This window comes from Peromyscus eremicus, chromosome 12 (assembly GCF_949786415.1).
Source record: "Peromyscus eremicus chromosome 12, PerEre_H2_v1, whole genome shotgun sequence".
NCBI lineage: Eukaryota > Metazoa > Chordata > Mammalia > Rodentia > Cricetidae > Peromyscus > Peromyscus eremicus.
This window is the reverse complement of record NC_081428.1, coordinates 18,387,101-18,531,279: the sequence shown is the minus strand read 5'-3', so window position 1 is coordinate 18,531,279 and position 144,179 is coordinate 18,387,101. Positions and strand designations below refer to the sequence as shown.

The 144,179-nt window shown below is 35.8% G+C and overlaps 2 protein-coding genes across 5 annotated transcripts; one reads left to right on the top strand and one right to left on the bottom strand.

The window, feature by feature from the left end:
• Window positions 1-972: 972 nt before the first annotated feature.
• On the top strand, window positions 973-19,780 carry Chodl (chondrolectin). Of its 3 annotated transcripts, none has more exons than XM_059277602.1 (6): window positions 973-1,054; window positions 9,926-10,235; window positions 10,367-10,524; window positions 14,213-14,284; window positions 16,186-16,288; window positions 19,515-19,780. In XM_059277602.1, the coding sequence occupies exons 1-6, from the start codon at window positions 973-975 to the stop codon at window positions 19,597-19,599; spliced, it is 810 nt and encodes a 269-aa protein (XP_059133585.1). In that variant the 3' UTR covers window positions 19,600-19,780. The 3 variants fall into 3 exon arrangements, 2 of the variants coding, with proteins under 2 accessions (XP_059133585.1, XP_059133584.1); XM_059277601.1 differs by having other exon boundaries at window positions 14,198-14,284; XR_009382379.1 differs by lacking the exons at window positions 973-1,054; window positions 9,926-10,235; window positions 10,367-10,524; window positions 14,213-14,284; window positions 16,186-16,288 and adding an exon at window positions 18,226-18,306 and having other exon boundaries at window positions 19,515-19,617.
• A 3,389-nt stretch (window positions 19,781-23,169) lies between these two features.
• Tmprss15 (transmembrane serine protease 15) lies at window positions 23,170-135,689 on the bottom strand. Of its 2 annotated transcripts, XM_059277574.1 has the most exons (27): window positions 134,219-134,363; window positions 131,223-131,353; window positions 130,936-131,003; window positions 122,040-122,191; window positions 116,426-116,470; window positions 114,195-114,230; window positions 113,166-113,210; window positions 105,452-105,583; window positions 101,643-101,751; window positions 98,859-98,965; window positions 93,836-93,976; window positions 93,057-93,206; window positions 83,131-83,236; window positions 82,659-82,809; window positions 78,573-78,708; window positions 71,655-71,744; window positions 68,464-68,589; window positions 66,837-66,977; window positions 57,664-57,774; window positions 55,881-56,013; window positions 43,985-44,080; window positions 40,630-40,679; window positions 40,295-40,481; window positions 32,922-33,103; window positions 31,292-31,387; window positions 25,835-25,977; window positions 23,170-23,325 (listed from the first exon to the last, which is right to left on the bottom strand). In XM_059277574.1, the coding sequence occupies exons 1-27, from the start codon at window positions 134,361-134,363 to the stop codon at window positions 23,170-23,172; spliced, it is 3,165 nt and encodes a 1,054-aa protein (XP_059133557.1). The 2 variants fall into 2 exon arrangements, with proteins under 2 accessions (XP_059133557.1, XP_059133558.1); XM_059277575.1 differs by lacking the exons at window positions 113,166-113,210; window positions 116,426-116,470 and adding an exon at window positions 135,659-135,689 and having other exon boundaries at window positions 134,219-134,335.
• Window positions 135,690-144,179: the final 8,490 nt, after the last annotated feature.

The following is a 144,179-nucleotide window of genomic DNA, read 5'->3' as shown; positions in this document are numbered from 1 at the left end:
AAATCGGTTGAGGGAAAACTTGTTTCCAAGATTCTTTTCAATTTGCTTCTGTGGCAATTTAGTCAAGCAACCTGTTTGGAAATAATCTATCTGCAGAAGCTAGGTGGGGAAAAAGCTGCCACATTATATAATTCACTGAGCGAGTTTTGGCTCCCACTCTGCCAATCCATCTTAAATAGTGGCCAGTGCCCTGCATCTCGCTATACATATGATCAAGCAATTTAGCAGAAAAAGAGAAAGGCCCTGCGACTTGGCATCCCCGTGGACATTTATCTTTGAGAAAACCAAATGGAGCCAACTTTCGCCAGAGTTTAATAGCAAAGCTGTCACATTTTACACAAATGAGTATTGAAGTCTGTTGGCAAATGGGAAGGGGGCGGGGATCAGGGGAGTGGAGGAGGAGGGACTGCTGACTACACTCTTTTCAAAGTGGCTCCAGTTTTTAGGGGAGGGGCCAGCTGCTCTGCTTGGCAGGGGAGATGAAGTAGTTAAAATGATTGCTAGCTAGGGATTGGAACCCCAGGCTCTGGGGTGTATATAAGACGGTGCAGCCAGCGCAGAGCTGCTCTTGCTGCGGCTGTTGCTGTTGGAGCCAGGACCAGGGTACACCGGCTCAACCCCTTAGGACCCAGAGACCAGAGAGGGAAGCGAAGAAGGCTGCTTAGATCTGCGCTGGGGAATCCTGGTTCACCTTTGCAATAGATACAGACACAGGAACCCCTAACCCTGTCCCCTGCCCCCAGACACACGCCCACGGTCTCTTGCGCTCCAGCCCAGTGCCGCACGGGGCACCCTGGCAGCAGGTCCCCGCTGAAGGCGATGCTTACAGGGATCCTAGCTCCTGCTCTGGGAAGGAGGGAGTAGTACCCAGCAGAAAAGCAAGAAGATTGCTGGCTAGAGCCGCGGGTGACTGTGCTGCGGGAGGACACCGCCTTTGCTCCGCCGGACACCTGCTGCAGAAGTCTCGCCACCATGATCCGCATGGTCTCGCTGCTGCTGGGAGCCACGCTGCTGCTCTGTGGCCACGGAGCCTTTGCCCGACGGGTGGTCAGCGGTGAGTCAGGGCAGGGGTACTGTCCGCCCAGCGGAAGACAAGGGACTTGGGACTCTGGGGCAGTAACAGGCAGTTTGCATTAGGGTGGGGACTCCCCAGAGAGTTGGAAAACTGGACTGAGTAGGGCTTCCAAAGAGATGGTGAAAAACGTGTTATTCTTTTCTTTCCCCTTTCTCTCCGCAAAGCAGAAAGTTTTAGTTTTTTGGGGGAAGCGTCCTCTCTAGCTGCGGAGCAAACGCTAGCTAAATCCGGAGCAGCATGGTCTCTTCAGCAGGGTTTTCCACTTTCTTTGGAAGATTGTGAGTGCATCACAGGCAGGCAGGGTTGGGCACCTGCGGAAGGGGTGTGGTCGAGCCAGGCAGACAGAGCCTGGAGGCTAAAAAGCTGCAGCATGAATTGCCACCTCCTGCTGGTCTGGTTCCAGTCCCGCCAGGGTGCTCTCACAAGGATGGCTTCTGAGACCAGCCCAGTTCAGAGGGCTGAGTTTGCAGCCTTTGTTCTCAGGAGGACTGCACTGTCGCCTTCTTTTTTACACACTTCCTTCCCTAGTTAGACAACTCAGGAAACAGAGTCAACTGCAGGTGGGTCGAGGTTTGGTTTGGTGTGTACTTGGTAACGATCTGGGTCTGTGTATCCCGCAGCTGCACAGTTAAGTCTCTCAAATCGGTAAAAGGGAAATAGGTTAAAATTACCAAGCTTCCTAGCTTCGTCTGTCCCCCCACCCCACTCGCCCCCCTCCCCGCCCCGAGCGTCTGTTGTCTAATCTTTGAGCAATTCACATCATACCCACCTCCTCTCAGTTTGGGGAAGTCTCCTAAGGCTATAGACTCTTCAGTGACTGAGATGAATGTGAACAACCCTGCGCATGGCAGCTGTACTGTTACCCATAGAGAAAGCTCTTGCTAGGCTCTTCAAACAGTGGCAACGGGTTTGGTGAATGTAGTAGAGTATTGTTTTAAGGATAAAGTCTTTGCATCTAACATACAAAGCAAACGCGGCCCACTGAAAGCTTGTCCGTCTGCCTGATAGGTGTCACTTATAGATGCGAGACGATAGTAACTTAGAGTTTAGAAACAGGTCTTTAGGAGCTAGTATGTTAAGCCTGCCTCTGATCGTCTCAGCAATTCATGCATTTCACTCAGTCAGATACAGTTCTTAAATGTGCAGGTAAGCAATTAGTCTCCACAGGATGTTCAGAGCCTATGAGTTTAAATCCTTTTCCTTCCCAATTTAGCAGAGAATAAAGAACTGCGTGGAGATCTATCTGGTGGAACCAACTAACTGTACATTTCACTAGCTTTGTTTTCAGGAATTTTTCACATAAATAAACGAACAGCAAGAGACTATGCTTTGAACACATGGCATTTTTGAACAAGCAGGAGCATTCCATTAATTTAAATAATGTTTCTTTGTTGTATTCTTATTTATATGCTGTAAAGTTCCAAGGGGGGAGGGAGAGATCCAGGGTAGAAAATAGAACTCAAGCACTTTGTTGATGGAAAGTTTAATTTTCATTGTACTTCTACACAAATTATTCCAAAACTTGGGCTATGCTTTTCTTTAGCAATTCATGGGCATCTGGAAGGTGACATCTGGAACATTTCTGAGTAACTGAGCATGATTTATTTGATTTAGTATAAATGATGATGTTGACTTGAGATTAGAACAATTAGTTATGTTTTTCTTATGAATAATTTGATTGTCTTTGTATTGAAATTTATCTATCTATACACTGATTTATGAATAATTCTAGCTGTGATGGGCTGAGCAGAGAGCAGCCTAAAATCTGTTATTTTTGAAGCAATATTTCCTAACAGTCCACTGTCAGCCTGTTGATATTTGTTCTGAATGGTGTAGCAACCATTTTATGCCACTAGGGACCAGTTACCCTGTCTCTTCTCAAGTGTCTGAAGAGAAGTGAGACAGCTTCTTTGCTTTCCACTGTTTGGAACATACTTAGAACACACAGAAAATAATTTCTACTTATTATATTTCAGGACAATCATTTATAATTCCTTTGAAATATCAAATAATCACTTACCCTCCATATCCTCAAAAGACAGACACTGGCAAACTTAATATCTAGATATGTTTTTCATGTTTCAAAACATTCAACAAGATACATTGTAATACTTTTAAGCACATTATTTTTATGGTGAAAATAGTTTAATTATTAAATACATTTCCTGCAACTTTGCCATCAGCTGATCTGCATAAGATTTAATAGTATCCGATGTAATAGGGCAGTGCACAGAGACACACAGAGAACTCTGATGATAATAATCAGTGTATTTACTGAATTTGTGATTCCTGCTGGGAAACTAATTTGAGGATCTGAATTGTATGGTGATTTCTAACTTCACACTGATGGGTGGGGGACATCTGTTGCATCTCTTTAATCATTCAATTCAGAAAGTCACTAGCTGGTAATCACATTTTTCTTCTGACAAAGTTTGAGGTTTTTCTTTATGGTAAAATATGAAAATGGGGCATTAAAACTGAAGTCTCTGTGGGACAGTATGTCTCAAAAGCAAGTGACATTTTATTTTAAAACATTTGAAATATTTTAATGAAATCTTTGTTTGTTTCTTTCTTTTTTTTCTTAGAGTTTGGATCACTAGTTCCCAACATCCTCAGGCTGCAATGTGGCATTAACCATATTCAAGGCATCCCTCAATTTCTCCAGAACTCTCTTCCATATTCAGTCTTAACTCTACTACAACTGAGATACACTTTGTCTGAGAGACTAAGGGAAAACAGACCTTTAGAAACAAGGTTACAAGGCCTGTGACTGACTACCCCACAGCAATTCATGTGCTTCACAGAGTCAGACATAAATTTTAAATGTACAATTAACCAATCACTCTCCACTTTCACTAGAACATTTGGAGTCTCTGACTCTAAGTCCCTTTCCTCCATACTTTAGCAGAAAATAAAAAGTTCACTGTAGAGAGATCTAGCTAGTGGAACCAGTTATGTGCAGATTTCTCTTTTTATCATGTAGAGAACACAGAATATTACATAAGTGATGACCAGTAAGTAGCTTTAAAAAGGTAATTTAATAGTAAGAAAGATGCAAGTGAAACTGCAGAGCATGTTCTATCTTAGAGAAAAATCCCATGACATCATCAAAGCAGAAAATGATGATAGTGCAGATCTCAAAGATGCAATTACTTTAAGTATCTCTTGGGCAAGAAGGCAGCAAATTAATCTTATTACTAAGCATTTAATAAACTACCCATTTATCACAGGCATTGTTCCTTAGTGGCTGTTCATCATTATCATATGGTGGCACTCTCTGTACATGAACGCTAAAACTGGCTCTGTAATTTAAAAAGAACTCTGAAGGGGAAATACAGCTGATACATCGTTAGTAATTTTTACTACTTACATCTCCCTTCTGTGTTAGATTTTCACATATAGGTGCATTCATATAGATAACTGTGAGGTGAACATTTAAAAAAAACTGTTTTAATGTAGTGCTGCTGGAACAGCACCCCATGATATTTTGACTATAGTCATAGTTTTTGCATTGGAGATGACATTCAATTTAGGCTTTAATTGTTTTATTGAGAAAATAAAAGAACAGATGACAAATCATTTTTATATCTATGTATATATCTATATACATATATTCAGAGATAGAAGTGTCCTTAAATTAACTCTGATCTAATTATTACTCAACATGAAAAGTACACACTCAAAAACAATTTCTCAATAGAGAATCCTGTGCTTTTACCAGCATTCAGTAACCAACCAATGGCTATATTAAATCAATGTCTCTAACACAGAATAGATTCATGGCACGTACATTTATCAAACCCTTTATTCATAAAGTCTGTTACTTGAGACACATGTGGAGAAGCATAGAAATCATGGAAAATGGGCAGCATCAGCATTGAGACTGTCTCAAAACCCAAGTGTGCAGTTATGATCTGTGTGAACTTGGACAAACTTTTAAACTCTGTCTGTGTCCCCTTTCAAAGATGGGATGAGAAAGTCTACATCATACAGTGGCTTGAAGGATCAAAAGTTTTGATACAATTAGTGCCTTGTGAATGTAGAGAGAGTAGGAGGAGGGGCTTAGCTTGGTAAGCACTGTGCCTAGAGTTGAGTTTTCTAGAGGCGAAGGTAACTTTTCTAGTTGAATAGCTTATAAGAAGGACCTCTTAGTTATATGTCAACGGATTCTGATTTCCCACTTCCTCTGAAGACTTGGTTTTCTCACTTCCTCTGAAGGTGTGAATTGTACTGGAAGTGAAGTCTCATATTTCAAATTATTGTTCAATATCAGACAATTGTTAGCATTAGTTCTATGAAACATATAGCCTATATCAGTTTTTAAGGAAGCAGAAATGACCATGGAAGTTTTGTTCATTCTAATTACCTGCAGTTCTGCAGGACTTAAGGTACTTCTTTTTGATTGGCTGTTTAAACTCTCAAGTCATTTTATTATGAACTTTCATTTTGGATGGTTTCCATTCATAATATTTATATCTATTTCAAATATCAGGATGTTGGACTATGAGGTCCCTGCCTTCTCAGAGAGCTGGTGGTGTTTCTTGGGGGAGGGGTAAATAAGAAAGACTGGGGCCACCACCATCCCTGAAGTGACCCACGATGGCAAATTTGATTTTTCTCAGTGTAAGAGAACAGATGCCAGCTATTGTGCACTCCGCAATTAAATGAATCCTGAAACTCATCTTGCATAAGTAATTTAATTTTAATAAATCTGTCTTAACTTCAAATGAAAATTCTTAAGAAATTGATGTACTCTTGAGAATTGCAAATAGAACACTTACAGTAAACGACATTCTCTTTTACTTAGTTCAGGATAATTGTCTTTGTTCTCAGAGATCATACAATTTATGTACTTCAACACCACCACATGTTTTAGTGTGTTTTGAGGGGGATAGGAAAGAATTATGGTAAAAATATTTTTTTGGATTATAGTAATGAATCTTAAGTTTTACCAATTTGGTTTAGGTGAGATTTATCATATTGTCCCTTTTTTACATTTTCATTATTTTTCAATTAAAAGTTAATCATAACAGAAGAAAAGAAATTTATAATTTTTTCTATGTTTCTATTGAACAACATGTAATAATTATTTAATGTTGGTTATCATTTATTATAGTAAGAGGGATAAGGGAAAGTTTGACAACCTCATAGCTGCAGAACATTCTACAATAAATAATTTGAGTAAAGTAAAACCAAATTGTTGTTCCTATTCAAGAAGAAACATTGTCATAACTTCATGAGTTTACTTTGAAGCCAATTTCAAGCTTTGCTAACATTTATCATTTTCATAACTATGAAAAACCAAAATCCTTATTTATAGAAATAATAACAGAATATTACTTGTGACAATGATAGAACTGTTTAACAGCTATTAATAAAAATTTTCTGTATATAAAAGAACATATCTAGGTTTGTGGCTCAGCGTGGTCCCCTGTATTTACAAATCTGATAGGGGTGAATATTTCTTTCTATAATTCTATGCAAATTCACTTTGAGAAAATTTAAATTTGTAAATAGTTCTTCGATTTGGAGATTATTTAGTTTCAGGTGCACATCCAGAGTATTTTCATGAAAGTAATTACACAAAGCCATCTTGAACTTTTCCTTTTAATAATGTTTCTAGAATCTGGAGTGGATGGTCTTTGTAGATAAGCCAAAACTAAGTAATTTTCAACTAGAGATTCTGAATTGAGACTTCTTTATAGTTATGCATGTAACCTTAGAGTAGCATAAACCACTGTATGACTTTCAGAAAGATTACCCTCCCAAAAATATTTCTGAAAGATTTTATTTGAATATGATGTTTAAAAGCAAAAGTCAGGGAACGTTTTCATGTGAACAACCAGGGCAAGGAGGGAGGTCATCATAATTGTTCTCTAGGAAGGCTGGCTTTTCTGGGAGTTGAGAAAGTCACATCAGAAGACATGCATTAGCAGAACTTGTCTGGGAATTAGGGCAACATTTGTTTCCCAGCTGTTCAAGTTCCACTGTGATCACAGCCAAATGGGATCAGCGAAAGTGCAGCAGCAAGCCCCGTAGCTCCAGCTTCTGCTCATTTTGCCACAACTTGGGCCAAATGTGCACAGTAAGGTAGAAATCAGTAGTAAAGTAGAATTATATGTAAAGGTATTCACCCTGTCAGCACTAACTGATTCTATATGAGCCATAATAATTGCTCAGTGTGTCTGTAATTTCCTGGAAACTGCCTTGCTCTCCCTGACCTGGTAGTAGCTTTTTAGTTCAAACATGAAGACTCAGCTGATATTCACCGAATGTCCTTTGGGGTTAACGTATCTGTTCCAGCTGATAAAAGGCTTCTGTCTTGATCCCCTCAAGAGTCCTCTTTCTTGCAGCCATCATCATATTTGTACATTTATTGGGATCATGGATTACTCCATCTATAGGGAAAGACTGCCTGATACAGAGTGCCAAGGTTGGCATTTTTCCCCAGGACCTATGTAGCATCAGTTGTGAATTATTTAAAATGCAATTCTTTGCCTAGGCGTCATTACTTATACTTTTTACAATGTAACATAATAGTATTAGGAATCTCTACATTGTACTCAGAGCTCTCAATGCATTTTATTGTAAGTGCTATCTTAGTTTTATAAATGAGTGAATTTCAATCACATTGTATACTTTCACCATGTATAAACTAGAGATAAATTTATCTTTTAATATATCTAAGATAATGAGCAGTGAATTTTACCACATAAATCATATCCAGGCAGCCTCTTAAGGTACCCTGGTTTTGTTACATATAAATACATGTTACTCACCAAAAAATCCTGCTATTTTTGTCTCTCTTTCCATTGAGAGCTTGCAAAGTAATCAAAAAAATAAATAAAAGCAGTATTTAATAAAAATGCTTTAGTAAAATACAGGGCTAAATGTCTTTGGGGGTGAAAATTGGGAACTTGAAAACTCAGGGGAATGTAGCTAAGATATATTTGGAAACTCAGAATATGTAAAGGATGTACTAGATGAAAATAGGATGAGAGTTTGCTTCTTGAATACAAAAATAAAATATAGACTTGTAAGAATCATTGGAATCTTACAAGGAGCAACTATTTTAAACAGTGAAATAGTCACAAAATATAATAATAATCAAGGGTAAATTTTCAAATTTATGTATGATGTATATTAGAACTAAGCATTGGGATTTCCATTGCTTACTGTCAATGATTATTTCAGATTATTTGCCCTACTAAACCTCTTTAGCTCATTTCCCATGGTCATTACTACTGATATGTTAATTTTTATTAAATTCAGTTAACCTGTATATGAATTTGTTTGTACTTTTCAATGTACAGCTCCTAAGTCCAGATTCCAGTTAGCTGGCTTGTTTCTATTGCTGGAATAACCATTTTATGTTTTCAGCTTTTGTTAAGATCCTGAATGCTTATCACTTAAATACTGTTGTGAGGTAAATGGTCTTCCACCAACTTCTGCTTGCTCTTGCCTTGAGTGTCATTCCAGATCACAAATTGAGCTTCAGGGGCTGGGAGAATGCTGAATGCTGTAATGTTGATGCAATGTAGTTGCTCAGCATGATGGACTGTAATTAAGAGTATAAACTATAAATACTTTACTTATCACAGTATTTAAGCATGACTCCCCCCTTCTACAAATGACAACTTTCCTTATAGACTGAAAAATTAAAAAGACACTGTAAGAGGATGTCAAATATTTATTTTATGTGTGTGCTGGGAGTAAAAAGTCATGTTCTCATGCTTGCACAGTGAGCAATCTACCCATTGAGCATCTCCCAAATTCTATCATTTTTATAAATTGAAATTAATAGACTAGAGAAGAAAACTTTACAATATTTTTGGATGAGAGAGTACTCTTACAAAATATTTTTGTTAATTCTTTGAGAATATCATACAATGTATTTTTATCACAGTCAGTCAAACTCTTTAACTCCTCACAGACCTGCCACCACCACCCTGTCCTTTCCCAACTTCGTGCCCTCCTCTTTTTAAAATTAATAATTCATCCACTCTAAGATGTACTGTCCATATACTTCTTGAATAGGACCATCCACTCAAACATATTTGATCTGGTAGAAACATCACCCTTAAAGAAAACTGACTCTCCCTTCCCAAGAAACCATCAGTTGTCCATAGTTTCTCAGAGCTGGGGCCTCATGAGACTCTCTTTCTGCTATATGCTAAAATGCTGAATGACTTGATCCTGAGCAGGTCTTGTGCAGGCAGCTGCAACTGTTGAGAATTCATGAGTACAGTGTTCCTACATTGTCTATAAGTCATTCTTTTGCCCTGGTCCTCCCTAACATTTGGCTTTTACATTCTTTCTCCACCCTTTCCATGATGGTACTTGGGTAGGAGGGTCTGATATAGATGTCCTATTTCTGGCTGAATATTCTATAGTCACTTCTTCTTTATGTTTTGATCAGTTGTGAGTTTCTGTGCTAACCACCATCCACTGCACAAAGAAACTTTTCTGATGAGGTTTGAGAGGTGCAGTAGTCTATGGGTAGAGAGATAAGAATTTAGAGGGAAATTTTGGTAATATGTCCACTCACCCAAATATCAGTAATATATTCACCCTTGTGGCTTGTGAGGTCCCCAGTCATTAGTTCTTGACCAGATTTGCAATACCAGGTATGAGTTTCCTCCTGGAGAGGCAGGACCTAAGTCTAATTAGAGAGTAGTTGTTTACTCCCATAACTGTTATGCCACTATTACACCCATGGACGTACTTGGAAAAAAAGAGTTCTTGATAGTGTTTCTTATTTTGATTTGTTCTTTTATTATGATTAATGTCAAACTTATGAATAGAGACCTCACAATCAATTTATCTATATTTTTTGTTTGTTTGTTTTAGGTCAAAAGGTGTGTTTTGCTGATGTGAAACATCCGTGCTACAAAATGGCCTACTTCCATGAACTGTCTAGCCGAGTGAGCTTCCAGGAAGCACGCCTGGCTTGTGAAAGTGAAGGAGGTGTCCTCCTCAGTCTTGAGAACGAGGCTGAACAGAAGTTAATAGAGAGCATGTTGCAGAACCTGACCAAACCTGGAACGGGGATTTCAGATGGTGACTTCTGGATAGGACTTTTGAGAAGTGGGGATGGCCAAACGTCTGGTGCCTGCCCAGATCTCTACCAGTGGTCTGATGGAAGCAGCTCCCAGTTCAGGTAAGCTGTAACTGGACCCGGAAGTGTTTATCGATGCCCTGGAGGAGTCATAAGGGCAAAAGAAAGGCCCTGATACCTAGGAACACTCAGACCACATGTTACTGAGTGTCCTTTTGACTCTATATTTGTAGGAACTGGTACACTGATGAACCTTCTTGTGGAAGCGAAAAGTGTGTTGTCATGTACCATCAACCAACTGCCAATCCTGGCCTAGGAGGTCCCTACCTTTACCAATGGAATGATGACAGGTGCAACATGAAGCACAATTACATCTGCAAGTATGAACCTGGTAAGAGACCTTCATAGCTATAGTAAATTTTGTTCATATTAGTCCTTGTCTTCATGGTTTCCAGCCTTCCTCTATTATTCCTATGAAAGAGGCATCACCTAACAACTCGCCCTGTTAATGTACTGAAGCTTGTTGCTTGCTGGAGAGAAAACCTGCCAGTATATTGAATAAAAGGGAATGGGTAGAAACATTTGTTGGGAGAGGCCTTTCAAGAGAAAACAATATTTTTTACAAGAACCAAACAGTGCTGTTGTAATTATATTTTGTAAATGACAAATGTCTACATGAAAATATCTTAAAAAGATTGTGTGGAAAGTAGGTATAGGCTGCCAAAGCGCTTATAGACTTGCACACTTGTGAGCAATAGTTCCTTGGTTCTTTCCCGCTGAGTTTAGGGGAGCAAATAGCTTTCCCCAGGCATACTATTTCACCGTGTTACAGCATAATACTTTCCATGTGGTCCTTTATCTGAGCTTAAATCCTTTCTCAATAGTTAAAAGGAGTAGGGTCACATTACACATTCTTCATCTGATTTGTATTTTTTGAGAAATGACACTTTTGTTAGTTTTCTTCTGAAATATTCAGTTGCTTGTCATACTCAGCAACTGGGAAAATTACCTTGACCTAAGTCACAGTAGTGTGGCTTCCCACTGAATGTCGTGAAATTGAGTTACTTTAATAAAACACTTCAATTGAATTGGGATTTAAACTAAAAGAAGGACTAATCAAAAAATGTGGAAACATATATTTGATTGTCTTAGACACTCAAGTTAGATACTTAAGCCTTGATATATTTATTTTTCTATTTTTCTCTACAATATTGAGAAGGGTCATTTTAACTTTTCTGAAAGACTGTCAGCATGACCTCATATTATGTTCCCATAGAAGGCAATTATATCCAAGTACCCTATTCCTATTATTCTCTTGAAATTACACAATTTCTTTTCTCATAAAGCCATGAAGCAAAAGGGATTATTGGATTAGACTTACCCTTCTCTTATGTTTATCCTGCTCTTGAGTATGTTAGCCAACTTTTTATATCCCTGGTGAGTTTATCCTTTGCCCTGGGTTGCTAAATCTGTCATTACACTCCTGGAAGCCTTTGCAAAGCTAAGTCTGTTATTCATTTCTATTCTTTCTAATTGTGTCTTAGAGAAATACAGTTAAGATTCTGTGATATTTTAAATTTGCTGCAACACTTGACGTTTATTAATGAGAGGGTTAAAGGAATGAGTATAGCTGTGTAATCTGTATATATGTATTTTTATATTATACCCATGATCAGTTTGAAATTTATTATTTACTTTCATATTTCTACTCTCATATACTATCTAATAGCATGATCAATGGTGTTGAAAATGTTAAAAACAATTACCCTGGTTATTCAGAAATGAGAAAATTCAATTTTATTTTTGTCCTCATCTCTACTGAAACACATATATATTCTTTTGGTTCACTGATACCCATTTTTATGGCAGTACTTGTAAGTTATTTTTGTGTTAAACTTGTCTTTTGGATCTGATGAGGTGACTCGGAAGAGAAAGACACTTGTTACCAAGTCTGAAAACTGAGTTCAATCCCCGGAATTTATACAGTGGAAAGAGAAAACCTGCTTCCTCAAGTTGTCTACTGGACTTCACATGCACACCATGACACTCATGCTCCCAGTTACACACAAACATGACACTCATGCTCCCAGCCACACACAAAATAGATCTAATTTTAAAAAATTAACATTGCCCTATGGGATTTTGTTTTTAGATAAAAATAGATTATATAAAATTAAGTTACTAGACTTTTATTTAATTCACAATCACATTGAAGTTTGTTAGAAATGTTTTAAGTGTAATTACTTTGTTGACTAATTTCATGTCTTTATAAATTGTTCCAAAACATCAGTTGAACACCTGCATTCATATACTAATGAACTCATTTAGAAAAATAACTATAGATTAGGAAGCTATTAAAGTATCAGTTAAATTTAAAATTTATGAAAACATTACTACAGGATGATGGGTGGTTAAACTACCAGTGAATTGAGATTGTAGGATAATATGAGGAATGATAATTCTTTAAAACATTTGTGTGTTCCAAAGTCTACAGAAAATGCTCTATGTAACATAAAATGACAAGAATAAAGAGTCTAATTTCTTTGACCAATGAAAACATTTACAGTTGATTTTGTTATTATTGTTGTTGCTTGTTTGCTTTGAGGCAGAGTTTTACTCTATGGCCCAGTCTGGCATGAAACTCAAAATATAGACTCATGGTGAACTACTAGGCTTGTCATGAATAAAAGGATGTTATAGGCTTATAGAGGGAAATTACAGTTTAATACTCCACCCTCAAAGAACTTCATTAAAGAAGAAATAGTCACAGATACCATGATGGGGTACCTGAAGAAAATACCCTTCATTCTTCTCCAGTTCCCTAAGAAGAGCTCTATTCAGAGTGTCTCCATTCAGAGTAACAGGAGTTCTGAAGAAGAAGCTCCTTCAATTCCATTTACTTCTGGAGTATTAGAGAAGTTATAGCGTATACCTCAGGGGGCAAGACAAAGACCTCACAGGAGAGAGGATCACTTCACCTCAGGAGGAACAAAGGGAATGAATTCCTTACTCTTATAACTTTACACATGTGAAATTTAGAGGTTGGAGGGGGGCAGGCGTCATGCCATGTGGCCTAACCTGTGTGCCAGGAGTTTGAATAGAGGTGTGTGTGTGTGTGTGTCACCAGATAAGAGTTATAGTTGGTTCAGACTTGGGGGTGTGGGATGGAGGTCTTGTAGTTAGATGTAAGTGGAAGGAAGGAGACTTCAAAGCCACAAGAGCCTTGCTGATCAACTTGAATGTGCTTCACTACAGCAGGTGGGTGGTAGGTAGGTGGGGTAGATGGAAGGTTTGTAACCTATTCTTGCTTGCTAGTTTTTTTTTCTCATTAATACAATTTTCTTTGGCTAAACTGTTAATGCCACAATTGGTTTTGTAGGGGAAAAGTATATAAAATGGTAGTACCAGACCATGCTAAGAAATCTTAAAAATTTCCCATGCATTTCACAATTGAAAGATCTAATCACATAAAGCTGGAACTGAAACAACCTGTAAATCTTGACTTGCTATTATTTAAAAGAGCAGACCCTATTGGAATTCACATCGAAGGATGTCCTTATTTGGGTAGCATAGACATGATTTTCAGATGGCTGCTGCTTAAATCAGCAATTCCACATGCAACTGTGCAGTTGTCTGCTCATTATTACTGCACAGCACAGGTTATTGCTTAGAGAATTTACCTTTGTTTTCTTTTAAATTACGTCTCATGTCTTACATTTTAAGTTCACAAATTATTGTTTGCTCCTGTCGCTTTGGGCCCCTTTGTCATTACTGATTGCAGCAAGCTTCCTTCAGCACTCTACCACTTCGGGTTGCTAAACGAAGTTTGGGATTATAGAAGGAATTGATCAAATTGGTTCTTTTATTCAGACATAATTAAATATTGACTATTGTTAGTTAATTTTATGTACATTTAAATTCAGAATATATATTTGACTGCAAATATTCATAAATCCAAATCAACTTTTTTTTTACCATTTTACTGATAAATTTGTATTTTTGTTGATGTTTGCATTTTCCTTATTTAATTTATTATTTATTATTCCTACGCTCATTCTTTACAGAGATTCAGCCAACAGACCCCGTTGAAAAGCCGTATCTTACAAACCAACCTGGAGACACCCATGAGAATGTGGTTGTTACTGAAGCAGGTTAGTCCCTTGCATGTGTTCTTACCTCTCACCTAAAGAACTGTGCTTTGAACCAGTGCTTTGCATTGACCCCGGGGAAACCTCTCTTGTGGTTCAGGGATGTGATGCATTAATTATGGGCCCATAGACATTTACTTTTGACCTACACTAGAAATAATTATGCAAGGATGCATTTTGAATAGAATAACCTTTAAAAAATTTCTATTTCAAGTATCTAATATGAAACTAAGGTATCAACATTAACACTTGTTATCTACAAAACATTTCCCAATATAATATAGTAGTTATCATGTATGCTGGCATATTTAGTGGCCTGGAATACTTACTGCTGAATGTTCAGGGCTGGTCTTGTGGTAGAGATGAGGTATAAAATAAGCATCATTATAGTGTGTGTAGTCCTCCCTGGTGTAAATACTTCAATCTGATCAATTTCAGACTATCACTGTGATATCACTGTATGGCTTGTTGGAAGGAGATGTACACAATGTGCTCGCTGCCACTGTAGAAGAGAGAGTAAAAAATGCAATCCCCAGTGCAAGTTCCTTATTAGCTAGCAACTCCTCAAATATTCCTTAAAACATTTTTTGACATGACCTAAATCCAGAGGGACAGAAATATTATCCTATTTGTTTTGTGAATATTGATCCAAAGACCCAAGTGTTTCAAAACCAATAACTCATAGACAGAGGCTCAGAAGGAAGGCTAAGCACTCCACAATCACTATTCTCTGGATTTTGATCCTCCTACACAGCCCTATGGTCATAAACATGTGGGACACACACACACATACATACACACACATACACACACACAACATGAAGTAAGGAAGAAATAAGTAGAGGGATTTGTGAGAATTTGGAGTGGGGAATGAGGTGTGGGTTTGATTAAAATAAAGTGCATTTATATATGAACTTAAAAATGTGTTAAACAGCTGCATATCTCAGAATAACCTATTACTAGATCTCATTAAATACACCCCTTAGCAAAGAAAAAGATAAACAATGAGATGCATATATTATGGCCAGCTTTAGTCAGAACCATTATGATTCGTGATATTGTTAGCTAACTTTCAGTTTGCAAGCCAAATGCAATGTCTCCCAGTTTGTTTTCCTTATACAAACATGCTCTTAAGCCTTTGGGCCTTTTCTGTTTCAGGGATCTGATTTTAGCATCATCCATAATGTCTAAACACAATTAAAATTGTCAGTAAATAATTAAACTACAGATATTTTTCCTCCTAAAGTATTGAAAATGTGTATAATAGTGTCATTTCATGCTCTGTAGGTCTTGAGTGTTAGTGATTTTCTCCAAAATATAAGAATGCTTGCCATCATTGAGAGGAAGAGAACAGGGTTAAAAGATGACCTATTTTCAGAATTTAATTAAATCATGTCATTGTCTCCAGAGTCTAATGTCTCCGGGTTATGATTGCATCACTACCTTGTATGTGCTTATTGTCACTTAATGCCAGATGCTTACATTTTCTCATGACATTGAGCTTATTGGCTAAGATAATTCATTATCTACTAAGTCTACAATGATTATAGTAATTATTATTCCTTAATATAATGTCTTCACTTCTCCAATGATGCAGAAGAATTAATATAATGAGAGAGCTAAGATTATTAACATGTTGTGGAAATTAGCCCATGTTTGAATTGGAAATGTAATAGAAATTTAAAGGCATGCATATTTAATTGAGAATGTGAACCAGGGCATTACAGTTTTGTTTATATTTTTTTCAAAGTGTCTATGTATTTTTCATAAGTTCTTGTACTTGGAGTTTACCTTTTGGTAACTGTTCTATTTTACCTTAACCTTTAGGGAAATTTGTTCATAAATTTACTTTTGAGTTCCTTCCTGAGCTATCACTGAACACTACAACTGTTTTATTTTTGTAGGTATAATTCCCAATCTAATTTATGTTATCATACCAACGATTCCGCTGCTTTTACTGATACTTGTTGCTTTCGGAACTTGCTGTTTCCAGATGTTGCATAAAAGGTAAAAAACATATTTGTTTCAAGATAATTAAGAAAAAACCCTTAAAAGTACTTTGAGACACCTTTTAAAAATGTGAAAATGTTGCTATGCCTTTAACTTATATTAAAGGATTTTAATGTCCTTGCCTGTCAGTAAAAATCCATCACACGAAGAGTTATAGAATGTACTGATATTATATGAGGAATCCAGTATCTCCTTTACATTTCACAAGTCCTACAAATTGCTTGCCTTACTGTTTCTGCTTTTTAGTCAGGAAAACGGTAGCTCAGTTGGGTCATCTTCAGTTGCCTTGCTTCGCACAGTTAGCACATGTGGTGGGTGTGAAGTGGGAGTGCTCGTAAGCTCATGTGAGATGCACTGTATTATATGGGCTCTGGATTGTTACATTAAATTGATGTTAAACCTTTCAATCTGGATATCAAGTTACATATAAGATTTGGTTTTAAAGGCATATATGTAGCATAGTTTCAAGATTCAAATAATAAGCTTCTGTTTTATTTCAAAAAGACATTTTAAGACTAGGAAATTAAATGTCGTTGTGAAGACAGCAAGTTAAATGTGGTGTCCTTGAGAGGCTGAAGCAGGATTACCACGAGTGTAAGGCCAGCTTGAGCTCGTGAGTTCCAGGACAGTCTGAGCTATATCATGAGACCTTGTCTCAATAATAAAAAAAAAGTTCATTGTTTTCTAAACACACACACACACACACACACACACACACACACACACACACACACTGGGTACTATCTGGCAGATATTTTGAAATAAAGTGATATATCCTAATAGCAAGAATTCTAAGGACTTGTCCAACACTTATTCATGCTTATTATTACCCTTGAGTCAGTGAAGTGAACTTTTTATGTGTGGTACAGTCTGTCAAAAAATTTCAATAAATGAAGTATAAATATGTATCAAATTAGAAACTAGAAGATGCATTTAGATAAGGAGAGATATGCTGGAATAAATGACCTCTTTGTTTTATGGTCAAATAACTGTTCGAAAGAAGGCTTCCATCAAAGAAGAAGGACCTGCAAGTGAAATCATTTTTCTCTTTTTATTTCATCATCTTCTTTTCCTTAAATAAATCCTAAAGTGCCTGAGAAGTAGCAACCCCCCTGAAAGGACATTAGCTGTACATGACTCATGTGTATTAATGAGCCATCAAATCCAGATGTGCCTGGCACTACATGCCTGCAGTCCCTGAACTCAGGAGGTCGAGGAGCAGAAAGATTGCTAGTTTGAGTCCAGCTGGAGTTCCATAACAAGAACGTATCTAAACGAACAAGCAGACACCTCCCACCAGCCAAATCACACCGAAGGAAAAAAAAAAACCCAAAATCAAAATCAAATAAAACATAACAATAATGTATTTGAAAATACAAAAATAATTTAAACTAAAAATAAAGGGTATTAAAATGAAGTCTAGAAAATCAGTATTATATTTGTGATCCTCTTGACTTTCATTAAAAAACACATGAGACAATATACAATTTATTTCCCAGTATTTTATATATAATAAACACAATACAAAACATGTCATTTCTCGCCCTAATTCTGAAGACTATGGACGAAATTACGTTTGATTTCTCATTGGGAAAGCAATGGTGTAGGAAGACTGTAAATTCCCTCTTAGCCCAGACTGATTGTTAAAATGGCCATTTAAGTAGCAAACTCGTTAGTAAACATTAAATACATGATTCAGACATGCTCCCTTGTCAAGTTAAATGTGTTAATGTGTTGAGCAGCAGCATCTCCTCAAAGGCTTGTTCTGTTTTTCCCAAATGGTGGTTGTATTCATTCAAAAGATCTGTGACCGTTCACACTTGTTTCAAAGTTTCAGAGTGAGAAAATAAACCAGAATTGGGCTCCTTCGGTTGCCGGGATGAGCTGAAGTCCTTTGTTTGTCATTCTTAGAACCTCCCCTTTTCCTTTCTTCCAGGAGAGCAAGGAGAACCCTCATCAAAGACTCCACTCCATTATCATCCGCGTGCCTTGCAGAAAGTTTAAATTCCAACCTGGTACACATGGTGGTTTCTCTCCTTCCATATCATTTCCAGAACAACTTTCCTTCCTTTAACTAGTAGAACTTTTTAAAGGAAATAGTAAAGCCACATTAACAACTTAACTACTCTTCTTACCATTTAAAATAGTCTGCTCTTCATAAACTTTGCCTGACTTATTTTTGCTTCATGCTAGTTGTAATTGGTAGAATTAAGTTATGTCGACCTTATTTGTCCATATAACATGCAATTTGGGATTTTATTAATCACAACAACACTCGATTTGATATGAACAAAATATTTCCCATAGCAATGATTGGGGCTTTAGAAATAGTTCTTTTTCTTTGTCTTCAAGGAGTTCTGCAAATCTGCAGGATGATGGAGTGGTGCAGGGGTGTGTCTGTGAGGGTGGCAAACGCTATTAGAGGCTTAAGTATGAATACCTAAGGGTAGAAGTAAGTACTAAACACAGGGAATGTGGACAGACCAGGTGAGAGATCATCCTCAGGAACCTAAAGCAAAGAAATGCAGATCTTGACATGTAATTGGAAAGAGAATGACTTGAGAAAACTTGCAAACAGACACTTGTGCAGGAGCCTGAGCAGTGAGCACTGTAGGAAAAACATTCAGAATCCCAGACACAGGCTATCATGGGGGCCTAGGTCTAGTTCTATAGGACAGAACTCACAAGCATCTAAATCACCACATATGTGTCTGCTTTGCACTTCCACTGGTCTGAGAGAGAGGCACAATTAAGCTTTCTGTACACAAGTGACCTACGTACAGTTCGGGACGACTTATGGTAGGAGGTAGACAGACATTTCTTACATTAGGTCCATAGCATGTGTTTAGATGATTTGACACCAACTGTAGCAACCATTATAGGAGAGTATCCATAAAGCAAGATTTAGAAACCTGGCCAAAGAAAACAAGGCTTATTGAGGGAAAACGGAAAGTTTTAGTACTCTGCCAGGCATTATTATGCATGTGCGTTTGAACTGTCAACAGATGTAGGTATGTTTGTTGGTTTGTTTTCACCTCTCATGAGAACTGTTTGTCATCTTCACACAGTGGGATAATCTAGACTTTTTTGTAGGAATAGAAAATATGCTGAAGAGGAAAGAAGAACTCATAATATCTGTCTGAGCATCTCTCTTTGGATGAACACATGACCAGCCTGATAAGAAGATTCAGGAACTGAATTTATTTCTTTTTGTGTTTTTCAGTAAAGGAAGAACCAAAACTAGCCCGAACCAGTCTACACTGTGGATTTCAAAGAGCACAAGAAAAGAAAGTGGCATGGAAGTATAATAATTAACTGACTTTGCTCCAGAAAATAAAAATAGTTTTGTAATTCTTGATCAGTGTAAGGAAAGGCATCATTAGCTTGGAATGGCTTGAAATCTCAAAGGATCTACAAGATGAACTGTAAGCTCCCCCTTGAGGCCAATGTCAAAATAAATTTTATATGTTCATAGTTTCACTTACAAAATATGCTGTGTTAATCATGGAGACCTGCTTACTCAGCTAAAGGATGCACCCACACTTCATGTAAATGAAATGGACCATGCAGATAAAATCTCGGCGGACACATCTGGAATCCCTGTGTTGGAAGTAGTTCCTTTTGCCCTTTGTCCCCTTTATCATTTTGATCGACTTCATGTAATATAAATTGTATTCAAATTTACAGTGTGTAGAAACATTGTACCTTTGCAAAAGTGTTTGATAAAAATGGATTGTTCTAATATTTATATTTATGGCACTTCATTTTTACATGCATGCTGTTTTGATTAAATACTGAGTTCACACAGACCCAAAGAAATCTTTCCATAGGGAAAACATTTTGTTTTGTTGTTTTGTTTTGCAGGAATAGTTCATGTTCTTTCCATTTCTCTGCTTTTGGTTGCATAAGGTTTAGGAAATCTCTTCAGAAATAAGAAACTGTTCCATTGACTGTGCTATAAATCTCCTGAAACATTTTACTTAGAGGCAAGAACTGTCTAACTTCAATTGTGCAAGACACGTGCCTTACAATTATTATTAATTTAAAATTAAACTGATTTTTGTAATAGAATATCTTTACTAATAGTTGTATAGACACCAATGTGGTTTATCTTGAAAAAAAAAAATTGTGTCCACAGTACAAGTCACAGGTCTTCACACGTTGCCTATAGACTTGCAAGTTGAGTTGTTCTGTGAGTGTCTGGAATCAGTGTGGCTCCTCCCTGTCAACCAAACAGGATGGCTGTTTAAGGATTTGGATTGAACCTAGAGTCAGACCACTGCAGTTCGGCTAAGGTATTCCTAAGGGAATCTGGCTTGTATTGATATGTAGGGCTGAATGATTTTCAGCAGTGTGATGCTAAGCAGAACACACAGATATGACAGATTATGAACAAAACAAAACAAAAAATTACAAGTCACACCAATTAATGGGCCATGGGCTAGAGGTCACTGATGTTTGGATATCTTTGGTGAGGGTTTATTTATGATTGCGAACTGTGGCTCCCTTCTGTCTGATCGAGTTTCTTCAAGAAAGTAGCATTTGTTCTTCTCAAGAGAGAGTTGTAACTATTTTGTCTCTGAATGTCCCTGTGTTACTTTTAACCAAATAAAAAGTTCTTGTTTCTGAGGAATGATCATTGTTTGGTGTTGCCTAAATTCTTAAGTGAACAAAATGCGTTATGTGTTTGCTCATTACCTGAAGACGAAAACCAACATTCCATGTGAAGAACATGGAAAGCAAGGACATAGCGTGAACAGGGAAACTTCTCAGTTTCTGTCAGTCTTTCAGTCGGACAATAAAGTAGTTTCCTTAAGCAGACTTGGTTTTCCAAAAAAGAGGCAAAAAAGGACCTCAGATCTTTTGCTACTGCTTGGAGACTGAGAACCGGCCACTGCATTCTAAGTTCAGCTGTCCTCCTTCAGCCCTCAATCTTTCCACGTTCTCCATCTTTTGGGTCCAATGGGAGGCCAGCTGCTTGGATTTATGCTTTCCCTCCATGCCAGCTCCGCCCGTTTCTTCCTCTAGTTAGAACTGTGAGAAGGTAAGACAGCTTCGCCTTTGTGCCCCCCAGAACTCTAACAGCTGGAGGGTGGAAGCACACAGGGATAGGGGAAGGCTGTTGTTCCCCCTTTTGTCATTATCCAGGTCAGGACAACTTCTGGTGCCAGGGACAAACTCCATCTGTGACAAGGGCAGGAAAACACATTTCCTTCCTATTAGACGATAACATTGACACCGCCCTAAGGGTTTCTGAAAATTTTGGCTGGCCCATGAAAAACAAACCGACGCGTGATGTAACTGCTCTGTATTTTCAGAGCATAGTTTAAATATAGGTTGGGAAATGCCATTAAATATGGAGCTACTTTCAGGTATTCAAAACAAATGACACACTCACTCTTTATGCTCCTTTGCCCTTGCTGGGATCAGGTTAGTAGCAAGTTTGTGCTAAAAAGAATGTGTTCAAAGACCCCTGATTATTTATGCTGCTGCTTATGGGAATATCTAGTCTTCCATCATCTTGTCAATCCTTCTTTTAATGATGTTTTCCATGCTCTGACTGTCTTTAGGTACAATATGATTGTCTCTTGAACTCTGTCCTCAACCTTCAGGGTCATTCCTATCTGCATAGTTGTTTCCAGTGTCTCTTAAGTACACCAATTATAATCGTTCTCTCTAAGTGTAGCTGAAGCTTTCATCCTTCTTTCCTGCCTCCCTCCCTCCCTCCCTATCTCCCTCCCTCCCTCCCTCCTTCCCTCCCATTCTTCCACAAAGGAAATCATGATAATTGCTTCTTTTCATTCAACTCATCTGAATCTCTTTTATCCTTCCATTTTTTTCAATTCATGCAAAAGTGTGTGTGTATGTGTGCTTGTGAAATATGTCTCTGTGTGTGTGTGCATATGTGCATTTTGTGTTAAGTTGCTATGGATTTCAGTAGACTCTGTGCCAAAAGCTGAACTGACATTTATAGTTACTCTGGAAATGATGCAAGAGATTACAGTAGTAAAGCAAATTAATTTATTACACATTTTTGTCTTTAACGGTCAATTCAACTATGCCTGAACAATTTTTTCATGTTAAAGATATTCTGTAAACATACAAACTAAGAAAAACTTTTAATAGCTGAATTTCTTCAAAATACCTGCTTATTTTTGAGATTTAAAAAAATACCAGCTTGAAGTAAATGGTTAAGTTAATGACTCAAATAAAGACTATTTGTGTAGAATGACACTGTTAGGCAGTTTACTTTTACACTGATGCTCGGTCAGGAGAGAGATGTATGTGTGTTTTCTTTACCTGGACGAAAGTGATAGTTATGATGAGATCATGTTTTCAATATGAGTTTAGAATATATGCACTTTTAGGAGCAGGGAAAATATTGCATGTAAATAGAAATGCATGCAGAAGCTAGAGCAAGAAAACAAGGATGACTCTAATGGTACACGAAACTGAAACCAGATAAGTTACATCAGTTCATTTGAAACAACATCATATTTCAGACAAACTATCACATTTCCTTTCTTTACCTATTTTTGATTAAATGTGTGGAAAATGTCTTAAAATAATAACACTTCACACAAAAGAAAATGGCAAAAATGTATTCAAAAGAAAGGAAATGATAATGTCTATAAATAATAATTGCTTATAATGAAACAAGAATGCATTTTAGAGTTATTTTATGTTGCAAAGATTGACTTTAATTTTTTATTTTGTCTCTCTTCCTTATCCCAGTATTTACATGATTTAGTTAAAAACAAAAGCTTGTTTTTTTTCTTCTCATGAAAGTCTCAGTTGCTGTGCTACTTTGAGTAAAAAGGAAAAACAAACAAACAAACAAAAACTGCTCAATTTTCACACTTGTGTCAGGAAAATGCCTAATGTAGAAAACTTTGTATCCACTCAATAAACCCTGAGACCCGGGTGTATACCCCAGGGCGATTAGGCAGTGCACACTGGACTCCAAATGATGTCACACCAACAAGATACCACCTGTTGTTTTCTTGGCACATTAACGGTCCTCCCGAATCACCCTAAAGTGTGAATAACAAAGAGAAGTTGTGGGTACATGGCCAGTCAGTATAAACAACTGTGCTAAGCTCACCAATCAAAATATGAATGTACAGAAATACGATTGATTGCCAGATGTTTCTGTATTCTCAGTTTAGTCATCAGAAATTTGCTCCTCAAGGAGATGGGGCAAATGGTAACAATAGAAAGTTTATAATTCTGAAGGAGCACTTCTTAGCAAGAAACTCCTCCTCAATTTCATTATTGTATTTCAACGTACTCAGACATTCTCTAAAGTGCTACAATAAAAAGTCATGTCAATATCAATGTATGAATCATTTTATTAAGTAACATGCGAAGTATCAAAAAAAGCCTTCATATAAATGGCAAAGCTATTCCACGTTATGATTTTAGAAGAGTGAAGAACTTACACATGGTTTGGGATTTAGTTCTATGTGACTGAAAATTTTGCCAACTATCAATCAGATTTGAAAACCTTAACATTTCAACTCAAGTGAGCAAATCTCATGTTTTCTAGTAATCAGAACATATGTTTTCATTTAGACTTCAGTTATCGGAGGATAGCATTTTTGTTGTTGTTGTTTTGAGACAGGATTTCTCCGTGTAGTTTTGGTGCCTGTACTGGATCTCGCTCTGTAGACCAGGCTGGCCTCGAACTCACAGAGATCCGCCTGGCTCTGCCTCCTGAGTGCTGGGATTAAAGGCGTGTGCCACTGCCATCCGGCTAAGGGTAGCTTTTTGTCACAGGGTAAGTGATATAAGTAATGGTTGATCCTGTCCAATTAACCACACAGGTCTTATTTGTACATAATGATTCCTCTCTAATGCGCATAGACATGGTATGGACACGAAATAGCTTTACTTATTATGAAAAACGGACAAAAATTTCTCACATATCAGTTATGCAAAGAATTCTTTGTCATTTTTATTTGTCATTCTTATTTGTCATTTCCTTTTTTTTTTTTTTTTTTTTTTTGAGACAGGACCTCACTGTGTATGTAGCCTTTGCTGGCCTGGAACTGGCTATGTAGATCTGACTAACATTGAACTTACAGAGATCTGCCTGCCTCTGCTGAAATTAAAGGCATATACTAACCAGCAAGTTATTTATTTTTATACCACAAAACAATATGAAACTCTATATAATTGATCAAAAATCACTGCTGTAATAGAGCATTTAAAATTTGGCTTAATGTTAGGAATTATCCTGTGATACCTCTTGGTGCTATATTTAAAGGGGAAAAGGTGGCATGACACTACTGATAAATAATGCAGTTTCTGAATGAACAATGAAATAACATTCATCTACTTATCAATGACAAGATATTCTATAATCTCTCTTATTGACTGTAAATTCAGAAGACTACCTCAAATATGCAAAGAAATTGGGTCTGCCTGAAGGGATAAATTTTGAGGATAAAAAAATAATGATTCAATAAATGTATTCAAACAATGATATGTTCAACATTTTAAATACTGTTATTATTTTACCAGTTAATATTAACGTTGAACCAAGAAAATTATGTGGCAATCTAGGATGATGCTTACTCAATTATAACAACATTCTATTGCATGGAATATTTCTATGCACTAGGAATTTCTTCCTTGCTGCTGAATAGTGTGCTTAGATCCTGTAGAAAGCAGAGCCAAGCATAAGATTTCACAGATCTGGAATGAATTACTGGCATACTGTAACTCTAACATCAATAGCGTTAGCCGTCGTATTTTCTACCTCATGGTGAGGTGTCCCCATGCAACGCCCATTAACTGTTATTGAAGTTATACAGCTGATTTCCTTCTTGCAACGTATTCTATAAGTCACATCTTAAGTGGTAATGTATCTTATCTTTAGCACATTTTTCATTTTGTAAAGGAAGCCTAAAGATCCAGAGGTAAATTTTAAACAATTGTAAAGCTCTTTGATTTGTATTGAATTTTCAAGTGTTCATCAAAGCAGAATAAAGGTAAAGCCAGGCTGAAGGTTTAACGTGACTGGAGACATTGATTTAACTGGGAAAAAACCTACACATTTATCTTGGTCTATTAAAAAAGTGTTGTCAAATTGTGTTATATATGTTTTACTATATGAAACAAGTTGCTACACTGTAACACAGTAAAGCCATTTTTTCACGATATAATTGGTTACTCTCACAGGTATGAATTATCCATTTTTAACACTTTGCAGTTTAATTTAATGCAGTAGATCAGGATGCATTAATATTTTATTAATTTCCAAATAATTAAGACATGCCAGAAAATGTATTTAGTAAGTTTCCTAATAAAATCTCCTAATTGGTTTTTAATGTTTGCTGATTGCCTTATATATGTCATCCTACTTAACCCTTTCAATGAATGACAAGCAGCTTGTATAAAGTCACTCATTGACAGTAATCAAATTTACCATGAAAGAAGTGGAGCTGCGGATTGTTAGTGATTTCTTAACTCCCAAATTATAGCTAAGCAAAGAAAATGCTATCTAAATGTATATGACGATGACTATCTTGTATTTACCTGACAAGTGTCTATACCTCCTTCTTCATATCCCGCACATATCATATTTTCTGTGATGTTATATTCTGGCAGCTGTCGTTGGCAATTCTCGTTGGATAAAAGAGGAACATCGGCTTCTTTCAGGACATCAACAGTAGAATCTGCTGAAAATGGGTGATGCAGACAGCCAGTCAGTAGTGATTAACAGGCATCCTTGAATGAAACACCATCCATCTGATTTATTCCAGCACTTTGCTCTCATTATCAAGTACTGTGTGGATGTATAATGGAACTAACTACTAACTCTGCACTTTAAAGTACATAGTAAAGCCACCTGCACACTTTGGCAAATGGGTAACAGCAACACATTTCTTTCTTTCGTAAGGGGTAGTAGGAATCATGGATTGGACTAGGGTGGTCTTTAGGCATTTTCAAGGATTTTAAGGAGTTCCAGTATTGCTCATAGAAATGAAGTCTGCTAGCACAAAGGGTCCATTCATAGAAATCAGCACCAACTTGGAGACTGAGAAGAGCTTTTCATTCAGCACCTGAGGAGGTGCTCCCTCCTGTATAGTGACATTCAGCGTCTTTGTGGTTCTGTGTGTATGAGCAGGTGCACATTGAACGGGGACAAAGCTCCGATGAACTGTGCTCTGCTCTGGGGGCAATCAGCTTGCCATCCCATGCAGGCAAAGAAGAAGGAAGTGTATTTTAGCATTGTGTATTTGCATTTGTTTTATGTAACTAATCATTCACTGGAGGTGTGAATCTCTGCTTACTGAACTACTAGTCCCAAGAGGCTTGTGAAACAGACAGGTGTTAGTTCCTCCAGAAAAGGTACATAAGCACTCCCTCCTGATTAGCAATTCTATTTGGCATGGCAAAAGAGGTAGAAAGTTAAGGGTTATTTATCACACCTGTCAGGCAGTATTGTAAAAAAAATATACAATTTCATGTTGAGCTAAGTTTCATTTATACATGAAGAAAATTAAAATACTGAGGAAAGAAACAAATGTGTGTGTGTGTGTTTATGCATGTGATTTAAGTGCAACACACACACACACACACACACACACATATCTCAGTGTATGTTGGTAAACACATAGCTATTTGTTATCTAGGGAAAAATAATGTCCTCAATCTGCCCTCTTCTCTACCTATGGCAAACAGTCCTACCATGGATGATTTAACTCTGTAGGAACAATGGTGAAAACAGAGCAGGGAAGAAAATGTACAAATAGCTACTGCCTCCATGGTGCCAGCCAAGTGAAAAACACAGCCCACCACTGGCTTCCAAAACCTGTCAGATTTTGAGTCAAGAAAGCAAACACAGGAGAGTGAAATAGAGAAGAAAGTTCAACCACTCTCTATCATTTGTCCTACGAAGATCAAGGATGAGTGGCTAGACCTTAGCTTTACAATAAAACCAGAAGCCCCTCTTTGTTCTTGTCCCGGGATACAAAATCTGTTTGATTAAGTAACAGAGCCCTTTCCTTCGTAAAGGAAACTGTGAGCAATGTTTGTGTAGTTCATATTTCTTTCTTTTGTAAAATTTTATTTTTGTTACTTTTGAGTTATGTGCATGGGTGTGTGAAGGTGCACAAGAGTGTGGGTGGCAGAGACACACAGAAGAGGTGTCTGATCCCCTAGAGCTAGAGTTAAGGGCACTGAGTTAGGAGCTAACTAACCTGGGTGCTGGGATGTGAACTCAGGTCCTCTGCAAGAACAGTGTACAATTTTAACTGCTGAACCATCTTTCCAACATATTTATTTCTTTATCTTAGTTTCCATGTGGATGATCAAGAATACACCACACACACACACACACACACACACACACACACACACACACACACACACACAAATATAAAAAGATATATGGCCAAATTTGGTTATTTTAAAGTACTGACTGCCTAACTTAAAAGTTTTCTCCTCATTTCTTTCTAGAGAAAAATATACTCTCAAAGATCTTAGCTAATTAATTAGTAAAATAAACTTGTAAGACCAGAAAATGGGATTTTTTTATGAAATCGCATAGCTATAAATCATCAGGAAAAATTAATAAAATTCATGAAAAAAAATGTAAGAAGGAATAAAACATGGCCTGAGTATTGCATTCTAAATGATTTCTGATGCCATTTGCCTCTCCTGGCTCCACTCTGCCTTTAGAGACATTTTAATTTAATTAAACATATATTTTAGGAATAATAAGCAAGCCACACTTGCTCAGCTCCAAAACATCTTCCATGGAATAAAGAGTCTTAAATTTTGTTAGCAGATAATTTGTTCTTGGTGTCTACATTGTAGCTATAAATTGTTCTTTTGAAATTTGGAAGTCAAAACATCTGTCTAGCAATCATTTTACTATTTAAGTTTCAAATTTAATAAGTCATGACTTTTTCAAGTAGAGGAAATACAAAAATATGGTCTTGAATATACTTTGTGGACAGTGGCAATGAGCTACTGTGAATTAGACATTGTTACTGTTATAGATTGTTATGCTGAGTCACCAGGCAGGCGAGCACTGGCCTCAGAACTGGATGCTTTCTTGATAAGCAAAGTCCCTCCCCCCCATTTTTAAAGAACATTTTGATGCCGCTTGCTCATAGAATCCCTCTTCTCTCTCTTCGACTGGACTTTTGGAGCTCGGCCTGGTGCTTAGCTATGGACCTCTGCATCTGCGTCCATCAGTTACTGGATGAAGGTTCTATGGTGACAGGGTATTTACCGATCTGATTATTGGGGTAAGCCAGTTTAGGCACCCTCTCCACTATTGCCAGTAGTCTAAGCTGGGGTCATCCTTGTGGATTCCTGGGAACTTCCCTAGCACCCGGTTTCTCCCTATTCCCATGATGTCTCTCTCTATCATGGTCTCTCTTTCATTGCTTTCCCACTCAAGATCATGATGGGGAAACCTACAGAGACAACCAAACCAAGCTAGTGGGAACTCATGAATTTTAGACCAACACCTGTGGAGCCTCCATGGGACTGAACTAGGCCTCTTTATAAGTGAGACAATTGTATAGTCCTATCCGCTTAAGGGGCCCCTTGGCAGTAGGATCAGGATCCATCCCTGGTGCGTGAGCTGGCTTTCTGGAGCCACTCCCTATGGTGGGGCACCTCGCATAGCCTTAATGCAGAGGGAGGGGCTTGGACCTGCCTCAAATGAATGTGTCAGCCCCTGCTGACTCACCATGGGAGGCCTTACCTTGTCAGAGGAGGGAATGAGGGGAGGATTGGGGTAGGGGGAAGGCTAGGGGTCCAGAGAAGGGAAGAGGGGGAATCTGTGGTTGGTATGTAAAATGAAAAAAATTCTTAATAAAAAAAAGAGAATAAAAACGTTTTTCTTTATTGTTTAACATGTTCATACATGTATACACTGTCTCTCGGTCCTATTGGTCCAACTCCCCTCTTCCATTCCATTTTAAAAGTGAAATAAAGAACTAAATGGAAGAAATATGTGCAGTGTATTTGCACAGGCTAAGTACAATGTTGTGATAAGGTTTCTGATCACTGTGTTTTACATGACAAAGGCTGAAAACCACTAAGCCATTACATACATTCTCTCCAAAAAAAAAAAAAAAAAAATTCAAAGTGAGTGCTTTGATTCTGAGACTAGACAGCTCCATAAAGTTTGTGTATTTGCTTTTTAAATACATCTGGGACATTTTACCTATCAGGGCTATAGAAGTCATGTGATCCTGCCAGACAGTAGTGCCCTTCCTTTTGGCCTAGCCTTACTGAGCATTCAAAATTTTGTTCATAATGTGTTAGTCTTGGAAGGAATCATGTAGCCAAAGATGTAATTATGTTTGATGGTATGAATATCTGGGCTATATCATATAATTCATTCATTCATATATACATATTCTGGTTAGCTATAGCTTTTAAACTCATTTCTCTCTACATATTAAAAAAAGAAAATAAAGTAGGATTCATGCATATATTATTTGGTACTTAAGGCATATCATCTTTCTCCTCAAACATTTATCCTTTTCTATGTCAGACCTTCAGAATCGTTTATTCTGCGCTTTGAAGTGAATAGAATGTCATTGCTGTCCATAATTCCCTTACTGCAGTGGTCACACTGGATGCTCTTGTTTCTGTATAATTATCGTGCATTTGATCGATCTAGTCTCCTCTGCACTCCTCCCAGCCTCTAATAACCATTTGCTGTCAACTTCTATGCCTTCAACTTTTAGGTTTCCCCATGTAAGCGAGATCATATATTACTTGGGTTAGTGTGCTTAGTTTATTTCACTTAAAATAATCCTCAATTTCAATCACACTGTCACAAATTTCAATATTTCATTATTTTATAGCATTCCACTGTGAATATATTGCTACATTTACTTATTTTCTTTTTGTGTGTGTGTTTTTGACATAGTGTCTCAACATGTAGTCAAGGCTAGCCCCCAACACTCAAAGCTCCTGACTCAGTCTCCACCTGGTTGATAGATTTACCAGTCCAAACCACTATGTCCAGTTACTACATTTTCTTTATCCATTCACTAGTGCTACACACAATTTGTTTCCTTTTCTTGCCTATTGGGAACTATGTTGCAGGGAACATGCCATGTGGAGGTCTTAGCATGTTCATGCTAATTTCAGTTCCTTTGGATGTCATATGTGGTAGGAACATGTTTAGATGATGTGGGAGTTCTATTCTGAAATTTGGAGGGACATTTGTGATATTTCCCCAAAGGCTGTACTAATTTAGACTCCCCCAAGAAATGTCCACAATTCCATTTTCTTTATCTCCTCACCAGCACTTACTTTTTTGTTTGCTTGTTAGGAGCTGTTCTTACTGGGGCTAAGGTGATATTTATGTAGTTGTTTTGACTTTCATTCCCAAGGTGATTGCTGATGTGGCTCAAGTATATTTAATGTGCATCAGATTTGTGTTTAGAAACATGCCACTAAGTAAATCTTAAGGATTCAGTAATGTACAAATTTATGGTCTTCTGTTCATCTTATATTTGAGATCTTTTGCCAATAGGAAGAACCAGTACATTAAAGTTAACAAAGATCCTCTTTTCATTTTAGAGAATTTAAATGTGAGACGATAGCACTACAAATAAAGATAGCTTTGTTGATTGTAAAAATGTAAAAGGTAGTAATTCCACTCTTGAGATGAGACTTCTTTTGTGTATGTAAACACAAATTTATAGAACCTTGGGTTATATTCACTTCAATATGTATATATTTTTAATTCATCAGTATTTTTTCATGCTAAATTTACATAATGGTTTTGGTAGCACCTTGATTTCTCTGGGTTATAGGATTAGATTCTACACAATCTGAAAATATTTGGTGGTATTACATAACATAAACATGAATATAACCCCAACAATTGTTTTAGAATATTCTGCAAAAAAAAGGTTAGGAGATATAAAAATATTGAAAATATCCATAGCAAATTTCAGTAGCATATTTTTTCTAGTATACATTTTCTCATTTTCAAATGTGATAACTTACTATAAATTTCAGTAAATCCCCAGCCAGCAATTGAACACATTCTCCCTGGAATGAATATTTGATTTTCTTCTGGTAAACAAATAGGCTGGATATAATCTGAAATATCAAGCAAAACAAATTAAACAACAGAAAAAGAAAAAAAAAACCTTAATATCACTCATGTTTCTAACAAATTTTAAAAAATCAACCATTTCCAACATTTAATCTAAAATGTTTGTATTTGAGTTTCACTATCCTGGAGCAACTTCTGATATTAAGGGGCAAAGTCATTTTAGAGCAGTAATCATTTGTCTGTGTTTAGTGGTATAGTGAACTCTTGGGATTCTTCCCCATCATTCTCTAAATAATCTTTTTTCATGTACATAACACCTTAGCTCAGGATTTATCATTTGTTTTTGATTTTTAAATAACCATGTTACTCTTTCGAAAGTAGTTCCAATTTTGTTAAATGTTGTGAATGTTCTTTTAAATTTTTATTTATTTTCTTTATATGTATACATATACATGTATTTGCATGCACATATGAATATATACACATATATGTATGTGTACATATAAGGGAAATTTCACACATTTGCATGTTGAAGGCAGAAGACAACTCTAGAAAGCCAGTTCTTTCCCATCATCTTGTGGGATCCATGAGTGAACTCTGGTCATTAGGCCCGCACAAAAGTGCCTCTACTTGCTGGTCTCTGCCTGATGAGACATCTTGCTGGCCCCTTTAAAGTTCTTTCAAAATGTTAGTTGAGAAAAAAATACTGGAGAATATTTTAAAATATTTTTTGACACATAGACCATATTAAAATTGCGTTTCTCCCAGTTGTTTCAGTTGGGTCTTATGGAAGCATTGTGTTTGACTTCTCAGCATCAGCTGACAAGTGCTTTGGTTTTCAGTGAGCTTCTGATGCCCCCAAGATGTATGAAAGATACAGAAATGAAGACTACCCTTGAGGACAGTGCAATGCTACTAAGGATTGTAATGTTCTGCTTTTCTGTAATCCACATGTAGACTGATCCCATGAATTCAATTCTCATATCAAACATGGACATAATCCTGACAGTTGTTTTATAAGATTCTGTGAAAAATAATTCATTCATGTATGGTGGCAACGCTGCCCAACTGGGCTTTGGAAAAGACTTCATAGTAATTGTTAGGATCGAACAGAACAGAACTCTTTAGGACAAATTTCACTTTGCCAAGTAAATTCTTGCATATTTTATAGGTGCTTGAGGCAATCCTTCATTGGTTGGTCTTATAATATTGTTGGATCTCCTTTAAAACTGTTGCCACGTGGATAACATATTTCATTAACCTATTCTCTTTTCTTTTGTGTCTTGCTTCATGCATTTTGACAGATGGACCCATGTTTCTATTGCATGACAAAGAGAGAGGCTTCTCTATGAGAGGACTCTAAGTGTTCCTTTTACTAGACGTCCATATAGTTGGATTTAAGCACTATGATGAAGGAGATTTCATACTTTTTCCTATATACTTCAATTGTTTTCAGGTTATAAGAATGCAGAAAATTACCAAATTTTATGAATTAGCATTGAATTGCTACAGATGCTATTTCAAGTTTCATTTTGCATTGTTCTGAGCAGATGGGGTGGCTAGATATCATTCTCTTACCTGTGTAATTCACTTTATACTCAAGGTGCATCATAGCAATGTCACTGAACTTTCTTCGCTTATCATAATGAGGGTTTATGACAATTTGATCAATCACCCGTCTTGCTACTTGAGGAGAAGTCAGATTTGATTGCATATGCAGGCCCAGGAATGCTGTCCACCTGGTTGGATCTCTATTTCTTCTGAAGATTGTAATAAGAAAATCTTTTCAATCTTTTTCATTTAGAACAAAACTTTCCAGAAGTTATCTAACAAAAAATTAAAACTATATAGCATTTCCATTTAATATTATTACTTGATCCTCTAGGGAATGTTCCTTTGAAAGTATTTTTTCTTATTATTTTTCACTGATATGAAAATTTGGACATACTTATGGACCACCATTTGATGTTTTAATGCAGGTGTACATATGATGTTGTAATGCTTAAGTCAAAGTAAGTACATACATTTTTCTCTAACATTTATTATTTTCTTATGAAATTATTTAAGATGATTTCTTCCACCTTTTTGAAACATATATCACTGTTACTTGTAGCCACACTCTTGTGTAAAAGAAAACTAACTTCTATTTTATGTCCCAGCCTTACTTATTGATCAAATTCCCTCCTAGTCTCCTCTGCTTATCTTCCCTAGCTTCTGGTAACCACTAGTATATTATTAATACCATGTAAACCAACTTTACTGGGTTCCAAATGTGACTCCATTTTAATATTTCTAATCAGATTACAGAAGCTTAATTAATGTCATTTTTCTTCTAATATGATGTCTCCTCAAACATTTTGACATTGTATTAGTTACTTTCCTACTGCCATGAAAAAAAAAACAGTATGAAAAAGCAACTTATATAAGGAAGAGTTTATTTGGCTTCTGGTTTCAGAGGAACAGACAGAACCGCCTTCATAGGTATCATTTTAGTTAAAAAGAAGTAATTCTATGTGTTTTCAAATTTTTTATTTTTTCATAGATTCTACACTCTAAGACAAAGTGGAAGAGCTGGGCTGGGAGTACAACTCAGTGAGGAGTGCTGGTTTAGCATGTGCAAGTCCTTTGGACTGATCACCAGCTCTGAAAAAAAGGAGGTAGAGGGAAAAATAACAATGTAAAAGAATAGAATAGAAAGAAGGAATAAAGGAATGGAAATGAAGTGATAGGAAGGAAGAAGACAGAAGATAAGTGGACAGCTGGTCATACTGATAGTAACCTCTAATCCTTTGGATGTTACTTGGATAAGGCTGCTTCAAGTGTAGAAGTTGACTTAATTCCGTCAAATTTTACCACCATCTACTAAGTTTTGTGGTAAAAATGCTTGTCTTAGAATTGAAGGAAAGAAAAACATTGGCAGGGACCAGAAAGTCATGCATTTCTGACTTGGCAATCACGAAGACTAGAACACATTTCCTAGGAAATCAGTATTGCACCAGATGGGTAAACCAGTGCTATCCCCAAATAGTGATGTTGCCTCAGGAACCAATGTTTTAGGGAGCAAAAATAGCAAGAGAGTCAAGGAAGAGCAACATGATAGTGAAATAGACATTAGCACAGGTTGGATTTTGTAATTGTAAACTGGAGCCCCCACTCTATTTTACAATTACTATAAATGACACAAAACAGCCACAGCAAGTTTGTCCATAGTCCTGCTTTCTCCTAGAAAAGTTTTTGGACTCTAGAGTTATTCTCTTCTGAATAAGATGAGGACCACCTAGAGTATAACCAATTATAATTTTAAGGAGTGAAAATTAAGATGTTTCTGAAATGGAAATTGATACTACAGAGTAAAAAAATTCTTCAAGAATTATCAAGAACAATCCAGAAAGAAACATCAGACCAAATTGGATAAAATTCATCAAATTTCAGCAGTTTAGATATCAGTTAATAATTATCACAATTATTCTAGTCACCATAATGACTTGGTAATGGGAGAGCATGAGTCTACAATAAGTGCAAAAAGAAATAATTAAATAAATAATAAATAATGAAAATGAATAGAAAATTAGGACACAGATTTTTACTCTGTTTATGAGTAAGTATAAATATTATTGAAGTGCAAGAAGGCAAAATACAAGGCACTGGGAGGAAGCTACAACATCATCATTACCTGCCTGTGAACTAGTCACAGAAACAAGGAATTATTTTTGAACACCCTCCTTTGCATGACTTCCCAAACAGCACATGCACTTGTGATTTATTTTTCACTTAGCGCTTCTTTCTCCATCCCCCTCCAGCTCTCTTTCTTTTCTACTCTAACTATTAGAATACTTCAGGATTCTACTTTAGTCTTTTAAAAAATATATTATACATTTAATCCATAGATGAGCTTATCCAGTGACGATGCCATGAATTCAAGTATCAAGGGCATGTTATCATACTTCAGTCATTGCTTCTCTAGAATTTAGGTCCAAATTGACCAGTATCAATTAAAAAAATCCACAGCCAGAAATTATGCAGAGAGAGAGAGAGAGAGAGAGAGAGAGAGAGAGAGAGAGAGAGAGAGTATAAATTGGAGGTCTCCATCAGGTTCCTCCCCTCAGAGCTTGGGGAACCCCAGAAGAGGGGGAGAAAAGACTGTAGGAGTCAGAAGGAATAGAGGACATGAGGAGAACATGGCTCACTGCATGAACTAAGCAGGGCTCACATGGGCTCACAGAGACTGAAGCAGAGAACATAGGGACCTGCCCAGGTCTGCATCACACCCTCTGCATACATGTTATGGCTGTTAGCTTGCTGTTTTTGTGAGACTCCAAACACATGAGCAGATGCATCTCTGACTCTTTCGCCTGCTCTTGAGACTCTTTTCCTCCTACTGGTTGCCTTGTCCAGCCTCGATATGAGGGCTTTTTGCTTTGTCATATTGTATCTTGTTTCATCCTGTTTGTCTCTTGGAGGCCTGCCCTGCTCTTTTCTGAAGAGGATATGGAGGAAGAGTGAATCTGGGCAGGAGGGAAGGTTGGGGGAGCTAGAAGGAGTGGAGGAAGGGGCAACTGTGGTTGGGATGTAGTGTATGAGAGAAGAATCTATATTTTTTAAAGATAGCTTAGATAGGTATAAAAAGTAAGAACCCATACTTCTGTTTTTACTACCTTTTTGTTCTCATTTTCTCATATCAAACTCACGTTACTTATAGTCACCCCTTAATTCTTCCTAGTGCTATTATACATATGTGTCTTTGCTAGTAAATTCCCACCATCCTCAGCTGTGATCCTAGGATACCATCATCAATTTCTATCTGCTTTCTACAATTTCACTCTTGCTTAGCAATTTTATCACCACACATCAGCCTGATAAGATGAGGTTATTCTGCAGCCTCTAAAAGGTTGTTCATCTCATTAGTCATGGCCTAATGATTCTTTTTCAAGATTGTACCTCAATATCCAATGTTATTTTTGTTCCTTTAAGAGCCAAATCAAGTAGCAAAGATTCTTGAAGTTTCTGGAATAGGCCTACATCACTGTTCACCAGAGTGACTTTGTTGCTATGGATGGATACACACACACACACACACACACACACACGTATATGTATGCATATTATCTATCCATTACTTCTTTAGCTAGTCCTTTAAGTAGATCAGTGAAGCTCCTTCCAACTATCCTAACCCTCCCTTCACTTGGCCTATGCTGGTTATATGTGTCTTTAGTGCACATATCATTCTCTAAAATATTTATTTGACTATTTTTATCCTTTAATATTTAGAATAAAGATTATTGGAACAAGGATTTTGTTGGTCCATACAGCACTATCATGCCAAAATATTTGAAAAATGCTTAGTGTAGTGTGAGTTCTTAGCACAAACACTTTATTAAATGAGCAGATAAGAAGCCAGAAGCAATGAAATCCCTGGGAAGATTGAGTACTACCCATTGTATCTGAAGCCACATAAGCTCATGTGCTTCCACACATTAAGAAAGAATAAGATTTATCAGTGAAATTCAAGATGATAGGAGTTCTCAACAGAGAAACAACCTCAGAGGTCTGATACAGAAGCCTGAAGGAAATTAAATTTCTAAGAAGTCTAATAACTGCAAATACATACAAAATTATATATATATATATATATATATATATATATATATATACATACATACATACATATATAATATGTTACAAAATATGCGATCAAAGGATGTGTTGGATGTGTTAGTAAAGTGTCAAAGGGATTCTGAGTAGACTGAGGAGACAGAAGAACTTTCCACTTCACCATCTGCTGGATGGAAGTGTGTGCTAACATTGTATTAAACATAAGAATTCTGTGTAGCATTAATTCAATGAATATCGTGATCACAATTTTTCTTTTATTAAGAAATTACTTTTACAGATAAAACGAGGGAATAAAATAAAAATTGGTGGTTTCAACTTGTTATTCTGTGAAAATATTTTAAATATGTCACTAAAATAATTTGGAAGCCTTTTTGTTGCTTTGCTGGTGACACCAAGCAGTATTCAAGAAAATTAGAAAGAGAAACTATTTCTAGTCAATGTCTGAGGATAGTAGGATGCAAATATTTTTGGACAATTCTGAATGTTTATGATTATAGTATAGCTCACTTTTACTCACTTGTGTTCAAACTAAAAGTAGATGAAGACATTTTGTATTCTGTCTGATTGAACATGTGCTTATAATAGATAGGACAGCTTTTTGATCCTTTCATGCATTTGTGGTATGAATAGATGTTATATTGGTATCATTGACCTATAAAAGTACATCCATGGAATAGATAAGTGCAATATGTCATTGATTCTGCTCTAGGCCTGCTTGACGTTTATAAATCATTTGTTTTGTGAGGATGTCAAACAGAAATTTCCCAAACCTGAGGCTAACAAAACAATATTGTTGAGTAATACCTATCCATGTGCAAGAGAAAAGACCAAATTTTTAGCTTAAACTTTTATTTATAATACAGTTGTGGTAGAGACCACCAACTTGTAACTTGCTCAAAAGAATGAGTACAGGAAAAGAGTGAAGAAATATTTAGTACAGATGAGAAGTGAATGCATGCTACAGTTATTTCTTTGGTGTGTTGGGAAAGAGATCAAATGCAATTGTCAGAAGACAATAGGGTCAATGGAGGTAGCTTTTACTATTGAGCGAGGCTATTATTTAGTTATTTAAACATTCTACCAATGTAGTATATCAGATAGCTGTAAAGGCAGATGGAGCAATACTTTGGGTAGTCCCCCAGAAAACTAATTGGTTAGCAAATCTACCATCTGGCCACATGTCCTGGATCTACAGACTTCTGTGGTCTACATTTGAGTTTATCCTCATTATGGTGCCATGGGCATCTAGATGTAGGTGGAATCAGCAATGTTCATCACATGAAAACTCTGCCTCTTTCTGTCTTCCCTGAAATTGTCTGACAATTTGTTTTTACATACCCAGTAACTCTCTTTGTTTGAATTAGAAGGAGAGCTTAAATGTTTGAACCTGACTATGTACATGTACCTTCTCCAAGCCTGAGACCACAGTTCATTCTCAGTCTTGTGCTGCTATAGGGAGACTCACCTTAATCTTAACAAATGAGGTAATGGGATGCAATGCTCTCTCAGCTCTTAGATGCAGGTGGTCAATTCTTTGTCAGGTTCCCATACATCTTAGGCAGAAGCTTTCTTTCTTTTATGATCTCATTGAGAATTGTTAGTAGGTAACTAAAACCTTGACATTCCTTGTGCCCGAGTAGATGAACAGTTTCTTGGGCCCCGATCATTTATTTCTTCCTTTCTCCCTCATCTCTCTCCATTTACTCTCTCTAACCCCATGGCACTGCATTAGTAATGACTACTTTAATGAGAAGAAATGAATCCCAGAATTAGGATGAACTTTGCTTTTTCTTGTCACAAAACAAAGGTATGGATGGAAATTAGCTCTAAATTTTAGGTACATGTAGCATTAACATAAATGCGACCCAAGAATTAAGTTATTACAAGGTACTTAACTCACAGACTTTTAGAGCACAATGTGCTTATAATTTGAGGGCTCTCCATGAATGTGATTTTTGTAGTGATGATTTGCTAAAAGTAAGCATTGACCTAATTGAATGATAACAAAAATTACACAATAAATATCAATTCTACATTTAAAAATGTTTATCTTGTGACTAGATAAAGATGTCAATGTGTGTAGAAGAAGTAATACTTGATATAATGAATGAATAATATATTTGAATCAAAATTTTATAAATAATTTTATGGAAAAATGATTGCAAACTTTATGTCACAAACAGTAGACATATTTTCCTGATGGGCTTGGGCCTATATAAAATAAGATGTTCTTTTGTGTCTGCTGAGATGACCCTGTTTGCTAAAGGACACTTTGATGAGGGGGGAAATAGTTTTCTATAGGTTGTAAGAGAAAAGGGTCCATGGTGGAAACCATCAGTTGCTCACACAAGTGGGAATAGATGCCGGAGTTAAAAGGGAATGTTATGGCTGAGTGATGAGGGCAGAGGCATTAGTGATGAGAAACAAAGAACTTGCAGTTGTGTATGAGGTAGCTAAGAGGTCTTGAAAAGAGGCAAGCTCTGTGAATTTAAGTCAGTGTCAACATGCCAGCTAGCTAGCTTTCCTGAGACCACATCCCGATCTCCCAGGAAACATATGGGTGTTACTGCTTTTTAATAGATTCTTGTTTCTAATGTAGGTAATTGAAATAATCTCTAAGGAAGCCTTCATTTATTTCAGGATAGAAATCCCAACCTATTGTGTAGACAAGGTGTTAACCAACATTAACTAAGAACAACTATATATACTTTTGTTATATATTTTTTGGTATATATACAAAGAGAACTTAGTATAATTAATAACACTTGAGGCACCTGTGAGGTTGGAGACCATTAACACCAGCTAACAACTAGAAGACAGTAGTAACTATCAAAACAGGAGACAGGTGAATGGATGGGGTCTTCAACCATCACTTACTGGGGGAGCGTTCCATAAATAGTACACAATCACTTCCCTGGTTGGTTTAGGGGAACATACACAGAGCATATGGGCTGAGAGTTGGCTCAGTGTCTGATGGCCCAGAGAACCAATAATTTCATAACAATTATCACAAGCATTGTTCAGCTCGTTCTATGGCTCTATAAAAGCTCATAGATTATTTCAAGGGCTTTTTCTTCTGTTTGGAGTCTGGGCCCCTCCCTCCACTCTTGAGAGTTTTTCTCACTTTTCCTTCATTTGTCAAATTTACTTAATATCTCTTAATAAAGCTTGCACTGTGCTTTGCTTACTCCTGGATGGATATGTATATTACTTCTTTATTAGCATGAGACAGAGAACATGGAGCCACTGTCTCAAGTCAGTTCTGGTGATGGTGAGTGTTTGGCACCCTGGTGTATGAGTGAGTCATGCCCAACTGGGACCTTCACATTCATACTCACCTATAGACACAGTGTGCAGCAGACACCAGCCATTCACTGCTGACGAGTGATGCACCACAGTGCAGCTTGTCAAGGTTACTCTCTCTGTAATACAGAGCCACCACCCAGGGCCACGACCCTGCTTGGGCATCACTTCCACCAAAGATCTTCGGGTTGACTTTCTGGGTCACCATTTTTTCTCCACATGCTATCAAAATCATTGAAGAGATGATATACACTTTACTCTTAGGTCATTCATTCGGTCATGAAAATTAAATTGATGACAAAATAATATCAAGTGACATGAAATTGTCTGGAATTTTAAGTTGAAGGCTTAAAGGGTGACAAATACTTACATTTACGGTTACAGTGTAAGAGAATCAAGAAATCTTGTGAACACTGTCGACTATAAACAGAAAATACATTTTTGTTAGTTGAATAGACATTTAAATCTATGTGCCAGATAAGAAATTCAGGAAAGCGGAAATCCATAGAAGAAAACGGCCCACTTGAATGTCAAATAGGGCTGTGTTTGCATTTTTATCACTAACTCTTTATGTGATTTTAGGAAAATTTCTCAGTATCAATATGATTATAATAGATTAATGTATTGGGATTTCATGGAGATTATGAGAAAATTTTGCTTTGAAATTATCAGGAATTAAACATAATTAATATTTGATCTATGATAGACATTGCCACTTTGCTCGCACCAACCTTGGATTTCATCATTCTCTCATTCTTAGGAAATATGTTTCAATACTTCTAATATATATCTAAAACCACATATAGAATTAAACTCTATGTTCCATGAGTCGCCTTGTAACCAAACACCTATGACAGATCATGGTTGTAAATTTTGCCATTTTTGTTATTATTGTGAGAGCAATACAAACTGATTTTTTACTTTTCCATGATTTCATTAATAGATAATACATGTTTACTACAGGTTGTAGATTTTTAGCAATACCCACATATGACTTTTCCTTCTCTCTTTATTATTCAGAAAACTTTTAAAGATATACACTGTTCCTTTACTTTGATGCCACTATTGAGCAAATTATGACTTACTTGGAGAAAAGCACTGAATACTGCAAGTAATTTTGAGAATTAAAATAACTTCCGAAAAATTAATGGGAAGATAATGCATGCCTTGGTTATGTTACACCAAGAGATGGCCCATTCAGGACCCAATAAGACTGGCTAGTGCTATCCAGATTGGCAATAATTGAAACTAATGAACAGCTTATGTATGGATTTACCCTTTAAAATATTTAGACAGTGACTGGCCATTTGGTAACTGAATTAATAGAAATTAAGACTGTAAACGAGGAACAACTGATGAAAATCAGCCTCAATATCATCAATTTCAGAGCTTTTTAGTGATGAATCATTCTGTAGACTGTGTACTTCATTCTGTAAGTGAATAATGAATGGATTGCAACCTCTGTTTGTAAGAGAAGCAGACATGTATATGGCGACTATAAAAAATGAATAGGCACAAACTGCTGAAAAAGTATTGCCTATAATTTTGAAATTTGGTTTTTCAAGAGCCAAAAATGTACATAAAGAAAATTTGTTTATAAGGTGTTCTACAATCCAACCAGCAGAGGTCAATGTTACACCAGGAATCATAATACTTTACACTCTTTTCTTCTGCCGAGGATATCTCACACACTAAATAACACACATATTTGTGTACATGTGCACACATATAGAATGAAATGTTTTACATTTGAGTACTTACCTGAATGAGGTGTACATGCTGCTTAAGTCCTTTTACTTTGGGAAAGGAAAAGTACAAAACAATACTGTATGCTCTATCAAAGCACCTCAATGCTTTTAGAACATGCATGATAAGGCTTATTTAAAAGCACATGCACCTATGTTCTATGATTGATATTCTCTTTTAATATACAAGGCAAGTTCAATAGAAATATAATAAAATGTGTTTTATTAATAATAATTAATAGGATCATATGTCTTTCTCTATATATAAAATGCTTCAAAGAAATCTCAGTTTTCCTTTTGGTGCCCACCTATGTTTGAATGAAAAGTAGTTTATAGGATGCCTTATAGAATATTTTTAAGTGTCATAAAACACTTTTCACATCTACAGTACTTGCCAATAAAAATCCATATCCAAAATGGCTTCTAAGACATTGCTGCTGGTCTTCAAAAGAGCAAACAATGCTTAATTAATTTTTATCAAGCACAGAAGTAGTTAGTAGTTCATTGCCAAATTAACAAGAAATTTCAATTTTTCTCTGGTAACTTCTCACTTGTCTTTCTTAGAACTCTTAAAAAACAAGGATGCTCTCAAAGGCACCGTTATTCATATGACACTGAATATAATAATTGTTCAACAAATAAATAAAAACATAAATTAATTAAGGGAATGAATAAATCAATACATCTCAGTTTTCTCAGTGCAGTATAAAGTGGCCAATTAAGAAAAGGATTGAGGACATTTAGCTAATTGGCTTTTTTTGGTGTAAAAAAAGGTAAAGTGTGCATCTATATAAAGTCATTTTTAAATATCATGGATGTAGGTATAATAGTGTCATTAAATATTAATTGATACTGACACCTTTTCATAAGGATAGAATGACATGGTCCTTTTCTGAAACATACATGCAACTATTTTGAATGGCTCTAAACTGTTTTTTTCTCTTTCTAACTAAAATTTAATCTATGAAACATGAGTAGATAGAATTCTCAACCTCCCAGAGAACCATGAACCTGAGAATGCTTTATAGAAAGGAGGATGGAAAACCTCTTTGAAAACTTTCAGATGGTTTGGTTGACTTCCAATGAGACTCGTGATATCAGGCAACATTGATACAAAATACTAAACCTCCAGGCTTTTCCCATAATATTAAATATGGTCCTTATGAATTTGATTTACTACTTGACCTTATGATACTAAATATGGTCTTCACAAATTTGATTTACTACCTGAGCTTGCGAGAGTGAGTGCTGACTTTCACATCAAGTATGTTAAAGAAAACGCAGTGGTGATAGGATGTTAACTCAGAGTGCAATTTTGATGTCTCCCTGCAGTCAATTCTCACCCACAGTTTGTCTATAGTGAAATTATAAAACCCAGAGTCTGATTTCATACATAAACTGCCACTAATGCCTAAATAGGAGAAATTACATAATTTACTCATGACATGCTTTTGAATAGAGGAAGCGTGCTGCTTTACAAATCCCTACAAAAGACTGAAAGAATAAACCTAACTTAAAACAGTAAAAAAAAAAAAAGAGGCAATATATGCCTAATTATATTATTTTAAGTGATAATCATATTTATTTGTTAGGAAAGATAATATTTGATTCTCATCTAACCCTGTCCCTTTTGATGGTTGTCTGAGGAGCATTGATCCTACCCATTCTAGGACTCACAATTTCTTCCTATCATGGGGTTTAGGGATTTAGAATATGAGAATAAGAACAGTATTAGGGTATATCATCTTCCTATCTGCATGTCAGAATATTAGTTACTTATATTTCATTAGACTGTCTTATAAAAATGAGGACCAGACAATTCTATCAGAAAAGATTAGTTAGATGGTGCTTGGCATGACACAAATAGTAGAAAGTGAACAACTTTCACGTGTATGTGGTATCACTGACATTTTATTGGCTTCCAAATATTTTCCATCTAGTCCTGTGTACCAAAAGAAAATAAAACATCTCAATACTTACCTGGGTGTCAGTGTTAGGCTGCCATTCGGGGCTCTGTTTACTCTCACAAATGGTCCATCTCCAGTAGAAAATGTTGGCATTGATGAGTTTGAACTCCTAAGGGAGGGAAAATGACATAAAAACAGAAGATGAAATACCAAAAAAAAACCAAACCGTGTTACATTTTAAATCATTTAGTGATGCATATTTTGAAATAAATTATTTGATGCCCTGGGAGGAGTGGAGGGCGGGGAAACTGTGGTTGGCATGCGTCATATGAAAGAAGTCTATTTTCAGTGTCTATAATCAAGCACCACTACAAACCATTAGCAGAATTATTACTAATAACATGAAATGTGCTCTCATTTTTGAGACCTGCTTTAGTACTTGTTTGCATATCCTACAGAATCTTACAAAGATCACTACACACTTCTCTTGAGAATCTGATTTCTTTTCTGTTTTTCTTGTCTGTGTTATCGAATGGATGTCAATAGTTCAATGGGTCAATTCATATAAAATTGGAGTCTAATTTGAATAAGGTAAAAGAAACACAGTCCTCATGATTTAAGCATTTCTTCTTCATGAGTATATCTCATCTTTCAAGAAAATCAAACTACCTAAGAACTACATAGTGAAATAAAATTTCAGAATTTAGTTTTTAAATCTTTTTTATTTTTATTTTTTAGCTTCTGATATTTCTTTAAATTTAAGGTCCAAGCAGTCCTAATTGAAAGACAGAAGCCATATGGTTGCTCTGAGGACCTCTGCAGTCTGGATCTCCAGTTGTCAACTTGTAAGCCACCACAGGGTGGCAAAAGACACCTCCAGGTAAAAAGGCATCCAATTCTCCAGGCTGAAACCTGTGGTATCTGCATCATCTATTGTGTGTCTTGGCGATAATTTCTCTTAATTAATTTAATTTCTCTTAAGAATTACTTACTTGTACTTTAAAATTTAGCTAGAGACTCAACTTTTAGTCCTCAATATTATTTCAGTTCTTTTATTCATTCAAGATCATAATCTTAATATAAAACTATGCCTTTAAATTTGGGAGTGAATGAGGAGGACAAGGAAAGAAGGAGAGAGAGGGTTAAAAATGATACAATGTGCATATGGTAAATCCCCTACTGTTAACAACAATAACAACAACAACAACAATCTTTGCCTTGGGATTATAAACATCCCTATTATTACTGTTATTTATGGTTGTCAGGAGACAATGTAGTTTCTATCCCTTGAAATAACATGTTGGGTATGCTGTTACCTCTCCAGAATATTCAACATCTCCCTAGGATGATAGCTAACAGCAACAGTGTGTTTGGGTACACAGGGAATGTGCACTGAATACTCAAAATTCATATAATCAATGAAAAGAAAAAAATGTCTATAGGGTAACTCCTCTTTCTTCTAATGTCTTCAATTGACTGAACATTTATTTGGTGTCTTCAGCCACTGAAGAGGAAGTTGGAAAAGTGGAGGTTCTCTCTAATGTCCCAGAGTTTGGAATATTACACTTTCATTTGAAAAGCAGATAAATTTAATGAAAGAACACAAAGCCACTAATATTCCTTTAATAAAATCCCAGATAGATTTAGCATAGCAAAGACACCTTACTATTGTTATTTTTGGAGATGAAACTGTCTCCTCCTATCATGTGAGCAGAAGGACTTGTGGTGGTATTGTGTTCCCCAAAATATTGTGTACCTTAATAAACTTATCTGGGGTCAGAGAACAGAAAAGCCACAAGATACTTAGGCTAGAGAATGTTAGCACATGCCTTTAATCCTAGCATTCCAGAGACAGAAATCCCTCTGGATCTCTGTGAGTTCAAGGCTGCATTGGAAACAGCCAGGCATTTAATCCCAGAAAGCAGCCTTTAATCCCAGGGAGTGGTGATAGAAAGCAGAAAGGTTTATAAGGCATAAGGACCAGAAACTAGAAGCATTTGGCTGGTTAAGCATTTGGCTGGTTAAGCTTTCAGGCTTTGGAGCAACACAATTCAACTGAGAGCCATTAGGATGAGGACACAGAAGCTTCCAGTCTGAGGAAACAGGACCAACTGAGGAAATGGCAAGGTGAGATAGCTGTGGCTTGTTCTGTCTCTCTGACCTACCAGCATTGACCCAACAACTGGCCTCAGGTTTGATTTTATTAATAAGACTCTCTAAGATTCATGCTACAAGGACTATTTTACTTATGTAGCTATATGCACATGTATTTGCTGCAGCTTAGGAAAAAAGGCAGAAGTGGATTAGAATGTTAAGGGTATTCTAGTCCTAAAAGCTTTATCAATATAAAATAGTTCCAGGTGAAGACTGGCACATTCATGTGAGAGAGAATGTAGATCAAGAGCTCTGGATTTTATCAGCACCTGGTTTCCAGTAGAAGTCATCACACCAACTGAAAATACTAGACCTCCCAAATGAGAAGAGGCTTTATTTGTTCATGTTGGCTGCAGGCTCCAGACAACTGGAACTGATTAGTCCACTTCTATGCTGGGAGGCTAAAGTCCAAGGCGATAATTACTTTCTAATCTCCCTTTAGACAGCTTTCTTCTTGTGTTTACTCATGTTACCGTTTCTTATTCTGCTCAAGGTCTACCACCTTTGAGCATTCTTCCAAGTAGTTTCCTAAGTCTCTTATTCTCCAGCAGACATTGTCACAGTGCTTTGTCAACAGCATTGGCTATCACCTCAGAAAATGTATTAAACATGTGAACTACCCAGAATCACTCTACATCTATGGGATCAGAAAGTTGGGGTGCAGGCCCATCATGCTGCTGTAGCAAACTTTTCAAATGATTCTAATACCTGCTACAGAAATGGAAGAAGGTCATGCTGACATACAAACACTGTTTATTATAGTTGTACAAGGCTTTGTCTTTTTGCTTCCATCTTGATTTCTAGCCTTTAGAATCTGTTTTCATGACAGTTGTTTGGCTCGAACTGTTTGGGGGGCACCCAGGCAGGAGGATTGAAATCTGTCTCTGGTCTATGGGCAGGCTTCTGGAACCCGGTGCCTGTGGTGTGACACCTTGCACAGCCTTGGTGCAGTGGGAAGGGACTTGGACCTGCCTAGGTTCAGTGTGCTGGGCTCTGCTGACTTCCTATGGGAGACCTTCATTTGAGGGATGTGGGGATGCGGGGTGGCTTGGGAAAGAGGGCTGGGGGATGGGAGGAGGGAGGGGGGATCTGTGGATAGTATGTGGAGTGAGTAGAAAATTTCTTAAAAAAGAAAAATAAAAAAAAAGAAAAAAGAATCTGTTTTCATACAGAAAATGAGAACACCATCAAGACATCTACATGAAAATATATTGCAGGCATGTAGATTTTAGACAATTCAATTCCCTTGTTCTTTCACTGTTCCTTTGAAATTTCTTTAAGATAGGTCCTGAAGGGACCTGTCAATATCTGTGGAAATTTAAAAACAACAGAAAATATTAAATTATGGCTTTTTAACTGTTTAACCTACCCTATTTATTACATATCTACTATTGATACATGGTGGGACTGTGCTTAATAACGTTACCACAAGTATTCTAAATGAAAGGAAGGCTAGAGGATAACCTTTAAGAATAATGGACACCTGATGGGGAAATCTACAGAGACAACTGAACCAAGCTCAAAAGAACTCATGATCTTTAGACCGACAGCTGTGGAACCTGCATGAGACTGGACTAGACCCTCTGCATAAGGGAGACAGTTGAGTAGCTGGGTCTGTTTGAGGGGGCCCTGGCAGTGTGATCAGGATCTATCCCTGGTGCATTCCATTATCTATGGTTGGACGTTGGACACCTAACTCACCCTTGAATGTACCAAGCTTAGCTGTCCCCCCATGGGAGAACTTACTCTGTTGGAGGTGGGGATGAGGGATTGGGGAAAAAGGTTGGGGTTTGGGTGGAGGGATGAGAGGGCGATCTGTGGTTGGTATGTAAAATGAATAAAAAGATAAAAAAAAATAATGGATCTCAAAAACGATGTTCCATGGTGATGTCGGTACTGTCCCAAGATGAAGTGGAGATAATATATTCATACGGAAAAAAGACACATATTATATTATTTTTTTCTATGTGATTCAGATGAAAATGAGACAATGAAACAGACTCCATTTAATTATATAGCTATATTGACAGAGTCTTGCTATGTATCCCAGACTGATATTAGTCTCATTATACATCCCAAATTAACCTTTTGAGACTCCTGCTTTAGTCTTGAGTACTAGGATTACAGGAGTGCTGCGTCTTATCATCTTTAATTTGCTAGAAAACAATGTACCTTCAACAAAATCTATAAAATACTCACATAAGTAAATTTTCATGTTTAATATTGATGCCAGAAACCTAAAAGTATCCTACAGAGTTCTTCAGCTCATGTACATATTTCCATGAGTAAGTACTGGAAATTAGATTTGGGAACTTAATTAGAAGTAGACTATATGAATTTAAAATCCTACCAGCTTAAATTTACCCTTTCTCCCTGGACATAATTTAAATTTGATTCACAATAAACAGAATATGAAGCAACAAATGTTTAAGAGAAACCATTAATTAATAAAGGACAAAATAATAAACAATATATGGAAAATAAGGTATTAGCAACCCTATGTGATGTCATTGTAATGACCCTTTTTCTGTCCCACCAGCCAACTCCCAAATGTGATGGAGACTTATTATTAATTGTGAAAGCCTGGCTTATATCTTAGGCTTGTTCTTAACTAGCTCTTATAACTTAAATTAACCCATTTCTAGTAATGTACATTTTGCTCTGTGGCTTTTTACCTTTCTTTCATTCTGTATGTCCAATTCCCTCTATGTTTCATTGGTGTCTCCTCTGTGCTTCAATTATCTCCTCCTATTTCTTCTCTCTGCTTGGAAGTCCCATCTATACTTCCTGCCTAGCTATTGGTTGTTCAACTCTTTATTAAACCAATCACAACAATATATCTCCACATAGTGTACAAATATCCCATAACATTTCAACACTTATTTTTGAAAAAAAATCTCCTAATTGATGCAAATTGAATCAAGATGATTACAACTAATTAAGTTTTTTGTGGTAATTTCCAAACCTACAGATTTTGATAACTCCAGTGCTCACTTCTATAACTGTCTGAAAAGACTAGAGATTTAGTATCATACAGATCACTATATATAGCTTTACATTGTTTACATATGAGTGTCTCTCAGCAACCCTATTTCTGAACCATTATTATCATTTTTATGATTTGTATACCCATAAAGGGCTCTCCTGACTTAAGGAAAAGTCTAATATGTGAGAAGAGAAGCATATAAATGCAAACATTATTACTTTTTAGGTCATAGATGGAGTATAAAAATATACTTATAAAAGAATTCTAGGGAGAGAAAAAGGGATATCCCCAGGCTGCTCGGATGGTATCCAGTCTTCAGCCACTTTTCTCTGGCCCTGCTTAGGCTGCCTCTCTTTTGTCTCCCTCCTCAGACTGCATTTGCTGAGATAAGGATTCTTCCCTGCAGCAAGAGCTTTGGTAGAGATGTTTTAAGCCTTTGGACACACTAAAGCTGACGGAATAATAATGCATGTTGCAAATACTGCAGCCTAGCACTGTAGCTCATTTCACACCCCAAAAGGTTTAAGGAATGAATAGAGCCAGGTGGGATTAAGTTAAAAAGGCTTTTGGAGAATGAAGGTCTTTCTTTTCGGATTGGAGGGAAAGAAGGGGATAGAGTTGGCAGGACAGAGTTCAGGACTTTTATAGACAGGGAGATGGTGGCTGGAAGAGAATCCAAGACTCTGACAGTCTCAGCAGTGGGCAGTTGTGTAACAATCTGTGTGAACTGGATGTATTTCAACTGCAAATCTCATTCATTTACTACATTTATACCACCACACCTACCATTCACCTAGAGAAACATTTAGCAAGCAGGTAAACTTGATGAATTTCAGATTTTTTTGAACTCAGCTTTTTAAAGTTTGTGACATTTGCATAGAAAGTAAAGAAGTGTCGACAGAAGAGTTATCCTGACCTAATTAGTCCCTCCTCTGTGCATGGAGCCATAGTCACAGTACAAGAGAAATCAATGAGTCAAGTTCTCTGTGGACAGTATATTGAGTATTGTAGTATTGTGTACAGCATGCTATCCTTAAACTTAACGTTCTCAGGTGTTACTGGTTTTATTTTAATTAATTAATTAATTAATCTATTTACTTATTTATGCGTTTATTGTGTGCGCTGATACTTGTGAGGTTATGTGTGTGTATGTGGTGTGTGTGTGTGTGTGTGTGTGTGTGTGTGTGTGTGTGTGTGTGTCTGTCTGTCTTCTGAGCCAGATGACTATTGTATAACCAAGCACACATCCTGTTATAACTTCATGGCATCCCTTGCCTATGTGCCTTGACCAGCCCTATAAGGTAATTAATTGATCAGAGATGAGTTTGGGGAAGCTGTCAAAAAAGTATTGCAGTTCATTTGCTCCTCAATTATTTTTATTTAAGAAATTTTTTATTTTAAATCAGGGGGAAATGATTGTAATTTGTATGTCAGGTAAATGATAAGTTTTTAGTCGTGTATTATTTACGGGAATCATTTTGGTAGTCATTTTCACACAGTAGAAACTGTTTTTCCAACAGCTTATCTACAGCTTCTTCCATTCAGCCACACCTAAGTAATATGGTGCTGTGGCTGGAGAATAGTCTCAGCAGCCAAAGGTGCTTGCCACCAAATGTGAGAACTTGAGTTCCATTCATTCCCAGGCACTACATGGTAGAGAGAACTGACTTCTCTCTCCCCATCCTCTCCCTCCTCCCTTCCTTCTCTCCCCCTCCCCCTCCTCCAAGTGTATATATACATCTACCTATTCCTAAATAAATAAATGTAAGGAAAATATAAATATATGGCTGGAAGGTTTAAGTAAAAGGAAATAAAAATAGAAAATATTTGTTTCTGTAAAAAAAGTAAACAAAGTCATTAAGGTTAAACATAGTAGTTAATTTTTTTTCTGATCTTTCTCATATCATATCCTGGTTAGTTTTTTTTTTTTTTGTGTGTGTGTGTGTGTGTGTGTGTGTGTGTGTGTGCATGTATGTGCCTCTGTGTGTATGCATGTCTGTGTGTGTTCACAGCTGTAATACATTAAGGCTTTTCCTATATACTTGAAGATTTTTAGGACACTGACAGAAATTACATATGGGAAAAAGAACACTGTCTATCAATTTATTAAGTCAATATAAAACGCCAATTTTAATTTCAGATTTTAGTACCGCATGTCAAATTGTGGAATAAATTAAATGTGTGTTTATATGAGATCCTTCATTTTATTTTGGAGATCATAACATAATGAGATCATTTCTCCTTCCCATTCTTCCAATTAATTTTGGTAACATTATTTTAAAAGCAAAATTCATCCTCTACCTCAGTATTTGCCAATGCCTTGCAGTAGGAGAACACTGATGCAAGTCTATTTTCTGTCCAGATTTGAGAATGTGATGATACCATTAATTAGCCTGGTATGTAGAGACATACTGCAAGAGACTCTTAGGGTTAACAACTCCTAGAATTCCTACTCAGGAAACAAATCATTAGCTCAATTTCTCACTAATATTTTTAAAATATTAATAATTAATTTTAATGATGTTTCAAGGCAAATCCCATGGGCATGGATTGGGCTGTAACAATGTGGATATCTTTCTTAGAAAACATGGTTGAAAGCTCACTGCTATTTTAACATTACTCTCGCCTCAATGTAAAAGTTTTTCTTTCTTACTTTGATCAAAGACACAAAAATATTATTCAAAGTACTTTTTACTTATGCATGGTATAAATGGAAAAGAATTAAAGTGTTTAATATAAAGGAGTAAAAACTGAGGAAACCTGCCTCATGTGATTTTCTCAAATCTGTGGGGAATTACAGTTCATACCCAATCTGCATAAATAACCTTGAGAGACTACAGTGCCTGCTTAATAAATTGGATCCTAAATTATTTCCCACTGTACCAAACACATCATTTAAACTCACCAAATATTCTTTCCATTTCCTTATGCTGGTCTAGACAACTCTCATTAATGCTATAATGTTCTTTCAGTGATTAAAGCACTATGGAGACTAATAAGAATGCATAGGGACAAAGATTAACATCTTCGCACAAATTAACTGAATCATTTCAGAAGAAAGCAAGTACCTGGTCTTTCTAAAAACTATTGTATCTAAGACAATGGATTGCATCACTTATTTTTTTTTTATATTGAAGGACCCTGTCTCTTGATCTCTATGTCTTGCAGCAAGAACTATGATCCATAGGAAATGAGGTCAATGAACTAGACAGTAAAATCTGGCTAGGGATGAGATCACATGTAAATAAATAGGACTCAGTGTTGAAGAAATGATTTATATTCGCTTAACACAGGCCAGTCTCTGGAAATACTTTGCTGATATAACCTCACTGAGTTCAAGTCTCAGGCAACACCTTTCATTTATATTATACAGGAATTTTCTATTTATGTGTTTATCTCCACCACATAAACATGTAAACCCAAGTCATAATTTATTCATTCATGAACCTTGTACAGCATCATCACTAATGCTTCTATTTTTGAATGAAGAATAATCAAAATATACTTTCAAAGTTTAAATGCACTAGAGATATGTGCATTAATTCTAGTAATTCTATTTTGCATCTGTAAAAATCACTTCATCTAAGAATTTAATTCAAATTAAATTGTTTCTTTTACTTTTTTCATCTTTGAGACTGTAATATAACTATAACATTTATCCCCTCTTTTTCCTTCATTCTAGCCCTTCCAAATACACCTCCTTGCTCTCTTTAAAATTCATGGCCTCTTTGTTTTTTGTTATTACATACACACACATATATGTATATATGTATTCATGTGTATATGTATATATCAAAGTAAGATGTTGATCATTTTGATTTTCATAAACAAATCAAGTACATCCATCTTCTAGAAGGTAATTTAATTAGGATTTACATAATACAATAGAGAGATCTCTTTTATTTATAATCCTGAGGTAGTACTCAAGAGACTAGTGAAAATGAACAGCACATGGGTGTGCAACCCAGCCATCCTAGACCTTCAGAAGCCCTAGCTTAGAAACAAGGTAAACTCACCAGTCTCTTCAGCTGCATTATTGCAAACCAAGTCTTTTAAAGAGATCCTCAACTTCCCAAAAATTTTAACAGGAAGGCAAAGCCTTTCTAGGCCTCCCCTCCCTGAAGTTGCTATTGAACTAAATCATTGTTGAGTATGAACCCGGTGATAATGTCATTATCCAGTGTTTTACTTGAAGTTAGAAAAATGAAAAAATTCTCAACTTTTACTTTTTGTTGACTCTTCCAAAATAAAAAACATCACACCAGACATTACTCCTCTTACAACTCATACCATTTCACAGCTCCTTTTTGTTAAATGCTACCAAAATTGAAGTGATTTTTTGTTTCATTAAAATCTGTACTGTATTATAAAAAGGATGGGGCCTACATATATATGAACATCTAAAGTACATGGAATTTTTAATTGATACTCATAAATTAAATTGATGATCATTTGCATAGTGTGTGATAAAATTCCCCTCTTGCCTTTTCTTTTGATGGGAATCACCTTTTAGATGAAACGTGCATGGAACTGTGGTTTCCCATTATGAATTCAAGGAGACAAGGGAAACTAGAAACTTTCAGTCCAATTATTGGAAGTTCTGATGTGTTTCGAACATTCCACATGAGACTGCACATTATTATCCACTGAAAATATCTGTATGTAGTGGCTGGGTTCTATCATGGCATTAATGCACAATAGGAATCTCTTAGTCAACCAGCAGTAATACAATTTTATGGAGTAAGTGAAATTCTGCTACTGGCTACTGCATGTGAGGGTATTTTCAGTGAGACTATTTTTCAGTTCTACATAGAAAATCTGTGTGCTACCCAGACAAATTTCTGTTGTTACTTTGAGAGCTCATCTCACTGTGTAGCCATGGATGTCCTGGAACTTTTTATATAGACTAGACTGGCATTAACAGCAATTCTCTTGCCTCTTTTTCCCCCATGGTGATAATGTATGCGTGAGCCATCTCACCAGTCTGGGAATTCTGTTATGTGACCCACTAGTCAGTTAGAACAAAGCACCCCTTGCTGAAAAGACAATTCATTGTATTTGTTTTCATGAATTAACAGAAGTTAAAATGTCTGCCAAGAGTTCATATATAGATTTTAGTGTGCATAAATTTGTTTTTTTCTCTTAACTTCATATCCTTATTTTGAATTTTTTCAAATCATTTAGGTTTAATGACTGCTGTTATTAACATATAAAAATCATTTTTGTTCCATTTAAATATGTTCACTTCTGGAAATCAGGTTACCTAGCCACCCATCTGATATATTGTTAATTAACATCTCTGCCTATGCAAATTTTCACAAGTGGACATCTATAACCAAATCACAGAAATACCTGTGTCCAGGTAATTGCCAAGCATGTATCTTTGTTTGTTCATTTGTTTGTGGTTTTGGTTTGTTTATTTATTTTGATTTTGTTTTTGAGATAAGATTCCATGTAGCCCAAGCTAGTCTTAATGTACTATGTACCCAAGGATGACCTTGTATTCTTAATCCTCTTGCCTCAATTTTCCGTGTGTTGGTGTTACAAGCAGGTGTCACCATGCCTGACTGTGCGTTTTAGAATATACTAGAAAATCACTTGGCAGTTCATCGTGAAAAAATGATTATGGTTAGACAACTTTTCTGTACTTTTTTATATTTTAGAAACAATTGTAGTCATGTGAGTTCATTCAGTTCCTCTGCTGATATTTACCTTTTAACAATTTTTTTGAGATTCAGAACAATAGTGAATAAAATTAAGGTATGTTATAGTAGAACTCAAAAACCTCAAAAAGCTTCATGAGTTAGATCCCCAATGAAGATTTTGCTTAGAGAAGGTGGGACCCATTACTAACTGGTACCTGTTGGGAGAGGAAGCATCAGTTCCCTTTAAGGGTGAGACTTCTCATAGGTCTAGTGTGTTCCAGTATGTGGCTTCACAGCCAAAGATTTATCAGTACTGAATGTAATTGATAAGTTTACAAAAACAGAAGGAATGGAAACACAAAATTGGGTGGGTTTGGAAAGAAGTCTTGATGCTGGAGGAGATGGGAGATGGTGACCGATATCATCAAAATACAATGCAGAATTGTTCAGAGAATTATTATTTTTTACAAATATATTAGCACAATTCATATTTGAGGATGGGGTTAATCATAAATTTTGTCTTTTATTTTTTGGTAACAAACATTTTTTAAATTTATACTATAAATTTCAGATAAATTTAACTTCATATCAATAAAATTGTCAGTTTTAAAAATAGAGCTAAGTAGTGAGTTAGAGAAATGAGTTGGTGTGTAAGGGCTCCTCGCATTCCCTCTTAATTGATTGTGTTGGATTCCTAGGGCCCACCTGACTGAATAAGAGAACCAACTCAAAAAGTCATCCTCAGAAGCTTTTTCTGCATCTACTGAGATGATTGCATGATTTTTGTCCTTAAGTCCATTTACGTGGTTTATTATATTCATTTACTTGTGGATGTTTAAACATGCCTATGTCTCTGGGATAAATCCAATTTGGTTATAGTGGATAATCTTTTTAATATATGTCCATATTTGATTTACAAATATTTTCATGAGCATTTTTGAATCTATGCCAATTATAATAATGAATAAAATGTAATTCCTACCCAAACTATGCTATCCCCTATCTTTACATGTGTACCTGGCATACACATATTCATACTCTCACATATACACATCACACATACACACACACACACAGAGAGAGAGAGAGAGAGAGAGAGAGAGAGAGAGAAAGAGAGAGAGAGAGAGAGACTATACACATATTATTAATAATAAAACATAAAGGAACATAATACACTCACTTACCCTAGTCCCAGGAGATGACAAACTTCATCTGAAATTTCTGTGGTCCAGTGTTCAGCACAAGCTACGTGCCAGACGCTGTGGATTTGGAACTGTACCAAACCATTGTTGGTCATTGTGCCATTGAGGAAACGCACTACAAATGCAGAGCATAGGATGTGGTTACATGAAGCCAGGGAGTGGGGGCCATGTGGGGGTATTGGTCAAAGGGAAAGATTTCATCTCAACAGGAGGAAGAAAGTTTTTTGAGACCAAGAATACAGTAAAGATATGTTAACTATGTACTTCTAAATTGCTAAAAAATAAATTTCAAACTGTGTAATTACAAAAATATTAAGCATTTGAGGTGCTGTGTAGAATGATTGGTTATGTTACTTATTCCACATTGTACACGTCAAGCCTAATGTCACTTTGGGTGCCATAAATAGTTATAACTATAAATTTTTCAACAGCAGTCTTGAAATACCCCTAAGTACATAGAGTTCAGGATATTAGATTATACATAGGGTCATCTTGATTACTTTCATAGATGAATGATGGCCTTAACTGAGATGTGCTCATTCTTAACAGTTAGATCTTAGAAACTGATTGTAGTTTTTTTTTTCTTTCTAAAGAGTATCTTGGAAAAAAAAAGAGTATCTTGGAAGATATAAACTGAGAAATATAAACTTAGTTGACATAATTTTGTCCTTTTCTCTGACTATAAAATAAAAAAAGCAAAGACATTCAAGTTTATTTCCCAGCAAATGAACAAAATAAATTTTTGTATTTTGTATTTTAAGTCATTAGAAAAACATTCCTTATAAACTTAGTCACTAAAAGAAGGAGAAAGTTCAGACTGTGTTTTGTTTTTTTTTTTTTTTCCTCACTCGTGCTGCCCATTCCAGCAGTGTTGTGTTTTCATTCACTGTGTTTACTGTTTGGTTCTAACTGTTTTGTCACTGTCTTACCAACATTCTGCAAAGAGTGTTATGGTCGTTATACCCAGAAAGAGACTGAACCTAACCTAGTTATCAATTAAAGTAATGCTCTGCGATGGGAGTCTGACATACAAACATCATGTTGTTATTGGTTTTACTTTATTCTTGCATTGAAAGAGTTTAGTATTGAATTAAATAGACTGAGACTCTTAAAAATAACCATAGCTTTATGAGTTATGTGATCTTCGACAGACACATAACTTCTCCAACACCCAGTTTCTTCAGGGCTGTGTCTAGTAAGTTCCTCATGTGGAACTCTTTTACCCGCTTATTTATAGTCTAGTGCACATAATATGTCTAATCCTTTTCTCTTTTTTTAGGAATTAAAGCAATGTATAATAAAATAGTACATTGCTCATATCATCATTGCAGCCTGACATTGGGACTTGACCTGAAACCAATCAAAGCAGAGGAAACCAAAGACACTTATGAACTAGATTCCTATAAGTACCCAGTTTAGAGGATTCAGTTAAAATATGCTGAATTCATGTGCTTCTCCTGAAGGCAATGGAACAAAACAGAGCAGCGAATGTGGTGGGAACTAAGGTGCCTGTTTTGGGTTACTTTCTACCTTTGATATTTATGTCTTCTGACTGAGTCTTGTCCTAGACTTACAGTTGTTACATGGAATCAAGTTTAATAAAGCAACATGCACAAACTAGAGGCCTGTATGTTAGTTTTACAGCAAACCAAAATGGTGAGGGAGGCTCACATTCCACAATACTTGAGATAAATCCTTTCATGTTTGGAAAAATCCAAAAACAAATCTAAAGTAACACAAGTATTTTTGTGAAAATAAGACATACCACAGTGTTCTTCATCCGAGCCATCAGTACAGTGCGTGTGTCCATCACAGAGATTCTCCACTGGAATGCACTTTCCATCTTTACACTGAAATTCACCATCCTGGCAGGGCTCTGTTTATTGTATAGGGTAAAGACATCACAGATTGAAGGTTTCTGCATACCCATTCCATTTAGGCATCTTTGGACATCAGACCTTTGCATTAAAAGCACATGGTGGAAGAAGCTTCAATGTTGAAACACCACAAACTTCCTTACCAGATTGCTTCAGAAACAGCACTAAAGTGTACATGTGGCTTTAAAGGAGTATAGACAAAACCTTGGTCATCTGTTTTGCAAAAGTGCTTTGGGGACAGTTCTAAGAGGTAGCTGGGATTGATCAAAAAATGAATTGACCCTAGAGACCTCCAACATGGCTGGGAGATCCTTCCCTCAAAGAGTTTTATTGTCATGTCTAAGAAGGAAGAACTTCACGTTGGGATGACAAGAGGAGCTCTCTGTTCAGGACACATGTAACATAGATCCTCTAAGAATGGACTGCTGTATGTGGAAACATTTAACACCCCATGCTCTACAGTACACTGACATTCCTGAAGGAGAAACAAAAGCCCTTGATAACAAAAAAAAAAAGAAGCAGCAAGACTTCTACTTTGAAAACAAATGGCAAATATAATCAGAATCATGATTGTATCATTATATTAAACTTAGATTGATTTCACTAAGTCACAGCTTAAATTAAAAGGATATCAGAAACAAAATAACCAGTCCTCTTGAAATTTTGTTTTTAAAAGTCATTCAGAAGATTTTATTTGTCAAATGTGTGTGTATGTATGCTCACACAGATATGGTACAGTGTCATTAATGAGAAACACACATAAAACAAACATAGGTATTGACCTTTTGACAAAGGTAATAAAAAGTATAGATAATAAGTTAATCCTGTATTTCCTCTAGAAACAATTGCTCTATATTTGCTGGTTTAACAGTACTTGAGGGGGGTGGAGCTCTGTTTCTATTAACTGTTTTCATACATGTATTTCACAATTTCATACATGTACAAAGCTCCAACATCTCTACTTTTCTTTCTATCTTTATTCTCTCTCCTTACATATTTTTCTCATAGTTATGGTTTTTTTTTTCATAGTGTTTGTACCATTAATGTAACAGTTTGTATGCCTTGCCAGACCAGTCATTATTGTAGCTCTCAGGATGCATTTGTAATGACCAAAGGTAACAATACTTGAAAGGAATAATTTTAACTAGGAATCTAGCTTATAGACTCAAATCTGAGAACAGTGTTAAGTATTGCTACATATTTAAGGAGCATTTTTAAATTAGTTCTTCAAAGATTTCATACAGTATTTTTTAATTGTATTCACGAACCTTTCTATCTTTGATATACTCCCTGCTCTTCCCACCCAACTTGCTGTCCTTTCTTTTTTGTATCCTTCAAGACCAATTTGTACACATAAATTTATCTTTTTGAGACTCAGTTTTCTTGTGTGTTGAGTGGGGATTTGTTCCACTTAATATGAGAATAAATAAATAATATGCTTGGCTTACCAATATGTGTATACTAACTCTTCAATAGATGCAATAGATGGTATTAACAGTAAAAATAGGAACATTATTAAAAATCCTATTTAGAAAACTGCTAGCAGAATCTGTAGACCTGGGAAAGAGGCTGCCACTGACTTAAGATCTATCCTTCTTCATACCTTAGTCAGAGAAGCTTATGTTTTAGTAGGAAGTGATTATTTCAGCCTCATAACTGGTCAAAGTGTTAAGAATGTGACTGGAAATGTTCATCCTTAAATATCACTAAAGCCTCAAGAAACGTCACAGACAGCGGTGTAAAGAATGAGAGAGATGGGGGGTGCAAAAAAAGTCCTAGGAAATGCTATCTTCTTGAATAACATGGCTGTAGCACACACAAGCTCATAGTGTCTGTGATCACTTGCACACAATCTACACAAGAACAAGCGAGTCAACACTCTAGCATAGATGGTCGAGTTATTCATGAGCCATTATCCTTGTATGGAAGCATCATTCATGAGCCACTATTCTTACCTAGGGTTCTATTGGAGGTTGACGGTTGTTAAAGGAAGGGGAGTCATTTTTCTTTGGGAATGTGGTTTCCAAAAGTTTACCCACAATCCAGTGGATGGCCCCCCACTCATGTGCATATGGCTACTCTTAATCAGACTGAGAAGGACTGAAACTGGATGAATAGCTGTAATTGCTGCAAAGGCTGAGGACCTGAGTTTGAGCCCAGGAACTCACTTGGTGGAAGAAGAGAACTGACTCCCTAAAATCATTCTCTGCCTTTGGCATTGGTGCCATATTATAAATATCTACACACATACATGTGCATATTTAACCAAGCAAATATAAAATAAAAAAAAATAGAAAAAGCAGGGGGCTGGAATGTTGAAGGGGGAGCTGGAGCACCAAAAGGGTGGGTATAATAAAAATACATTATATACATATATGAGTCTCACAATTAAATAATATAAAAATACAAACTTTAAAAATATCTTTCTTCCTTTCTCTCTCCTTCATTTTCTTTATGCATAGGTGTGCTCTAATATTGATCTCTGAAACATCTATTAACTTAATATTCTTTTTCTCTGTTCTGCTTCTACCACTTTCCAAATAACAAGATGAACAGGGAAATATGCTAATCATTTTCACTTGGTAGCAGAAAACAGTAATTGAAACTATTTATCTATTTTAGGCTTTGAAACATGCTATATTTTAACCAAAATCTAATTTACCTTTATAAAGATATTTTTAGGAAGTCATGGCTGGCTGTTTCTGCAAATTTTTGTATCAGGACAAAAGTAGGTTATGTATCTCAAAACATAATATTATTAGGGAGGTTCTAGTAAATGTAATTATCAATTTATTTCACAAACACATATTTTTAAACAGATTACTGAGATGACAAATGGCCCCAAATGATTAAATTTTCTACAAGGAAGCATGAGTATCTTACTGGAAAGATTTCTCTTTCTTCTAGATGTTATCATTTCTTTAGTTTTCCTTCAGAATACAGGAAAACTTCAAAATAGATGCACCCACATAAATATACACCCTATAACAATATATATGTTAGCATATATTAATTTTTATAACATAACAGCACTAACTTCAGACCCATAATCAAATATTTTAATATATTCCATAATGTCAGTCATTACTGGCTACTGTTAAATTATGTATTATATTTTCCATAGCTATTATAATCATTATGTCAAATGAAGTTACAATGACAGTACTTATTTGTGGAGACATTTATTGATAAATGTTGCTTTTATTATTGTGATCAAGTTATATTCAGCTGGAAAGCAATGTGTTAGTTAATTAAAATAAGTATAAAAATCAGTATAAAATTTTGAGTAAAAATATATGCCCTGTCCCTGTCTGAAACTTATAATTTACTGTCTTTCTGTAATCAAAACTGTTAGGATTGTACCTGTAAGCCCAGAAAAGATATGTAGTTCAGAAGGTAAAATAAATTGAATGAAGAAATACCAGAATGGAGAAAATGGTATAATGTTGCTGAAGTGAATAGAAATTATAAAATTTGAGGAGAGGTATGAACAAGCTATTTCAAAACTTTCCATATATGTATAATCTTGATTTTGATTTTTTGTAACATAATATTTCAGATCATTAGGAATTCTTTAATACAATAATTTACTCTTTCTGGAGTCTGAAATCTTATTTCTGATAATTTTATGCCCATAGTGAGAGAGGGACAAAGTAAGATTACTCAGAATTGAATTTCCCCATCTTCTTTTTATGAAGTCTCTATAGCCATGCTTCATTTAGTTAACCATATGCTTTTTTTTAAAAGAAACTAAATTGGTTTCTAAGGCACACATCACAGAAGCTGAGGAGGACTCTAAGGTCCTGAATGTAACAAGCTGCCACTTGTGAGCTGGCTGGGATGCTCTAGTGAATTCCACATGAAGACTCTGAGAATCAGAAACAAGCAACAGGAGCACATTCATTAGAGACTTAACATAATAAATATCTACTGTGGATACTCAAGTTCAATGTGAGTGGAAATGATTAAAAGAGGATAAATAAAATAAAATATGCCTCATAATTATATTTCAATTGAAAACTTTAAAGTATTCCTGAAATATCAAAGAAGACAAGTGAAGTTTTTAAGTACTGGAAACAATTTTTTAACGTAATTTTTGCGCAATGTTACTGAAATGATTGCCAAAACAGAACACCAATATAATGAGGCATGTGTACCTAATCTCATATTCATTACTGGCTTGATTATCTTCTATTGCCAAATCCCTGTTTCTGTAACAGCTTTTCAAGGCTTTTGCTATTTAAAAAAATCTTGATGAAAAAGACTCTGCTGAGGACAACTAGGTCACTGTACTTCCCTCCCCAGAAGACTGTCTTCCAGGACTAGGAATGGCAGCTCACAGGTGAGTACGTTGATCATGCAGTGATGTTCTGGAGGAGATTCCTCTAGCATCACTCAAAGAGACCATTCTCTTCAAAACAAGACGCTCATGACCAAAATCTACGTCTAGGTCAAACCAAATGCAAAGAACCTTTTCACATAGAGCTGTATGACTTTCTGGATTGACTGCATTAAACTATACCAGTTAGCTTACTTCCTCAAACGGAAATTTGTGGTGATGCTATTCATGGTATTTTTCAAAATATCTGATACTCTATTTTTCAAGAGTAAAACCATATAAAATCAATAACCAATAATTTTGATGAAGAGATATGTTTGTTCTCACCTTTCATAATCTATACTATTTCAGTTTCTTTCATGTCTTATTTGTGATTTTAAAATAGGAATGTAAAGATCTGTGACTTGTACAAATTTTGTTTGGGGGTACTTTCAGTTTTACATATGAGACAGTGCTCTACAACTATTTCAGTTGCTTAGACTGCAAAAAATCCACTCTCTTACTGGTTGATATATAGATAAAAAAAAACTTTTTCGGTTGGTTTCATTATTTATTTCCATTTTTAAAAAGCATGTAATTATTCTATGAAAGTTTCTTTTCATGACAAAACTCTTGAAAACATGTTGAGATGTCTATCCTTCTGGCAGGATAAGTATCTTTGTGTGTTAGCTATTTTCTTGTTCTATTGTCTGATATTCTGCACATGTAACTATCCTGCATTAAATACAGATGATGTACCATCCTCCTTAGCATACAGACAGTGACTCAGTCATAAAATATGGACAATATTGATATTGTTCCCTTCTCATTGTGCAGGATTTCTTTAAACCTAAAATGTTGTTTTTTAAGTTTTCATCATTAAAATTGATTTAATCACCAACGCCCTTGAAGATATATACTATCTTTGTAAATATTATTCCTCTTGAATATTATTCCTCTTAAAACTCAAAATGTTAAGTAGGAAAGGCTATGATAGTGATACTTGCTAATTATTTTTATTTTATAAAACACAACAAGTCATCAGGATTTTTCAATTAATTTTCATCACTCCTGAAAAGTGTGTTGTTTTTCTCCATATGCTTTTCTTTCTGAATTTTCATGTAGTTTGCTCTGTTCTTCTGAGTTTTTACTTGGTGTGTTGTCTTCCATGCCCATTACTGACTATCATTCTTTCCTATGCATTTATTATTTTGCAGTCTTTATTATACTTTCCGGCTAGAACATTACTAGTAATATGAATATATTGGAATCAGATACCAGAAAATTACATGGCTTGTATTGTGTGTATGTGTGTATGTATTTGTACAGCAAGTTCTCTCATTGGCCTAGAGCTTAGCTGACTAGGGTAGGCTGGCTGCCCAGGCAGCCCCAGAGATCTACCTACTTCTGCTTCCTGGCACTAGAATTACAAGTGTGCTCCACCACATACAGCTTTTCCACTTGGGTACCTGGGACAGACACAGGTCTTCATGATTGTAAAGCTGGCACTGTTTGAATTAAAATACTCCCCAGCCCCGATGCAAGTCATCAGCAAAGACTCCAGTCACGTTGGAAAGAAGAGTCAGGGTATGGTAGAATTTCACTGGAAACTGCTCTGGCCAAAGATGAGTACATGTGTTTAGAAGACTCGAGGGGAAACTGGGTTGTGATGTCACTTGCAGAACAGGTGACAAGCAAGTACTAGTCTATTAGGAAGCAGCGATTATGTAAGAATTAAAAAATCAGAATCCTAACTTTATGTAAAAAGTAATAGTGAAAACATTTTTAATTTTTTGCTACTCAGTGTTTTGGTCCTATGAAGAATTATGTCCTACTCATAGGACATAATTCAATTTCTTTAAAACATCAAACACATATTTAGCTTTTAATCTAATGTTACACATCCTAAGTATATTTTTTTCTTAAAAGTACTAAATGCTAGCTACTAACATATCCTAACGTATGTTCATTACATTTGCACACTATGCATGTCATTAAAAAATTAAGCTTAAGCCAAATCAAATACTGATTTAAGTTACAAAAGAAAAATAATGGATTTTCCCAAAGTGGAAAGAAAACCTGAAGCAGTAGACAAACTATTGCAAATACACAGTTATCATATTTTAATCAGTAATAACAAAATTAGCAAGGAGTAGGGCTACTGACTAAATTTAAAATGTCATATTCCAAATGATCTTGATTAATACTTCCAAAACAATGATTCAGTTTTTTAGCTAAATTTTGAATATACATATACATGCATTATAACAAATATATGCTTATTTTTATTTTCAAGTTATTTTATATATTTCTTTATTCACCATTTAATAAAATTGTCATTTTTCTCCTTTCACATGAACTCTAGTTTCATTTTCTACATAAATTATATTTTAAGATCAATTCTAATTTCTTAGAAACTTACTCTCTCCTTCTCCCCCTGATTCCACTCCCTCTGCCTCCATCAGAAAAAAAAAAAATCTCATGTGGTCCAGGATGGTCTGGAACTCAGTATGCTACAAAAGACATTTTAAATTTGGATCCTTGTGTGTTCCTTGGGTTCTTTTCCTTCTGTTTGTTTTGTTCTGTTCCAATGCTTTTGTGCCATCTTGTGATGCTTCATTTTATTTTATTTTTATCCCTCAGAAGCCCAGAGGTGAGGCTACAGGGGAGTGGAAATATTTTCATTCCTCAAATGGAGCAGGTTCATTTACCTCACATCTTTGGATATAATGTGTTCTCTTTCTCTTTGCCCTTCAATCTCAGGGATTGAGAAGTTTGATCTCTAGCTAGTGATTCTTTCTTGGAAGGGTTTGGGAATTTTAGGTGATGGAACTTGGCTGAAGGAAGTAGTGAACTGGTGTTTATTTTGTTTTAGGAGTGTAAGGAGTCTCTCTCTCTCTCTCTCTCTCTCTCTCTCTCTCTCTCTCTCTCTCTCTCTCTCTCTCCCCCCTTCTCCCCCTCTCTGTTTCTGCTTTTCTATTATAAATTAGGAATTAGGTACCCTCTACCACACGCTTGTACCACCATCATGTTCTTCCTTTTTATGGGCTCAGAATCTAAGGGCCAAGGACTGTGGTCTGACTGTCTGAAGTCTCTGAATCCTGGAAACAAAGCAAATCCTTCCTCCTTTAAATTGACTTCTCCAGTATCTGACTACATTGATGGATAGCTGACTCATGGGGAGAAATAGCTTTTCTCTGGGGTAGGGAACTCATTCCCTAGATTTATTCAATCTAGATACTTCACAGCATTTAAAAAAATACGTGTGTATTTTTTTAATATGAGAACAAATATGTCTGTTTTTGGACGATGCTTAGGCAAGCCAATAAGCTGCACTCTTTCACAGTCTCCCCATCAGATCCTGCCTCCAGCATTCCTCCCTGAATTCTCTGTATGATGAACTAGGAACTTTAAGGGGAACTAAACCATTTCCTCTCCAAAAGAAAAAATAGAGGAAAGAAAGAAAAATAATTTCTGATCCTCCTTCTTCTACCTGGGATACAGACAGTTATCACACCATGCCAAACTTATGTTTATATATATATATATATATATATACATATATATATACATATATATATTATGTATATATACACATGCATACATAATATACATACATATTATATATATATACACACATTATATATTATATATATTGTTTGTTAGTCTGAGTAATTGCTTATTTTGTTTGATTCATATCACTGTTTCTAAGTCAAAAGCAGCTGCTTCTAAACCAGATGGGAGATTAGCTGATTGGGTTTGCAGCCAACCCTTCCTAAGTAGCTTTCATAATTAATATTGTGGCTTATTGTTGGGGCTAGAGAATGGCCATAAAGCTGAAAGCAGGCCACTTCCTGGGACAAGGTCAAAGTTTCAGGCCAGCTGTGAGTGGTAGAGAAACAGATATAAGCATAATTTATCCGTCTAACATGATTTAGCCTTAAATAATAATCCAGAAGAGAGGAGTCATGTAAACCTTCATTTTCTCTAGGAATTTATATCTATAAATGAAAATTTGTATCAGAAAAGATGCACTGAGCTGAGGGTCAGCACAAAGAAAGCCAGAGCCTGTGTGGAACTGTAAGTAACAAATCATTCAAAGATTTTAAAACATCATACATATGACAGTAAAGACATACTTTATATATCTCTAACTAAACCTGTCTTTGTCTGTATCTGCTCTCTCTCTCTCTCTCTGTCTTATCTCTGTGTGTATGTTTGTTACAATGCTTTACTTTTTCCTTCCTCTAAGATTAGGGATATGATAAAGAACACAATAAGAAGGTTGTGTTAACCTCTTCCATTGCAGTTGCTTTATTCTGGCCGTCTCTAACAAGTTAATGATGGTTAATTTTTTAACTGGGGGTCACTGGCATTTCGCAGTCCAGTAGCCCATCTCCCTCCTCCTCTCTCAATAAGATCTCATCAAAATGAAAAGTCTTTCCTTACAGAGCCAGTTCCTTTAATTTGAACTTCCTGTTAAATTTTAATTTTTGTGAGTAGAAGTCAAGGGTCTTAATAGAGAAATACTTGATATGCAAAAAAACGTTGTGGATTCCTGCTGTGAAAAACCCAGGTAATCATTACATATATAGAAAGAAGGGACAAAAATCTACACTGTGCTGAGAAAGACAAAATAATATCTCAGAATGCAAATATATATGTTGTAATTTACTCTTGAAAGGGTTTTTACTTCCTTTAGTTCGTTCATGTAGCTATGACGAAGTACGCAACATTTCTTACCTGGAATCCCCAAGTAATATCCCGTCGTGAAATTCGCTTTGAAGCCCTTTCTTGCCCCACTTTCGCTTGTGATGAAAAGCACAGTCATTCTGTTGGTGGTAGAGAACACGTCCTTCACAGGGCCAGGCCCTGTGTACACAGCTGTCCGCAAGGGAAGAGAGACTGTGAGATGTTTGAATCTCAGAGAAACATGAAGAATTTTACGTCTGTCTTCTAGGTCGGACTCCATGCAGCATGGCTCACCAAAAGCATGTGCTTATTCTTATAGTTTAGATGCTGATTCTTAACTGCTTTGTTCTATTAGAAGCATAAAAGCAATTCCAGAACAAAACAATTTCTATCTACATGTTACAGTATAATTTAGATCTCCTTCTGGAATTTTTATTTCTTTTGATTTGTGGGAATAATTAGGAGTAAAATAATAAATTGCTATTTTCTTTGATCATATAACCAGTGTTTTTTTTTTTATTAGAAACACAATTTAACCTGAAAAATAAAATAAAGAGCAACCATCCGAAATATGTTTACAAATGCATATACTGATCCAAATGAATGTTCTCTAATTCTTGCCAGTCCCCAAAGGATTTCGTTGTTGTTTTATTCTGTTTATGGCTCTGATAATTCATTCCAGAAAGCTGTGTTCTAGAACTTTGTGGGATTTTGCTGATATGTCTGGGGAATCCTCATTATTATCCTTGTCCTGCAGAGGTTGGAGTCTCATGGTGAGTCTTCATTCATTTGTCACAATTTTTATATAATAATGCCTTGATTTAAATAACTCCGGCAAGATTTTATCATAAGTGATGAATGAATCACAAGAACAGCTAGATAAAACCATGTCCGTGGTGAAGAACAATAGTTCATGCTTCTAAGTTGAACATTTAAGCATCTTCCTAATTTAATATTAGGCTTACCTTACCAAATGGTAGTTCTTTCTTAAAAATTAATGGCTAAATAATATAATATAATCTTATGTTTGGCTAATAACATTTAAATATGCTAATATGTATTTTGTTGTCCAGATACAATTATTTCTCATGTAAGTTACAAAGTAATAGTCAATAAAAATAGAATAAACATTGGCTAACTTTTGTATCATTCTCAGCTGCTACAGACAATAACAAGCAAAACAGGGATATAATATAAAATAAAATTACTTAAAATTTTTATAGAAACAGAATGTGGATATTTTATTGTCAAAGGAAATCTGGTTTAACAATTATCTTTAAGCACCTGATGTATGCAGAATTCAGAAAAACTACTTAATAGGTCACACATGGCATGTGTGTTTATAGTTAATTATTGCCGACTTTTAAGAACTGTAATGCAAACATATCAGTCCTGATTAGCAACAAATATTCTAGAAGAGTATAATGTCATTGCAAAGATGTTCCGTACGAAAACACAATACGGTCTGGGAGCACTTGAGGGAGGAGAAATCATAATCACAATATATTGTATGAAAAAAGTCTATTTTCAATAAACTGAAAATCTTCAACATGTTACCCTGCTATTATATTTTCATGTTGCCAATTGTAAATTTTATATATCTGCTTCAAAGTGCTCTCTCTGTGCATTAAGTATCTTGAGCTATACAACTTCCAGAGGGTTCAAATTTCAGTCTTACCTAAGAGCAAGGAGTCAACTTCTCCCCCATCTCTCACTTCAACCACATCATTGATATTTTCTAAATTAAATTCTTGAAAATGAAGTTGGATATTTTTTCCCTTTTGTGCATTTAAATTCCATACACCTTGCAGACAACAAACAACAACAATTAGTTTACAGCATACATCATTGTATTTGTATTAAGTCTTTATGGTCTTATTTCTTTTCATTGATTTGTTTTGTTTGGAGCTAGGAAAGCTAATATATTGGTTTGGTTTTAAATATGTGTTGTATCAATTCAATTAAATTCAATATAAACTCACCATAATTAAATTCATTTTATACAAAATAAAATACTTTATTCAAAGGTTTTAAATAGATAATTAAGGCTATAGTACAAAGTTTAAGAACATCAATAGCTATTAATAGTCTACCTCAATTCACTTAATTTTCTTTAATTTTATTGCGTTTTGTGTGTGTGTGTGTGTGTGTGTGTGTGGTTGTGTGTGTGTGTGTGTGTGTGTGTGTGTGTGTGTGTGTGTGTGTGTGTGTCAGGGGGAAAGGGGGTTAAGTTCCCACAATGCACAGAAGACAACTTACTGGGGTAGTTTTCTCCTTCCACCATTGAGGTTTCAAGGATCAAACAAAGTACATAAGGCTTAATGGCAAGCATCTTTACCTGATAACCCATCTATTCAGCCTCAGTCCACCTAATTTTCCAAGATCAAATAAGCAAACTCTAAAATTTATTTGAAAGTTTCTCTAATTAAAACATATTGCATGCTGTTATTTCTTTTTTAAAAGAATGTGTGCTTCAATGAATGGTCCTTGTTTTCATGAGTTTCTGAGATGATTTAAAATTCAGAATCTCTTTTATACAGTTTGAGTATTCTCATTCACACTTAAGGAATCAATACTCAGCTACAAAGCACTGGCCTCTCCAAGTATTTTCAATTTACATCATACACTTTGTTTGAGAAATATACAGATTTTCAGAAGTATTTATTGTATATGGAACACACACACACACACACACACACACACACGGGTCTGTTCTTTGGAAAATTCCTGGGTCTTCTCTCCATCTTAGGTAAGGACAGCACCATGTGTAGACTCACCCATGGCTCTTCATATCTTCTATTGCACGCAATAAATCTCCATAAACTTTAATCCTGTCTCCTATGCCCTTCACTCATAGTCAATTCTCAACATTCTTTGTTCTAACAGAGTGCAAGGAGCTGACAGTTCTGATGTCCTAATTGGAGATGCTGCTGACACTCTTCTTCTCACTGTCTGTTTCTAATATACAGACAGATTGATCTGTCCAACATGCAAGTTTTATTCTATCATGATTTTCATGCAAATTTCTGGAAATTTCCACTTTTTTCTCAAAAAAAACCACTCAATAAACCATAACAAAGGGCAAAATTTCTTCATATTACCAATTTAACCAACTACAGTTATTGGGTTTGCCTTAAAGAGCCAAGAAACTAGTCCTGATTTCTTGGACTAGTCTATGAAGGACCTCATGTCCCTCTACAATGCCATATTTCACTCTTATTTTAATGATATCACGAACATTTGTAATGCTTGACCCTTTATCTGAGTATCTGTCCAGACATTAACATTGTTTATTTGGTAAGTAAAGTTCTTGGTAAACATTTGATGAATAAAAGAACTTACAAACAACTAAAGCACGCAGAGAAAAGGAGGAACAGTCTTTCCCCTGGGTAAAGCACACCAGTGGTTTGTCCAATACCAAGTGATTAGCTCCAAAAATATACAAGTAACATTATGCTGATATCTATATCTATATCTATGTATCAGTATAATATATATTATTATACTATATATAACACATATATACTATATGTAACATACTGATATATATACACTAATATATATACACACATATATATCAGTATAGTGTTAGATACAGCATATACACACATATATGTTTATATATACACGTAAAAAAATTTATGGAAAAAGAAGCCATGAATTTGAAAGAAAGTAAGAGGGATTATATTGGAGTGTTTGGAAGGAGGAAAGGGAAGGGGAAAATTTTGTAATCATATATAATCTCAAAAATAAAAACAACAAAACTGCATTAGTTGTTTCAATGCCTAAGTTTTAGAATTTTTAAATATTTATGCAAAAGAAATAATTACATGTTTTCTTCAGCATGAAGTATGTAGTTGGGAGAATAATCTTTACTTCCACATTCAGATTATGTTAGGCAAATGTCTACCTATTCATTTTCCCTAGTGACCTCTATTTTCTTTGAAATTGTTCCACATTTCTTCGTGCAGAGAGGCTCACATTTTAAAATCCTCTTTCCACTGTTATTGTTATGTTCATGGTATTGGCTCAATACTGCGTTTGACTCCCAACTAGGCACAGGAAAAAAACATGGCTGTTTCACAGCCCATTCCTCCTGAATTACAATCTGTGTAAAATAGAATGGAGAATGTGGATTCGTAGTGCAGATTCTGCCGTCTTCAGATCACCATCATGTGTTTCTCTATGTAGTTACACTAGCCCAGAGTTAGCTTTTGTACAATATTTTGTAGGTTGCTTCCTCTAAATTTTGATATTTCTTCAGCCCCCAATATTCCCTTTTCAGGAATGGGAGTCTAATCATGTTACTGTGGCTGTGTTCTTCAATGAGTCTAGTATGTTGTTTTCTAAAGGTGAAGGTTGGCTGTTTTCACCTGTTGCATTGGCTTTGTTCTGTGAAACTGCAAGCTTTCTACACACACTCCAGGGATTACGCGCATGAGCTAAGAAACTGATGAGAGAAATGTCTGGAGCAAGGGTGACTGCATCAAAGGTATTACTTTTATGATTTTATTCTGGAATTAACGACAGTAAAAAAGTGCTGTAGGAATAATTGTGAGAATGGACTGAAATCATGCATAATGAACACTTTGCCTTCATTTAAAAAGTTAGCAATGAAAAGTAGGCTACAAATCTGAAAGAAATCAGGAAACGGTATATGGGAAGGTTTGGAGGGGGGAAAGCAATATGGGGGGATGATGTAATTATAAATACCCTCAAAAATAAAATAAATAATTAAGGAACTACTTCATATGTAAACATGTTACTGTGTCCATTTTGGCAAATTCCTAATCTGCTTCACTATGTTAAGGAGGGGCATAACCAATTATGTACATTTTTCCTTGGTAACCCGGGAAAGAAAAGACTCACAGAAAGCTTGATTAGGGTAGATGTCTGGAAAGTTTGGAGAACTGAATGTTGTATTTGGCTCCCATAATTCAAAAGGTCCCCCGCAGTCAGCTGCAATGGATGAGGAAAGAGGCGTTAGCAGCACCGTATCTATTCCACAGATACCTTACTAGGTGCCAGGCATTGTAAAAATACATTTCCCAGAACGCTAGTTTTGACAGAGGCATTTTACAAGTTGTATAAGTTGTTAGGGAAACATGTTAGTACTTTGGTGTCTTTACTAGAAAAGATCTAAAAAACTTTGTATTCTTATTTCCTTTGTAAGTTTCAAGAGATGATAATAGTGTTTAGGATTGCCCATATTTATTTGACCAATGGAAATATTTTGCAAAACACAACAGATAAAATCATACCTGCAGAAAAACATGAATATTTATAGTAGAGCAAATCCCATCCCTGCCACCATCCAAGAAGGACCAGTGCTGGTGTGTCACTGATCTAGCAACACAAATGTCCCTATGATTTATTCTTAAGGTATTTAGCATAAATGTTGCTAAATATTGAAGCATGTGGTAGTCAGGAAGGTGAGTGACACTTTCTCTTCCTGTTTGTAATTCTTCTGAGGGAAAGCATATTGGCACACATCTATGGTCCAAGATCTTAAAACATGGAAGCAGGAGGCTTTGAAATTCAAGACCTTTTTATGCTACATGAAAACCTATACACAACACCCCCCACCAAAAGAAAAAAAAAACCACAATAAAACAACTTTTAGTTTTGTTTTCTGGTTAGATCTGTTACTCAACATTTTTCAACAATTGGGATTCCCAGGGCTTAACTAAATTTTATTATAAAATGAGAGCCTACATCTTCCAGTTCTGACTGTGATTAGGTATGTTAACATTCTAATATACTGAGTGCATTTTATTTTCTTTTTATTCATTAGAAACAAGTCTAAAACAGTTTAAGAATTCATTGACTGTTTTAGGGACCCTGATTATGATATTTGTTACCATTGTTATATTTAAAAATGATTTTCCATATTTAAGTAGCCTGATTTAACTGTATGATGTGTTTTCCTTTTAGTGAAGGCATATAAGGCTAGAATTTTTTTATACTCAATAAATTAGAAATGAAATTGGAAGAGGGATAATTAAACCAACTATATCCATGCAGAGCCTTTGATCATACCTTCTTTTTAGTAATAGTTTCCCACACATATTATCAGCGAATGTGTGCACATGCATACATGTTTGTATATGTGAGATTTTGTGTGTACACATGTGTGTGTATGAGTATGTTTGTATTTGTTTGATTATGTACTTGTGCATGTGGATGCATGTGTTTGTGTACTAATGTGATTTTTGTCCATGTGTTTGTATGTGTGTGGTTTCTATTCATAAGCATGTGTTCATGTGTGTGCACTTATGAGTGTGTGTAGACAAGTGTAGTTCTGTATGTTTGTGTGTGAATGTATCTTTGTATGTGTGTGTGTTCATGTGAATGGGTTCAGTGTAAACTTGTGTGCATTTGTGCATAGCGCATTTGTCTGTGTGCATGTTAGAGAATGTATGTGTTTGTGAGTGTATATTTGTGTTAGTGGGTATGTAGTTTGTGTGCAATTGGTTTGTGTTTAAATGTCTATGTTGTATATTCATGAGTGTGAATGTGTGTGTTTGTTTATATCATGGGTATATGTGTACTCATAAGTGAACTTGCATATGTGTGCTTGTGTATGTGTTTATATATAAGTGTGTGTACATGTTTGCACATGCATCATTGTGTTTCAGTTTTTATGTGTGTATACGTGCATATTATTGTATATGCAAGTGTATGTACTGGTGTTTATGTATATGTGTTTGTGTGTTCATGAAAGTGTACTTCTACATGTGTTTCCATGTGTTTGCATGTGTATATGTGTGCTTGTATGTTTGTGTGAATATGTGTGTTTTTGTGTATTCACAGGTATGTTGTGTATGTATATCTATGAATGTTAATGTTTAAGGGTATGAACATGTACATGTGTGTGCCCATCTGTGTTTAAGTATGTGTGTGCATGTTTGTGTCTATGAGTACATGGTATGTACATGTGGCTGTGTGGGTAAATTTGTACATGTATACGTGTCTGTGTACAGATGAACATGTGAATACACATGCTTTGGTGTTTGTTTTTCTTACATGAATGTGTGTTTTATGGGTATGTTCATGCACATGTGTATGTGTTGTGTGCATGTATGTATGCTTTACATATGGCTAATTGTGTACAAGTGTGTTTTCATGTGCAATTTTCAATGTGCACATTGCTATTTTCCCCATTTTCTCTTTAGAGAGTTGGGAAATTTCTAAATCAAACACTGCTAATATTACATAGCTGATATTTTGAGAACAGTTTGAATTTTTACATAACTGAAAACTTAACCACGTATGTGAGAAAGATGAATAGGTGGGATTTTAATAAACTCACAGCCAGAACTAAAGTGATGTCAGCTGTCACTGTTAAGCCTAATCAGGCAGATAGTTTACTCAGCATTTATTCTGCAAACAGAAATGTCAGGCAGGTCGCTCCCTTAATGCACTTACGATGCCCTTTTTTGAAAGATATTCGAACTATAATTTCACGTCCAATCACTGACCAGAAATACTCCTTTGATCTTTGTATGGAAGATGCTTCCGTGGCTGCCTCCGTGTCAATGACTGTAAGAAATTAGCAAATCGCCTCGTGCCACTGTGGCTGTTGCAGTACAACTTACTTTAATGGCGGCGTTGCCAGAGTGGGTGGAGCACATGATTTTTAGGAGAGCCACAGGTGATGAGGCATGACTCTAAAAACTGCAGTCATCCTGTGCTATCAGGTGATCAACAGCAGCACGCGCAATGGGAGTAAAGCCGCCTGACTGCCCTCGAGGGCCTGTCCATGAACAGGATTGGATTCTCACTTTTAATATTCTAGGTGCTGTGCTTTCAAATGTTTGCGCTTTCATTAATCTCCGCTCATGTTATAGAAATTTCCACCACACGCACGATGTGTTTGTGCAGCGTTCTCCAAGGCAGTTTTCAAAGATGGATTCTGTTGGTAACCTCTACTTAAGGCTAACACGTCTGCCGTATGTGTCCATATGGAGGGGTATCCAGGAGGCAAGCAAGAGGCGAGCCCAACTCTCTTATAGTGAGAGTTTGAATTAAACACGCGGAAGAAAAAAGAAATGAAGACATAATTTCATTTACCCACACTCTCCTGATTGGTACCCATATAAGGGGAAATAGTAGATGTAACGAGAAATAATAAATCACATTGAATTTATGTGAAAGTAATTTTTAATGTCCTCAATTAGTATCTATTATTTTAGTAATACACAATAAGTCTTTTAATATTATATGAAACATGTTAATAAGTTTGGGTTATAATCTAAAATTAAATTTCCCATGAGAATTTGGGGTCCAATCTTTAAAAATTAATAGTTTTAGTACATAATTATTAACTATTGATAATGTGAATGTTTTTACCAAACTTATGACTAATTGGTTTAAATGTTTATTCTTGAACATTAAATTTTATTTGTTCTTAAAATAAATCTATCTGATGATAACACTAAATGAGGCTAGTTGTTGTCAAGGTAAAGCTATGAAGGCAAAACATAACAGGTAAAAGTTCTTTGATGAAGGAGTCTATGAATGCAATTAATACCTGTGTGTACTAGGAGCTGAATATTAAGTTGAACAAACACCAAAGAATTATGGTCTGCAAAGAAAGGCTGAGACAGCCTGAGTGCAGATTGGTTTCCACATGGAGATCTTGTCAAGTTGCTTAGTAATGTTTTTCAAATTAACTCTTACTGTGTGTTAAGAAATGAAAGATGGCTTAAATCAGGACATAATAGAGAAAAAAATCTTAGAACTAGTGAACATTAAAATGGCTAAAACTATTTTTTTCCTAATTAGTTGGGAACCGCAGAAATCAGTCAGAGACTGGTGTGCATATTTCTTTTTGTCTAGACTTTCTGTACTTTATTCACAGAGCTTCAAAATTGTTTTTTAAATTAGTATGATGTTTGTATAACAGAATATTAGCGTTTATAAACTTCTGCAAGTCGAGTACCCATATTGAAATTAATTGCGCTGACATCACAGGCACCATCCTGGAGCTGAGGGAGCAGAGACTAAAGGCACACGGTAGAGGAATCCCTGCAGTTGTGAATGTCCATAAAACTAGACCTAACAATAATCTCAGGAACGGAGTGGGCACAGAGTTTTAGTATTCACCTCCTTGTCTGAGATGTTCTTATTTAACTGCTCTGTAAAGACTGAAAGAAAGGTTTTAGCCAGTCAACCATGGTTTCCTTTTATTTTTGCTTAAACAAATCAGTGATCTGGAATCAGAATAGCTCTACACAAATAGGACTTCCATTGACCCATCTGCAAAAGGCATTAGAAAGAAATTGTTCAGAATGAGTTGGATGGCAATTAACATTTTCGCTGTGCTAAACATTGGCTCAAAGTGAACCACTTGGAAAGTGGAACAAACACATTCTGGGCAAAGTCCAAATTTATATCTTAAAATCAGATGGGTTATCCTAACTGTACAATTTCCCCAATGCTAAAATATGCATGGATGCCAAGTTTCTGTACATTGAAATAATATGATTTTTTTTACTGACTGGAATAGATACAATGATGTTGTAATCATTTAATTTATGTGTGATAATATAAAAAGTTATCTCAGATTTTATAATTTAAGTAATATGATTTGTCTCATGTCTTAAATATGAAGCGTCTGAGATTTTACTATGTAAACTTAGCAATACTCATCAAACAAGTAGTTATTTTAAGAAATCTGAACATATAATTTTGCATAAAAATGTCATATACTATATATATAGAGAGGGTCCACACAGAATGTGATAGGTCTGCTGCCACCAAGCAGCAAATTATTGCATTCGAATTGGTATTAACCCAAAAATTTAGTTCCAATAACCAAAAGAGGAACACGACAAAACATCGGGATACCAAAAGGAATTCTCAATGCATCTAATAATATTTATGGGTTTTTGATTATTGTGATACTAGAAACCAGACAGATACAGTGAATTACAGTTGGGCTCAACTGATAAACATTGAGAAGCACACTTGTGTATCTGCTCAATCTATCAGAGCCTTGTAGAACATCCCAAACACTGAAAAAAATATAAAACCTCAGTTTTTGTCAGAATTTTTAGCAATATTATCTATCTGGGTTCTTTACCCCTCTCTCTCAGATTTCTGAATGCCACTTTTATCCATACATTTCCTTAGTTAAATCTTTTCTACCTCATCCTTTCACACATACAAGTCACAAATAGTACACTGTTTAAAATATTTGTTCTTCTATCATGTTAAAATTTTCACAAATCACCTATACTGATACTTCTTAGATTTCTTTGGCAGTGTCATTTGTAGAGTGGATATCTATCTATGACTAAAATGAATTTTTGGAATATTGCATAATTCAGGAAACTTCTAAAATTTTCAATATTCAAGGAGAGTGAAAACTAGCCTTTCAGTAGGATATATTGAATATTCAATGTGGCAGCATGAGGCTTGTATGAACTACATCTTTATTTGGTGGCAGCTCATTTGTTTAAACATGTCAAATACCAATCATTTTTCTACAGGACTTTGGGTTTGTTAAAGCCACTTAGCTTTAAAAACTCTGCTTAAAATGAAAACAAAACCAAAACAAGTAAACAAATAAAAAACCAAATACATATGGGAGTCAGTTCTCTCCTCTTTGATGTCTGTCAAATCACATGGTCTTGTAATATAGGATGTGTTACTTCAGACATGGATAAGATGAATGGTCTTGTAATATAGGATGTGTTCCTTCAGATATGAATAAGATGAATGGTCTTATAATATAGGATGTGTTCCTTCAGACATGGATAAGATGAATGGTAATAAGGTTTCTTTGAAATTTAAGCTTTCCAATTTGACCTAAGAAAAATAGGCATAAGATCCATTTTGTTCTTTTGAGTTAAAAGTATGGTAAGATTGGAAATCTCAGTTATTGCTCAGTTAAGCAGCTCCCCAGAGAGGGTATTGCAAAGCCTTACCAAAGTATCATTTCAGGATATAAACATTTTCCAGTCATTAGTCTTGCAAAAGTTTGAGTTAATATTTGCTATCAAATTATTCTAAAATAGAGTTGGAATGTGTGATGGTTTGAAAGAAAATGGTCACCAGAGGGAGTGGCACTATTAGGAAATATGGCTTTGTTGGAGTAGGTATGGCCTTGTTGAGGAAGTGTGTCACTGTGGAGGTGAGCTTTGAGGTCTCATATATGCTCAAGATACCAACCAGTGTCTCAGTTCACTTCCTGTTGCCTGAAAGATGTAGAATTCTCCACCACTACATCTACTTGCATGCTGCCATGCTCCCTGCCATGATGATAATGGACTAAGCCTCTGAAACTGTAAGCCTCCATCACAATTAAACATTTTTCTTTGTAAGAGTTGCTGTGGTCATGGTGTCTCTTCACAGCAATAGAAACCCTAACTAAGACAGGCTGTTTCAGTCTTAACTGAGCTATTGTAATTTTCAATTTTTTTTTTCTGTAAGAAGGCAATGAGAACATCAGCAACTCTTCCCCAAAGACAGTAGCAACCCATTCATCACTATCAGTGTGACATTGGAGTTTGTATTTTAATGTGAATGAAATAAAAATTAGTACTGTAATTAAATTCAAGAATGAAAATTATTTAAAAAGTATTTTAAATATGATCAGCAACCAAATAATAAATGACTCTGTGTGTTCATTGTATTGGCTAGGTATCATTTTTCTTATGGTCTTTATCTAATTAATTTTGCTTTGATTTTTCCATTGAAATACTATAAGGCTGATATAATAAAAATAAGCCAAAACAAGACATAGTCATGATTTTGAAGTACACATACGGGGTCACTTACTAGGAAGCTCTGGTGGAGGGGTGGGAACCAAAGTTGGTTCTGGATAAGGACTCTCACTACAAATTCCATTTGTTAGGCTTATGTCATCCAAGGCTATTGAACTCAAACCTGGGTTTCTAAAAGCATTGAACACAACCTGAAATTCAGAGAGGCATATAATATTAGTTCACTCTAATAATTTCTGACTTGGTTTTACTTAATAACTCTGGAGAATCAGTATTGCCAATTACACAATGCATAATAAAATACCCCACATTGAAATATTGATAAATCATTCTGGATAAGTTCTTTTGAGGATCTCAATCTTTGTATTATGCATAAATCTTAGCAAAATATCCATGTATGTCTTCCTTCTGAGTTATAGTCTGATGATTTATCTCTCTCTCTGCTGATTTTATCATACTCTATTTTACTTAGTGAAATCTAAACATAATTTGGAAGCAGAGAAACCTCCTCTGAATTATATTAAAAATCTGAATATCACTTATACAGAGGGTCTAATCTAGGCCCTTTGCATAAGCAAGACAGTTGTGTAGCTTGATCTACTTAAAGGGTCCCCTGGCGGTGGGATCAGGATCTATCCCTGGTGCATTAGCCAGCTTTTTGAAGCCTACTACCTATGGTGGGACACCTTTCACAGCTTTGATGCAAAAGGAGGGGCTTGGATCTGCCTCAACTGAATGTACCAGGCTCTGCTGACGCCCCATGTGAGGCCTTACCTTGTCAGAAGAGGGAATGGGGAATGACATGGGGGTTAAGGCTGGGGGTGGGAGGCAGGAAGAGAGGGAGAGCTGTGGTTAGTATGTAAAATGAATAAAAAAATTTTTAACAAAAAATCAAAATATCTGTTTTCCTTCATAGTACATACCAGGCTGAAGAGAAGATACTCTAATTAGATCATTTAAATAGAAAAAAAAGGGACAAGATGAAATGACTGACATAATATGAGCATTCAGAATAATCTAGTACTGGCCATAGTTCATTTAGGGTTCTGAGATGGCATTCCTATGAAGGTGCTGATCACAAGACCCACAAACAGTCTTGGTCACAGCTCCTGGGGTCAGAGATACCACAGCAAGTTCTCAGACACAGTGGCTGTTTTCAACTATACTTCTTTGGACCTATCTACAGTAGGATAAGAATGACATAAACATAATACTTGCTGCGTGGTACTTGCTGTACTAGGCACATGATATATATTATCTTACTTCATTTTTCAACATATTATATATTCCTCAATTTACTAATTTGTCCATTAATTCTATAGATCTCATACAAGACACTATTCTAAGTAAATGTGAATTTCTTCCTTTCCCAGAGAAGAAAATAAAATTTTAAAGAGATAACAGCAAGTTGCCCACAACTTCCCAGTATAATGGCATAACCAAAAAGTAAGTTAGTATTCTCCCACAGAGAATGATACCCTGCCCAGTCTGTATGACGGAAATTCCAAATAACATTGAACCTCATACTGACCATGGTATGTCCTATGCTATCTTACCTATGAAGAAGAATAATTTATAAATTCGGTACAATATGGATCAACAATAGTAACATAATGTAACAGAACAGTTTGCTGTGTATCAATTTCCTCCATCTTACAAGGAAACTCCTTAAAAGTCAGGATATTCTAAAGGAAGGAAAGACAGTCCATCCTGCAGGGAGATTCTGTCAAACGCAGGAAGCAGACCACTCAAATGATCTCAAGAATTTCCTCAAACTGATGAGGTTTGGGAGGTCTGCCCTCCCTAAGAATTTATAAGTTGTAAGAACTGTTGAGAGACACTGTCAGACATGCTGAGCTACCTTGATAGGCTCCTATCAGCTGAGCTGACTGGAAAAGGCACTCTCCAGTCTGCAGAATTAATTTCAAGTTTCCAGCTTTTGTGACCCATCATCTACGCTGTGGTAACGCAGCCGTCTTTGAGGCATGTCTAAGTAATCCATCTCTACACTCCTGTAAATAATCCAAAAAAAAATCTCACTGGTTCATCAAGTTGGACTTTGTTGGTATCCTTACTTTGGCCTGTTATTGCTTCTCTATCCAGGGTGAGTAGATGTCAGTTTCTATATTCCCAGAACTAGTGTCACACAACATAATTATAACAATACACTATAATAAAATGAGTGTGATGGTAATTATTTATTTCAAAGTTTACATTCAGTGCTTTAGGATTGCAATTAACTAAACCATTCAAGTTAAACCATGAATAAACGGTCATCACTGTGCATGTGAGATGTGGCAGTATATTTCTGCATGTAGAGCTAAGTTCAAAAATACTGGAACATTATTAGTTTAGAAAAGAACCTCAATGGTCAGAACTGCCTGCAGAAACACTGATTTCCTCATTTTATTCATCTGTTTTTTTTCTTTTTGACATTTCCTGCTGTGGGATGTTCTGTATGTAAAATGTGTTGCTCTGATTGGTTAATAAATAAAACACTGATTGGCCAGTAGCCAGGCAGGAAGTATAGACAGATGCCCTAACTTTACAGAGAAACTTTGGATGACTGTCTAGGCTGCCAGCTGTCTCTGTCTACCCTGCAAGACTCTTGAAAGTTGCTTGCATCATTTCTCCCATTTCTCAGGTAATATTATATTCTCCTGTGGTCTTTGATGTAGTTGAAGACAAGATAGTTATAATTTTCCTTAGTTATGATAAAAGATAAGTTAGATATGAAACCTTAGACTCACAAATATAGGATAGATAGGATATCTTCTTTAATTTTGCCAAATATATATAGACTAGATATTATAAATAGACTAGATAGTGTAACTGTAATTCTTGCTTGTTAAGTGTTTTGTTATATGTAATTTTACTATATGAAAGTTAAAACCTTCCTTTTTGATAAAAAAGAAAAGAGGAAGTGCTGTGGGATGTTCTGTATGTTAAATGTGTTGCTCTGATTGGTTAATAAATAAAACACTGATTGGCCAGTAGCCAGGCAGGAAGTATAGGTGGGACAAGGAGAGAGGAGAATTCAGGGAAGTAGAAGGCTGAGGCAGAGAGACGCTGCCAGCCACCAAGATGAGGAGCAGGGTATAAAGTACCGGTAAGCCACAAGCCACGTGGCAAAGTATAGATGAATAGAAATGGGTTAATTTAAGATAGAAGAAGTAGATAACAAGAAGCCTGCCATGGCCCTACAGTTTATAAGCAATATAAGTCTCTGTGTGTTTCCTCAGTTGGGTCTGAGTGGCTGCAGGACTGGCAGGCAAGAGAGATTTGTCCTGACTGTGCGCCAGGCAGGACTGGAGAAAACTTTAGCTACACATTCCATTTTTTATTTGACTTATCAGAGAAAAAACAAAATTAAAGAAGAAAACTTCACAATGAAGAATAGAATAAGAAAAAGTAAAGGAAAGGGTAACAGGAAGACTGCAGATGAGGGTCACTGATTATGGCTGCCATACTCTATGTCATAGGGGACAATCTATGCCTCTGGTGATGACATTGTCTGTTCAAATATACATCTTCTAAAAGTGATACTAACTTGTTTCAAATTACTCAATTAAAATGTTGTTAATTGGTCAAACTAATAGGGCACATTATCCTATATTTTAATAGCTACAACCCTTAGGAAATGAAGACATTAAGTTCTTAATCTGGAAAAATTAATTCAACTTAATTCAGAATAAATGATCAGAGACTTCCCAATGATACGGCTCATAAAATTTCTTTCCAAAGGAAATCAATGGAGATTAAGTCAGAATGGGTTCAGCTGGTGGATATTGATGGGCATGGATGTCCAACTATGTAGTGATAATTATCTAGAATGTGTAAAACTGAACAAGGTAAGTCAGAAGAATAGGAGAAAGTATTGATGAAGGGAGTTGGAGTTGCCTTCTTCTCTGTGGATTTTGTGGACTATCACAAACACTATGTTATATCACAAATGATTCCTCAAATGTGTTATTTAGTAAATCAGTGAACAAATGTCCTAACAGAAAGAGTAAGGTAGATTAGAAAAGAAGAGAAAATTACTAGGTTTTGTCTAGAAAATACTTTACCATATCATTCATTGTAAAGTATACTCACACATCACAAAAAATACAAACAGAAATTACAAAATATTATTGCAAACCTTAAATTCCACTGTTTCATTTAATGTAACTTGACCATAATTCCAATTCTTCCCATAATTTCCTTTCCTTTGAAAAACTATCTTGTCTGTGGTTTCATCACTGCTGATATGAATGCTTAAGTTGTAGACATTTTCACAACACATATAATACCTGGTTTGGAAATAAGCACAGATGTTTAGTTTCCTAACACACTGAATAAATTCATATTAGTTCTTTCTCTGTATTTTCTTGTATTTAAAATATTTTTGTTTTCTTTGGGTGATTTTTGGGGAAGAGGGTCCGGAGGGTCTACCAACACTTTGCTGTTCTATTAATTGAAAAAAAAAAAAAACCAATAATGCATTCTCTAAAATTTTAGCTATCTTAGTGAAATCTGAGGCTGGTTCCCTAACAAAAAGCAATGCTAGACATGTACGAAGATAGCGTTTCAGTATGCCCAACCGTAAGTGAAGGATCTGACTGAAAACATACCAGAAATGAAGGCAGACAGGCTCCGCAGTGAGCTCTAAAGAGAGACTTAGAAGTCCCACTCTTTCATTTCTCCATCCTTGTTCAGCTGGTGTAGCAATGTAAAATCCTGTAAAGACAACTAAGAACTTTGACTTGCTTAAAAGAGATAAACATTTAAGATAAAGCATTGGGACATGTGTTTTTGCACATTGGATGAGGTACCAGACTTGAGTCCAGAATGGTTGACTCTGCCGTAATAAATTGTTTAGGAAAATCACTCAACCTTGGACTTCTCACTTTAATTCTAATTTTCTACACATCTTGATAAACTCATGGCTTGACAGGTAATCAGCACATGGCTGATTCTATTTAGATATTCTGATTGTTAACTCGTGGGATATACAATTATTTGAGCATACATTTGATGACAAGTCTAAACGTACCAAAGAACACTGGTTTTATATCCCATTGACTACACTGCATATCTTTACATAAGAAGGTGTCTGATTTTATAAGGGTTTTGTACTTCTGTATTTCTCTGAATGATAACTAATCAGATCACCATGGAGCAGGCAGCATGCTAATCCATATAAAAGCTTTTGAAATAGCACAAGATACAGCATAAGTGCTTTCTGGTCTAGAATTCATTATTCAAGCCAATGATTTGAGTCATTCCAAGTGTGTGAAGTAAGGTTAGGTAAGACTATCTTGAACATTCTCTTAGGGGGATTTACTTCATTCTTAGTTTGAAACTCATGTATTAAGACAGAAGCAGGAATCATTCAGCAAACTGTGCCACAAAGCAAATGAAATATTGGACTAATAGAATTTGATTGCCATGCATTTTTTATGAAATGCTCAGATGTACTTGCTTGATATCAACATCTTTTCTCCTGTGCCGTTCAACAGAAAAATATAGGCAATGTTGCATATAAAATGCAATATCATTCATTTGTAATATGCAGAGTAAGAATAAGATGCGAAGAAAAGAAATACAAGCAGAACTGCTTATAAACACATATTTAGACCAATGAGGCAAAAATTACTCAGAATAAATGAGTGTTCTATCAAGGTGTAATCATGCTAAATGCCTTATAAATATAATATATACAGATACAGTGATTTATATTACAAAATACAAGATAAAATAAATGTGTTTAACAGTTTATAGTAGTAACAGATTACTCACATTTTATATAAGTTGTAATATTTCATGAATATTTTAGCTATGTCTGTGCTCACATATACAAAACTATATAAACGATCAGCTTCAGATTCATAGCACAAGTACCAGCATCTGTTCTCTAAGAGCCCACAAACAAATTCATTTTGGATTCATCTAGCTTTTAGTTACTTAGGGCATGATAAGAAAGCAGTAAGTATGAAAGTGGTCCAACTGCGCTGAAATTTTCAAGTTAGGAGTTGATTGTGTAATAGAAGCACACATCATGTTGGTATTTCTTTTCAGCCATGTTCGCCCATCATAGCCAGTCTATTATTTATAATATGAAATGCATTAAGTCTATTATTCACTCATTTAGTGGTACTATATTTAGATCTGATTTTTATTAATTCATGTATTTATTTTACATCCCGACCACAGCTTCCCCTCCCTCCTCTTCTCCCATTCTCTACACCCTCCTCTTTTCTGCCCCCCTCAATCCATCCCTCCTCTGAAATTACTTAGAAAGTGGCGGGCCTCCTATGGGCTTCAGCAAAGCATGGTATATCAAGTGACCATAGGACTGAGCACCTCTCCCTGTATTCAGGTTGGGTAAGATAATCCAGCATGAGAAATAGGTTCCCAAGAGCCAGTCAAATCACTAGGGACGGCTCCTGCTCCCATTGCCAGGAGTCCCACATATAGACCAAACTACACAACTGTCACCTATATGCAGAGGACCTTGGTTGGTCCCATGCAGGCTCCCTGGTTGTTGGTTCAGACTCTGAATCCAGGCTAGTAGTTTTTGTGGATTTTCCTGCAATGTTCCTGAACCCTCATTTCTTACAATTCCTCCTCTCCTCAGTAGGACTCCCCTAGTGCTGTCCAACATTTGGTCATGAGTCTCTGAATCTACCTCCATCAAGTCCACATAAAATAACACTAATTATGAAAACTATAGTACCTTTTATATTTTCCAAAATAAACTATTGTAGTAAACATCATGAGCTATAGAGATGGTTTCATATATATACTAAGTTATTATCTAAGTCAGCTAAATTAATCAGCAAAAGGTAAAATAAATTTTCTATAAAATTATGAGAGTAGAGTGTGCAACTTACATTAATTTAGTCTACTCACCCAATTACTCTTTAATTTAATCTATGGCATTTTGATATTGCTCACTTGACTTATTTAATGCATACAGGATGCAATAGGAATACTCAAAGAGAATATATTTCATTTTAACTTGTTCAGAATTTTTTCTAACCTAGAAGATTTCCTAATATAGAGGGTTAATGTTTTATGCACACCAGTTTTCTAACTTTTGTCTCTGGGAGAGGTACATTTTTTAGTCCCAATGTTACTATCATTTCTCTTTTTGAGTTTTCTCAAAATTGACCATATCTTCTGCCTTCACTAATTTGAATATACTATAAACCTAACTTTGTACCTTCAGGTGGTGAGCTCTAAATTAGCAATCCACTTAGTTGTTATACTCAGAGTAAGAAACCACACAGACAATATTTTTTCCTGGAGTATATCATCAGGTGTAGGAAGAAATGATGTCACTAGGGATGATGACACTAAGTCAGGACACTGTGGCTGATGGTTTTCCTGTGCTCTCCCAGCACCAAGGACCCCATAGCCACTTAAAAAATAATCACCCAGAAACTTACATTAATTAAAACTTGATGGCCTACCAGCTCAGGCTTCTTGCTAGCTATATCTTCCATCTTCAATTAACCCATTTCTATATGTCTATACCTTGTCACGTGGCTCATGGCTTACTGGTATCTTTACATCTTGCTTTCTCTGTGTCTTGCTGGGACGCCTGACTCAGCCTTCCTCTTCCCAGCATTCTCTTCTCTGCTTGTCCCACCTATACTTCCTGCCTGGCTACTGGCCAATCAGCACTTTATTTATTAACCAATCAGAGCAACACATTCACAGCAATATCCATAGCAGGACACCATTTGTGCTGGTTAAGTTTTGTGAGCTTGACACAGAGCTACCTGGAAGGAGAGAAGCTCAGTTGAGGATTTGCCTCTATCAGTTTGGCCTATGGGCACATTGGATTATTTTCTCAACTACTAATTGATCTAGAAGGGCCCAGCCTTCCGTCGGTGGTTCTAATCCTGGGCAGGTGAGTCTGGTGGTATATGAAAAGTAGCTGAGAAACCCAGAGGAAGCAGGCTAGTAAGCTTACATTCCTCTGTGGTTTCTGCTTCAGTTCCTGCCTCCAAGTTTCTGCCATGAGTTCCTGTCTTGGCTTCCTTTGATGATGAACTGTAAGCTGCAAACCCAATAAACCCCTTTCCCTTTTAAGTTGTTCTTGATCAGTGTTTTATCACAGCAACATATAAACTAATCAGTACACTGCTGGTAGTGTTTATTTCCAAATGTGCCTTCCTCTAAGATGAGCTATAAATCAGGAATTCTGCACTAACCACAGCAATGCTTAGGAGTGCTCCCTGAGATGTATCTGATTGGTCACTTCTTCATTCAAGATCATCTATCTCTACAACAGATACAGAGTCACTCTGTTGAGGCCTTTTTACTATGGCAGCCATATCTTCTAGACCTACTGATAATAAGTTATCTATTATAGGTAAAACACTTCTTTAAGTTTTGATTCTCTGTGTATATCCAAATCCATAGAAATTCAAGGACACTTTAGATGCTGTGTTATTTTCTGACCGTATTCTTCTTTTAATTTTTCCTTCTTAAAATACTATACTTTTATTGGAGAAAATTTAACTCAGTTCTTTAAAAAAGCCTCTTTGATACAAGTGTGCTGTGGATGATTGATTGATAAATAAAACACTGATTGGCCAGTAGCCAGGCAGATAGTATAGGCGGGACAAGCAGAGAGGAGAATTGAGAGAACAGGAAGGCAGAGAGGAGGAGATGCCAGCCTGCCATCCAGGGAGCATCATGTAGAGGCAGCAGGTAATGCCATGGAACATGTGGCGACATATAGATTAACAGAAATGTACTGAGTATAAGTGTAAGAGCTAGACAATGGTAGGCCTGAGCTAATGGCCGAGTAGTTTAAATAATATAAGCATCTGTATGCTTATTTTATAACTGGGCTATGGGACTGCTGGGGCTTGGAGGGACCCGGAGAGAAAAACTCTAGCTACACAAGTGACCACTCCGTTTGAAGTTTCAGAAACACATTTTATTTCTCTGATGTCATTTCATATGCTATGCTGCTTAATCTCTTTTATCATGCATAGAATATGTCAATTTTATTTTATTTTACATTTATTAAAGGTATCGTACACATTTGTGTGTGTGAGTGTTCATATATATATATATATATATATATATATATATATATATGTATGTGTGTGTGTGTGTGTGTGTGTATGTGTGTGTGTGTGTCTGTACATGTGCATATATGCTTTATGTAGGCCAAGAGATGACCTTGGTGTCCTGCTTTTGGAGCTTTTCCAGTTTTTTTTTTTTTTTTTTTATACCTGTCTTTCATTGGCCTGAGGATTGGTGATATGACTGTTCTGGCTGACCAGGTAGCCCCAGGGACCCTCTAATTTCTTCCCATACAGTCCAGCCATGTTATGGCATTTCAAGTGCTTGTTGTCTACCTAGGTTTTTTACAGGTGCTGGGAAATCTAGTTCAGGACCCTATTTTTGCCTGGTGAACACTTTACCCATTAAGCTAGTTCCCTAGGCCTGCAGTATGTACTTATTGAAGAATTTGGGGGAAATGAGTAGTATCTTGTTCATTTTTGTGTTTTCTGTTTGGGTTAGGTAAATGCTGTTTAATACATTCTTATATCAATTTGGCTTGCTTTCACATTTATTAGAGTCCTACAAAGAAGGAATGACTCATCAGATATTTTTTACATAACCACATAGGATTTCTATAGTTAAATGATTTTTTTTAGTTCTTTAATTTTCTTGAAATGCATTCTAGATTTCTTGAAATTAACCTTAAAGTAAGTTTAAAGCCGGAAAGTTGAATAAACTTGGCTAATTCAAGCATACAATAACATTTTTCTCTAGTCATTAAACTTTTCTTACAAATTCCTACTGTCACCTTTTCTGTTTCTTTCCCCATGAACCGAATTCAAAATCTCTCCAGTTAACACCCCAATTAAAGCTGTAAATCCTAGGCATGCATTGACGCTGATGTAGACAGCAGAGTCCGGGGAGATAACTGTGCTTTCTGGAAAACTGGAGGTCTCTTTCAAGAAGAAACCAGGTTGGTGTAAGTGGCTTCGTGAGTCTTAGTGTGGGTATAAGACAGTGGAATATACTAGGAAAATATTACTCAGAGTTTTAATAAAAAGATTGGTTTAAATTCAGTTTCTTTAAATATGACAAAGTAGTACTATTTTCTAAAATTTAATATAACAAGAAAGATAAGACTAAAGAGAATAATGCTACTTTCAAAGGATATAAATTACACTAAGAAAGTATATTTATTTACCAAGTTGAAATGCAGATATATATAAAAGCTTTTTGTGCTCCACAGTGTTTTTTTTTTTTTAATTTTTAATTTTTCTGGAAGTTTGCTGCTGGTTTAATAGACTTTGGTGGTCTGTCCCCCATTATTGTGGTTCCCTAAATGGAGAAGGAGGGGGCAATAAAATTTCACCCTAGCGAAGACATCAGGTTTTCTTAATTTTAATGACTACCATTCTATTCAATGCTTCAAATCTTTGAAAACAATCGGGATTGGGTTGAAAAGAGGAGAAAAAGAACCTGATGCCAGCTAGCCCTTTCTGACACCTACATTTGCAAAGTCTTTTCTATGCTACTAACCTCATTTGCCCCAAATGTTCAGAACAAATAGGCCCCCCTCTGAGCATGGCAAAGCACTGCCCTGCATCAAGGCCACCAGCTCCCAATTCCCTTCACTTTTCAGAGGTACAAAGAAATCCTGAGAGCTGACAGGGCAAAGATTGAGGAGATGTGGCTCCCCCAAGAGTGAGTTCTTTAGAAGATCTGGAAAAAGTTGAGCAAGGGTTTAGATGTTCTTCCCTAAAGTGATGCTAATTCAAAGTTTATCTGTTCCATTCGGGCTCTCCTGTCATTTAAAGTGAAGGCTAGGAACAAAAGAACCCTGCATAGATAAGAAGAACTGCAGGAGAGGTTTAATTCTCTTGCATTTCAGAGGCACAATGTTCTGACACATTAAAAAAAAAAAAAAGCCAGTTGGAAGAGAAATAACCCTGGAGGTGAATGACTGGTAGATTATGAAATCACAGCTATGAGAGTCAGAGAGACCTATTAAGCCCTGGCGTCGTCCTCATTACTTACTGCCACTGGTGTGCTCTGACCTGCTTGATCTTGTCTAATTTTCATAACTCCTGCTACATACCTTTCTCCTGAGACTCCATTTCCCTCCCAACTATTTAAAATCCCATCCTGCGTCCCTTTGCCCAGCTTCATCTCATCTCTTCAGTCATTTACTCTGCTGGCAAGCTGAAATCATTTTTCCCCTCCTGTAATGTACTTAGACTCTTTTAAATAGCAATGAAATTATTTTCATATCTATTATGATGACACAAAAGTAGATAAAGGATAATTTCGACATCAAAAAACACATCTGTCATAGTCAATAGGTACTAGTGATTTTCTTAACTTTTATCTAACTCCTGTTGTTGAAGTGTGGTACAGACATTTATTGGATTTTTTTTTTAACACTAGAGGAAATTAAAAGTGACCCTGTTCTTTTGGTATTTCAGGATGTCTTTATAGGGCTAAAGTGATTATTAAACTAAAGGCATGTAATTTTACTATGTTAAAGTTAAACCCTTCCTTTTTGATTAGACAGAAAAGGGGACGTGCTGTGGGATGGTCTTTCTGTATGCCGTGAATGTGTTTCTCTGATTGGTTGATGAATAAAACGCTGATTGGCCAGTAGGCAGGCAGGAATTATAGGTGGGATAAACAGAGAAGGAGAATTCTGGGAAGTGGAAGACTGAGTCAGTAGACACCAACTCGCTGTCCAGGGAGCAGCATGTAATGGCACACAGGTAAAGCCACAGAACACGTGGCAACATATAGATTAACAGAAATAGGCTTAGTTTAAATGGAAGAGCTAGTCAGTGGTAGGCCTAAGCTAATTACCATGCAGTTATAATTAATATAAGCTTCTGAGTGATTACTTTATAAGCAGCTGTGGGGTCCATGGGGCTGGTCAAGACTGGAGAAAACTTCAACTACAAAGCATTAGTCTTCATTGGGTGAGTTAGTAGTTTAACCATGTCGGATCAGGCTCTTGGAAACAATTTATTCCAGGCTAATTATCTAGGATCACTGATATGTCATCATTTTCAATATTAAATATCATTGGTCTTTTGGAAGCAGTCATATGTGCAGAGCACATTTGCATGCATATGTCTATAATGTTATATAATGTTTGATTTTCAATCGGTAGCTCTTTAGTTATTAGTACCTAATAGTAACTCATTACAACTATTATTCCTTTTAAATTACTATCAGAATGTAACTTCTCACTACATCTGCTCTCTGATTCTGGTCCAGTGACCCCTTCTCTGGGTCAGTGGGCAGCCTGGCACTGGTGTCTCATTGTCTTGAAAGTGTGCTGGTCCTGTTGGTTAGCATGTGCCCTAACAATTCTCTGTGCTGGACCTAAAGCAGTTCCTCCTTATCCTCAACATCTACCGAGCACCCTAGATGAGCCAAGGTCAGATACTCCTCACTGTCCTTTCTACTGCATCCCAGCCTGGTGGGCACAATGGCTTTTCCTCAAAGAGGTCAACATTCTCTTCTGTTCTCCCAGCTCTCTTTGTTCCCTCTGTCTAGCACAGGTGTGGCTGGCTCTTGTGATCCTTTAGAAGTTTGATTCATGTCACTTCTTCAATGACATCTAAAGTGGTCGCCTTATATTAATTAGTACTTTCTTTCTCATTTCTGCTTTCAAAGCTTTATATTTTCCCAAGTTCTTCCCACACATTTAATATACTAAAATTACTCTTCATGTAAACTGCTTATTTATAAAAAAATTTTCATAGAATACATGATCTATAAAACCAGAAAATATGTTTTTATTTTTAATCCACTGATGTATTATGAGTATCTTACATATGGCTTAGGGGCTCAAAAAATGAATAAAAGAAAAAAATAAAAGGGTGTTTTTGGGGACTTGTGTGCAATTACATTAAATATAGTCATGCTAATAAAATCTTTAATCTAATTAAAAGAGGGAAATAAGCATTTTTTTTCTATTACTGGGATGTTTCTGTTCAAAGAACCAGAGTTAAATAGGCTTCTATCTTTAAAAAAATTTACATTTTTCAATGCCCATTAACAACATATCAGTCACCATTCACATTAAGTCAATCCTTTGCTCTTCAGGTTATAAAAAGTTTCCTTTATACAGTGTACATGTGCTTAGACTTTTAGTGCTATAATTTTTTTCATTGGATAAATTGTTCAGAAATAATTGAGTCAGAGGTGTAGACATTTATTCTTACATTCAAAATGTTGTTTAGATCAAAATAAAAACGACTAGGTTCTCATCCCTGGAAGGAAAGACATGGCAAAGGGAAGCAGTAAGTCATCACGCAGTGTTTGATGAAAAGAAGTGCTCACTCAGAGGTCTCACAATTGTGTGCAAACTGTGATGTGTGAGATGAATCCTCAGCCCCTGAGTACGGCAGTGTTGGTGTGAGCTTCTTGGTATTGTGTTTTTATCAGTGACACTGACAGGTCAATTTGAAGAATGGATTTGTTTCTCTATATGCATGCACATACACACACATACATATACAGACACACACATATATACACAGACACGCACACATATATACACACATAAACACATTTACACATGTACACATAAATATATATACACATACACACATGTACACATACATACATTTACATACACACATATACACATATACACATGCAGGCACACATTACACTGCATGCATATACATGCGCACATAAACACATACAAACACACAATGTCTAACGTGATTGTGATTTTTTCCCCTTTAACATTTACAGTACACATCTTACTAAATTTGTAACCTTTATTCCCTGAGTTTATTAGTTTTACACATGTGTTACTTCTAGTATCTCACTGGTATCATACCAGAATAATGACGTACCCCTATTTTCCCCATACTTTCCTACTGAGTCAAATTATATTGTCTTCAATGTTAGTGTTTCTACATGGAATCTAGCATCTCATTCACAGGAATCTTTCACATCCTATTCACAGCATGGCTTTCCCTTACAGTCTCTGCTCTCAACTCACTCTTCTCTATGGCGACCAGAAGAAAATCTCTATCTGTTCTGCTGGGATCTGCACACTCACAAAGTCTAAGGTGTTTTTAAGAACAATACAACTTGAACCAATGAACAAGTTCAGCCAGACTATGAGCGATGGACCAATACACAAAACTACATTACGTTTCTGTGTGTTCACAATGAATGATTGAAAAATGAAATTAAAGCAAAACAGACTAATGGTCAGATAAGTCGATTATCTTACACAAATCCACTTACTATTGAATCATTTCAAAGATACGGTCACAAGTTAATTTTCTTATCTCTAATGACCTTTGCTTTCATCACCATATCTGGGTGAAGGGGTAAAATAATACAGGTTATAAAAACTTACAGTTAGATATTGGATTACTATTTTTCTTTCAAATATAATTATTCCTTAATAACAGAAAAATATCATATTTTTTTCACCTAATGAAGCTTCATTCAAGTGAAGTAACAGTGCATGTTTTTTTTGTTTTGCTTTATGAATAAATGTAAATCATACCTGAACCATTTCCAAATGTGTGATCAAAATCTGGTCCAGGGAAGGGAGGTAACAGTGACCCCTGAAGTCTTTCCCATTCATTATTGTCATTGAGATCTTGGATCCAAAAGCAAAAGCCATCATCAAAAGCACAATTGATTTTCTCATAATCTGTGAATTTAAAAAAACCTGAATTATATGGAAAATAATCCAAATTTATACAGTTTTTTAATTGCTTGTTTCCTGTGCATCAAGCTATTCTTTTTTGTTAATCTTAACTGTGGTTAGTTTTATTTATTTTAAAGTATTTATTTTATTTAAGTTAAAATACATATTTGTTTCACTATGACAAATTACTGTGTTTCTTACAGTATTGGGCTTTAAAAAACTTACATTGCTTCTTTTTTCCATATTGATTCCACTATTTACCCACATATACTGTGCCCCATCTGCTTCTCTCCCCTTATAACTAAATTCAGTACTTTAATCAAATCAACTTCATGTTGAATTTTTTTCAGAATTAGTTTATACTAATCTACTTTTGCTTGTAATGTTGACTGAATATAAAAAAAAATTAATTTAATTGTTAGATTGACTTGTGATTTACTGAAGCTGGTCATCTGATTCCTGTGAAGAATATAAACTACTTTTAATATATTATTTGTTTCTAACTATTATCTAAAGAGAGAATTAGTTAAGAGCTAGGAAAGAACTCACATATTCAAAAATTTAGGTCCTGCTGATGTTAAAAACACTAGAGCGTCTGGAGAGTCAAAGACTGACCAGTAGAAAGTACTTACTGCTAAGGTCATTGATGTTAAAGGTGTCGTAGGTGCCATTAAAGCCAACGTAATCAGTTTTATCAGATTTTATCAAAAAGGTGACAGTAACTAGGTTGGAGAAAATTCGAATTGTTCCAGGGTTAGTTTCCACAAAAGAGGCTGTGAAAGAAAATATTGACAAATGATTATAAGCATATTCTGTTTCTACCCACAAAGGAAAAAGATGAATTACTTTACCAAGTATGTTCCTCTAAAAGCCACAAGTTGAGAAGTTACAGGGCTAAAGGTAAACTTTGTGTCCCATACCACAGTAATGAGACCTAGCACAGGGACATCACATGGAAGTAAAAAGTGCATGGTTTTTGAAACTCAAAACAATAATAGACAATGTAAGAATTGCTTCTATGGAATTGATGTTGATTGTATTATTGTTCTGCCTTAACTTTGCCACCTATAGAGTATCTTTCCACTTTTGATTCTCAAGCATTGATATGCTTGTAGTATTAATTGAAATCATATAATTTATAAAATTATCATTACATGAAATGGTTTTGCAACAATGTATAGCTTACCATGTCCATCATCAAAGGTAGTAATATCACATTTAGGAGAATAAGAATTGGGTTTTGGGGAGGGGAAAGTCCACATGTTTAAATGTGTAATGTTCAGGTACACAAAAGCACATATTTTAGATGGGCAATCTGGAGTATGTATCAAATTCAGGCCTTTGAAAATTGTCAAACTTCAGATGGAGGACACATCATTGCTATTCATTTTCTTTTAAAGAGATACATCATGAAATATTGAAAAATATGTACTTCTGTACAAATTAGTAAAAGTTCATGTTATAATGGCAATTTCAACAAAACCCAGTGGAAATATCATACTCAAACACTGAGCCATGTATTAATGTTCCATCCATGATGTATCTTTCATTCAGCTTTTGCTCATGAAGACTTATGTTGGCTAGGTGACCTAGCAGTGTATGTAACTCATAACCAGCATTATTCTCATATTGAAAATCTCGGGCAATCACTTAAGAGATATGAATACTATAGAAGCTTTGCCTTAAGCTTATCTGCCTCATTCCTGCCACCATGTTCATTTCCTGTACATTAAAATTCTTATACACAGTGGCTTCTGGGGGGATCAAAAGAGGGTGGGCACATAACAGCATCCTTGACAGTGTGTTAGATCCTACATTTGCAAATGTTAAGGATTAGGTTTAGATAGTTCAAGACTTTAGTTCATGAAGCTCATTTATCTGCTTTGGGTATACAGACATCTCTGGAAAAAGTGTAGAGATTTCATGAAGCATTAATTATATTGAAAAACTCTTTTGACCCCAAATGGAATCAGAACCACTGTGCCAGATGGTACGCTATGCATCAAAGAGGGTACCAGAGGGCTAAATGGTTAAGATCTAGGCTCAGGAGACACTGTTGAATTTAGTCCCACTCCACGACTCACACTGTTTCTTTTTGTCCCCCTCTACTCTGATGTAGCACACCTGCTTTCTGTGCAAACTTCGTCTAAGGGATAAATATGTGATTTCCACATGGAACAGTGGTTAGCACCTAGCAAACGCTCCGTGGGTGATCTTGTTTCCTTACCTCAGCAATTAGAATTTTAAGTCCCCAAAAGCAAAGGTTATGATTTATTTTTCGTGTGCCTCTGTCACATGGACAGATCAGAAGCACATTATAGTTGATGACTGAGCACATGTATTAAAATATAAAATATAAATAAACAGAGTAGTTGAATATTCCTAAACTATACAAATATTTATGGAAAGAATTTACCTTATAATATTAAAAGCTGGGTTTTCTCTAATATTACATTACAACCAATAGTATAATATTCAGCAATATCTTTTTCTAAATTTACACTTGCATGGATTTTAATTTACATAAGATTGCATAACTATCATTGATCAAATAATCACTTGTTTTCTAACAGCAGTAACTGTGGTGGGTAATGTTAGGGAAAGAAGAGAGCCGAGAAACATGATAAAAATGCAAGGTGTTTAAAAAGAGTCCAAAGAGAGAAATAGCAGATATTCCATAGATTAGGTTTCAACAGATGTTGTAAAAAACATTTACTATCTTTTATTTAGAAAGAAAAATGCTGGCATTATTAGAGCATCAGCTTATGATGTAGAGGACTTCAACGATGCCCAACATGTAGCCTTGAGTGCCAACTGTGAATTCAGTATGGGGCCATGTGTTGATGACATGGAGAAGCAACTAGATGCCTCATTAGAAAAATCCAGACATTTTAGTTAATATAAGAAAATAACTGTGGAATTTATTTGCTATTGTAAAAATGCGATGGAAATAATCAAGAAAGCACTCTTAATTTTTCTAGGCAGTCTGATGAGGTGATTTTTGTCAGTTGTGGACTGAGACAATTCCTTAAATTAGCAACAAACTTTTTCATACAAATAATCATTTTCCAGAAAAATGAGTGAATGGGTACTTTTGAGTGTAGAAAAAGTATGTCAATGAAAGCATAAATCTTATCAAAGCTGCTTTATTTTGGATATATTTGCATGCATTTTATTTAATTTTGTATTTGCTAAGGCTATTGCTATCACGTGTTTTTAAGGAGACAAAACATTTCTGGCAAAGTCTGGTGAAACGGAACTATTGTCCCAGATACCCAGCTACTTGGGTGAGTAAGGCAGGAGGACTGTAAGTTGAAGGCATTCGGGTGACACAAGGTGAATAAAACCATCATAGGAAACTTTGTGAGACCATGTTCCAAAGCTAAAGACAACAAAACTAAGGATGTATTTCAAACATAGCCCTTTGCCCAGCAGGTACCAAAGCTCTAGACTCACCCTTGTACCTCAAAAATTACTGATTATTTTAGGTACTAGTGGAAAAGAGACCACTGCTCCCAGTCCATCCCTATAATTCTCAACATGGGTCTTTATTAAGACCACTGAATTAAGATCATGTCTTCATTACTAGAACCTAAAGAACAAGATTTTGACCTAACTGCTTAGCAATCTATTTAGAAGTATTATCTAAAAATTACTGACAAATACTTCTGGAATTTATCTATTTTGACTATCTTAATAAAGTATATAACAACTATTTCTGTGACACTGGGTAATTTTCTTCCCTTATAATTTCTTTAGATAATTTCCTCAGATTTAAATAAGAAATATATACATTTCCCAATATGATAAAATAAAAACTGTGTTGGTTCTTTATATTCTGAATTAGAATTCAGTGATGACTATCCAATAAACATCTCTCAAACAAAGAAATATATAAAAAGCAGTTTTGAAAACATGTGCTTGTAAATTAGTTATTAGCTGCCTTTCAATAAAAGTAAATATAAAGTTATTGTAAATTCTTCTGGCATCCATGAACATACAATATATTATCATAATGTAAGAATATAAACCTGTTAGTTTAAGTTTAAATAAAGAAATCCCATGTTTTTATAATTCAATCCACAGGGTAAATATTAGAGAAATCATTGTCATTATTTAAGGGTGAGTGTTTTGATTTTAAAAGACTTTTCTCATTTTTTTCTTGTTAAAATTGATATTTTATATTTTTAATTTGAAACATTTTGTGTAGAATCTTTAAGTGACTGTTATAATTTAAATGGACTTTCATAAACTCATTCTCTTTGTGAATATTAGCTTCATATAACATTATTGTGATAATTCCTTTTGTATTATGACATTCATATGCCTAATTATCTCAATGTTTGCTTAATGTTTAACTACAAAGCTAAATACACAAAAATACATTTTAAAGAACTAGGTATTTTAAGAGTAATGGAACATAAAACATTTACATCTATCTGTATGAAAGTTAGATTTTTATCATCCATATAATATATTTTATTATACTTTATATGAATTGGGGGGCATTTATTGAGATGACTGAAACTGATTTACACAATGTCGGAGATGATTCTAGCTAGCATCTACTTATGATGTATTAGATTTGGTGATATCCAGTTGGGCCATAGTATTTAACCATCTGAGTTATGCCAATATTTATTTTAGGGAACGGCAGTTTTAAGCTACAGAAACAGATTGTCAGTTGAATGTTCTATTTGTTTAAGTGAATGTGAACACATGATCTTATGTGTTGTAGGCATCCTCATTACAGTGTTTCTCTTGTACTGCTAGAACACAGTACATAACTCCCCTGTATTTAAAGGTAGAATGTTTTGGGTTGACTTCTGCCTCTAATATTCTCTCTCTGAACTTAACATGTTCCTCTTTATTTCACTTCACTCTTCTATAATATGTATGTTGCAATCATGTTCATATTAAATCAGAGAGTTTACACAGATTATCCAGTACAATATTAGGACAACAATATGCACTAAAGGTATGTATCTTTGGGATATGCTTAAATATTTATCATTAATAAATCAATCAAAACCTTTTAACTAGATTGGAATCATTTTCATCATTTATACAATTCAAAGATGAAATTACTAATTTTTAATATCAAGACTTACAACTGATCTTCCTGGACTATTTTGCCACAGTTATGAGGAAAGCTGATTATTCCGTGTTCTGTTTTCTATTTAAGTTCCTCTGGAATTTCTCCTCTAATTTCATTCTATGTGATAACCAGGCTGTGCACTTTAGGCCAATTGGAATGAAGTTCATGGGTTCGGTGTGGACCACCAATCTATTCCCTGCCTTTCCTCAGCTCCATCACTGTCTATGCACTAATGACGAACTGTTCTATGTAGTGTTATGAAAAAAGAGCGTGAAATCTTAAGGGCTATTTGGTTTTAATAAATGGGGTCAACAGTTAAACAATGAATGACACCTAATTTAAAAGAAATTTCACATGATTTTAAAAACATTAGTTTTACTGCAAAAAGTCACACACAGCACCCATTTCCTATTTTTGACAGTGACAACCATCTTTATTTTAGTGACTTAAATGTTGACTTAATATTCTAATCAAAATTCACATAGGAACGTTACCATTCTCAAGGCTTCACATTCATTTTCATTGTTATAACCAACTATATGTTTGTTTTAACTTACCTCTTAAAATTTTGCTGGGTCCTACGCCTTCATAAATGTTTAGCATATCTGTATAATGTGAAATGAAAGATCCAAAGCTGATTCTAATGGAAAGTCCTTGATGTACACTAAATTAAAAGGAAAAAAAAAGGTAAAAGTCTTTAAGCTGTGATAAATCTCAATGCATTCTACAATTTGATTGTATTTTTCCATTCTGTGACAAAGCATATGAGGTAATCCATTCTACAAATTTAACCACACAATACAATATAGTCCTGAAACTACTACCAGAACATACATATTTAAGACTTTCTCATCTAGCACAATTGACACTCTGTATTCTTAAAACAAAACCTTTCCAATGCTCTGTCCCTCTGGCCCCAGTAACAATATTTTACCTCCTTCTATGAATTTAGCAATTTTAAGTACTTCACTTAACCGAAAGTTATTATGAAAAAATTATGAGGTATTTATCTTGCATGGTTAGCTTATTTCATTTAATGATCATCAAGTTTCAATCATGAATAGGAATCTCTTCCTTTTGTATGGCTGAATGAAGATGTCCCACAATATATATATTCCACATTCCCCTTTCCATTTATCCACTTAACAATATTAGTGGAATGTTAGCCACATACTTGCTGTCTTGTTTACCAGAAAGTCTCTGACTCCAAGTCAGATTCGTTGACTCATCCTCACATTCTCTAATATTTGTATGCACTATACTATGATCATGAATTGAATGATGTCAGTGTAACTTATAGTGATAGTTTATAGCAAGAAAAAAGATGAGATCATTGCAAAGTTTCAGTGTGATGGAGTTATTACGTTGTGGCAATAAACTTATAAGTCTACGAGAGTAAGTTAAGTAGATATAGCAGAACATTTGTGCCCAGACTTGCTTTGTGTCCACAGGAGTACGACATAGGCAGATAGATCAAGTTGGAGAGGAGAAGCCCCGCCAGATCGAGAGGCGGAGAGCAAGGCCGATGGTGGTGGCTGCTTATTTAGCTTTTGATTCCTCTAGGGCAGTCAGAGAATTGTTGAGTTAACCTGCCCGTAAAACCACCAGGGAAGCTAGAGTCAATGCTCAAGAAGACAGAAAATGAAAAACTTATTTCTCATCTTTTAGTTGAAGTCCAGGTGTAGTCAAGAAAATAGTGACTTCTTTATCTGACATAGCTTTGAGACAATAATTCATATGAACATCAGAGAAGCATCCTTAGAGTCGTTTTGCTCATTGACCTCCTCTGCCTTTTTGAGGAAGAACTTAGGAAAGAGAGGAGAAGAACAATTTCATACGGTTCCCTGCTATCTTCTGGATCACAAAAGCCAATTCACATAATGTAAACAGGACAACAGAAACACCTGAGAGATGGAGAATTAGTCTCTCCCAGGTTTTAAGCCCCTTATTGGTTACTCAATGCAAAGTGGTCTGCCCTGAAATCATATACGCACAAACAATAAAAATGGGCTAAGCAAGTACATTTATGTATTTGTGAATCTCTCTACATATATATATGTATATATATTTGTGTGTGTATATATATATAACAATGATCTAAGGAAAAGTGGCATCAATTTGAGAGGTGATGAGTGGGGAGACATAGGAGGGGTAGAATGTGAAAAAGGAAGAGCAGAATGATCTAATTATATTTTAATTCAAATTATAATTACAAAAATACAGGAAATAATTTATAATATATTAATATCTATATTATATATGAATATGTATTGTGATCTTATATAAATAGAAGCACTTATGAAAATAAGACTAATAGGAGACTATAATCTTGTGTTGTTATAATATTAGGCATTTCTGTTTCCCTGGGATTTTTTTTAAAGAAAATAGATAATTTTTTAAATGTAATATTCACACCTTCATATTTGTATCTTAACTAACCTTGCTATAGGCCACTTGATATGTGCTAAACCTGTTTCATTCATTATTGTATTTTATAATGACTTTGATACTATAGCTATAGTTTCTGAACAATGTGGATGTGGAAATTTGGGGTGAAAGATACTTATTTATGTTTATGAATGCACACATCTTGAATCTGAAGAAGCTAGATGTGAAAATACAAGACCCATCTTTGTTATCCATGTTACAGGACACTGGTCAGCTGTTAAATGTAGTTATCAATGTAAGGGTAGGCAAACTCAGTGTCCCAAATATTTTACTGGCATATTAAGTGTTTTCCTCTCTAAACTTGTATAAAACTCATTGTGTTTATTTTGATCCTTGAGGGGGCGCAGATAGTAACTAGTTTTAAAAAGAGAAAAGCTAAATTATTTAATTGACTGATTAGATTAAGACTGATCATGATGTCTATAGTTTGTTTTGGGATGGTTGTTTAGATCCCAGTAAACTACTGCTCTTTCTCATACAAAGCTTTTCTTTTTTTTCTTCTTTTTTTATTTAATCTTTTTTTTCATTTTTCTTTATTAAGAAATTTTCTACTCACTCCACATACCACCCACAGATCCCACCTCCTTCCTCCTCCCTCTGAGCCCTCTCTCCCAAGCCACCCCATATCCCCCAAATCAAGGTCTCCCATGGGGAGTCAGCAGAGCCCGGCACACTGAGCCTAGGCAGGTCCAAGCCCCTTCTCACTGCACCAAGGAAAGCTTTTCATGGTACAGAGTAGTTTTTAATGTTAAGATAGAAAGAGGAACTTTGAGACAATCTACCAGTTGGTGGTTAGTGAAAACTATATTTATTTAAACATACTGTAGAAAGGGGAAATATTATGTTGGAGGTTTTTCAGACTGAAGATCAGGACATAGACAGTGGTCTCTTACCTGATGATCCAGCGGCAAACACCATCTGACCCGTCTGGCTTTGGGTAACGATCAGCTTGGAAAGGCCCAGAATTTCCCGTCAACAAAAACCTTCCATCACAAGCTGTGGCTGTGTGAATATGTCAGGTAATATTAGATATAAGATGTCATGGAATAGGAGGGATTAAGTCTCTTGGTTGTAAACAATATTCATAACACGCCCCTTTCTTTGGAGGCTTTGATCTGCAATTCCCATGACAGTGTACATTAAACAAGCAAAAGTGAATTAAAATTTCCATCTTTTGCAAGGTTCTTAAACACTAATACAGGCTATGTAAGCAGCATCATAAAAATTAGAAAGGAATGAAATAAAAAGAGGAGAAAGCAGAGCACTTTAAATAGTTGTAATGCTATGCTGGGGAATTTAGCTCTTCTCCAGACTTATTTCTGACTGTCTCAAGAGAAAGAGAGTCAACAGTGTTACGCTGTACAACCAGATTCGTAATTTTCCAAATGATTGAGATTATTCTGTGTTTGTTGGACTCAGTTGCAGTGCCCTCAGGAGCAGAAGACTTTTCTGTGCTTCCTCAGACTTGTATACTTGCAGAAGATGGAGTCATGTGACTGAGTTGCTTAATCAGTTATTTTGCAACTAAACTGTGTTTGTTTCCAAATGTCCCCTTGCCTGTGAACAGTTTATGAAAGAGCCAAGTAAGAGAGGATGACTGATAGGAAGCTGGCATCCTTGACACCTAGGCAAGTATCTGTGACTCCTTTCATAGGACCATCATCGTCTTAAGTGGCTAGGATTTTTGTATCACCATGTCTAGCCTGTCCCAAAGAATATGATCCATTTGTTTGTCTAGGTTTTTTTTTTTTTTTAAGCCATCAGACACCTTTCCTACATTCACAAAGCAGTCCTGATGGCATGCACTTGGGGCCCACCACGGGCTCCCTCTGCTGGCTCAATATTTACCAATTCGGTCTTTCTTCAGGCATTGACTTCTCCAGGACATAAGAATTAAACATGATCTATGCAGACAAACCAAAGGTATCACATGCAAACATACATTTGAGCGTGCAAACTACAAGAACACTTGCCAACTTTGGGACAGCCCTGCATCTTGGCCTAAGAGCCTAGTCAGCATCATTTGTCTACATAGGTCAGCTAAGAAGGAAACTTTCTTGCTGATTCAATTCTAATCAGAAGAGAAACACAACTTAAAGAAATCTTACTTTACCTGTAGTCAGCTATAAGTTGTGCAAACCTAAATAACCAAAGACTAAATGTAGAAACTTGGTACAGCAGCAGTCATTAATATGACTTTGTTAATAACACAAACTAGAATTAGATCTCACAGCTGGGGTAAAATCAATAAATAAGAGAGAGATCAAAGGTCAGTGTCTTACAGAGAAAATTCTTAAATTAGCTTATAATTTTTTTCTCTGAGTATGGATTGACGCATGAGGGCTTTGAGGTGGTGTCCTGCTGCTAAACATTGGAGTTGATTCTGAAGGGATAGCTAGGCCTCGGGAGTTCACTACCACCACTGATTAAAATGAATAGCATCACCTGTGCCCTGAAACACCTGCTGCCTGAAGATAGTTCGCTTGATTGATTTTTCTGCTACCTTGGCTAAACAATGACTTGAAACTATTTTTCAGAAATAAATACAACACTAACTTTATAATACATACAAAGGAATGGAGACAATAAGCACACAGAAACTTAAGAGTCCCATGAAAGCTGGATGACCTTAAGGTTTAATAAATATAAAGCCGCCATATACTAAAAAAATATCATGGAGATCATCATGCGTTTAAAGCAAAGATAGACATTTAATTTTAATGCTGAGGCTCATCTTGTGACTCAGAAAAAAGAATTTGTTACTTTAAAATTTATTTGGAAACAATTTATCATCATTATGTTAGTAATCTTATGATTAATTGTTGATATGAATTGTTATCAACTTATTTTGAAAATGAGGAACTCAATGAGGTTAAAGGCCAAACAATAAGTGAGACGTATTTTCAAATTATTTGATTTGTCTAATGTTGTTACATCATTTCCTATCTTTAAAGTTGTTAATCATCAGTACATAGGTTTAAAACTGTATGTCTAACTTTGATACAGATTATTGTTTTTGATGCACATTTGGATCATATTCTCTTGGAAAAGATTTTGTAAAATCCCAGAAAAACCAACAACAACAAAAACAAACCACAGTGCACAAGTCACCACCTTCCTTTTTGAGTAGCTTAGTCATATAAAATAGATCAAAAACATTCCACAGCCTGTACTTCCAATACATGCCAACTGCACTTAAAAGTTCAACTCTGCATGCTTGAAATTTATCCAAGAACACTTGAATTTGGATTTCTGAGTCGAAGAATCTCAGGTGCAGTTACTTTCAGCTAAGCTTCTGTGAAACAGACACAGTACCTGTCTTCTGAAGTATGGACCTAATGGATATGGAATTTTCTTTAGTGCCTTGTTCAAAACTTCATCTTGAATCAATGTCAAGGAATATGAGGACACAGTGGTAACAGATAAGGAACTAGTAGCCTTAAAACACCCTGCGAGCTATGTTCACCAACAACTTTACAAGCTCTATAAAGTTGACTCATACTACACACTTGAGCTGCAACCCTAGCACTCAGGAACCATAGACAGAAGCGTCATAATAGTGAGCTCAAGGTCAGAGACTCCTCTTCAAAAAAGCAGAAATAAATCAAAAGGTGATAATGGGTCACACCAAAAATAGGCTTAATTCAGCCTTCCCTTTAAGTTTTCAAAAATGAATTATAGGTTAGACTTAAGTTCATGGTACTTTTCATTGCTTACAATCTGAATTTACACTTACATGATGTTAGGCTGCAATGAAACTACATTATTTGATAAGATTCTTTCTGTAAGCTTTTCTAAGTGGAAGCAAACTGCAGTGAACTATAAATCAAAGAGAGATTCCATTTAGATTATCAGGATTACTGTTTGGTGTAGTGTGTGTGTTATTTAAGTGTTTATTAACAATGAAATTAAAATGAGAACCATCACAACAAATAACAAAATAGATTCATTAAACACCATTTTTACCCCCAGAAAACATTGTTGCTGAGTTGTTACCCGTAGCTGTTTGTCCTACCTGTAGAATGGCAAGGGGAAAGGAAAAGAAGGAGGAAAAGTGGATGGTGTTCACTGATTTGATACTATGAAGTAGGGACAAGAGGAGTGACATTTGATGGGGAAAATATCGGAAAAAGTATTATGTTATTACTTTGTATTCCTAAGAATCGTGGTAGCTTAAGACAAGGTGAGATGGAAAGACATGACCTCATCCCCTCCCTGAATCATGTGTGACTGGTCACAGTATTCTTTACAGAGTTCTCAAATGGGATTGTGTAAAATTAGTTACACCTAATATTATGCAATTAAGTTTAAAAATAATATCTTTATTAGATTTTGTGTTCAACTATGCATATGGATATTGTACTAAATCACTCTTCACTAGTTTCAGCTAAATGAGACTAAATGTGTATGTACAAGTCTGTGCATGTGTGTATGCATGCATATGTGTACACATAAGTGTATACATGCATACACATGTGTGTTGTGTGCATGTGTGTGCATACATGTGCTTGTTTGTATTGTGTGTGTGCATGTGTACGTGTACATGTATTTGTATGTAATGTGTGTGCATGCATGTGTATGTGTACGTGTGTGTGTGTGTGAGTGTATATGTGTGTGTGTGTGTGTGTGTGTGTGTGTGTGTGTGTGTCCAGTCATGGAGAAGAAAAGATGAAGACGAGTGAAGGAAGGTGGGTGGCCTTACCACACAGTTCTGTGTCTTCATCTGAACCGTCTGGACAATTCACTTCTCCATCACAAAATAAATCAGTTGCTATGCAATTCCCAGTGTTAGCACAAGGCCGTGAGTCAGGTTGGCACTCTATTGGAGCATTGCCTAAAAAATAATGATTCAGATTGTAAGCATCTTGAACAGTAAATTTCCAATTGGTTTGGTATAAACAATGGCTGAGTATTTCTTGTGTGTTTTCCATCACTTTAGCTTTATAGTGGATTGATGGAGTTCACTTTGTAAAAAGGAATATTTATTTCACTTGATGAATCATTTACAAAAAAATCAAGGCATTTTTGACAGAAAGAAATATTTCTTCACTGATGTTAAATGTGAATGTTGATGTCGTTCATTCTATTTTTGTAAACTTATAGTTTAGTCACTTAAATCCCTATGGTGGTTTGAGTGAGAATGGCTACCATAAGTTCATACGTTTGAATACTTGGTCTTCAGTGGGTGGAACTCCTTGGGAAGGATTAGGAGGTGTGGCCATGTTGGAGAGGATGTGTCCTAGAAGCTAGCTTTTCAAACATTTCAAAAGTCATTCCCAGTTAGTGTTCTCTGACTCTCTCTCTGCCCCATATTTAGGGATCAAGATGTAAGTTCTCAGTTACAACCTCAGTGTCATGCCTGCCTGCCTGCCATGGTCCCCACCATGATGATCACGGACTCCAACCCTCTGATACTAAAGCCCCATTGAATGCTTTCATTGTAAACTACCTTAGTCATGGTGTCTTAACACAGCAATGGAAAAGTACCTAAGTCCCAAATTTTATATCTTGAGCAAGGTTGTGTTAGATGGGACATTATGTTGTAGAGTTTATTATAGCATCTAGTTAATAATTCATTTACTCTTTATTATTTGAAAACACAATGGAGTTAATAAAGTCTATACAGTCTGCAAAGGAAAATGTCATCAACAAAATCACTTTGAGTTAAGATAAAATGTCTACTTGCGAGTGCACTACATAATGAAAGTGGAGATACCCATTGGCTATTTCTGTTCCATAATTCTTTGCATCTTGTCACAGCTATTCCTAGGGGTTTCAATGCAAACACATCTGTCTATAGTGCTAGATCATAGTCTGTCTGCCCAGGAGCTTTCATTTTGTAGCTCTCAGCCTGTTTATCCTTCGTCTTCCTTGCTTCCATGGATATGCTATAGAGAGACTGTCTTAGGTGGGGTTTCTATTGCTGTGAATAGACACCAAGACCAAGGCAACTGTTATAAAAGAAGATATTTAATTGAAGTGGCAGCTTACAGTTCATAGGTTCAGTCCATTATCATCATGGCCGGACATGGGGGCATGCAGGCAGATAAAGTGCTGGAGAGGTAGCTGCTACATGTTGATATGCAGGCAACAGGAAGTAGACTGAGACACTGGGCAGTATCTTGAGCATATAAGAAGCCTGCCTCCACAGTGACACACTTCCTCCAACAAGACTATGCCTACTCCATAGGTCACACCTCCTAATAGTGCTACTCCCTTTGGGGGTCATTTTCTTTCAAACCACCACAGAGACATACTAAGACACATATACTTCTGGAAATTAACTTTGAAATTCTAAGAATACAATATATTCTTATTTGTCTACAAGATAATATGTATCTTATTTTTCAGGGCAATGTGTACATTTGAATGTTTTTGTTTGTGATTAGAATATCAATGATGCTTTAAGGGTTTTTGAAAACTTAACTCCATAACATTTGTTTTGTTATTATTTCTAACTTTAAAAAACACTTTTACTTTTTATTTATTCTTTGAAAATATCATATATGTGTATAGTGTATTTTGATCATTTGTACCTCTAATTCCTCTCCAACTCATTCCAGACTCCTCCACCATGTTTCCTTCCCAACTTCACATCTTTTCCTTTCCTCCCACTGAGTTCTATTAGTGCTGCTCCTATTGAGTAGGGCTGTTCACTGGCGTTTTTAACATGAACGGAAACACTGTACTGCCATCTGCTGGGGCTTAAAACTATAACAAGCAAAATGAATTCAGAAATTTCATATGCTTTCTATAAGATCAATAGGGAAAATTAAATATTTGTATCATGTATCCACGAAGCTAAATCTTGTTTGAGGACATTTATAGTCAGGGTTGATGAACATATAAATAACTAAATTAGACTTTAAAAAAAACTGGTTCTGATTAAAATGAACATAAACCATTGGGAGACTAATGGAAAAGTTATATCTAAAAACAGCATAAAGATTGGAGTTATTTTAAAATGCTATAAAATGGCAGAAAATCTCATTTAATAAAATAAAAATAGAAATAAATATGTTTATTCAATACAAATGCACATTCTACTTAAAACATAAGAACTATTTATCTAGCAAGTCATTTAATTATTGTGTCCCAATTCACAAAAGTCACAATATTTGATAGCATGTCAGAAACTCTTGGTAAATAAATAGGTGGAAAAAAAAAGCATTTCCTTACATATCCATGTTTTTGTTTGTGATTAGAATATCAATGATGCTTTAAGCATTTCTGAAAATTTAACTCCATAACACTTGTTATTTTGCCAGAGGATCATAAGACTCTACATATTTAGTGTTTAGAAGACTAAATTTGGGGAAATAAGTAGCTTGGGCTGTCTTTGGATCTTTGCTTCCCGAAGCTCTACATACCTCTATTGTCTGCTAACTTTCAAGCCCACACTGGCAAGAGAGGGAAGAGAGGGTGCTTGGACCCTTTGAGTCCTGTGCTGAGCGGTTTTAGGTCAACTTCACTCAGTCTGGCGTCATTTGAAAACATAATATCCCAAGCAGATGGGCCTGTGAACAAGTCTGTGGTGCATTCTATTAATTAGTGGGCCCAACCCACTGTGGATGGTGGTCCTGGGTTATACAAAAGAGCAGATTGAGAAAGTCTCGGGGAGCAAGCCAATAAGCAACGCTTCTAATGGCTTCTGCATCAGCTCCTGACTCCAGGTTTCTGTTCTGTTTGAATTTGGGCCCTGACTTCCCTCAGTGATAGACTGATGTGGAGCTGTTAGCTGAAAAAAACCTTTTCCTTTCCAAGTTGCTTTTGGCGTCAGTGTTTTATCACAGCTCTAGGAACTCCTACTAAGACAACCCTTGTAGTGATCATTAATCCACCAGTTTTTATGGCTACTTGTGTCATGACAATCTACAGGGTGGAAGTAAAAGATAGAGGGAGAAAAAAAGGTTTATGGTACAGCATAGCCTCTGTTCTCACAGAGCTTGATGTAAGAAAATAGTTCATTAATCATTTTTGTATTTTTTTTTTTTTCAGAGGAGTGGTGGAGACAGGTTGGTCTGAGGCTGGTCTCAAACTCCCTATGTAGCTGAAGGTGACCGACTTTCTGAGCATCCTGCTTCCATTTTGAGAGTGTAGGGATTGTAGGTGTATACAGCCACACCCAGGTTATGATGCAGTGAAAAGTAACTCCCTAGGGTAAGCAGTAGGTAGGCACTCCACCTGCCAAGCTGCATGTTGATTAGTTTTTTTTTCTTATGTTGATTAGTTTTAATGAGGCACTAAGACCGCAATTGAAAGCACTGGGAAGTAGGCAGAGGTTGGAACCATCTTCACAAGCGAATTCATATTTAAATTAGACTCTGAAGAATTCCTGGTAGTAACTGAAATAGACAAGTATGGAATATATGTGCTGATATGACAGAAGGACCTGGAAATAACACACACAGAAAAGTCTAATTTATCTAGTTGTGATGATACTGGGGGCATGTCATAAAAGAGTGAAGAAGGCTTAGAAGTAGGAAAACAGTCTTTCCTTAAATGAAGACCACAATATACTTGTCAATGGATAAAATCTCTACATCCCTGACTTGAGCAGTTCAATCCAGGGCACAATTCTTCCTAGATGCTTTTGGCCCACCATCATATCCTTCACAAAAACTGATCATTACTTTTTTTCTCCTCTTCAATCCCAACTTCGACCACACAGTGGATTAGTGGCAAGATGTTGCATTTTGTGTGAAATAGAGAAAACCCACAGTATTGAAACTTTCATGTTTCTGAAATCATTGCCTGCTCCATCAGCAACAAAGGACTACTGTGTAGGAAGCCTTCAAGCACACGAGCAAGTACCTCCAAAGAGCCCCTCCAGGCATACCGCAGCGGCCAAGAAATCAATCTGTGTAATGTGGCCTCAGCTCCTGTCGCTCCCTTCTAGTGCTCCAAATTGGTTAGTAAAACTTTACAGTAATTGGCAACAAAGGCAGCTGAACAAAAGAACATAACCCACATGGACTTTTTACCTGTTATCGTATAAAAATTCTCTTTGGCAGAATTTATTATAGTACTAATGCCGAGTATATGATGCATGTGTTTGTTGATTTTTCTCAAACTCTGTCTTCAAGGCATATAAAAATGGGAATAAACTTAACATCCCTGAAAGACATATTCATAATAAATTACTGCTTGGAAACTGCAGTTTTCAAGTTTAATTGCCTTGTTCCTCCCTATAAATCTAGTGTCTTGCTCTATGAGAGGAATAAATGAGAGGTATGATTCAGGACTCATGTGCTACATGAACTTAATGCAAAAGAGAATACGATATTTTACTACCTAGTGTTCTTTCAATAATTCCTTATGGATTAATTAAAGCAATTCAGTGAAAGGAAATAGTCAAAAATAATATTTTGTTGTTGCACAAGTTACCAGATATAAATGAGCACCACCAATTTGAAATCATATTTGAAATCTAGTATTGGGAAAAAACTCTTTCTTTTATAATAATATGCAGCTGCTGCTATTATAATTGTTACTATTTTGATGTAAGTCATTAGGAATAGGGTGAAGTGACCTAATTGGTTCTGACCTCCTCTGTGTGAATTGCTGGGCTGTCCACCGTGAAATGGTATATGAATCTCTTCTCTTTTTATTTTTAGTCTACTTTGTCATTACAAGAAATATTCAGGAACAGTCTCAGGCATGTATTTGAATATTTATATTCTATGTATATTCTGTGTATGAAGTTCGAAGATACTATATAGCTTTGTAAGTACGTAAGGAGTAATTGGTAGAGTTAGTCAGTGAGGAAATTGGACCATGCATTACCAAGAATGAATACTCTTATACAACTTTTTTTATGTGATACAAGAATTATAAATTAGATCTTAGTGTATGCTTGGCAAGTTCAGTACAAGATACACCTCAACGTTTATAATACTTCTTCACCTTTATTTTGACTATCACTTGCTTATTTTTAATAAGAAAGATAAGCTCAAGTGTATGTTGACCATATTCTTGTAGCTCAAATGATGGGGTATTTGGATTAGTTTTCTTTACCTTCTTTTCCTTTGGACTGAAGGCACTGGGCATACGCTCAGCTGGTTTCACTATTGTTTGACTGTTTCCTTCAACACAGTTCAGGAGAAAACATTCATGGCTTCCTTTTTGTTGTGATATTTCTAGTGTTTATTGTCCACCCCCGAGTCATTCCATGGATTTCTCTTATAATATTTTATGCCTCTAAATGGACCTCAATAACTCAGTTAGATGAATCATGTAATGAGTCTGTAAACTGAGGAATGGGAAACAGGACACTAATTTACAGGCTTGTTGCTTATTTTAAGGTTTCTGGAGGAATGTCTTGAAACATTTTAGCTACCTTTTCAGCTTATTTTTTGATGAATGAAATTAAATTATCAACTGACTTTTTTCAAAGTAAATTATTATTATTAATGGAAGTTGAATGTGTAAAAATGTGGTTTTTGGAACTTTTAGTATTTCTTCATATTGCAAAAATGAATGTGGGCTACATGACCATTTTCCATATGCAGGGCTGCTCTGTGGCTGTGCCTAAACATAACTGTGGGTACGGCCACACTTATGAACTTTCCATGGGCTTTGGGGTTGTTATTATTGGCGGTGATAAATCACTTTAATTAATGAATCATGTTTTATTTTGCATTTCAAACATTGCACCAGTACACATTGTATAAGAATTATCAAATCTAACTAAGAGGGACTATTTATAGTTTCAGAAATATTGTTCCGGTATGTCTGTAATCTCAGATATAAAATTTAGTGACATAAAAGAATTAAGAAAGTTCTATAATAGTAGATTTCCATGTCCTTCATAACAGCATGATACAATCATTTGCCTTGCCACTCCATGTTACCTGGGACATGAGCTACCCTTTTCCAGTGCATCCATGCTATATACAGTACTCATCCATAAGTCACTAAAAAGTTGTCATTACACATGGTTTTTGAGTCACACAGCTTACTTATTAGTGACTAATATTTAATAACTGACCCAAAACATAAGAAATCACAACACTTAAACTTTGGATAGGTCATTTGAACATCACAAGGTGTTTTCTAAAATGCAAAGGTAAAAGTTCATCAGAATAACATATGCATAAGAGAAGACATAACACATATGGATGCTTTTCCATGTACAGTAGTTTTACCCCTTGATTAAGACAATCATTATTAGAAATGTAATATAAAAACTGCATTTAATACAGCCAACGTACTAACATCCCACCTTGGCTTAGCTGACTTCAAATATGCTCAAAGAACTTTTATTAAGTTATAACTGGGTAAAATCATGCAAGAGAAATCTTACTTTGTATTAAAGCATTGTGTATTTTATATATTTACTAAATATTAAAATTACAAATTAGAATGCAACACAAACATTTTATACCCTAAAAGTGGCTAAATTCTTAATTTGAACCTCTGTTAAGTCTGTGACCGTCTGCATAGTAGTTTAATTTTACCTGCTGTTTTGGGCATCTATTGGGGGTCTGAGAATTTTTAGACAATGGGGAGAGAACAATTGGAGATTGTGATTTTGACATTCCTGAGTTTACTTAAATGTTAGGACTCACTTACACCATTTATCAAGAAGATTAGGTAAAGCCCAGAGAAAACAAGTCTCACTGTCATGACAGTGACTACCTGAACCAGGATGACATCAATGAGCATGCCAAACTGGACAAGGAAAACCCCATGAGGCCTCAACCCTACACAAAGAACTGTGGGAAAAAGCTGGAAGTGGAAAAGGTGGTCCTCCCCAGGGACTAGCACACCATTTGTCATTGAATGCCAAATGGTCAGTCCTGAAATGAAAACACACATACAGTGACATTATATGTACTTAATAGGCTATATTTTGGAAAACACTTCAGTTCTAGTGGTTACATCCCTGGCAAGTGGCAATAACCATAGTTTTAAAAATCAGAATGCAAGAGTAAAGTCAGACAACCAAGGTTATTAGCCTCCAATATTCAACCATGTTTGTGAAATTTTATGCTTCAACTGCAAATTATTAAGTCCAGTTTTTCTTCTTTAGAGAGTATTATTAAACTGCTGAAGCATCAGATAATTTCCAAGTATTGGTGAAAATGCAAATGTAAAAATAATACTATTAAGACTCACTTGAAGTCACCCTAGAAATCCTGACTATTAGTTTATCTGCAAAAATAGGTAAAATTAAAATAATTTATATATTTTAAATGGATATTAGCTATTCATTATTTATTTCCACTGCACAATATTTTACCTTGACACTTTTAGCTTATTATAAATTATTAGCACATGCTAATTTATTATATATAATTTTATGCAAATATAGAGATTTAAATTTATGTTTTATTTTAATTTTTACAGCTATTATCAATTGACAAATAATTGTGCATATGGGTGGCAATCAATATGACACTCTAAGTACAAACCTGATGTTGCTGCAGCGGTCACTGTTGAGAAGTTTCCTGAAGATGCTAGTAGGAAGCAAAGTTGATTTTATAATGATATCACATATTTTAATAAAATGTTGTGCGTATACTGTTTAATGTTTCATCAAATGGGGCTGGAGAGATGACTGAGCAGTTAAGACGACTGGTTATCATTGCAGAAAACCTAGGTTCCCTTCTCATCATCCATACAGTGGTTCACATCCATCTATGACTCCAGTTCCCAGGGATATAGTACCCTCTTCTGAGCTCCATGGGTACTAGGCATGCACTTAGCATGCATACAGATAAGCAGACAAAACATTCATTCATAGAATATAATAAAAATGCATCTAAAATATAATATTTCATATTATTTTAGCTTATTGTGAATTATTAGTGTATATTAACTCAAATATGACCTTTGTATCTAGATCTAAAGATAATTATTTTATGATTCTTAAAATTTGTCTTACAGCTATTAAATAGTTGATGAATAATTGTACACATTTATAGGGTACAATGTGATGTGACCTTCATTGTGCTGTTAAGGACTGAGCCCACCTCAAGTCAATGCAGGAATTGTTGCTGTAAGAACCCAGGATGCTTAAAGAATGTAAAACTGACTTGACAATTGATTTTAGCACAGTGGTGGCACATGCCTAAAGCACTCAGGAGGCATGGGAACCTGGATCACTGTGAGTTTAAAGCCAGCCTGGTCTACAAAGAGTTCCAGAACAGCCAGGGCTACAAGGAGAAACCCTTCTTGAAAAGTCAAAATAATAGTAATAATAATAATAATAATGCAAAAGATAATAATTATTTCTCCTTTTGATATTTTTCGTTTGTTCATTTTGCTCTTCAGTTTTTACCATGTTTGTTTCTAGACTTCTAGAAGTGCACCATAACATGTGCACACATACACATACACACATGCACACACATGTGAACATAAACATGTACACACACATGCACACACATTCCCACAATCAAATCATAAATGAAATAAATAATAATATTATTAAAGCTGACCTGAAGTTGTCATAGAACTGCTGGTTGTCAGCTTATCTGCAAAGATAAGTGAGATTAAAATGATTATTATGTATTTTAGATTGGTTATACACAGGCTTTCTCATAAATAAATAATTTATTTTTATATTTCATCTAAGAAAGTTTCAGCTTATTAGGATTTAATACTTATTTATGTATCTGAATCTAAGGATAAGCCTTTTATGCTTTATTTTAATGTTTTACAATTATTTTAGTTTAAGATAATTTTGCATATTTATGGGATTCAATGTGATGTTTTTGATACGTATCTACAGAGTGAGATGATTAAACTAGATTAATGAACTAATGGGACAAATTTATCACTTCATGTACTTACTTTTTGTTTATTTTCACAATATTAAAATGTAGTTTTAGACTTTTACCTACTCTTTTTTTTTAAATAGAGGATGCTATTAATGGCCATTAAGTAAACACCAGGATTCACTAATTTGTATACCTATGAGCTAAAAGGTTCTATGTTTGATACAAGTGGGGGTGTGCTTAAACCAGAAGATGAGAAATCAAGAGAGAACTTTTTGTTTTCCGAGACTGACACAACCTTTGTGACCTTGGGCGTGTTATTTGTTCTTTATTAAAAAGAAAAAAGATGTACTTGTTTTTATTTTATGTGTGTAGGTATCTCGCCTACATGTATATTTGTGCACCCTGTGTGTGTGTGTGTGTGTGTGTGTGTGTGTCTGTGTGTCTGTCTGTCTGTCTGTCTGTCTGTGTCTGTGTGTGAACAGTGCCCAGGGAAGCCAGAAGGCATTGGAGTCCCTTGATGTGCAGTTACGGATAGTTGTTAACTAAAATATTTATGCTGGAACCCAACTCCAGTCTTCTGCCAGAGCAGTAGGCACTTTTAACCACCTAGCTATCTTTCTGTTTTCCTATTTATTCTTTTATATCTTTTTCAGTGTGAAAAATATTACTTCCATAATGGGTGTTCCAGAAAATTAAATGATGTAATTATTGGTTCAAGTATGTACTGTATAATACTTGTCTCAAATATTGTGGAAATGTCATGATTATGGATAACACTAAAAGTGTTATCATTATGAGCTTATGACAATTGTCATTTCTTAATGATATGTAGATAAAATTGACATTTAGGATAACTTTTGCAATATTCAGGGGAAGACTAATAATCATATAATTTTCAGAATGCTGATTTCAAAGAATTTATAAAACGAAGTGATTGTTAGGTTTGGTCATTAGTAGAACCACAATGAATTTTCAGATTTTCTGGTTGCTTTTTTTAATACTTTTCTCATTAGAGATTACATTTACATTTTAAGATAACTAGTGTTCTTTGTAAAAAGAGTTTGATAATTTTTCAAAAAGAATTCTTCTAATAGTGATGTTACATCGATTAGACATGAAGAAGTTCTAAATATTATGAGCAGGGATTGAAATCTAAATAAAAGAGACAGTGACAGATGCCGAAGAGAATCAGTTAGCCCTACAGTTGGTTTTCTTTTTCCAAAAAGAGTGGACTATATCTTTTTATTGTTTTAATGGTTTTATCTCCAGGGCCTCATGACATAGGTCAGCTGTGGAATCATACACACATCATATAAAGTTTAAAATAAAACAGGAGTATTGAAATCGAAATATCTGTACTTGGCATAAGTAAGTTGATATTAATATTCTCAGCTATATTACTCTTAACTCAAATATAACTTTCATAGTTTAAAATGTAGACTAAAGATCATACCAAGGTGCAGACATAAAATGTATTCTTTTCTAATGTCATGAAGGGTTGAAGAGCAGTACTGAGTCATGGGCAGGCAAAATGGCTTTGTCAGAAAAATGCCTGTCATGTGAGCATGAGGAACTGAGTTCAGACTCCCAGGACTCTTCTAGAAACCTCAGGTCTGGTTGTTTACATCTGGAATCCCAGAGATCAGGTGTGGTGAAAGTCAGGTGGATCCCCAGAGCTTGCTGGCCAGGCTGTCTGGCCAATATTCTTGTTTCAAAATACAAGGTTTGAAGCACCGATGGAAGACAGCATTCTTCAACCTCAGGTCCATACATGTTCACAAACATTAATGTGGACTCATATGTAAACACACAGAAACACACACAAACACACACATACAGACACATACACAGACACACAGACACAGACAGACAGACAGACACACACATACACACACACACACACACACACACACACACACACACACACTGTTATAAATACAAATACTGACCTGAAGTTGTAACAGGGAATGCTGTTGAGAAGTTATCCAAAGATGCTAGAAGAAAGTAAAGATGATTTTATACTTGACTTTGTAATATAACTGCATTATAAAAAACATTGAATACAATTTAAATACTTCTTCAAAGGGCATCTGATCTTTTGATTTCCAATTTACTTGATGTAATGCTCTTTGTTATGTGCCTATGATACTTTAGATATGTTTTAGTAACTGCATAACCAGTTTGGATAATTTGCCTAAGCTAAGTTTGCTTTGTTTTGTGTTAATTCAAGAAAAGTACCTAATCACTTATGCTATAGTTACATGGAATAGTTTATATTCAACTAATATAATGTTATCTACAAGACCTTGCCATTCCTAGGACTAATAATAACCAATTTAAAATAAAATATATTTGAAATAATACAAAATGCAAATATTAACATAAATATCTAAAATTAAGCTTGGTACTATGTTTATAGATGTATTTTAAGACTTCTCAAAAATCAAATATAGCATAACTTTGATTTGAGAATATTCTTTTTTTTTAAATTTTTATTTTGCAATACAATTAAGTTCTACATACAGGCACAGATTCCCTTGTTCTCCCCCCTCCCACCCCCTCACCTTCCCCCCAGCCCGTGCCCCATTCCAATCTCCTCCAGGGCAAAGCCTTCCCCACAGACTGAGATCAACCTGGTGGACTCAGTCCAGGTAGGTCCAGTCCCCTCCTCCCAGGCCGAGCCAAGGGACCCTGCATAGGCCCCAGGTTTCAAACAGCCAACTCATGCAATGAGCACAGGACCCGGTGCCACTGCCTGGATGGCTCCCAAACAGATCAGGCCAATCAACTGTCTCACCCACTCAGAGGGCCTGATCCAGTTGGTGACCCCTCAGCCATTGGTTCATATTTCATGTGTTTCCGTTTGTTTGGCTATTTGTCTCTGTGCTTTATCCGACCTTGGTCTCAACAATTCTCTCTCTGGGAGTCCAATTAGCGAGAATGAGGAGAATATTCTTAAGTCATTGTAACAATGAGGTTTATGGTATGTGTAAGGCAGACTAAAGTCTGATTTTTGTTTTAATTTTGGGTTATGGATGCTTCTTGGGCATCTGCACAAGGAATGCTCAGTCATACCACCACAAGGACACTTGCTTAACTATGTTCATAGCAGCATTATTCATAATAGCCAGAACCTGGAAACAACCTGGATGCCCCTCAACTGAAGAAAATGTGGTACATAAACACAGTTAAAAAAAAAAAAAACCCAATGACATTATAAAATTTGCAGGCAAAGAATGTAATTAAAAAATATCATCCTGAGTGAGGTAACTTAGACTAAGAAAGACAAACATTGTATGTACTCACTCATAAGTGATACTAGATGTAAACAAAGCAAAGGATAACCAGACTACAACCCACAGCTCCAGAGAGGCTAGCTAACAAAGAGGACCCTAAGAGAGATGCATGCATCACCCTGGGAAGGGGAAATAGATGAGATCTACATGAACAAAATGGGCATGAGGGGAGGGAAATGGAGAGTAGGGGATGTGGGATGAGAATATAAGGGAATGGGAGGATGGTTAAGCTGGAACAGGGATGAAGTGGGAGAGTAATGAAAGAGATACCTTGATAGAGGGAGACATCATGGGAATAGGGAGAAACCTGGTGCTATGGAAGGTCTTAGGAATCCACAAGGATGACCCCAGCTTAGACTACTAGCAATAGTGGAGAGGGTACCTGAGCTGGCTTACCCCAGTAATCAGATCGGTAAATACCCTAACTGTCATCCTAGAGCCTTTCTCCAGTAACTGATGGAAGCAGATGTAGGTATCCACAGCTAAGCACCAGGCCAAGCTCCAGGAGTCCAGTTGAAGAGAGAGAAGAGGGATTCTATGAGCAAGGGGCATCAAGATCATGATGGGGAAATCTACAGAGACAACCAAACCAAGCTAGTGGGAACTCATGAACTTTTGATCAACAGCTGTGGATCCTCCACGGGACTGGACTAGGCCCTCTGCATGAGTGAGACAGTTGTGTAGCTTGATCTGCTTAAGGTGCTCCCTGGCAGTAGGATCAGGATCCATTCTTGGTGCATGAGCTGGCATTTTGGAGCCCATTACCTATGATAGGACAACTTGCACAGCCTTGATGCAGTAGGAGGGACTTGGACCTGCCTCAACTGAATGTAACAGGCTTTGCTGACTCCTCATGGGAGGACTTACCTTTTGGAAGGAGGGAAATTGGTAGTGGGTTGGGAAGGGGAAGGGGTGGGAGGAAGGAAGAGAGGGTAATCTGTGGTTGGTATGTAAAATGAATAAAACATTTCTTAATAAAAAATTATTGAAAATAAAAGAAAGGTAGCTGAGCAATCCGTAGGGAGAAGACCTTAGTCAGCATTCCTCCATGGTCTCTGTTTCAGTTCCCACCTCCAGGTTCTTGCTGTGTGCTCCTGCCCTGAGTTCTCTTTGTGATGGATAAGCTATAAACTGAAATCAACCCTTTCCTCCTCAAGTGGGTTTTGGTCAGGATTTTGTCATAGCAACAGAAAAGTAACTGGGACACAGTATTTGCAAAGATCTTTTTTCTTTCTGAGAAAGCTCTTAAACGTTCTGGGAGTTAGGAAACAATGCATCAGAAGTTGCTATAAATAAATACTTTGCATTCAGGCATACTGTGAGGAAACTATGGAGATCTGCCAGAAAAACGAAACAAAACAAAACAGACAGACTAAAGTCAGCTCAAGAGGATATGATTTTCTTTAATCAGTATGTGATTTTTTTTTAACCAATACATTTCATCCTCCAGGTCATGCAAGTATATGGAATCATAAAGATTAATTTTAGGATATCTGTCAAACAGTTTATCAAGGAGACTATCAACGTGAACACACATTAAAGTAAAGAGGAAAAAATTTCTTAGAAGAAAATGACTTGAAAAAAATCAAGTATTATCTTCCAGTGATAGAACAATCATAAGCAAACTCTAGCTGATGACTAATAAGAAAGGCATTATTCTCAAAATGCCTAGATCAGAGTCCTGCAACAGCTGTAAGCAGTATATGGCAGGCAATTTACCAAAGTCCTCTGCAGTTTGGTCTTTTAATTTGCAAAATGGGAATGGTAAAATGATCGCACAACAATGTTAGATTTGGTTACAAAGTGTTTTGATGGGTAGTATATCTGGTGTAGTTAATGATGACTAATGGTAATCTTCATATTAACTTAATAACAAATCCAAAATATGCCATGTCTGCTCCATAGGGGGCATTTCAGAAAGCATGGCTTTAGTTGGGACACGTAGAAACTGAGCTAACTTCTTGGCAAACAATTCAGGATTAATTAGAGAGTTTTATTAAGGATTACAGGAGAGTGACTGGAAATTGTGCTTCCTGAACCAACTCTGTGAAGAAAATTATACTATACTAATGTGTCACAGGTGTGAATCTACGACGACAAGTTTAAGCACAGTGTGGGACACAAGTTTCTGCAAGCTTATGTAGAGTTAATGGAAAAGCAACCCTGTATTAACTGACTTTGTTCTTTACCAGCGTACGAGAACTAATGGTGGCCACTCAGTTTGTCTCCACTACTTTTGGTTAGCATAATTAACTATTGATATTATTTTATATATAAGGGCCCTTCCGTTACCAGCGATCTGAATTCTGAAATATATTTAGCTTCATCATTTAGAGATAAGGCATTGTGAACATAGAAAAGCAGAGAAAATTACTACTGTGTGTAGCTAAACTACTGTAAATATCTTTTTGAATTGAACTGAAGGAAGGGAATGAGAATTTAAAAAAATAGAATAATCTTGGTATATGTATTAATTCTAATTGTTCATGTGACAAGATAGCAATGGAGGAGAGATTTATGTACTCTCATAGCTTCAGAGGTTTCAGGCTATGGTGACTGGCTCAATTGCTTCTGGGTAAGTGATGAAGTAAGGCTGTCATGATGGAGGGAAATGCTTTAACATATCTGCTCACATACAGCAATGCTGAATGAATAAATGCTGAGGGATGGGGGTAGGAAGTGAAAAAGCAAGAATATTTTGTCAAGGATATCATGACACTAGTATTAAAGTAAAAGCTCTCCACATACAGGGTAGTCTCCTAAATTGTACCCTGGAACACAGCAATGGCATTAGCAGACAACCTGACAAAATTCCCAGCAAAGAGATTAATCTTATTAGTTGCTCTCATTTGCTTTCCTGTTGCTGTGATAAACAACATGACCTAGAGCGACTTGGACAAGAAAGTGTTTATTTAACCTGAAGGTTCCTAGTCATCATCTATGGAAACCAGGACAAGAACTGAGGCAGAAACTGAAACGGAGGAGACAGGAAAAGGCTGCTTACTGCCTCCCTCTCATAGCTTGCCCAGCCACATTCCTTATACAACCCAGGCCCATCTCCCCAAGGTTGATCTCTCCTATGTTAATTAGCAAGAAAATGCGTAGCATACATGACCACAGGCTGATACAATGGAGACAATTCCTCAACTGAGGTGTTTTCTGCTACTCAGATATCTTAAGCTGTCAACTGATGGTAACTGTGACATTAAAGATACATACTTAGGATATACATATATGTATATGTTATATGTGTGTATATGTATATATGTACATCTATAAGATAAGTATATATATATATATTATATGTATATACTACAAAGCTACATACAGTGACCTACTTTTTCCAACCATGCCCTCCTAATAGCCCACTTAACAAGGAGCTCATTAATGAGTTAACTAATTGGTTAATTTAGCATTTTCCTGATCCAACTCTCTCCAAAGCATTGTATGAATGGAAGACCATTTTTTCAATAGGAACCTTTTAAGGGGAAACTTCACATCCAAACCCCAGAGATTCCGTAGACATATTGTCTGGGTATTACTTTAAAATTTACTTATTACTTTGTGTGATTGTATGTGCATGTGTGTTTATGGGCATGATGTGTGAGCAAGGCATGCTTATGGAAGTTAGAAGACAAGTTTTGGAGTCAGTTCTTTCTTTCAATTTTTGGTTCAGGGGATTTACCTCCAGCTGTCAGGTTTGCAAGGCTACCTGCTGAGCCATCTCTCTGGTCTCTGGTGTTAGTTTTGACTCCCATGCTTTTTCTCCTTTTGTGTATTCTTAGGATGACAATGTTCTATCGCTTCAAAAGGAAAGTTAACTTTTTCAATAGGAAACTGGATTAGATTCAATTTGTTAATCCATCTTTTGTCTTCCCTTCAATTTCTAATTAGACATTTGTCCTTGCCACTTGACTGTAATCTCATAAGGTCTGTGACTTAAACGTAAATTCTCTAATTTGACTTTGTAATGAATGATTCCAGAAAAGTCAGAATACACTTGACCAATAGATAGAATGTGACAAGACTCACAAACATCTGTGCCCACTGACATTTTCAGAATCTTTTTTATATTTGATGGTTTCCAAACCTCCTCTCACTGATAATTCCCTTCAAATATTTCACTTTTCTCATGTAAATGTGTTACCTCAGGCGATCCGATATGCTCCTAAAGCCAAGGACGATTCTCCTGCCTCTTTCCTATATTGCTAGAATCTTAATTTCATAGCTTAATGATTCAAAGAAATCAAATAATGTTCACAGATACCTGTGATATCAATGCTGTTCAAATCAATATGGAGAATGACCAGTTGGCTGGATATGTTTGCTTCAATGCCTTGAATCAGTTCTTCTTTTACATTTTCATTTGACACCCACTGAGCAAAAAAAAGGTCAAAAAGGACTATAACGCTGCCATTTCTGCAAATAAAAAAAATGACATAAGAGTAAAAAATCAAGCATCTTCAAGTGATTTATTCTCAGTTCAGGTAAAATGTCTGTGAAATTTGCTAGTTAGTTATCATGCCCTCAATCCTCATTACACCAGTGTAAAGCATTGTAACCCCTGCTCTGCAACACCTTTTTACAATATTTCTTTTCTAAAATAGAAAAGTAAAAATTAATATAATAGATATTGTAAAGTATTATCTTTAGTATAATGGAAGGAAAGCTTTCTGTATTGAAAACTTTCAATATTTTTACAAGACTAGAAATGCTAAAGTAATCCAACATTGGAATCAGTGTTCAGTAGGGCACACAGGAAAACAGTGCTATTTCCTAGTCCCTTGTGTCAAATGAAACAGTGTCTCACAGTGTTCTGTCATTTTTACCCTTTGAAGGAATGAAGTGTGTGAGCTTGCAATCTGTTTGGTGGATTCGTAGGTCAAGAGAAATCTGTCATCATTTCGTGTGTGTTTCAAATAAACCGTACACATTTAAGAAGACCTGATATGAAGCCTCTGTTAACATTTGTATTTAGTTTTCTTTTTTCTTTTGTTTAACCTAAATTCTTAAAATATGTCTTGATTTGGAGGATAGAAAGACAAGAAACATACCTGGAATTACTGGACACTCAGGATATTTATTCTTTTAAGACATTCTGACACACGATCATCACAATAGAAAATTTCAACCCTGTGGCCTTACAGAATATTCTTCCCTTTTATTTTAACTATCGCTCTGTATTTTGCATTTTAAATGGTATTTTCATTTACATTGTAAAAAATATTAAAAGAAGAGTTTGTTTGGAAACAATAGAGGCACCTGAGAGATTTTGTTTTGCTTTCTTTCCCGCCTTTCTGTTAACTTCATGTTTCCTCTTAAGCTTACAACCACAAAGGAAGGGAAACTCAAGCTCTGATCTTCGTTTTGTGCTGACAATTCTTAGGTTGAAGTTGACTCCTTAAGGTAGATCAGGGAGAGTCAGCCCTGACATGGTGATGCTGATGCTAACACAAAGACCTTGGTGCTGCTGCTGCCAACACAAAGGCCTTGGTGCTGCTGATGCTTAAACAAAGACCTTGCACACATGCAACCTTGGTATCTCCAAGTTAATGAGCTTCTCCAAGGAAGGACTTTGTTAGCCCTGAATGATTTCCTTATCTATCTGTCCTGCTGGAACCTAGAGTAAAAGTTAACTTTTCCTTCCATCATTATATACCAATGCAGGAAGTTCCTGGAAGACCACAGTAGTTCATCATCTCACAGGACATGATGTCCCTTCTTAATGCTTGTGTTAGTATGCAGGTTCATAGTTCAGCAGGAATTATTCCTTTCCATGGAGGTGGTTTTCTCATTATTTAAATGACCAAGATACTTTGTTATTATCATCCCACAGTTCACTTCTATTAAGTTAATTATCTGAAAATGTTGGCAAGATTAACAGTCCAATTATCTTCTTAAATCACAGTAACCAAATCTTATTAGTGAGATAGCACCTTAGTAACCGTTCAGAGCTCCCAAATGTACACACGAAAGAAACTCTTGTCTTTAGAAAGGAATCAAATTTTCACAGACACTTTTTCCAATCTGGTCTTCAACACTTGTTATGTCTTCTACACCAGCTGGCCCCTGTTTTGTTTTTTTTTTTAATATTCATTTAGTATTTTATTTTTTTACTAATGTGTATGTGTATCTGTGGCAGGGTCATTGTGGTGTGCGCACATGTGAGTGCAGATGCACCTGCAGGGCAGAAGAGGAAGTTGGGTCCCCTGGTGGTTATGAGTCACTTGGGGTGGGTGCTGGGAACTAAGTTCTGGTCCTCTGCAAGAGCAAATGTCCTTTATACTGTGCCCTTTCTCCAAAGCCCTGAACTCTATTTTTCTTGTAGAGTAGCTCTCTATCTGTAAGGAATGAAGCTGTCTTCTTTATCCGTTTTTCATGACTGGGTCCTTATCAATGGAACGTGAGAAGACTGGCAAAAGACTTCTATTTTTACATAAAATAAAAGTACCGAGAAGTACTGCTTTATTTGTTAGACTACTTTTATGCCTCTATGTAACAGCTAGAATTTGAGGACCATTTTAGGGTCCTCTGGGGATCATTAGGGTAGCCATGACTGAAAGTCACATGCAGCATATTAGAAGAAAGTAAACACTTAAATCTCTTATGTTATTGTCAACAGAACACTGAATTAATCTGCACAGAAAACAAGACCCTGTGAGATATCAGAAAAATCAAACAAAATGAAAGAATAGAAAACAAACAAATAAAAAATCCCTTTGCTTTTTTAAGGTTTGGGTAATTATATGCCTTGTTAACGAAAGTTAAAAACATGTTAATTGGCATACAGCTTTCAGGTTTCATCCCATTTTTAGTGAAAAGGATGATGGAGACTAGATTGTCCTGAGCCTTCACACTGGCTGATGATTTCTCTATAGTTATACAAACATCAACACCTAGAGAAAGAGTGTAAACTGTATGCAGGGTTCTATGGCTTTTTTATAATAGACGGGATAGCCATGTCTCTGTTTCTTAGAAATAGGTACCCCTGTTTTTTCAACACTTTAGTGAACTATTCTTAAGGAAAGAGATTGATAGACATCATCTAAGAGACGGGTACATATATTTATTGTCTTGCGATGTTATAAGAATTTCACATATATGTAGATGGAGAAATACCTAGCTACTTGCAAGTTTTTGTTAGTCAAAAGAGAGAAAAATGTTTTGTTCCTATATGCTTTCAATATGTACAGTTTCCTTTTTCTTTCCCTTCACCACCATTTCCCCTTTTCTCATGCCCTCTTTAATCCTTCCCTGTTTTCTTTATGTTTTCAGGATCTATCCTCTTTGCCAAACATCACTGCTGAAGTATGAACTTAGAGCTGATAGGATTAAATATGATTTAAAATAAAGCATGGATGCACAGAATCTTTTATCTACTGTCGTCGGTTCCACGGTTTTACTTTCTCTTTTGTTGCACAAAAGATAATTTATATGATAATGAAATCTGTGTCTTCTCTATATATTTCCACATACTTAATTATACAGAAACCTTGATTTTGTGTAGCTTGAATCAGGCAGTAGAAGACACAAGGTATTTGGGGCAGAGAAAATGCAGTTCTGAAATTTTCCTTCACTGGGTTGTAACTAACTGAAATAATTTAACCTCAAGCATAAATGTGTTTGTATGAAGGATGTGTCTTCTTAGTTGTGAATTATATGTGGCACTTAATAATTTGTATCTGTGAGGGTAAAAGTTCTATATTATAGATACACATACAATTGTATCCTTTAAAATTTATTTTTGTATTCAGTATAAATGTTGAGATAAGAAAGATATATAGTAGAAATCAAGGAAACCATGATAAGTATTTGTGTTTCATCTCATAAGCAGGGAGAAACTTATTTTCAGTAGTTTATCAATGATTGGTATCCGTGCTGTGAGATTTATTTTCTTTATTAAGATAAATGAGAAAAATCATTCCTTTAAGGAAAAATAATAGCCATTTTTATTTCAAAGAACTTGTTCTTAGTGGAGGAGCTTCAGAGCTCTCCTCTTTTTGTCTCTTCCTCTCTCCATTTAATTTTACAGCTAGATAAATCCTATCATTGTACAGAGAGATTGGATGTAATAGATCAAAATGTTCCTTATCTCATGTTTTCTTTAATGATACCGATAACCTTTAGGTTTGCTGAATAAACACGGCTCTTTCCTTTGAGAACCTTGTGACTCATCTGTGTGCAAAGGGCAAACTTAAAGTAGGCATTGCCACAGAGGGCAAACAGCCCTTTATTGAAAGAGTCAACTGCCAATGCTCTGGGAGACAAAACATTCTCTACAGAGCACAATAACAGAATCCCCAAAAGAGAGAAAAACAAATTCTTCTCTTCAGACTGGTCTCACACACACACACACACACACACACACACACACACACACATTTTAGAAAGTGGCAAAAAATACATGAAATCCTTGTAAAATAAGATAAAATAGATTGACGACTAAGTTTGCTGTTCTTAGTGATATATTTTGATGACACACATGTGAGGTCACTGAAATTGTATTATTTTAAAAATATTTATTTTTAGATATATGTTTTTCATACTGTTATGCAGAAGATAAATCATTTATTTCTGTTCCCTGATTTTACAAATCAAATAAAAATTGAAATGCTTAAGTCTAACAGTGGTTTTGCCCCTTTTCCTATGAGTATAGATATCATTTGTGATTATTTAGGATAACCTGAAATTGACAGGATGAGACACAACTGTGTCAACTGGAATTTGAATCCCTAACACCCATATAAATGCTAAGAGGGCATTTATCTCCTAAGTGTAATACCAACACTTTGGAGGCAGAGATGTGGAACCCTGATAGCAAAATGGCTAGCTAGTCTAGGTGAATGGGTGCACTCTGGATTCAAATGAAAGATTATACATCAACACACACACACACACACACACACACACACACACACACACACACACACACAAACACACACACATACAAACATGCGCACATCATAAAATTAAATAGCTCTGAATGTTTCCTTGTTCTCTTTCCCCTTCCCATATCTCCCTTTTTCAGGTTATTAATTCAAAGAAAATGGCAAGACTCTGTCCTGCCTTCTTCCCATTAATGTTATTTGACTTTATGTCATTATTTTTCTGGGCATAATTCTTTGGCACCGAATTGACCATCCCACCTTCGTTTAGTCTCAAGAACAGAGGATTCGGAGCTGGAAGGAGGGATCAGTTGTTAATACTTTTTGCTCTTGCAGAGGACCAGGGTTAGGTTCCCAGCATCCACATGATTGTTCAAAACAATACATCACTTCCAGGGGACCCAATGTCATATTTTGACCTCTGTGGTCAGATCCCATCTGACTAAGGAGAGAATCAAACTTCCATCACATCTTGAGGGTGGTATTTTGTATGATCACACAAAGTTCTGAATGTGTTGGGGAGAAAAGTGCTCACTCGAAAAGTGTGTCGGTTAAGCATTCATGGAGATGTGACATGGATTGGTGCTTAGCAGTTGCTAAAATGTAAAGGAAGGACACTAAGGAGAAAAATGGGAGTCCAGCTGAAGAGATACTATACAGAAGAATGGAAGGTCAGCATAGATGCTAAAAGTGTAGGAAGGATCTATGAAATTCAAACGAGTGCCTGAGACAGCACATAGGAACACACCTGCACTTCCAATGGCAATGTTAGAGAGTCTTCAGGAAACCCAGGGTGTGAGTAGGGAGCTAAACTCAGTTTCTAAGGTGTCATACTACAGCCTCACAGTGGCTGAGAATGCACAAAACCTGCCTTGGGCAGAGGGGAATAAAGCTTCTTTCTAGTAACTGAAATTAGAAAACACACAAGACATGGTGCTAAAAATGATTATTTAATGAATGGTTTTCTGATGTCTGTAGCCACCTTAAATGTGGATTCCTAGTCTTTGCATACACACTGTTTGAGAGAATCAATTTTAAGTAGCATGAATATTTTTCATTTGTAGAAGTTGAGTGAACTTCCTTCTGAAGCTCTGACCATAACTCAGACAGAGCAGCCAGTCAAAGTCTAGGTGAAGTTTCCTTAAGTCTTTTAAATTTACTTGGACCATTATACAATGTGTATGCATACTTTATATGAATTGCCACTTGGTAACATTATTAGATATTTTTAATGTTGATACATCTCTTTAACAATATTTTCACTTCTTTGAAATAGGGATTTTAAACCAGCATCCCCATAGTACCTTCAGAGACCAATTATTATTAATTAATTAGTGGCTGCATATACTCATCAGTCACTTCCTAGGTAACACTTTTAGGTATGAAATTAAAAACTTTATAAGCATCCTAAATGTAAGAAAGTCAAGACAATGCTCTCGGTACCTCAGCACAAGAGAGAGAAAATTTCTTGGTGGTGTTGGTTGTATGAACTCCTTAATAAAATTCTTCCTCAATATCTTTATTCTTAAAAACTTGTAAATCATATGGTTGAATGCAAGGCTTGCCTGTGACTTTCAGAAAAATAAGAGAAATGGAAGCATAAACTGATATTCATTTGGTTATTGTCAAAACAAAATATTTGTTTCAGCTTTTCATGGGTATCTTATTCATTTCTTTTTTGTGTGTGGATGGGCATGTATGTGTGCATGTTTTTATGTGTGGATATCTGAGTGTGTGGGTAGGAAGGGTACATGCATACATTACACTTGGAGGCTTGAAGACAACCTCAGCTTTCCTCCCTCAGGATGCTCATCACTTTCACTTTTGAGACAGAATCCTTACTTTATCTGGGTCTCATTGATTTGAATTTTAGTATTGGTTTGCTGGCCAAAGAGGCCTGGGGATTTGATTGTCTTTACCACCCTACTGTGGGTATTACAAGTATGTGCAACCAAAACCCTCTTTGTTATGTAAATTCTGGACAATGAACTCAAGTCTTCAGGCATTCATGGCAAAGACTTCATTGACTGAGTTATCTCCTCTACCCACTACTGCCGTTTTAATACAATTTTTGCTGATTCTTAAAACTATATACCAACGTTTGCCCTTTGGTATTATGCTGCCCTCTACTTGTGCAATGGGCAGGACAATAGTTCATACTTGAATGATTTTACTTTATTTTCTTTATGCTTGATTTTAGTTTTGCATTTCACTGTCTCTTTCAAAGTATGTGGTTTCCTTTGCAGAATAGTTGAGATATCTTCTCTGACTAAGCTGAAGATCATTTGGGGAAGATAGGAGAAACGTTGTTTCCTAGAGATTACAGAAAGACAAGGTAACAGCTGCTGTCACATCAGATTGGAGAAATAATTATAAATGTTTCAGTGGAAAGAAACAGTGATGTGTCATTCTGAGAAGGAAGTAAAAGAAAAAGGAAACAATGATAACAATTTGCATTGTAACAGCAGATACTTAACTCTCTCTGTCTATGGCACTCTCCTCCCCAACAGAAACCTGTACAACACTTTAATATGTTGATACGTCTTTACATCATTTCCACAGTACAGTTAACGTAGCACCCTTATTGCATCTCCAATTTTTCTGTAGCTTTTATTAGCAAAGCAATGTAGGATTTGTAAAAAACAAAACAAAACACCAAAACCCTGTATCATATTTGATATGAAACATAATATTAGAACTTCTGGATTGATCACCACACATCAGACTTAGGCTGGATTCATTTAATTAATAATTTGATTTATTATCTTTCTATATGCTTGTTCAAACAATTACTATAGGTTTCAGAGAAAACTTTCATTTATATAACTATACAGATAAGATTTAAGACAAAATACATAGCAAAATGAGGTGCTTTTGCACTATTTCGATTATGGGTTCCATATTTTCCACAGTGTTTAATTCTCTGGATTGAAAATGAGGGGACTTTGAATACAGATTCTGCTGTAAGTTTTCACATAGACTGACTAATTTTCTGAAGAAGAAAGAGCAGGAGGGAGAAAAAGCAAAGGATAAATAAAGGATAGAATTTTCCAATAAAACATCACCTTTGGAAATGAGCAAAGTGAGACATCCACAGATGACTGAAGCCACTAGGAAAGATATGCCAAAAGACGATATAACAGTTTATGATGTGTGTGACTTAAGGTTTAAATTATATTGCTTTGTTTGTTGTTTTTAGTAGTGTTTTACACAAAAATTATTTATAAAGAACAGAAGTGATCTTTTGATACCTGTTTTCTCATCCAAATTGTCTTTGCCTCATTTTTTTCTCATTTTAGTAACTTAAAAGTCTTTCTCATTTTTTTTCCTATTTCAGATATGAAAGGTATTGCTCAATTGCCTATATTTGTATTTGAATTTTCTAGTCTTTGAGTAGAACTCTCCTTCATCTTTTTTCTTTAAATTTTATAGATTCTCATTAGCAGTAAATCTTCTTTGCTAATTGTGCTGCTCATGAGTATCTCTGTTCCAAAGTCCCTTTGGTTCTCACAGTTGATAAATCATTAGATTCACTGTGACATAAGCAAGAAGACATGACAAGAAGTCCTTTCATTTATAGTCACAATGATTCAACAGGTTAAATCTCATAGTAAATGTTCTTATAGAAAATGCTATATATAGAGATTGTAGCTTAATAAACTTACACACCAATACATACTCTAGATTGAAGTATTCATAGCGAAATTACATATTATCCTATTCATCTGAGACTCATTAACTTATTGAACATTGAAATTATAAGTATATACTTATTTAGTGTAAGTGCATGTGTGAGTGTGTGTGTGTGTGTGTGTGTGTGTGTGTGTGCACATGTGCCCATAGAGGCCAGAAGCCGGTAGAGGATGCTGCAATCACAGCATTTTTTCTCTAAGTACCAAAGTTAACATATCTCCTCTCTTCTTTGATTTACAATGTAAACAAACTAGGTGACATATTATTTTACTGATAACTAAGAAGTTTCTTTCACATGTTCTTAACAAATTAAGCACTATATCACCATGTGCCTATATTCAGTTTTAATCCTCACACACATCTCCACAATTTTACCCTCGTAAGAGAAACATGTTAGTATATTAATTATCAAATATTGCTATTATCTCTTACTAAAAATGAAAAATTTTTCTGAAAAACATTACGAAGTACACACATAATGTTGGAAGTATTTCTTCCTCCCTACACATAATGACACTACACATTTGAGCGTAGTACTGGCTGGGAGCAATGTGCTTTCAGAAGGACGGTTTCAAGCATACTCACTCAAATTGAAAAACCCTCGATTTCTTATATTCATTCTTCAGATTACTTGATTCAAAGATCTCATCTATCTAAAAAGATGAAAAATATATTAAATTGAATATTTTAAGTTTTATCAACTTTTTACACAGAATGCAGGCAATCCATTTGTTTCGAATTGCGGAAGTCTTCATGGTGGGTGGGTTCATACAATTACGAATTCTGAAAACGGCATGCATTTACTGATAATTTCAAAATAACAAAATAGATTATGAGATTTTAACCCAGCTGTGGAGAGACAGCCCCCCTACCATTTGCTGAAGGTCAAAAGCAAGTACTTTGAAATCCACTGAGAGTCTGTCTTGTAAATTAGGATTGTATGCCACTCCCGATGTTATTGTAAATGTCCCTCTGACTTCATGACTTTTTCCAAGTTCTGCACCTAGATGAATTAATAAGAAATAAAGCCCCCGATTATGAATAGAAAGGAATATTGCATCCTAGTTTTTGATATAGGGGCAACAACACTCATTTAATAGACTTTTTCTGTAATTATTTAATTCTTGCGTTTTCTTTGTAATCTTTCTTTTTCAAAACCAGCTACTCCCCTCTCTTTTTTTCCATTTTTACATGTCTGGTTGTTTGAAAAGAATAAAAAAATATAGGCTTATTTCTCTCTCTCTTTGTTTCTTCCTCCTTTCTTTGAAGTCAAGCCATACATTTTTTTCCCATTTTCTTTTTAAATTGAGATTCCTGTTGGAAGTCACAGGGCATAATCATACTTTACCAATTACGGGAAGTGATTCAGGAAAACATAGTGAGAAGTGGACCATTAAAAGTTATGTAGCTGCTGTTAGATGTTTCTTAGACCCCAAGCCTCCAGGACACTGCTGGCTTTCTGCATGTGAATTTCTGTGAAGATTTCTGTTCATGTGTAACTTTGAAACACAGCTTTGAAGCTACTTCTTACATCCTACTAATTATAAACTTGGCATGTAGGACTTTTGGCATGAGACAGGAACTGTCTTCATTGGAGAAGTTATTGAGAACGAGGTAGAAAATACAGTGTCAGTGGGGAAATAATGTATGATGTGGTGAACAAATTAAACAATCCTTTTATCTGAATATTTTCTTTGATACATATTTGTATTTAAAATGAATAGCTCTGTCTTAAACTCACAAAACGATAAAACCATTAGTCAATGCAATAATAACATTAAATAATTCTCAAAATGGCATGATATGAGAAGATTTTTTTTTTCTTTCCTTCATCGGGGAAATGGGGGATTAGAATGATGTAATTTCCTAACGTAATAAAGATGAGCAATGATGGGGGTGAAATTTAAATATATGTTTGATATATTTGACTAACTATAACCTCCAAACTCTCCTGGACACATAATTTTCCTGTCCAGAAAAACATTAAAGTGAATATTTCAAATTTCAATAAATTTCCATTTAACTTAAAAAATATGTACCTTATTTTATTTCTGTCATTTCCATTTTGTGAACAAATTAAATTACATTTAAAACAATGAAAGAGTTAAGAGATGTCTGAATGAAGGAGACTAGGAGTCCTTTATTAGTATGTCTGTGTATGGAGTTGATCTGCATTTAGAAAGTTGATGGAGAAACCATCAATATGAAAAATGTTATACCAAGGTGAATTTTTTAATAGAGACAATTTCTATGCATGCACAAGAAAATGACAAGTTCAGTGAAGGCTATACATGTATTCTATATAATTTTTACATTTTAAAATTGTATACATATACATATATGTGCATATAACCATAATCAAAGAAAGAGGCAGCGTTGGGGGAATTCAGAGGATTTCAAGGAAGGATATCAGAAAGAGGCTTGAGGGAGGAAACAGAGGGTGAATATGATATAAATCTATTTCAATTAAAAATGTTAAAACTTTACAATATTTCCATTAATGCAAAAATTAAATAACTATAATACATTTAATTTCCACTAAAATTTTATTATTAGTAAGTCAAATTTCTGTTTTTTCTGAGTAATTACTCATTCCATTGTATCAACATTTACAAATAATGTCCATATTATAAATAAATGACATATTCTTAATGAACTAAAAAAAAATCCAGTAGACTGAAAATTATTTTTTCAAAAGTCATTTGAAGCATATAAATAAGCCTGAAGCCACCACTTTTCCAAAACTAAGTGAAACTTGTGTGTTGCTCATCCTAAGTACTTACAAATACCTATTCTTTATTTTAAATGCAGATTCCCTCTAGATATAACATTTAAATTATCATGGATTATACTAAAATTATTTCTATAAAACTACAAATACTTTTTATTACATTCAAATCCAAACATTTATTAGTCAGGGGAAAACAGTTTATCCCTAAATACTTATTAAAATGAAGGTGACTCACAAGCAAATTCTTCTACTTGTGAGTTTTTAGAACTAATTTTGCCTACATACAATTCATCATTTTCCAATATAAATGAAATTTTATAAAAAAAACCTTTGCTACCCAGCAATTGTGATGGTTCTGACTTATTTATTTGTCTTCTAAGTGAGTAAGTGGTAATTAGGAGTCAAATCTTAAAATTGGGGTTCAGTTTGGGATGTGATGTCATCTATGTACCAAATGTTTCCAACTTAAGCAAGCTAGTTCTCAAGCTCTTTGTTTCAGATTCATAACATGAGTAGTGAGACACCAATAAAATGAAGCCAAAGATTTGTGACACCATGACATTATATTTGAATGTCTTTGAAAAGCTTTTGGCCCATATTAGCTTAGTTCTACACAATAATGTTTTAATTTCTTTCTTTTTTATTATCACATTACTCCTCAAGCAGAATGAAATTCTTATGTATCTATATTTATGTATTTATGTTTGAATTTGTTTACTCAAATTTATTAGCAACATTTTAGGCCAAAAAACAGAATAAAGATATTATTTTATATAAATGGAAAGATGTGTTCATTTACTCATTATATGTATGAGCTTGTACAGTCCATGATATTTTAATATGTGTATGATTTCATTTTTATCACCCATGAGTATACAGGCTATGAAACCTACTCTATTATATACTAAAATGAAAAACTGAAATTATTTTGTAAAAAAGGTAAAATACTTTATTCCTGAATTTGAATTTGGGATTATTTGAAATGACATACCAACTGATTTTCTTAATATTCTGTGAATTAAAGTCTCCAGAATCACTTAAATATAACAAAAATATCTTGTGGTGTAGCCAAAGTAATGAATCAATTACAGCAAAGTTTGACCTAGAACATGTTCCTTGTTTAAACACATGACTTACTTGTTTCTGATTCCTTGATTGCCAGCCAGGATACTGCAATTAACCCAGCACTGAGCACCATGAGCATCACGAACAGAGCTGAGAGCATTGCTTCGAACAGGCTGATAGAATGATGTCCTGCAGCCACATTTTTGTTTGACTTCATTTTTTATTTTTGAAAGATGGATACTTCAGAAACTATGAGAGACTACAGTTTTTCACATCAGCAAAACTGATACTTTAATACTAACTGTAGAGTAAAATCTCTCAAGTTCCTAAGGATTCTGAAGGTATCAACCACTCAAACTAACATCGGCAGTCTTCAGTGTGAATGTGCTGTGTGTATCCCTCTGGAAGTGATATGTCTCCATACACTCAGTATCAAAAGGGGTGGTTAATATTTAAGAAGATACAGTGAGTAAAGATGCCTAAAGTTGTAAATTGCAATCATGTGAACAGGCCATTTGTCAGGATAAGAGAAATGAAATGCATGCCATAAACAAACAAACAAAAAAATTGACCCTTAATCTCCCTGAGAACTATTAAAAAATATGAAAATGATGATAGACGAATTGGTCATTAGGGAAATGCACTTGATATTTGCATAACTGTTCCTAACAGATCAACCTTCTACCCTGTGACTCAGGTCACAATTAGAAGTATTCTCCTGTAGGAAGGTAAAAAACATCAAACCATAACATACATAGATGTATAGCATCGATGTATAGTGTCTTATTCTACTCCTCTGTTTCTCCCTTCTTACTTCCCCCTTTCTCTTATGTGTATGCATGGGTACATAGATATATTATTGAAATAAACAGAAGTCTTGTGAACCTTATGATGCCACTCTTGAAGTTACACAATGTGAGGTAGTATTGATTTTACTTAAAGGAAAGTCCACTTAGGCATCATATGGCTACTCTACATGACGTGAGCAGTTATCAGTTCCTGGGATTAATCATCCTAAGAAAAACAGAGTGTTTATTTCTATTTTAAGAAACTATGCTAGGCAGAGGAGACCTTGCTCATATAATTGTATACTTTATCATCTTAAGATAGAACAAGAGAACAGGTTACAATGTCCTTAGCTGTAACTGTAGACCTGTGCTTTCCTGAAGAAAATGAAACTTTTCTTATAATTAAAGTGGAGTGTACAGTTGGAACTTTTTTTTTTAACTTGCATAGTAATGAGACCAGGACATAAAGCAATCAATCAGCTTTCCAATCAATCAATTATTTCTATTTTATTTTGGAGTAAGCCATATACTTTTAATTCTGCTAGATAATATTGAGCTCATGAGCTCTATTACAAGTGTAGAAATGACACATAAAATACAAAATTGAAAATCCAAAGGGATATATTTAAGTTCAGATATAATATAAAAGTTCAAATTTGGAACCTACTTTTCATACTGGGTCACCTTGTCCAGCCTTAATACCTGGGGATGTTCTTAGTCTTACTGTAACTTGATATGCCACGTTTTGTTGACATGCATGGGACACCTGCCTTTTTCTGAACAGAAATAGGAGGAGCGGATTGGAGGGGAGGGTGGAAACAGCAGGGGCAGGGGGTGGTGTGTGACCGGGAGGGACTGGGGAAAAGAGGAGGGTGGGGAAATATAAAAAGAAAACAAATTCCTATATCTATAGCTGAGTTTAGTGTGTGTAAATAAATACATGGAAGAATGTCTTGTTAAAGACAATAATTTATGAAGGACAGTTGGAAATTAAACAAGTGCGTGTGAGAAGTAATATACCATGTCTTGAAATGTACAAAGCAAGCTATTAAAATAAAACCAGAGCTGCCCTATCAGGTAACAGCAGTCACTGCAGAGCTGTAATGAGGGGAGTGTAGAATCAGAAATTCAACTCGATGTAGAACAAAGAGCCCAGAAATAACTTGATTTGTGCATTCGAAACATCATACATTAAACATAGTGTTATTGTTAATACATGAGGAAGAATCGCTATTCAAGGAATGGGACTGAGTTTATTTCTTATCCATCAGCAAAATAAATAAAATTGGATCATTATCTCACAGCCTTCGGATGAATAAATTCAAGGTGGAGTAAATATACATGAGAACTATATATAAATTCAGAAGAAAGATGCAGTGGTGTTTGACAGTTTCAATTGAGTTTTAAATAATAGCATAAAACAGGGAGAATTATACTGATAAATTTACCCAATAATAACTCAAAAATTTTTCAAGAAACCCAAACCAAAGTGAAAGCCAGAGAACTGGTTGTGAGAACATCCTTCTGTGTCTGTTTGTAACAAAAATAAGAATTAGACCACTGTTTTAACATGAATATTTGGGAAGTGGTTCACAGAAATCCCACTAGGGAAATGATGACATTAAAAATTGCATGAGTTGGCTGTTTGAAACCTGGGGCTTATGCAGGGTCGCTTGGCTCGGCCTGGGAGGAGGGGACTGGACCTGCCTGGACTGAGTCTACCAGGTTGATCTCAGTCCTCGGGGGAGGCTTTGCCCTGGAGGAGGTGGGAATGCGGGGTGTGCTGGGGGGAAGGGGAAGGGAGCGGGAGGGGGGAGAACAAGGGAATCCGTGGCTGATGTGTAGAACTGAATTGTATTGTAAAATAAGATAAAAAAAAATTGCACACAGGAAATAAAGCCAGTGCTGCCTGGGTGTGGTCAAGTCCACAGGAACCTGGAAGAGTATCTCATCAGTGCCTTTGGGAGCTAACCGAGCAGGCTCAAAGGTCTCCTAGTTAAAATAGTAAGAAGGATCATTGGTCAACACACAGCCATGTTCATTGTGGGAGAGTGACTCAAGAACTCCCTTTTCCCTGTGGCATGTTCAGATTGTCCTGCCTGGGAAAGGGTGGGGGCATTTACGAGAAGCTATAGGAATGACAGAAAATTCATGTGATGGAGGATTTTTACATTGCTAAATATTCAAAATATTTATAGAAGACAGAAAGGATAGAATTTGGAAGAGAAAGAAATGAGCAGGAAGAGAGAAGGGGGGATATAGGTTAGTACGGAGTAAATATGCTCAAAGCATGTCATGCATTTGCTCAAAACATGGCACTGTGGAATCTGCTGCTTGGTACAAGGATATACAATAAAAAAAAGACATTGAGGAAATTTAGAAAATAGTTTCTAATTCTTTTAGTTAGTACAGGTAGCAGAAAATTGACAAAAATGAAAAAAACATAACATATCAAAACGAAACAAAACCACCCCAATACCACCAAAAACAAGCAAAATGGGAAAGAAAAAAATGCAGATAAATACAGAAAAAGATTGCTGTAAGTATAGAAATCTAATTAATATAAGAAATTGACCAAAAATATTAAAAATACAGGCACTGCAAGAAAGTGGCATTCCTTGTTTGTTAGAGGAAAAATTCCTGTCCTCCAATTGCAATTCATCGATCTTATTTCCAGCTTTGTGAAATGCTGTCTTCTGTGGCCTGTCCTTCCCCATTCCCTGGGGTCTATGCACCACCCAGCAAGCACAAGAACAGCTATCAACACCAAGAACTACAATCATTCCAAACCCAGGTTTTTAAATGCCAAGCGCTAAAATACAATCAATAACAGCTCAGACAATATATATTTCCACTAGAGCCAAGCAACTCCACTATAGTGGGTCGTGAGAAATGCAATATTGCTGAAGCACAACACAAGGACTTCAGAATAGCTAGCATCCCTATCTTCAAGGTCCTTAAAGAAGATATGAATGAATCCACTATTGAAATCTACAGAAACACAAACAGTAGAATGAAATGAATAAAACAATGAAAGACATGGAAGTGGAATTAGAATGGATAAAGAAAATCGAAACTGAGGGAAAACAGGAAATGAGAAATATAAGAATTTAAACAGGAACCTCAGAGGGAAGTGTCACCAACAGAATATGAGATGGAAGAGAGAATCTTGGTTATTGAAGACAAAAGAGAAGAAATGAATACATCAGTCAAAGAAAACACTAAATCGAAGAAAAATCATGGCACAAAATGTTCAGGAAATCTGAGACACTATGAAAAGACCAGTAACTCAAAATACTATGAATAATAAAAATAGAGGAAGAAAAAGAAACCCAGGTCAAAGGCACAGAAAATATTTTCAACAAAATCATAGAAGAAAATGTTCCTATACTAAAGAAGGAGGTACCTGCCAAGGTACAAGAAGCAAACAGAAAACCAAATAAACTGTATCAGAAAAGAAATTCTCCACAGTACATGATGACCAAAATACATAATGTACAGAACAAAGAGAATATTTAAAGCTGCAAGAGAAAAATACTAAATAACATACTTGGACACAAAGCAAGTCTCCACAGATAAAAAGAAAATTGTAATAACACCCTGCATCCTATCTGGCCACCAAGGATTAAAACTGGGTATCAACAACAACAGAAACCACAGAAAGCTTACAAGCTCATGGAAATTGAACAACTCACTACTGAATGAAAAATATGCCTACCTTGAAATTGGGAAAGATATTAATAACTTTCTAAAATCGAATAGAAATGAAAACACAACACATACCTAAACTTATTGGGCATACTGAAGGCTGTTCTAAGCATCAAGGTCATAGCAATAAGTGCCTACATTTTAAAAAAATAGAAAGATATCACACTAGTTAAATACACCTGAAGGCTTTATATCAAAGAGGAGAAATAATACCCCAAAGAAGTAAACAACAAGAACTCAACTTGGGCCTGAGATCAATAAAATAGAAACAATAAACAAACGAACAAACAAGACAAAGAATAATTGAAACAAATAATAGTTTTTTTTTTGAGAAAATCAGTAAGATTGACAACCCTTTAACCAAATTAAGTGAAAGCCAGAGAAAGAAGATTCAAATTAACAAGCTTAGAGATGAAAAATGAGACATAACAACAGAAAATGAGCAAATCTAGAGAATGATAAGGACATATTTCAAAAGAGAATATTGAAACATCAACAAGGTTCTTCTTCCTGTCAAGAGTTAAAATTCAGTACCATGTTGCAATTTCCTGAAAAGCAAGTCAAATTTGCAAGCAGCTTGAGAAAAAGGGAATCTGTACATTGCTTTTGGTAGAATGGCCATTTTTATTATATTAATCCCACTGACCCATGAACATGGAAGATTTTTCCATCTTCAGATATCTTCTTCAGTGTATTAAAGGTTTTATTTTACAAGTCTTTCACTTGCTTGGTTAGTATTGCCACTGAATATTCTCTATACATTAATGAGAATCTCTAGGAAATGGCAGGATCTGTGGTTTCCTAGCGCAGTTACTGACACCAGCAACAGATACTGAGCCTGCTAGTCCTACATCATCTCACCTGCCTTTTCCTCAGATGTCAATGAATGGATGAATGGGCGAAGAAAATGTGGTACATTACACAACAGAATATTACTCAGCTGTTATAAAAATGCAATTATGAAATTCACAGGTAAATGAACAAACAGAGCTAGAAAAAGTCATCCTGAGTAGTTTATCCCAGACTCAGAAAGACAAATAAGGCAAGTACACACACACATACACACACAAACACACACACACACATATACACACACACACACACACATTCACACTTTATCTGTTGATTCATAATCCATATAACCACAGATGTTAGTTAGTGGTAATGGGCTAGGGAGGAGACATGGATCTGCCTAGGAAGAAGAAAGAGAATAAGTAGGAGGAGAAGGGAAGAGGGGCTTGTGAGAGGGAATAAGGTAAGGGACAGCTAAAACTAAGAGGAATTTGATGCATAATTGGAAACCTTATACAGTAGAAGCTTCCTAAAATATGTACATATATGTAGGTGATCTAAATGAAATTGCCAAGTAACAGGGAAGAGAGGTCCTCAACGGGACATTTCTCATCACCAAATGAAACTTCCAGTATTGGGAACGAGTTACATCTTATTGAGTTGTTGGCCAAAGGGACCACGCCTGAACCCCAAACAATCCAGGCTATTGGTGTTTCTCCACAAACTGACAGTAAGCCCCCTATTGCTCAAGACAACACCTGTATAGCATATTTAATATGGAGAAATTAAGCTGGTACCTACCCAGAGACTTCACTGGTATGGACTAGTATTCATGATACTGGAAGTTACTCTGTATGCTACCAAAGAAGAAAGGTGTCTTAGTTAGGGTTTCTATTGAGGCAACAAAGCACCATGAAAGCAAGTTTGGGAGAAAACGATTTATTTGGCTTACTGTCAATATTGCTGTTCATCATTCAAGGAAGTCAGGACAAGAACTCAAATGGGGCAGGAGCTGATACACAGGCTGTGGAGGAGTGCTGCTTATTGGTTTGCTTCCCATGGCTCCATGGCTTGCTCTTCCCAACTTCTTATAGAACCCAGGACCAGCAGCCCAGGATGGCACTACCCACCATGGGTTGGGCCCTCCCCGACTGATCAGTAATTGAGAAAATGCCTACAGCTGTATCTCATTGAGGCACTTCCTTAACTGAGGCTCCTTCCTCTGAAGACCCTAGCTTGTGTCAATTGACACACAAAACCAGCCAATACAAAAGGTAAACATTGACCTAGCTATAAAACTTTCAATCTACAAGAGGGAGTGACCTGTCTGCAAGACACACTGGTGTAATAGTGGCACAAAGCTTGTGGGTATAACAAACCAACGTCTGATTTGTGTTAAGGCCCACTCCATGAGATGGAACCCATACCCAATACTGTTTGGGTGGCTAGGAGTCTGAAAGTTAGACAGGCCAGAGACTTAGGGGAAAATGAAATACTACTGTTCTACTAAAGGAACTTATCAATAAAATGACTCCTAACAACATTATGCTATACTCAACAGATCAGTGTCTTGCTCAGCCATCATCAGAGAAGATTTCTCCTGCAGCAGATGAGAACAAATACAGACCCACAGCCAGACAACATGCAGAGAGTGAGAGACCTTGGAACACTTGTCCATAAAAAGTACGTTTTCTTCAAACTTCACCACTTCAAGGCTCAAGGAACCCTGTGGAAGAGGAGTCAGGAAGAGTGTAAGAGCCAGAGGGGTGGAGGACACCACGGAATCAAGGCCTTCTAGTCACAACCTGGCAGGAGCACCATGAACTCACAGAGATCGAGGCAGCTTGCACATAGGGGTCTTCACCAGAGGGGTCTTAGAGACCTCATCTTTAACCCAGAAGCTGTCTCCAATTCATAGCCCTTAGGGGTAGGCCCAGTGCCCAGCAGTAGATGGCCAACACACACACACACACACACACACACACACACACACACACACACACACCAAAAACAAAAACACAAAAAAAAAACCCAAAAAACAAAAACCCTCAATGGCATCTCTTGAGGTTCTTTGTCTCATAATGTTGTCAGGACTTTGTTATTTATTTTTCTACATTATAGGTTATCAGCATATATATTATGGCTCCAGTTATGGAATCCTTTTGTGTGCAAACATGTGTTTATCTGTCTTTGTATGTATTTCATGTGCTTTTTCTTCAGCTCTTTTCCTTGCTTGGTTGTTTCATCACATTTGTTTTGTTCTAATTTATCTTATCTGATTTTATTATTATCCTTAGACGCCTGTGTTCTAAGGAGAGACAGAAAGGGAGAGGAGAAGGGAAGCAACTGGGAGGAGTAGGGGGAGGGGGAACCATAATGAGAATACATTTTATGAGAATCATCTATTTTCAATAAAAGAAAAAAAATTACTCTTAAAGATTTTCATCTGGCTGGAGACATGGCTGAGCAGGCGAGAGCTGTGCTTGGATATAATACGGTTCAGTTTCCAGCACCCACAGGCCGACTTAGAATCTTCCCCAATCCCAGGGTTTTCACTAAATCCTCTAGCCTCCTCTGTCACTGTGTGTACTTGGTACCCTTTCATATGTGCAGGCAACACACTCAAATACATAGGATCAATCTCTAAAAACCATTAAAATTTTTATTTTCATTTCTGCACATGTGTGTGCACATGCGTGCAGGTGCCCAGAGAGACCAGCAGCAGAAGAGTGCATTAGATCCTCTGCAGCTAACATTACAGAAGTTGTAAGCCATTAGACTTGGGTCTTGGGAACCCATCATCCTTTGCAAGAGCGGTAAGAGCTCTTAACTGCTGAGATATCTCTCCCACCCGTGGATCCTTTATGTTCTTATTTTTGGTTAAATCGTACACATGTATTTTTTTCTTTATTTATTTTAATTAATTAATTAATTTTTGGTCTGTTTGCTTGTATTTCTCTTTGTTTGTTTGTCCTTTCATGATGGGCTTTTCACTGGGTTATAATTAGGTTTTTACCACTCAGTGGATTATAGAGAGGACATAAATATTTTGTGGTTCACCATCAACTGCACATTGACAAAATGCTTATTCAATTCAATGTCTGACTCAAACATCTAAAGACGGTATTGGTTTTATTCTATTAAAGCTACATGTGAAAACTGATTTGTCTTTCATGTCACAGTTTCCATGTCATGACAACCTAGAAAGGACCATAGTATTCAGCTAATCAACAGTTTGAAAGACACTATGACATCCCACATGTGGCAGAATACAGTTTTACAAATGGATGTTGGAAAACTGAAATCAGTCACACTGTCTTGCTTCTACTGGAGTCTTGTCAAACTGCATCTGTGTTCCTCATCCTTGTTCAGTTTAGGAGTCAGGACTGCCCTTAAATATGCAGACAGAAGACACTGTATGAATGTCAAAGCATACTCAATTGGTGGGCGATATAGTGGCTATTCAACAAGGTGGTATGACGGTATAAAAAAACGTACAAAAGCCCTAGATATGCTGATGCAAGGCTGTCTCTTCAGAGCCTCTGACCTTTACTGTTTGACTTGGGAATCTTCAGAAAAACTCTGTGCTTCCATTTTCTCCTCTCCAGACCAAAGTTACTGACTTTCAAAATCCCCTTCATTTTTGAAATTTCATGACTTTGACTTTATAATTTTAGTGGCTCCTCCAAAAGACAGCATATGATTCCTATGCCTTCACATTTAAAAGAAAAAATCTCATGTTTCAGATATTCACCTGAAACTCATCTGTGTGGGATGATGTCTTTTAAAATACATTCTTAAGATCTTTCCCTCCTAGCTCCCCTTGACCTTTCTCTCTCATTGCAGCATTTTTCAATCCTCTCCTCCCATCTGACTGCAGTGAGACCATATTTACTTTCTCTTTGCCCATGCAAATTCTTCTTCCCAGCTCTTCTAGCTTTGTTCAGGCTCCACATGCAGCTTCCTGCCTTGTGACATGAAAGTCACTCTCGCCAAGCCTATCTCCCTAATCTACTTTTATCTGTAAAGTGGATTATAAAAGTTTTGAATAAAGGGTATTGTACCGGAACACGCTGAACTGCACTTAACTGTTCTGAAGGAAAGAACTCTATTCATGGAAGTATTCAAAAATAGACCTGCATTTCAGGAAAGAAAAATGAACTAGGCTGGGAGAGATTGGTTTTTCCTAGTAGGGGTTACCACACTTTTCATAGCGTCTTAGTTGGTTAGTAGGGAGCTTTGAAAAAATATCAGCATGGTCTTCCCTATCAGCTGCTAGTTTAGGTCATTTTCAAAGAAACCCCCTGTGTATCCAGGATCCTAACCAATTCTCAACCCCATGATTTTACATTGTTGTGCCAGCTGCATCTGTAGCTCAGGCAGGGTTTATCTTCTCACCACGCTACTTTTTAACTTTAATCATCTTATTGCCTGGAGGTCAAATTTTTTTTTTGATATTGAAAAAGAGTGAGCCTACTTGTCAAATTTTCTCAGCATTCTATTTCTCTAATTGGCCTGCTATCATTTCCAAACTGTTATATCCAGTTTTATTCTTTGCATAGAACAAGTTTTCCACATCTACTTGCTAAGTTTTCTGTCTTTTCATTAAAACAAGCCCAAGAGCTTATTCTTTTTTCTTCTTCTTCCTAAATGAAAGAACAGTGTTAGAGATAATTAAGGCACCATTTAGCTAAGAAAACAAGTTTTCTGTTCTGAATTATGCCTCAAAACTCTCAAACAAGGTT

Bases quoted from the DNA above. Each gene is read 5' to 3' on its own strand.
- Tmprss15 (XM_059277574.1), bottom strand. From the start codon at position 134,363: ATGAAGTCAAACAAAAATGTGGCTGCAGGACATCATTCTATCAGCCTG. The intron at 83,237-93,056 runs GTATGATTTACA...TTGTCTTTACAG, and splicing joins CACATTTGGAAATGGTTCAG to GATTTTACATTGCTACACCA. The intron at 40,680-43,984 runs GTAAGTATTGAG...TTCTGTTTATAG, and splicing joins AGCCTAACACTGACACCCAG to TCGACAGTGTTCACAAGATT.
- Chodl (XM_059277601.1), top strand. From the start codon at position 973: ATGATCCGCATGGTCTCGCTGCTGCTGGGAGCCACGCTGCTGCTCTGT. The intron at 1,055-9,925 runs GTGAGTCAGGGC...TGTTTGTTTTAG, and splicing joins TGCCCGACGGGTGGTCAGCG to GTCAAAAGGTGTGTTTTGCT. The intron at 16,289-19,514 runs GTAAAAAACATA...TGTGTTTTTCAG, and splicing joins TTCCAGATGTTGCATAAAAG to TAAAGGAAGAACCAAAACTA.